Source organism: Perca fluviatilis, chromosome 9, assembly GCF_010015445.1.
Source record: "Perca fluviatilis chromosome 9, GENO_Pfluv_1.0, whole genome shotgun sequence".
NCBI classification, from domain to species: domain Eukaryota; kingdom Metazoa; phylum Chordata; class Actinopteri; order Perciformes; family Percidae; genus Perca; species Perca fluviatilis.
In genome coordinates, this window is record NC_053120.1 from 27,877,962 (window position 1) to 27,999,313 (window position 121,352).

The 121,352-nt window shown below is 41.0% G+C and overlaps 3 protein-coding genes across 7 annotated transcripts; 2 read left to right on the top strand and 1 right to left on the bottom strand.

The window, feature by feature from the left end:
- Nucleotides 1-1,353: 1,353 nt before the first annotated feature.
- tm6sf2 (transmembrane 6 superfamily member 2) lies at nt 1,354-14,024 on the bottom strand. Its single transcript, XM_039812527.1, has 11 exons — nt 13,907-14,024; nt 13,552-13,676; nt 11,272-11,375; nt 7,971-8,068; nt 7,771-7,874; nt 7,070-7,152; nt 5,936-6,060; nt 5,230-5,331; nt 4,286-4,378; nt 2,354-2,473; nt 1,354-1,657 (listed from the first exon to the last, which is right to left on the bottom strand). Exons 2-11 carry the CDS (start codon nt 13,629-13,631, stop codon nt 1,421-1,423), a joined length of 1,146 nt encoding a protein of 381 aa, XP_039668461.1. The 5' UTR covers nt 13,632-13,676; nt 13,907-14,024; the 3' UTR covers nt 1,354-1,420.
- A 2,730-nt stretch (nt 14,025-16,754) lies between these two features.
- On the top strand, nt 16,755-93,494 carry si:ch73-63e15.2 (protein strawberry notch homolog 2). The gene is made up of 32 exons (XM_039810691.1): nt 16,755-16,926; nt 32,250-32,476; nt 35,499-35,584; nt 52,675-52,795; nt 72,229-72,405; nt 73,583-73,669; nt 74,500-74,605; nt 74,764-74,924; nt 75,033-75,166; nt 75,519-75,609; nt 75,787-75,930; nt 76,029-76,146; nt 76,250-76,355; nt 77,038-77,191; nt 77,320-77,487; nt 77,792-77,889; nt 78,550-78,632; nt 78,989-79,171; nt 79,360-79,481; nt 79,609-79,740; nt 79,893-80,028; nt 81,757-81,869; nt 84,466-84,537; nt 84,716-84,824; nt 84,937-85,008; nt 85,175-85,318; nt 85,646-85,740; nt 86,764-86,856; nt 87,042-87,173; nt 87,768-87,844; nt 88,192-88,382; nt 89,051-93,494. Exons 2-32 carry the CDS (start codon nt 32,369-32,371, stop codon nt 90,229-90,231), a joined length of 4,794 nt encoding a protein of 1,597 aa, XP_039666625.1. The 5' UTR covers nt 16,755-16,926; nt 32,250-32,368; the 3' UTR covers nt 90,232-93,494.
- A 1,337-nt stretch (nt 93,495-94,831) lies between these two features.
- On the top strand, nt 94,832-119,453 carry tjp3 (tight junction protein 3). 5 transcript variants are annotated; one of them, XM_039810560.1, is made up of 30 exons: nt 94,832-95,030; nt 103,144-103,200; nt 103,783-103,907; nt 104,062-104,164; nt 104,275-104,563; nt 104,666-104,769; nt 104,879-105,068; nt 105,350-105,425; nt 106,165-106,262; nt 106,456-106,543; nt 106,798-106,974; nt 107,122-107,225; nt 108,610-108,694; nt 109,417-109,505; nt 109,826-109,922; nt 111,907-111,983; nt 112,101-112,164; nt 112,357-112,430; nt 113,776-113,839; nt 113,951-114,107; nt 114,980-115,088; nt 115,185-115,404; nt 115,495-115,700; nt 115,822-115,917; nt 116,032-116,111; nt 116,248-116,458; nt 116,684-116,784; nt 117,384-117,959; nt 118,772-118,830; nt 118,922-119,453. In XM_039810560.1, exons 2-30 carry the CDS (start codon nt 103,153-103,155, stop codon nt 119,040-119,042), a joined length of 3,888 nt encoding a protein of 1,295 aa, XP_039666494.1. In that variant the 5' UTR covers nt 94,832-95,030; nt 103,144-103,152; the 3' UTR covers nt 119,043-119,453. The 5 variants fall into 5 exon arrangements, with proteins under 5 accessions (XP_039666494.1, XP_039666496.1, XP_039666492.1 ...); XM_039810562.1 differs by lacking the exon at nt 94,832-95,030 and adding an exon at nt 95,037-95,168; XM_039810558.1 differs by lacking the exon at nt 94,832-95,030 and adding an exon at nt 97,959-98,118 and having other exon boundaries at nt 113,957-114,107.
- The last annotated feature ends 1,899 nt before the right edge of the window (nt 119,454-121,352 follow it).

Here is a 121,352-nt window from a genome sequence, read left to right on the forward strand (position 1 = left end):
CATACATTGAAATGGTTCCAATGTCAAGTTAGATGTTTAAAATATTTATTATGAAGCAACACTTTGACTTGCAAAGAGTGAGAAAACTGAAGCCTCTGATTTGCACAGAACAAGTGGTTGGATGCATAAATTATAATGTAATATAATATACAGAACACTGAGCACTAATCTTGGAAACACAATATCTGCTATTTGCTTTTATATTACTCTCATTATTAGTCTTCTGCTTTGTGTGCACTTTTATTGATTTGCGTACATCATAAGATGCTATATATATATACGTTTCTAATTAGGTTTCTTTTAGGGTGCAATTTGCCCACTTTTTAAAAGCCCCACCCACCACACATTATATGAAGCCACAGCAGCGCGCTGTTTCAACCATCAACGTCCAATTTGCTGGAGTCCTTAAGGCACAAGTTTATAGAAGGGTCCTATAACTGATGCTTTAATGCTCATTCATCTATTTTTTTCTTACTGATTGGTTGAAAGGAACAGTGAACAGTGAAGTCTAGTTAGCATTCTAACACGCTCACTATGTCAATGCTAACATGGTGATTTTCAGCAGGTATAATGTTTACCATGTTTACCATCTTTTAGTATTGCGCGTTAGCATGCTAACGTTTGCTAATTAGCTCTAAGCACCTGTACAGCTGGCATCTGGCGCTACAGGAAACATCAGAGGATCCCCAAAGTTATTACAGTTCATCCTAAGGGGGGCGTGAATGTCTGTACCAAACTTCACAGCTATCAATACAGTTTCTGTCAAGAAAACCGCAAATTTCAACATCTTGTTGGTACTCGAGGAAAAGTCATCACCAAAGTAATAATAAAAACCTCATCTGGGAACCATATATATCCATACCAAATTGTTTGCCAGTTCAACCAGTTATTGAGATATTTCACAGAAAAAGTTGGAACTATAGATGAAAAGTCAGGGGATCATGAAAGTCAAAAGGATTCATCCTCTTGGCACCATGGATCCAGTTGTCAAGATATTTCATTAAAAGCCAAAAATGTCAACCTCAGAGTGGCGCGAGAGAAAAAGTCAGGGGATCACCAAAGTTATTGGGGTTTGTTGCATGGGCACCGTACATGTCTTACCTAAATTTCATGGCAATCCATAAAATAGTTAAGTTAAAATATTTCAGTCTGGACCAAAGTGGTGGACGAACAGACTGACCTTCATCGCCGTTCCTAGACCCGTGCCGCTAGCATTTCTAAAAACTTTGCTACCAAAACCAACTTCACAGACCAATCAGCTGTTTCAGTATTCATGCATGACATAATCAAATGTCAAAGTCAAGGAATCAAAGTGTTTCCAGCAAACATTTAAATAAAAACTAAATCCAAAGATGTTGAGCAAAATAACCTTTAATTTGGCATTTGAAATAAAACAGCTCAGTAATCACCTTAAGAATTACTATTTGTCTTTGTACTTAGTATCTTTCTCCTCGCTGTTTGGCAAACCTGTCTGCCCAGGAAAGGGGGCAATCTTCAGGAAGAAATAGTGGTTACTGTAAACCCGCAAGGCCACCAGGATGGGAGTAAGTGTGTAGAGCAAGTTAGCTGCCAGCACACACCAGAAAGCATCATCTGGGATACGAAATGGAGCTGTAGTACGAGGGTGGAGGGACCCCCCGATGTGGGCCCACTGGCACTGAAAGGAGACACAGACAGCAAGACAGAAGTTAGACTGCATTGCCATATACTAATACTGCATAATGTACCTATCAAGACTGATACTTCCACTATTTAGTTCTATATTCACACTGATGGCAGGTAATTTGAAACATCAATGTTTCTTTCCACAAACCCCCACAATAACTTGGAGGGAATAAGTTACCTTGAGTCTCTCCTCCACAGTCATTAGTCTACCGTTAAAATATACAGAAAAGGATTCTAAAAGGGGAAGATAAGCCGCTGCACAGGAGATATACAAACAGAAAACAGTTTCTGCAACATCTTATGAACAGGGAAACAAGGCTTTAATCAAATGCTTCCTCGTGGTTAATGGCTCCAATATTTCTGTCAGGTATGGGAGAAGGCACCAACCAGCTTGTTTATAACAGGAAATATGCTTCAAAGGATAAATGTGGTCCAGGTGATTATTAGCAGGATGAGAGCTCACTACAAGGAGTTTAATTGCAGTGAAACATGGCAGACCTCTTTGTACTGAATGTAAACTTTACTTTAATTTGACTTTAATCAGTCAAAGGCAGTCATTTCCCCAATGGCTTAAGGTAATGCACCAAACTGCCAGTGCAACCCACCTCAGTATGCAACACCTGTATCCTAAACTATGTATTCAGAGCTAGTTTCACATATTATTGACCGCTTGTCTTCGTGGTGTTACCTGGATCATGGCTCCAGCTAAGAACACAGTCCAGTCTGACATCCATGAGCACCCGGGCTTGAGGAGACCGTAAACAAATGCACCCAACAGAGGTAGTCCATAGAAGAACAAGTGCAGCATCTGTAAAAACAAACGTGATAATTTGTAAGAACTCGATTGGTTGATTATTTCTTGTAAAAAATTGCAAAACAATAACATACGTATATTCAGTAGTTATATACAATTGTTAGTGTATATTCCAGTAAATAGGGATCCAGTGAAAAGTGCCATCATCACTGTCAGTCTATGTTATTGTTGGGCCCTGACCAATAATCCATCAGATAATTAATACAGTACATCCTCCTTCTCCGGACTGCACTGCACTTCCCCTACTCTCACTGAATACAGAAGAGGGATGTGTTTAATGTGGAAATACAAACACTTCAGAACACAATCAGAATAATCTACTGCATACACGTTGCACTACTAGTATGGAAAAATACTTAAATAATTGCAGCAAAAGTAAAGTAAAAGTTATCAAGTATTAGCAGTAAAGTGTAGGTAAGTATCAAAAGTGAAGGTAGTCAGGTTTGTACCCTCTAGAGCGTTAAATCGTTCAAGTGTTACAGTGTTTTGATGTTGTATACGGTCCAGATGTTACTGGGTCCAGCTACGACAACTAACACTGCATCTTTTTATAACCTTAATCTAATCTCATGTTGAATGTAACATTTTATTCTGCAGTGTGACTATTAACTGCGGTCATAAGACACATGTAATGTGAAATGTAAAGAAGTAAAATGAGCTTTTACGAAATGGAAATACTCAAATAAAGTCTCAGTATCTCTGAATTGTTCTTAAGTACAGTGCTGGAGCATTTTGCTACTTCTCAGCTCTGCAGTCTCTCAAACACAAACTTGCACCCTCAGCACAAATGACTACTCCCGCACAATAGTCGTTACAGATTCTTGACCTTCAACTTAACATATTTGGCGAAAGCCAGTTTCCCCCTCTTTAAAAAAAAAAACCCTCAAATTATACCACTGAACAGTTTCTTTTTATTCTCGGTCTGAGGTCTAGATGAATGCTAATGAGTTCAGCCCAAGGCCTGAAAGCCAATCATATATGCCCTTCAGTCTTTTGTTCGAATGTCTTTTTAGTGCTGCCACGGAAATCTGTCACATATCGTTCATCATCATCAACGAATAAAGAGGTCGGTCAGTGCAGAAACAGTGCAACCCTGTGCAACAAACCAAACCTAATTTCATTTCTTTACACCCACACATACACACAAACATCCATCAGCTTATGCTAGACACATACACACACACACATACAAACACACACACACACACACACACACACACACAAACAGATTTGCCAAGGCCGCTACCCAAGACATACTTTCACATGCTGCACACACCCTCCTCCCACCCAGTGAGATGCTGATGGGGGGCTTTAAAAGAGGGATTAGCTTATCAAATTCTCAGCATGCGGTTCGTCTGTCTGATCAATGACTTGCAATTGTGACTGGACTGCAGCCCCGACAAGGTCTTTGGATAACCTATTGACAAAGCTGTGTACACCGAACAAAACACAACAAAAAACCCACAGCTGAGTAGGGTCAGAGGAAGAAATTAAAAAGAAAGCAGACCCACCGCCAGTCACAATAATAATCTGTTATCCATCTTACACAAATGAAAGAGAGAGACAAAGATGCGCTGGCCTTTCAACCCTCGCCTGTTGTTGCCGTAATGATGAAAAATGGCTCCGTAATCAGCTGCGAGTGAAAAGAGTGGAGGAGATAAGGGCAAGCCTCCAGCACACTCAGAGTGATATCCATGAAAGAAGAGGTCCATTATGTGGCTGAACAGGCTGAAGAGGAGCGCTCAGGTGCGGCTGCAGAAAACACACAGGCTGAGTGTGGAGACAGAGAGAAAGGAAAACACTCACCATCACTCTGGGGTAGCCCACAGGATCCTTCAGGTAGGGTTCATAGTGTTTCAGGTAGATGGAACAGGCTTCGAGTGGAGAGTCCAGAGCCGCCTACAGAGGGCGGACAGAATAACAAGAACACCTTACAATATAATGCAATTCAATCTGACACACCAAAAACTACAACTGTTTACCATAGAGTTGAACATCTCGCTGACCCTGTCTAAATGAAAAATGAACGTCCACAAGTGTTTTTTAGTATCAATTTTGGTATAAAATGGCACACTGAACATGGTTAAAGGACATAGTTAAAGGAATAGTTTGACATTTTAGGAAACGTGTTTATCTGCTTTCTTGCTGACAGTTAGATGAGGAGATTGATACCACTCTCATATCTGTCCAGTAAATGTGAAGCTACATCCAGCAGCTTAAACAGGGGGAAACAGCTAATCTGGCTCTGTCCAAAGACAACAACATCCGACAACAAAAACTACAACATGTCTAGGATGTTCATGTATCATCATGTAAGGAAACAAGATATAACATGTTAATTGGTGAGCTTTAGAGGTGCTGGGAGGCGGATATTTGAACAGAGCCTCTCTAGCTGTTTCCAGTCTTTGTGCTGAGTTAAACTAACCGGCTGCTGGAGGTAGTTTCATTTACCATCATACCATCAGACTAATGTCTATCCCCTTATCAAGCTCTTAGCAAGGAAGCAAAAAAGTATGTTGAAGCATTCCTTTTGATTTACTAATATTATATATAAAAGCCAGATCCTTTTCAGAGAATAAATACATAACGCTTCTATATGGCTCAATTAGTTGAATGTATTGCTTGTTACAGCAAAAATAATATACACAGTTTGAATCCTCAACACTCCACTCTGCATGAGCAAGATTGCAGGCTACATAACTTTTAAAACGTCCAAAACTATCCATGACGTAGATGTTATGTACACTCACCAAGCCTCTGAGCGCGGTGAAGGCCATGGCAGCTAACAGGAGCAGCACCAGGATCTGATCCGAGGGACGCCAGATCAGCTTCATGCTCTGAGCATGCTGGGCCTGTGGGCCAACACAATGTACAGTATAGAGCTGGTTAGTCAAGGTAATTGTTTCATAGCACACTCTCACTTTAACGACACCTGCGCCACCGTGTTCACTAGCGGGTCGCTAACTTTGTATGTCTGCCGTTTGGTGCTCGGCGGGTAGCATTAAGTCGGTTCATCAGAGCTGAAACGCAGCTGAAAACCACGCTGATGAGAGTGAACCAAGACAGTAAAGCTGTGGGCCAGAAAACCAAAACACTGAGTTGAGGGGAACAGTAGTGTTGGGTTTTCTACTGACTGTAGCTGCTGTAAATCCAAAACATATCTACGACCAAACTAACTTGAGTTTGAATCAAGATAGCGGTGAGGTGAGGCTAAATTAAGACCACTCTCCCAAGGCTAATCATTTTGGAAAATCCTACTATCACAATGACTATACCACTGGAAATTACTGCAACTCGTGAATGTAAATCATTCAAATTTGTCATTCTTCATGGCCTGGATCATATTTAACTGGTCTGCGCTGTGTTACCCTGATTAAATACAATCAGCAAACACTACTGCTCTAAACCTCTCCACATTCATACCATGGGGTCAAGCCATTCATGCGTTAGACTTACATTGTATCCACCGATTAGTGGTCTGTCCTTGGGCCTGATGAATAGCGTGATGGCTCCCCATACAGGCATCAAAAGGAAGAGAAAGTTGAGCCAGAAGGCTGGACGGATCTCTGACCCATATTTACCTGCCACAAAGAAAAAAGAAATTGTTAATTTTCTATTCACCCATACAAAGACATAGCCTGGTTCTACCAGACTCTCGTACATTTCAATTGCACAGAGAGTCTGGCCACTCTCCATTGACAAGTGTTAACTTCCTTGAAGGCGGGTACTCTGTTGAAGTTTAAAACTATTGGATCTGCCCAGAGCCGCTCTGGATCTGCCGTCACCAATCGCTAACGTTTGGTCGTGACGTCGGCTTAGCATCGCTAACGTTCGCCTTAGCCAAATCTTTCACCACTAACGGAGCGAGCTGGAAAATCAAACTTTTGCCGAACCCCGTGGGGAGGAGGGCCACAACATCATGACCACCAACAAAACTCAGCAAAGATTTTTCTTGCTCGGGCTTTAACTTCTGGATATTCTGCAGCGTTGCCACAACGGACCGATTGGCTTCGCTCGCATTTTTCTACGCCACCATTACGGAACTACAACTCAAACTAGCGCACAACCTCAACGTCATCGTTCTCAGCCACTCCCTCTGTTTGCTGATTGGACCGGTAAAAGTTTAACCGGTAAAAATTTGACCGGTAAAAATTTGACCGGAGAAAACCTGCGAAAATATTGCAAACCCAGACGGAGTACTGAAGGAGCCAGGCTGACAAAGACACACTGTAAACATCTTAATGTAAATCTGTAATTAAGTTTCTAAATGAAACGTCTACAGGGCACTTCATGCAAAGGCATTCAGTGCAGTCTGTCTATGATAATACAACAGAGAACAACACGTTGCCTGTAGACGAGATTGATCTTGTGACACTCGTGTATGCAGTTTGAAAAGCCAACAACAGATGCTTTAATCCTGTTTCCTGCTTTGTTCTGCGGGTTGTGACGGCAGGCGAGGCACGGAGCGTGTGTGTATTCTCTTGGCAGGCTGAACTGTGACACTGATGGTACACCGCAGTGCAGATGTTCGCTTGATCAACGCTTGGAATCATGGGACTGGTAAAGGGGGGAATAGGAAATAAGGCTCACCTGCCACTATGCCGCCAATGAACACACTCATGTTGGCACACAAAGAGCCAGCCCAGAACAAGCCCAGGGTACGGTAGGCTTTCCTGGGAGAGAAACCAAAACAACAAAGGTGATTATACTATTGTAGAGATAGCATGTAAGATAGAAGGAACACCGAGTTTGATAAGCCAAGCGCTGGCCAGTTGAGGTAACGCATGGCTCTATAATGGTTTTATACGTCTATCACACATGTTTTGTATAATACAAAGCCCAACACAATTTCTCCTTGTGTCGAAAGCTGGCATTGTTTAAAAGAGGATTTCATTTCCATGATAGCACCTGCCCAGAGGCAGCTCTCATTCTGAACTCTTGATCCCTCACTGCACTCCATGACTAACTCACTCTAGACTAGAGGACCCCCTGTTTTTCCCTGAAAATACTGTTTTATTCCGGCCATTGAGTGAATTTTATGTGATAAAATGTCAATCTCTATCTCTACTTCTTTAGGAAAATCAAATATTTGGAAACAACAGGAAGCCTGAAGCCTATCATGTGCTGCAATAAATGGTAATCTTAGGGCTGGGATGTAGTGTATTACTGTTACATTCAGATAGCTTCCACAACTTCCTAAGTAGTTGTTTGCTCAGTTAGATAAGGTATTATATGATGAGAGTAAGATGAATGAGCTTGATGTGACTTAGACTGACTTAACCATCACCCACCTGTCTGTTATCCTGCTGATCATCATCAGGTACATGATAAAGTGCACTATTCCATCCCAGTAACACATCATGATGCCATAGGCTGTCCCCAGATAGGGTTCTCCCTAAAACACAGACATTACATGAATAGAGTCGTTCTAAATCCAGTTATTGTTGCAATATTACTATCAGCATTTTAGATGTGAGAATAAGAAACCTACTGTCTTTTGATAGAATTCCATAAAGCCGGAGATAATGCCATCATATTCCAAGGCACTTATCAGGTCAATGACACAAGTAAAGGAAAATACAGCAAAAACTGCAAAGGCAAGAAAAAATACAGGGAAATAAAAACATCTACGAAAATGCCTTATTTTAAAAGTCAGCTTGTTTCGTGTGTGTGTGTGGGTGTGTGTGTGTGTTGTTGTGTGTGTGTGTGTGTGTGTGTGTGTGTGTGTGTGTGTGTGTGTGTGTGTGTGTGTGTGTGTGTGTGTGTGTGTGTGTGTGGGAAACCCTGACATGTTAAGCAGCTTTGTCAGCTTTGAACAAACGTCATTTAGAAGCCACTGTGATTTTGAAAGTTCCATGTAATTACTCAATCTGCTTTGTCTACCTACTCTGAAAACACACAAACACATACAGCTTATTAGCAAAGAATGCTAAAACTGGAATGGCAGAAAACCTAAACTTGTAATTCCCAGCCTTTTTTTCAATTTGTTAATTTACTATTTTTGAGTTCAAGATATTTCCCTTTAACTGGCTAGTCAGTGATTTATGGGATAGCGTGGAGAGAAAATTAAGTCTTGAGCAGTGAGTTAGGCTGGAGGCATATTTATATTGAGTCCATGGTGAACAGCCTTCTTCTATCCTCAGGTTAAGAGCCCAGCAGAGCTGAAAGGCCATGTCCACAAGCTGCACAAACACAAGAGGCATATGGGTCACACTAATAATCTAAACTAAAAAACCCTGACCACACTGGTACCATGGCTTTTACAGACTCTTTTATCAATGGTTCAACTCCCTGTGGGCTTCCTGCAAGGAGGTTTTGAGAGCTAAAAATTGTACCTAATACCCACACTCCAGCACTGAAATAAGAGAAACAGTGTTCCCCTTCTATGTCATTTGCATATGTTTAACTACATAACAAGTGTGCCTACAACACCAGCAACTCCCTTTCCAGATTCAAAAACTTTCTTTTCAAATGAATTACTAAAAATGGGCTTTGAGCATGGTCAAACACTTTGATAAGGGGGTTATTATGGGTGCCAGGAGGGCAGGTTTGTGGCCAGGGCCAGGGCCATTGGTGGACTTTTTGGAGGCAGAAATCTCACTGGTGAACAATGAATGGACCACAACATGCGTCAGATTACCAAAACATTAGCTAGAGCATGTTGGAGACTTTGAGCAGATGATTGTGGGAGATGATCAGGTGCCTCGGATCATTAAAACCATCATCAGTGTGCAGTGCAGCGTGAAATTTAACGCCACAATATAATTATATAGTATAACAACAGCTTGGGCACACACAGGAGTACCTCTGCTGTCCACGATAAACAGTAAAAGGATGGATAACATGCCCATTGGACTGTTAATGACTGGAAAGATGTTGCCTGGGCTGGTATAAATTGCACAGTCCACATTCACGATGGCAGGCTCAGAAGCATGTGGGGTAAACAATATGAGGCAATGGACCCTTCATCCATGGCTACAACTGTACACACCAGTTAGGGAGGTATGACTGTTTGGGGACATTTAATGTGCATGAACTGACTGTAAGACACCGATAACTGCAGATGGATATTACATAGTATATATTTAGACTGCATGGGTAAACCCAGCCCGATTTGACGGAGATTTGATTTTGCCCTGAAGATTGAAACAGAGCGTCCACACATAAATTTGGACAAATCAAACGTCAAAAAGGCCCAGAGCCGTGGCCGGGTTGGGTGAGTGGGTAGAGTAGACGCGCACATGTTGAGGTGTATGCCTCGACGCAAAAGGTCCAGGGTTTGAGTCCGACCTGAGATGATTTTCCTGCATGTCATCTCCCTCTCTCTCCCCCCTTTCATATCTAGCTGTTCTTTTCATTAAAGGCTGAAATGCCCCAAAAAAATCTTTTAAAAAAAAGGCCCAGAGCCAGAGCATCAATGTCTAAAATGTTTAAAGGGCGCCCACTTTTTTTTAACTTTGTAAATCTATCTATCTATCTATCTATCTATCTATCTATCTATCTATCTATCTATCTATCTATCTATCTATCTATCTATATATCTATCTATCTATCTAGCTATCTATCTAGCTATCTATCTATCTACCTATCTGCATCAGTGATTTACAGTTGGAATCAGTTCATGGGAAACATTGTAAAAGCCATTTCAATGATTTGCTGCCTGGACTTTTTTCACAATGTCATTGTAAAGGGAATCACTTTGTGTTGTGACACAGGCATCTTTCTGCAGATACCACGGCTTAAAGCGCTGTACCACAACCTTCCTATCTGTTCTTCTCACACTCTTTGCACACAGATGCACACACAAATATTTTGTCTCTCCAGTGTCTCTGTAATCCTCCGGACAACCACGTTTATCGCTGACATCTAACAGGTGAGATAGCAGGGGGATTATGGCTCTCTCATTGAGAAGAGCCTGCCACAGCTTTGTCCTCATTGTTGTGGTTCTCCTGCACAACACTGGCATCGCCCTGGGCACAGACTACCGATATATCGACCTTGTTTCTGTCCCACTAGCTTAGCGCCTGGCATCAGCTGCCGGGGGTATGTTTGCAGGGGAAACCCTTGGCTGGAAATGGAGAACATATTTGACCGATAGCTATACACATAACGTGGAACAATATGACACAAATCACATAATTGTTTTTAGTGAATTGCATGTCCTTGTTCTATTCCAGTCCTTGTTTTTTTTTACAATTATTGTTTGTGTATTGTGTTCTAAATTAAAAAGTGATTGTGTATTTATTTTCTGTAATCTCGGCTACATTTAAAAATGAGGGCTTGCCCTCAATTGTACCTTGAAGGTTGATGATGATGACTGTAGAAAAGCTTAACTAAAAGTGTGTGAAAGGTGCACAAGCTGCCACTGTCACATGATCAAACTGAATATAAAGGTCCATATGGCATTTAGAGCAAGTAGTGGAGTATGAATGGTTTTATACAGAACAATATACTTTCATACAGGTTTCTTCTCCTGTATGACCGTATAGCTTTTGCTCAATTCTTTAAAGAATATCTACAATTTTAGGTGTGTCCGAGTGTCGACAAGTTCCTCAGCTTGGAAGGGGTTTGGGTCAGTCGTGGAGGGGGTTTGGGTCAGTTGAGGAGGGGGTTTGGGTCAGTCTTGCCTCATAAAAGTATGGCTAAGATTTGCTCTGAGCCTGATCAGTCTAAGCCGCTTTCAACATATCAGGTGAAATCCCATTGAATGCCATTCACGATAAATACAATTCAACCTTTGTAAAACTATTTGGAAATATATTGCACGTGTGTTGGGAAATGCACATACTTACCAAAGAATAAGGCGTCTTTAGGTGGGTTGCCACGAGTGATGAGGAAGTAGAACAGAAACACGACCACCAACACAGCGACGCCGGTCGCCAAGATCATATAAGGCCTGTGAAAGTAAGTAAGTAAGTAAAATTTATTTATAAAGCGCTTTTCACAGATAAAATCACAAAGTGCTGTACAAAAGAATAGGTAACACAAACAATATAAAATGTATATACATATGTAAAATTAAAGTGACGCTAGTGAAAACCCATCAACCAAAAGCTTTCCTAAATAAACATGTTTTCAGATCCTTTTTAAAAGAGACAACAGAGTCTGCCAGACTCATGGACAGGGGCAAGGCGTTCCACAGTCTGGGAGCAACAGACTCAAAAGACAGGTCCCCTCGAGTCTTATAACGAGTCTTTGGGACTAAAAGCAGGTTCTGGAATTGAAGGAAGGAATTGAAGGAATTCAACTGTCATCTAAGAAAAATAAACACATCTTTCTCACTGCTGACACTTTTAGACACCAATCTCCCTCTGATTTTCTGCTTCATTCTCTTTACTAATTAGTTTCTCCCATGGAAGTTGTGTCGGTCCTCTATTCACAGTGCTAAATTAGTAAATGATGATGAATGGGAAGTCAGAGAGAATGATAATCACGTAACACCCAGAGTTAGAACAGGGAGAAAATAGTGCAGAAGTGTGAGGGGAAATCTGTTTGATAACACTGCACCCAGAGGGAGCAAAGGCACTGCTGGTGTGGTAGTCCGATTCCTGGTGAGATGGCAGTGTCACATTGGATTTACCATTCAGATCTCCTATCACCTCAGGTTGCTTTAAGTACAAGGAGTAGCCTCATTTTAATCATTTTTTTAAACATATATTAAGTGTAACTTGGTCCTGACGTTTGGCAAAAGAATTCTGGTTCTGTGTTGCTAGTATTTCTGATAAAACTCTTGCAAGATTACATCTTTCTTTTTTTCATTGTATTGTATGCATTGCATGTTTTGTAATATACCGTATCTTGCTAGTCTGATCAGGTAACGTCCACTTTTCACAAAGACAAAGTCAACCATGCTCAAAGCCCATTTTTAGTAAAGACAAAGACAGTTTTCCTTTGTTAAACTCTGAATTTGCATTATTTCAGCTCTCATACTGCTGTGTTGCCTACCAGTGGCTTACATTAAAGGCACAGCTTTGCAAAGGTTTAATCAATCATATAGTCAGAGGTGTGGGAAGCAGGAAGCTAAGGCCATGTTAGTTCAGAACTGCCCTCCATGTTTACTGGTCAAAGGTACCGCTGCCTTGCACTGGAAAAGATTAATGTGCTCAAGGTATCTCCTAGTAAACAACATTACATCCTCAGAAAACTCACAATGTGCGCTCACAGAAGGAAAACAAATGTCGTGAGAGCAAAGGGAAGCTCCCTTGCTACCTCTCCAATTCAACAGTACAGGAAGATTTATGCACACAATACAGTTTGTTTGCAGAGTGGAAAAGCATGAAGCATATTGAATGTCAAGAGCAATTTATCAAACACTTCTGTGCCATCTGTATTGATTGTCAATGTCCACACATATTCACACAGGAGGCGTGTAAAAGTCTGTCAGAAATGAGAAATATAAAAGCAGTAAAAAGTGTGAGGGTGTGTTTTACCACGGGCTCTGTATTCTATTCAGCCTACAGTGATGCAGTTCACAATCATCAACTGTGGACAGTACTATAAAGGCAGTATGCCAAGAAACAAGGCAAAGCAGATAACCATTGAATAAGAAAATTATTCCTTACAGCTCAGAAAAGTAATTATCCCAAACATCACATCCGATTATCTCCACAAATTCTGTTCACAGTCTCTTTGCTCCCTATTCATTCTCTTGCCCCTCCAAGAAATGTCAGGTTTAATTATTCAAAGAGTTTACACATTTAAAGACACGATTGGCAATACACTCGTGGAAAAAAAATCTTGAAATTAGTAGTGCTCAACATGGTTGTGGATTTATGAGCTTACAGTGTGCTCTAGTGGTGGTAAAGTAAAATGTCTGGATCACCTGCAGTATTGTACATTTATACACTTTTAATTTGATTATTATTGTAACACTATAGATTGTATATTATTACAGTAATACCTGCTAGTATGGGTATTCATTGTATGTGTTGTGGTTGTATTCAAGTTGTTAACTATAATTTTATAGCAATCATTTACAGCTTTTTCCCAAAACAGAAAGGTGTGGACCTATACAGTATATAGACTTTATGTATAAGCCGAGTGATAAGAAATCAGTAAATGGTATGACTTACTCTTGAAACTCAGGAATGGTGTTCATGGCATAAAGAATGCCGAGGGCAGAAAATGAAAATAAAAAGACTAAGGTCTCCATCTCTTCGACAGCTGTTCAGCCTTTCTCCCTGTAGAATCCACAGCACTAGAATACAATACAGTTTTAAGTCAATGCAATCTGCTCCAGCAATACTGTACTAATATTTGATCAAAACAATACTAAAATGATGCCAAGAGATCAATAGATTCATGAGAACTGGAACAAATGAAATACATTTTTAAGTACAATTAAATGATATGAATGTCATGAAATAAAATCCCATATGATATCTGTAATTTTGAATAAAATGGAAAAGAAGCAGAGCAGGCTCTTACCGTCTGGCTACTCTTTCGGTGGATTAATCAAATTACTGCTGGCCTCAGGCAGACATGGCCTTTACTGGGAAAATAATGAAGTGGAGACAAAGAAGCTTTTGGGGGGGAAAGTTATGCAATTTGGTTTTGTCAGAGCTTTACATAAGTCGTATTAGTGAATAGGCCCACATTCCACTTTATGCCGCAATACTCTTAATACTACACAGCCTTTAATGTTGTGCTTGATGAAACCTATGAATTGTTAGCTGTCTATGAGATATACTCACAAATAGGCTACTAACAATGCTGTATCGATTGTATGGATGTGACAGTACTATATTATATTTAGGAGGTCAAGCACCAAAAGTGAATTGTTGTTGCCTGTTTTTTTTTCTTTTCTTTCTACCTCTAATTATTCAATATAGCTAATTTTATGGTAACTGTGGCCTAAAATATATGAAAATGTCAATCAATCAAAAGACATTTTCACATTCCAGTAGGTCCAAAAAAGCGCAAATAAAAGATAGGTTAACTTCCCATGATAGAAGTTAACCACCAGTTTGAGTTTGGTAACAAACACTTTTTTGCTTCTTCTGTAAAGCTAATTCAAACAAAGGAAGTAACTTTGACATCCTCCGAACTGAGAGTGCTGTAATATTCACTAAATTACGTAAGAGTCGCAACGAACATTTGCTGAATAGGCACAACATTTGAAAGAATAGTTCTGTAGTTCTATCAGGAACACAGTCATTACACACCATTTAGGCGATGACAGCGGGCAGTGAGGACACTAACAGGAAGTGGGAATACTGTATTCTTGCACTGCTTTCTCCAGTCTTGATCAAAATGTCTCAATGGAGGCAGATCCTCATTGTGCCCGTGTAGCCTACCTAATGGCTTTGCTTCATGTGCTTTTTTATCAGCCCCTGGAATTTCCGTTTTCGACTTAAATTCTTCAATTACTTTGCTCAAACCAAGTGTTTGCAGTATGTTTCCAGTAGGGTGCACCAAATTCAAACTAAAAGAGCAGACTCCTTACCTATTGAATTAGTCCATTTAGTTTTGAGATATACCATCAGGTATGCTTTTTTAGCTCACCCGGTAGAGCGTGCGCCCTGTGTACAGAAGCGTAGTCCCCGATGCAGCGGCCACAGGTTCAATTCCAACCTGTGGCCCTTTGCTGCATGTCCCCCTCTCACTCTCCTTTCATGTCTATACTGTCCTATCAAATAAAGGCCTAAAATTCCCCCCTCCCCCCCCCAAAAAAAACTCTGAACATTGTGTTTGGAATTGGTGCATCGCAGGTTTGTGCTGTCATGTTCAACCAATAGTCATACAGTGAAGCTAGTAAATTTCAAGAGCAATATTTGTCTAAACTGAAATGGTCTTCAATGATAAGCTAACATGCATCTTAAAGGTTTGACTAAAATGTGCCAGGATGCTGCTTTCACTTCCTGTATCATCAACCACCACCTTGCTGACATGAAAGAATACAGCAATATTAGACAGGGAAGACAAAGCACAACCCTGACTGCCAATATCTTTCACAAACAGTATCTTTAATTTGAGCACACACATATATACACACACACACACACACACACACACAAAAACCCGCCCTTTGCTTCCCACCACCCTCCTTTGTTGGGAAAAGGGGGACTGTTATACCAGGAAAGCAGTGACAGTGTGTGTTTGCTGGAAACAACTGGAGCTCTTCCAGCTCTGTTGTTCAATAACGTAGAATGGACGGATGGATGCCAAAATGAAACAGCGACCTGCAGGAGGAGGATTGGACATGTACTCGATTTAACATCAAAAATGAAATATGCTTTTATACAATAACCGTCTGCGGGGAAGTAGTCCACGTGATTTTCTAAAATGAAAATACCATGTATGAAACAAAAACTAAACATATTCAGTTCATGTTCAGTTGCACAGAAAATCATACACCCCAAAAAATACAGAAAGACTAAGCATATGAATTAATCCCTGGGTCTTTTTTTTTTTTTTTTAATTGCGAGAGAAAAAGATTGTCCAAAGTCCAGATATGATCAGTGAAAGAAATGATCATTTATTCATGAAAATTAAGATTTTTATTTGTCTTGAACAACGTTGTTGTTATGCTTGAATTTCTTTATCTTTTACCATGATGTTGTTGTTTTTTTAACTTAAGGAATCCGAGGAAAGGTTGCCTTTGAATAAAAAAACAAACAGAAATAAATGGACTCTCAATTTAAACAGCCAATTTTAAGTGCTGCAGCCGTAGGTGCTCTATAAAATCATATCAATGATAGTCAACGTCTCATGGAGGAACAGTCATAGACCTCTTTCCTACAACGATATGGTTGAAAAGGCCTGACTCAATTTTCAGATATTATAGTAGTTTACTAATAGTTCAATGGCTCAATTTACTTCCAAAGACTAACTGGTCATACAAACAAACTTACACAAGGATGTATACAGTAGTATTGTATACACCATACCTTTTGGTGTAAACCAACCTAAACAATTTGCCTATAATTTTCATTTGCAGAATACAGTTTAACTAACATTTAGTCTTACAGATATCAATTAATAAATAAGTAGCCTAGTCATTATTTTTAATTTACCATTAGGCTACATCTAATTACGTTTTTTTTCTGAGTTTAGGCCTACTATTATTATGTTATTATTATTTAATGACATTAGGTAAATAGCTGAGCTGTAACTGGATTATTTCTCGTCACATCTGCCTTCATCTGTTTTACTTATTTATTCTAATTTAAAGCGGTGGTTTGGCTGTGCGAAACATCACTGTGATGAACTATTTATGGCCTGGCTGTTTTCTGCTCGCGATCTCCAAGTGGCACTGCGCGTGACGACAGCGGCGGAAATATTTTTTCGCTATTCAAAATGGCACCGTCTTAATCAGGAAGTGGAGAAAACAACTAAGAAGAATAAGTTGGATAAAATCCCTTATTTCTGTTACTTTGACGCGAGTCTTCTTTTAAAATCAGCCGGTGTGCCCGTGGTTTGGATTGAGAATAAGAAACATATTGACGGTAAGTGTAATTCGAGGATATTGTGAAAAGGCAAGCGACACATCGGCAGTTTTTCTTTACAACAAGATGCCTCTCCTATTAGGCGCACACGATTTCTACTACGGGCTACACCGGTTCTTTAGCGGTTGCCTTTAGTTTAGCGGTATCTTAGGCGACGATATCGCTAAACTTTAAATGAGTTTAGACCCACGGATATTGTAATAACGTCACCTGTAAGTTAGCAAATGAAAAGAGACGCGGTGTTACTGATATCTTCGGTATTACTAGCTATGCCACCGTCAAGAAAGGCCAGCAGCTAAACAAGCTAACGTTAGCTAGTTACTACGTAGCTAACGTTAATAAGCTATTGCTTTGATATTAACGTTAGTTAACCAGCAAGTAATGTGGCTCATCACAAAATTCCGTGCTAACGTTTCTTTAAAAAAAGTAGCATGCTCGTTTGTGTGCTTGCTAACGTTAACTATTTATTTATCACATTGTCTTAAACAAACTAACTAGTTAGACTGCGACGTTAATCCAATAACAAACATAGGCCATGTACAAATCGAACATACCCAGTCAGAAAACGGCTATGCTAACATAGCTAGCTAGCTAGCACAATTGGCTATTTGAAGTATGCCTAGTATTATTAAACTAGAGTAGGATCTTGCTAGCTATGTTTTCCGTCCGGTATTATTGGCCTAGAAATTGAAGCGGACAATGCAGAAATGCATTGTACCCAACGTTAGTTTTCTTGCTAGCGCTTGTAAATGTACCGTTTGTCGATCGGCAAGCTACCAGTAGTGGCACTAACATTGTAACGTAGCTATAGCCTTGGCTGCTGCCTTTCTTTGTGCTGTGCTGAGACCGATGTGACTCTGTACCTTTCTTTAGAAGAAGGCACATTTCGGCTTACTACGGTAATGGTTGTGTGGAAACGTAGTACAAAGTCCACGTAAATGTATGCGCACTTTAATGCAAAAACATGGAAATATAGGCTAACGCTAGTAGAATTGCGGATGGATGTATGTATGGATGGATAGTTGAATTGCAGGAAGGGCAATGTAGCTAATGTTTTAGTATAATCTCAGTACACTTTGAGTTAACGTTAGTTAAAAAAAAAAATAATGTAATGTATCTCACAAAGCTTTCAGATGTATGTCATTACATTTATACATGATCAGCGTAGTAGTTGTAGGTTAGTAATACTGTACAGCTTAATAACAATAAACTTTGCTCGGCTTACGTTAGTAGCTAAACTAACTGTAAACATTGTATGTAACTCATGTATGTATCCCCAAATAGTTTTACATGAATTATATGGTGTTGGAACGGAGTATGCATCAGCTTAAGCATTAATGCTCAGAAAGAAGCGGCTGTTTTGTGTGTAATTAAGAGTACCCTGCGTTATGCCACTGGACCACCATGCTGTGACTGATACATTAGGGGTAAAAATGTCACTTGTGTTTTCTTGAATTTCATTACTTAGCTATATATAAATAAATAACTGACCTGAAAATATAGGGCTTAATGTATGACAGATACAAATGCATATTGGGATATTTGGGGGTGACTCAGAAAACTGGAGGAGTGACCAGGAGGAAATGAAAATAGCTTTCAAAGCTGTCCCCTCTAGTTCTTTGTCTTTCCTGCAATTTTCACTCTTTAGTTTCCAGTGTGCCTGTTGCCTGCAGCCAAGGCTAGTCGGGCCTCATGCAAGCCTTGACATAGTGGGTTGCTATAGTGGCTGGCTTATTTTTCTAATTATGTCATTACCCCCTTGGTGATGGATACTATTTGGTAACTGTGAATGACATGCTAGGTTCCTGTCTTTTACCCTTAAACCCAGTGACATGGTCAATGGCCTTGGTGTCACTTTCTATCAAATCTCTCTTGTAGACCGGTCTATCTCTCCCTCCCAATATAGTGTTTTATAGCAACTGGCAGACTGTTTTACTATTGGATTGTCAAGCAGAAATACAGGCTAAAAACACACTGCTCATTTTTTTTGTTTCACCAGTCCACAACCTAGACTACTCAAATTTATTGGACAGCTGTCCTCAGATAAAACCCTACAAGCAGGAAAATGGCTTGATCACATGGTTCCCTTTTTTGTTTTGTTCTGTTCTTAGTGTAACCAAAATATCCATCCAACATGTCCATGGCTGCAGAAGCAGTCATAGTAAAGGTACCTTCTGAAAAGATAAATGTAGGTGAGAGTGAAGTTGCATGTTTGTGCTGCACAGCTCTTCTTTTTCCAATTTCCCACTGTGTCAGACAATTAATGGCTGGCTGCCCCGCAGCGACTCACTCAACAGTCCACCAGATCTGTTGATACTGTGTTAAGAGCCTACAGGATATGTACAGCAGAGTAGAACATAGGGGTATTTCACAAAGCAGGATGAGCAAGTTAGTCCGGATAAATGATCTTAAATGTAATAGTCTGGTTTTGTTTAACGCATTCAGATAGTTGTCACCAGGAAACGGCATACTTATTTTTTTTTTGGGACATTTGGGACTTTTTGAAACACTCACTGGTGGTGTGAGTTCAAACAAATGTGATCTATGGCTCAACCATGGCTCATGCCCCCTGCTCTTTGTGACTTGGCCTCCATTCTCCCTCTGCCTCCATCTTTGCCAGCCCGTATTTCTCCCCTCTCCAATTGGTGCCAGTGATAAATCTAATTTATGGCCCGTGGGCTGATTAGAGTGAGAGAGAGAGAAATGTGGAGTGGAGGAGGGGGATCAGGGCTAGGTAATACATTTGATTCAGTTCCTGCTTTCCCGGAATCTGGCCTTCATTAGATTATAGTTCATGTATTAAACATAACATGGATGTTTGGTCAGAAGAGAGTGTAGTTACATTTTTTGAGAGGTGCACGTCAGGCTACGGCGTAGGGTCCTTCGTAGGGTCGGTATCTCAACGTACCTACCTACGGCGTTGATTTAACACAGAAGCATGAATTGGCCTTAACTATGTCTCCTGCAGTTGAAAAGACAGTTGAATAACCATCAAACATACTTTTTGGAGAGACAGATGCTCTTTTCTCCTCCTCTGCATTTCATTATTTGCAGCAGTGAACCTAGAAGTAGGGCTACTCTAGTATCGATTTATGACCATTTTAAGACAAGGGGAAAACATTTCTCTTTGTTTAATATCATTAAAAGTAAAGTTAGGGCTTGCTGTTGGGCTCCCGACTCATTTTAAAAAAGCGAGCCAGCAGCCATGCTAAACTGCTGCCGGGCTGCAGACGTGTGTCTTGGGCAAGCTAGAAGGAGAGAGAGAGAGAGAGAGAGAGAGAGAGAGAGAGAGAGAGAGAGAGAGAGAGAGAGAGAGAAAAAAAAAAAAAAAAAAAAAAAAAAAAAAAAAAAAAAAAAAAAAAAAAAAAAAAAAAAAAAAAAAAAAAAAAAAAAAAAAAAGAGAGAATCGGCAGTACCTTCTGACGTTTAATGCTGGGTTTTATGGGCAGCTTTTTTCCAACTGCAACTCTGCAATCGCTCTTCAAAACTCGGAGTCAACTTTGGAGAACGGGCGGGGGGATTTCTATGCTAATTTCGAGGTCAAAACACTTGTGTACTGATATCGCGAGACAACTTTTTACTGAGAAATATCGTAACGTTTTGATATTGCGACATCTTGTGGGAAGAGATCTCGTCACACCTCTAGTGTCCCTTTGGGTGAGATAAACATCAGTCTCACCGCTTCTCCCAGCCAGTTCAGTTTCATTTAAACCCTGTGGCAAATTTTGACCAGCTCGGTCCTCCTTCCCTATTTGTATTTGCACTGTTGGCAGTTGGATTTATTTGTCTTAGCTTATGTTTGTCCTTATGAAGTGCCCAGCCTACAATCCTACACATATCCTATTACAGACTAAAGAAAAAAATCTCTGTTTGGGACAGATCCTAGTAAAAATCACACTATAGGCTAATCATTTTAATTTCCTTTAATTTTAATATATATATATATTTTTTTAGATTTTTTTTTTTGGGGCATTTTAGTCCTTTATTTGATAGGACAGCTTAGGTGATTAGAAAGGGGAGGGGGGAGACATGCAGCAAAAGACCGGCTGCTACGGCGAGGACTGAGCCTCTGTATATGGGCACACTCTTTACCAGCTACCCAGGCGTCCAATTTTAATATTTTTCAATGAGAATAATGATCCAAAAATGATCATTCCCTTCAATACCGTAAATCATACCGCAATTGTAATATATTAGTATATAATATTAGTCAAAAACAATTGCAATTAGATATTTTCCTATTAGGGGTGACCCCATATAGTCGACTATTCGACAATTGGATCTGGAGCCTGATTCGTCACAGCTGTCGAAAATGTGATTATGAATCAAAGGATCATTCCATTTGGCGTATATGGGGGTGCTGAATGTCTGATTTGATATGTAATTGCTTAGTTTCTCCCAATAAATCATATAGCCTATTTTGGAATACATTTATTAATCAGAGCACTCACATAAGAAGGTAGCACTAGCAGAGCGCTAAACTTTTTAAATTTGTGAACGATTCTCTGTTAAAATCAGCAGGGTGTGGGGCGTCTGGATGGCTCACCTGGTAGATCGTGCGCCCCATGTAAGGAGGCTTGGTCCTTCGATTCTGACCCACGGCACTTTGCTGTATGTCATTTAGTATAAGAAAACTAGATACAGTGTTGGAGGTGGGCCCCATTTAGTCCTATGAGATTTGCTAAGTGGCGCATGAAGCCAAAAAAGTTAAAGGGTAACTTTGGGTTTTTTCAACCTGGAAGGAACTTGATAGGAACAACAATCTTTGACATTGGTCCGGTATTAAGCAAGACCGCTGCTGTCGACAGTCAGCGAAACAAGCTACGATGTAAATTATGGGGCAATTGTGCAGCTTCAAATAACGTGCACAAAAGTGCTTGTTTTGCCATTGTCAATCTCAGATTAATATTCTAAGTGTCTGACAACATTATACAAAGGATTTCTAAGGAGGTTGACCCTTCTGTTAAAGAGTAAGATCCTTTTTTTAAAACTTAAAAACATCCGAGAAATAGTTTGCTAAAGCCACCAGACTCCATGTAAATAAACCGTAATTGTAGCATCGTAAAATAGCATCATTCAAGGTCGACAGAAATAAAATAAAACTATGAAAAGCCGTTTTGCGTCTTCTTTCCACTTTTCCAACAATCCCAACCTAGTTTTGGTTAAAATAAACACAGTTTACCGATTTACACGTGAAAATATGCTTGCTCCATACACGCTAAAAGTAGTCTGGTGGGTTAAGCGCTAGCGACCTCAGAGCTGTTAATGGAACAGAAAGGTATTAAAGAGGTTTTAAAAAGGTCTATCTCTGTAGGGATCCTTTCCATAATGTTGTCAGACACTTAGAATGATAATCTGAGCCTTTCTGTAGCAAAACCGGCACTTTCCAAATAATGGATTGCTTGCTTTGTTTACATTTTTCTATCTCAATCTTTTAAATGTGTTTGTTTTAATTCTATTTGCCTTTTAACTGTATTTTTGCTTGTTTTAAACTGTAAGGTGACCTTCAGTGCTATGAAAGGCGCCCATAAATAAAAATAATTATTATTATTATTATTACTTTTAGTGGATGAAATTGATGCACATTTGCCCCATAGGGTTACGTTGATTGCAGTATTCACACTTAAAGTGGCCATATTATACTCCTTTTCAGGTTCATAGTTGTAGTTTGAGGTTTTACCAGAATAGGTTTACATTGTTTAATTTTCAAAAAACACCATATTTTGGTTGTACTGCACATTGCTGCAGCTCCTCTTTTCACCCTGTGTTCAGGTCTCTGTTTTAGCCACAGAGTGAGACCTCTCACTGCTGTAACATCTTTGTTGGGAGGCGCACATGCGCAGTAGCTAGGTAAGGATCCCATCAGCTAGCTGTTTGTTTCTACAACTTCAGTTAGTACGAGGCAGGATTAGCCGGGAGACTTCTTCTAAACGAGGGCGCACTTCCAACTTTGCGTGGAATACCTGCAGAACAGGGACATGTAAGTAGTTCTTTTGTAGATTATGGTGAACTAGTGTGTGTTGTAGCAGTGTTTTGCCATTCAGAACAAGCTAGCATGCTAGCACTAGCATGCTATGGTTAGCCACCTCGTTTTGGCTAGTGACGTAGAAAGCCGTGCCGATTTTGAACAGCTCACCCGGAGACTGAAGGCAGGGCACATCCAGAAACCCGTGTCTCACACAAAACAGCATGGATGGATTTTTTCCCAAGTTTTTTATGTGACAAATTTTCATAATATGGGCACTTTAATACTGGACCAATTTTAAAGATTGTTGTTCCTATCAGTCCCTTACACACAAAAACATAGGAAAATTGAGTCCAGGTTGGAAAAAAAAACGAAATTACCCTTTAATCTGCTGCGCGTAAAAGTACCAGAATGATCGGCACACCTCCACACTATGGAAGCCATAAAGCAGGCGCAATAGCGACTTCTACCGGCTGAGCCGGCTACTTCCGGTTTAGCACTCTAACTAACTTGACTGGGGATCACACGATTTAATCATGCGACTTTTCTAGGCTTTCGAAATGTTATCGGACTGACTGTGCCTCCAAAGCTCCAAGCTGGGTGTTTTCAGAAGAGCGCTTGCATTTTCAGCTGGGAAAAAATGTTTTTGTGGACAGGCGGTCTTATGAAAGTAACGCCAGCGATTGTCCGATTGTGTTTTTGACCCCTTTGTTTTGTCTTCCACTTAATCACTTTTACATCATTTTTCGAGAACGAATTGTGCCTGTAAGGCAAATTTTCTGCATGGATTACTGGCTTGCAGTGGTTTTGGTGTTCAAAAGTATGATCACAGCGTCAGATGATACCAGACAGATGAACTGAATTGAACTGATGTAGCATTGCTAAGTGGCACAGATGGACAGACACAGACAGGCTCCCTGACGCTGTGCATGTGGTGCAATATTCTCCTGCCTGCCAGAGAAGTGGGGTCAATCTGAGTGGAGCAGAGTACGGTTTGGATTTGAACAGCAGCAGGGAAGAGTTCAGAAAACTGAAACACTTATATTGTCAATGTCACTTATAGAATTTCTACTCTCCTGTTTTTTATTTTCAGCATGACAAAATATTATTTTTTGGTAATGCCATTTTTAATTTATGTAAGGAGTACACGATATATTCTAAGACACAGGTTTGCTTCAGTTCCCATTTCAGGATAAGCTTCAGTAGGTGCTCAAGAATGCCTCCTGCTTGGATATGTACTATGCAACATGATATTTGGACAAATGGACTTAAAATTTCTGTTTGTAACATCACAACATGCGTGTTTAAAACCTGTCTTGTATCCTGCACTCTAGTGCAGTTGTCCAGATTTTGCTTCCATGTGCTATGTTGTTTGCTTGTGAAATGTGCATCTCATAGCTTTTGCTTGGCACTTTGGCGGCCTCTGATTTACCAAGACTGAGAGGGGTGGGTAGGGGGTGGAGTCAGGGAACCAGCTGCCTCCAATCAGCATCAGAATCCATCTGGGGGTCAGGCTGGGTGAACATAAGGAAAATGGGGACATGGCTTGCACATGACAAGATAGAGATTGTGATGGAAATAGCAAAACAGGCTATCACTAGAAAGAAGAAAAGAGGAATAATGATGGAGGCAATATCACTGAGAAAATATGGGGCCAGTGATGGCAACATTATGGAGTGGGAGGGTGGCAGAAATGGAGAGGGAGATGGTTCACATTTTGAAAAAGGAAAGGGCTGATGTGAGTAGACTACAGCAGTAAAGGTGGGTTTTAACTGATGCCGAGAGAGAAAGTATACTCTACCACAAGGAAAAGAGGGGAATGGAGGAGCAGTGCTGTTTCTGGGCAGATGTTTGTACATTAAAAGGCAACATGCATTTAGTGATAGTTAAAGGTGGAGTCTGCGAGTCTGGACAAAGATTGTTGATATTTGAACTCAACACCCAAATACACTCCTCCTGTCAGTGCTCCGTCAGATTTACCATCCCTCTCGCCCCCACTGCCTTTCTCTTTATACATCCATGGCCTATCCCCTGTCCTGTGCATGAGGACTAACAGATTATTTTTTCTCCAGCGCACGCACACACACAACCGACAGCTAGCGTACTGCGAGGAGATACACTGAATTTCACAAAAAGTGTATGGGATTAGAATCGCAGACTCCACCTTTCAGTTTTCTGTTTATTATTTATCTACGATTGCAAATCTGATATTATCTTTTTTTTTTTTAAGATTATTTTTATGCCTGTCTACAGCTGTAGACAGGGAAGGGGGAGAGAGGGGGGGACGACATGCAGCAATGAGCTGCGGGTTTGAATTGAACCCAGGCCACTGTGGTAAGGACTGAGCCTTGGTACATGGGGCGCACGCTCAACCAGGCGAGCTACCAGGGTGCCCCTGATAATATAATTTGACAGACATGATAGTATAAAGACAAAAATATTATTTTTATTTGGTCTGCAATTACACAGCCTATATCTCCCCTTTTTAAGGTAGTACTTTACATTTGGCTTCTTTGCATCAGCTGAGTCAGAAACAGGAAAAATACACACTTTGCATTTATAGCTTTGAGAAAATGAATCCAGAATCAATAGCTTGATCATTAATTACGTGCACAAGCTAATTGCTATTGCTATGCCTGGCCCTCAGTATTCAATGAGTACTTTGTGTGCAAATTTGTTTCGGTAAAATAAGCTTGTCTATTCACCTAACTAGCAGTTAAACCAGGGTAATAACAAGTAGACACTCAGCTAGCATGTGTCATCGTCCTTCTATTCTGAGGAATTAGATGTCGGAAGAAAACAGGGCAAAGAAGCAGCTAAGTGGATCCTTCTCTCTGATCTAGTCAGCCTTTGATCTATTTCTGGTGGGTGCTGGTGGTACAAGTAGAGGGATTTGCTCCTAAAATGAGTGTCATCAAGCCATTGCAAACCCGTGTTTGTGATCTTTTCCTACTTCTCTGCACTTTGCAGTACTCCGCTATGGTCTTTGTCAAACTATTTTCTGCCCTCGCCTGTCTTTCCTCTTTATTTACCACAACAAAGGCATCCTCGGAGCCTCGAGCGCTTGATTAGGTTTTCCCTTTATGGATAAGTCACTTTAATGTCTCATTCAGCTCGTGTTTGTGGGCACAAAGATATTTATCATCATGGCAAAATGGTGCTGAATAGCCACTTGAAGTGGCTTGATGAGAATCTAATTAAGATTAATCGTTATCCCTTTGTAAGTAACTAAATCTTTGAACCCTGCCTTTCAGTCAGACCAAATCATTCAAATGACTGCCCGTTTGTTCAATGTGTTCCTGTGTGCTGTCCCAGTCCAGAGAGCACCTTTTGATAAATATTTAAACGGGCTAAATGCAATAACAACAGGCTCCTAAAACCCAATTTGTTTCTATTTCCCGGCTTTTGATAAGACTGCAGATTCGGTTACACAGTCATCCGATCATTATTCTCTATCCAGTGTCCTACCTGGTCTCTGGGCTCTCCACAGCCCCTTTATGGCCATGTCTCTAATACTGAATGGAAATTGTGGTTGTGGGAAGCGGAACAGGAACAGATTGGTAATATCTATGTCCTTTCATTTATGTGCTTAAGGGTATGTGTCGTGTGTGTGTGTTTCTGCATGTGCGCACAGAGGCAGGTATAGACCTTTTGTGTTGAAAAAGGTGCTGATAAATAATGTAGCGTGTTTTGAATGACGAAGCCCTGCGTTTCCCTGGGAAGTAACTTGTTCCTTTTATGAATATTTCATTATATTAGCTAATTAATCCAGTCAGTCTAGGCAATCATAACTAACTAAAAGCCCCCTTGCTGCTCTGGTGTAAGGCAGCTGGGCCTAAATCTTTTCTAACCTGATTACTGGTGATGCTGATGGACTCCGATTCGTGATGAGTTAGTGTTGTTTATTGGATTGAATGATTGATGTCAGCCAGCTTGTTAGTTGGGAAGACAGATGCAGACTACAGCAGGAGAGGGACAGATGCCAACAGAGGGCTGTCGCATGAGAAACCTTTGTACTATAGAGACAGAGTACATTTAAGTCCCGCCCCCACCAGGGGAGGAGAACTCTCTGCTCTCATTGACTTGTATTGCGTGAAGGTGCCTCATCGTCAATTTCGTCTGCTAGCAAACAACAGAAAAATGCCTAAAAGCTGCTGTGTGTTGATATTCACTACTAGCAGGGTAAATAACCCATAACTGGATCCCACAGTCTTCACTTTCTTCCTGCTGATTCATCACATCTGTATCCACTTTTGTCTTCATAAAAGCTCAGTTTTTCGGGTCGGCAGCTTATAAAAACTTAAGTCATGGGTTATTTACCCTGCTAGTAGTCAATATCAACACACAGCAGCTTTTAGGCATCTTTCTGTTGTTTGCTAGCAGACGAAATTGACGAGGAGGCATCTTCACGCAATACAAGTCAATGGAGAACCCCTGTGGGTGTGGCTTTCAGAGTATGACGCAATGTGCTCTGTCTCCATGCATGCAATTATACTGTGCATATTTATTGGATATGCAGTTCTGTTACTTTGAACTTCATACCGTGTCTCCTACTCCTACTTTTTTTTTTGTCTGGGATTTTGTTTTTCCTGGCCTTTCCACTCAGACTTATCATAGACTCATACAGTACAGCAACAGCTGGACTTGTTCAGACAGTACTGCTCTGCACATGACTGAGCTTACAGACCCAAAGATATACCCATACATGTAAGTGACATACAGTATATTGACCTGACAAAGTTTCGATCGATGAGGAGGTGGCGCATCGTGATGCATCTGGATATCGATTTGAATCGTTGACGGTCACGGGATAATCGTAATTGAATCGTGAGACCAGTGAAGATTCACTCCCCTATGTCCCACACAGTTATACTATCTCTAGCAAGTAAGTCACCTTGTGGACACAAAAGAATACATGTGTTTTACGACTATATTTTGTGTGTGTGTGTGTGTGTGTGTGTGTGTGTGTGTGTGTGTGTGTGTGTGTGTGTGTGTGTGTGTGTGTGTGTGTGTGTGTGTGTGTGTGTGTGTGTGTGTGTGTGTGTGTGTGTGTGTGTGTGTGTGTGTGTGTGATTACATATCAACACTCAACATGTGAGTGCATTGGGAGTGGGATGGCACACACGCCAGGCAGGGTGGTTGTTCTCCTCGTGAGTGTTAATCGTGATTTAGCAGCTTAAGGAAGTCACACTTCCCTGGGTGATCCCCATGTGCTCTGGCCACCACTGACACTAACAAAAGGCCACCAGCATACAACCAGGCAGTCCTTCCTACCACAGACTGCATTTTACCTCTCACCTAATGTACTTCCCGCACAAGTTGAGTGGTGAAATCGTATAAACACACATCTTGTGTTTTTGAAGTGACAGAAGCATGCTGCTTGTTAACCTCGGTCTGGCTGACAGACACAGTGACTCATGCAGCCAAAGGCAACCAACTGGCCTGGAATGTGGCCACATTGCTAGAAATACTGTTTCTAACGTCACTAAATCTTAATGCATGCAGTCCTTCTGTCCAGATAAGTCAGTCTGTGTATTTTGGCATGTATAGCACATGGTGTATGGGCTTGTTTCAGTTTTTAAAGATTTTACTGCACATAAAATGGCCTAATCTCCCTGCAGTGAGCTTTTGCACCAGGCCACCCACAGAGAGAGAGAGAGAGGGAGAGAGAGAGACATGGGAGGGGGTTGTACAAAAAACAGCAGTAACCTTTGAAGTAATTAACAGATTTAACAGATTACACTGCAAAAGAGTCTTTCTCTCTCTGTACTGCTTATAATAAAGGTATTGTGTGTTATTATAAAATGGCCGTAGAGGACATACACAGACATTTTACTTAGCAGTCTTAATACAGACTATAAATCCAGATATTGACAAAAGGACACCCATTTTTTAATAACCGAGCAGTGTTATAACAATGACTTGTGTATGCTGCTTTTGGATGAATGAACTCCTTGTGTCTCTTTTGCTGCAGTGGGCATGTTTCGTTCTTTATCTTTTGTTTTCTTTCTCCTATATCTCCTACCCTCTTTCCTCTACTGATAGCCTTTCTTTATCACCTCCCTCTTTTTTTTCATGCTAGGAGTAGCAGGCTGTTTTGCTGTTTTCTGGTAATGAGAAGCCTTACAGGAAGGAGATATGCGGGACCACTTTTACAATGATCAGTATCGATTATCCTCAGAAGCTCGCTGGAGGGGCGGGGGTTCGGTAACAGGGGACAACAAAAGACAGACATTTCTTTCTGTTGCTAAGAGACAGTAGAAGGCATGGTACTGGGGAGCGACGTGGCTACGGGTGATGGAATGACGGCACCTAATCAGGAGTGTGTTTTCAGCTGTCACACTTGTTGATCAAATCATTCTGTCGGCTGAGGAATGTATACTACTACTAGCCTATACTTCTGTTGTTATTACTACTACTACTACTACTACTACTACTACTGCTACTACTACTGTATTACAGGGCAATTATGTGTTCTGGCTTTCACATAAAGTGGTATATTGCTGAAATGAGCTTTTCTCTACTGAATGTGCTGTCACAGATTAATCCCTGGATGTAATCCTTCAGTGATTTGAGACTACAGCTGTAGTTTCATACACTGCACTGCAGAACCACAGAATTCAATAGAATAACACAGAATTCCAAAGTGACAAAATTAAGTTTCAGTTTAGTTTCTTTCTTTTGCTCACCCACTTACTATCTCTCCTCTCTATGCTCTTTTTTTTTTTCTTCTTTTTTTTTGTGGTAGTTGGGAAGTCCATGACATAAATGTACAGTGTTACACCCAAGTAAATCATGATCGAAGGAGGGTTGTCAACCCAGCTCAGATACTGCACTTTGACCCATTCAGATTGAGTACAAATGTGCATTTAACCTGCGTGTGGCCTGCATGTTGACTGTTGGGGGGGTATAGTAATAAATGAAGACCTATGACCCAAATGAACTGGCAAGACGCTTAGGAACCTTTGATGCATTACCCTCCTTCGTGTTATGCATTGAGTACAATTCTGCATCACAAAAAGGGGCCTCACAAGGCTCTCGACAAACACTCCCTGACTGCCCCGAGCTGCTTTGCTTTTCTGTGTCTGCTTTTATCTGGATCCCCGAGGCTGGAAGCTGTCCATAATACGTATACTTTTGCTTAAGACCACTTGTCTAGGAAGTATACTAGTTGGTTCTTTGCTTTGGTCTTCACATTTGCATCACCCTTATCCAGACAGTATCACACTGGCAGCTTGAGGGTAAAATGGCCTCCCTTTGTGTGTATTGGCTATGCGAGTGCTGAATATGTTGGGGTCAGGTCTCTGTCTCTCTCTCACATGCACACAAAGGCCTTCTTATTTAGACCCTCATGAACTCTATTAGGATTTATTACCTCAGCTTTGTCCCCAGTGAACACGTCTGGCCTGTGTTCCAGATTGGGTGCACACTGAAGGAAGGGAGAGGGGAAGGAAGGTAACCGTTTGGTTAGTTTGAGGCAAGGGAGTGTTACTGACGTTACACAGACATGCATTGTGGAGTGCTGAGAGAGAGGATTGATTCAGCAGTCCAAATGGTGAGATATTTGTTAATTTTCAGCCTAAATGTAAAATAGAATTAATTTGTAAAATAGAATTAATTTATTTATTTATAAATATTTATATATATTTGCCCACATAATGCATTTAGAATCAGTATTTTACCATTTGTGTTCCCACATACCTCACAGAAACACATCTGTTGTAAGCACATAGTGATAGTGTGCTGAAGCTGACTTCATACACATTATTCCATATTGTACTGTCATAAAACCTTAGTGTTAGGCAGCAGAAGTACAAGCCGTGTGTGTGCGTGCGTGTGTAAGACTGGAGCCTTGTTGGCATTGCAGTGAGCCTTCTGCCTGTGTCCAGAGACTGGTCTAGCTAGTCTAACCTGTCATTATATTGGGCACGCTCAGCTTGAGCTGTTAAACACACACACACACACACACACACACACACACACACACACACACACACACACACACACACACACACACACACACACACACACACACAGAGCTAGTACTATGTAGACTAAAGGCGCTGACACACTAACCCGATAATTGGCCGTTGGACAGTCTGGTGAGGTCGGTGACTCGAGTCTGTTCAGTGTGTTCCGTGCCGTTGTCCGTCTGAGGGGCCGTCGGCCTTCATTTTGGCCGACCTGACATGTTCAGTCGGCGGCAGGGCAGTCGGGACTCACCCGGAAATGGCGAGCGGAATGAGCGTGACTAGAGTCTCTCAAAATCTGACGAAAATCTTTTAAACTTTGTTGATCTGAAATGAAAACAGATTCAGCAACTGCATGGCCTATTTCTCGCTTAAAATGTTTTTAGAAACATGTTTCAGTGAACTATTTTAGTACAATATGAGATCGTATTCTGAACAAGCCGCCATGATAGTCTGGCGTTGAATTTCCGGAGAAAACAAACCCATTTGACGCGTTCGTCCAGTCAGCACCGGTTTTCATTTTTTGAGCAACAATACAGATAACGCCGCCTGCTGTTATGGAGACGTATTACGTCTCGTCTCTTCGGTGTGTTCTGAGGCACTTTTTGGACCAACTCGGGGAGACTGATCAGTCCGACTGGCTTCTTCCGACGGTAGAATTGGCCTGTTCCTCTGCCTCCCAGCCTGCTTGCTTTGTTGTGGACCTCCTGTTGGGATTTGAATTGGTCCTCTGATGAATGTTGAAGCCTCAGTGATGTTAGATCACAACCAACTAATAAGGGCTGTCCATCAATAAATATGCTCACTACATTATGAATACGATCTGAATTCAGTTTGTGTGGTGACAAAGACCACTAGAATCATTCTTAAGATGGAAGACCAATTATTTGTCTGTAATCTGCTTCATGTTATAAAAGTTACTGATTTAACACTGTAAAACATGTTTTATGTTCTTTATTTTCATACAGTTTGAACTCTTCAGGAGTGTTTGAAGTAATAGCCTATATTCTTGTGAAATTAACCTGTTTATAGTTTAAGGGCAGACTTATTGCTTTTCAAGGCCTCTTTTAGTTTACTCTATTGACTGTTAAATTGAAAGCATTATACAACATTTTATAATAATTTATATGATCAGTTTACATGAAGTGTACTTTTATTTCCTGATAGCTCTTTCGTTGTGTGTTCTTTGATGGAGGGCAATGCAGATTAACCACACTTTATTTATTGGCCATTGAAATAGGCAAATGCTAGACCTCAGTGACTTTTTACACATGCTTTTATACACATCCAATATGTCTGCTGGAACCAATTCCCTGCAACTCTTCTAATGTCTCTTTGCCCTTCTTTCCCTCTCCTCTACATCCCTCCATATCTGCTGTCTTCCTCAGGTCATGGAAAGCGTTTGCCCTTGTTAGAAGTACTATCTCAGACACAGCCAACGTGTGTGCGGCGGTCGGAGGGTGCATAGCCTAAGTCAGCTGGTGGTCATGTGTGAAGCTCTGGTCTGATGCCCACCCTGCCCTCAGCGCTGGCCATGGACGGGGAGAACTACCTGCATCCAGAAGGCCCTCAGCTGGACAGCAGCTTGTTCTCTGTGGCCACCTCTAACATGGAGGTATGCTGTGGGATTTTATTTGCATTTATTTAGACGCTATATGCATTTTCAATTCATTTACATGTTTTTTTTATTTTTTTTTCTTGTCTTCACGTTACTGTATTGTGTATACAGATCTGTGTTTTCCCTCGGTTTGTGGCAGACTTAGGTTCACGTATTTGGCGGGGGTTTAGGGGTCCTCCCTCAAGAAAATGAAAGTTTTTCAAGAAAAATAAATGCAATTTGACCTAATTTTGGACCAATGTTATTACTAAAACGTTGGAAAAGCTAGAGCAGATAATAAATATATAACACCAAAAAAGCTCAAAGACAAAACTTGTTTAGTCCACTGGGGACCAACTACGATCATTAGCTGTGAGAAAAGTTATTTAGTTAGTTTGGATTCTCACATTGATTTCACATTTATTCGGCTTAGGTGGAGCCCAAACGGCTCGGGTGCTGCACCTAAGCATTATAATTGTAGGGAAAACCCTGCAAATGCAAATCAAATGTTTTACTCACTTTTATGTTAGCTCACTATTTACAAAAGTCATACATTTCTTAAAGTAAACTTAAATTTCCCTTCTTGCTCTTATAGGTTATGTGTAGCATTTTGTTTAAAATATTATAGTATTTTCTAAATAGTGCTAAGGATCAATCCCAAAAGACTGCTCAAATGTATTAATTGCATGTTGTGTAAGTTTGTAAGTACAGAACAATGCGTTCTTACATTGGAGTGGATGCTCTACCTAAACATAAAAGTTGAAACAATGCCAGTAGTAGTCATCTGCAAATGTGTGGGAAAGGAAGTGATCCTACTTGTGGTATGCATTGCCTGTCACAACTGCTTAGCTTAGCATAGCTTTTTTGCAATTCCCATGTAGAACGCAAATAAGCAAATCAAATAAAATTCCGTTCACCTCCACTATGAAGTAGCAACAGGAATTCAAAAGAATTTCCCAAAACCTCAGCTCATAAAACCGAAACTTTCTGCCCATCTAGATATCATTAGGGATAAGTACTGAAAATATGGCTGAACTGACTGAACTGTTTAAAGGCTACACTGAAATAAAGTTAAGTTATCGTACTCTGTCATCAGTAACACATGGTTTATAGTTCCAAAGACCTTCTGGAGTGAAGATTTAATTTGATGTTAATGAATACAGTGGGGCAAAAAAGTATTTAGTCAGCCACCAATTGTGCAAGTTCTCCCACTTAAAAAGATGAGAGATGCCTGTAATTTTCACCATAGGTACACTTCAACTATGAGAGACAAAATGAGAAAGAAAAATCCAGAAAATCACATTGTAGGATTTTTAATGAATTAATTGGTAAATTCCTCAGTAAAATAATTATTTGGTCACCTACAAACAAGCAAGATTTCTGGCTCTCACAGACCTGTAACTTCTTCTTTAAGAGGCTCCTCTGTCCTCTACTCATTACCTGTATTGTTATCAATATAAAAGACACCTGTCCACAACCTCAAACAGTTACACTCCAAACTCCACTATGGCCAAGACCAAAGAGCTGTCAAAGGACACCAGAAACAAAATTGTAGACCTGCACCAGGCTGGGAAGACTGAATCTGCAGTAGGTAAGCAGCTTGGTGTGAAGAAATCAACTGTGGAAGAAATCAACTGTGGGAGCAATTATTAGAAAATGGAAGACATACAAGACCACTGATAATCTCCCTTGATCTGGTGCTCCACGCAAGATCTCACCCCGTGGGGTCAAAATGATCACAAGAACGGTGAGCAAAAATCCCAGAATCACATGGGGGACCTAGTGAATGACCTGCAGAGAGCTGGGACCAAAGTAACAAAGGCTACCATCCGTAACACACTACGCCGCCAGGGACTAAAATCATGCAGTGCCAGACGTGTCCCCCTGCTTAAGCCAGTACATGTCCAGGCCCGTCTGAAGTTTGCTAGAGCGCATTTGGATGATCCAGAAGAGGATTGGGCGAATGTCATATGGTCAGATGAAACCAAAATAGAAGTTTTTGGTAAAAACTCAACTCGTCGTGTTTGGAGGAGAAAGAATGCTGAGTTGCATCCAAAGAACACCATACCTACTGTGAAGCATGGGGGTGGAAACGTCATGCTTTGGGGCTGTTTTTCTGCAAAGGGACCAGGACGACTGATCCGTGTAAAGGAAAGAATGAATGGGGCCATATATCATGATATTTTGAGTGAAAACCTCCTTCCATCAGCAAGGGCATTAAATATGAAATGTGGCTGGGTCTTTCAGCATGACAATGATCCCAAACACACCGCCCGGGCAACGAAGGAGTGGCTTCGTAAGAAGCATTTCAAGGTCCTGGAGTGGCCTAGCCAGTCTCCAGATCTCAACCCCATAGAAAATCTTTGGAGGGAGTTGAAAGTCCGTGTTGCCCAGCGACAGCCCCAAAACATCACTGCTCTAGAGGAGATCTGCATGGAGGAATGGGCCAAAATACCAGCAACAGTGTGTGAAAACCTTGTGAAGACTTATAGAAAACGTTGGACCTCTGTCATTGCCAACAAAGGGTATATAACAAATTATTGAGATGTTTTGATGAATGAGAACTTTTGTTATTGACCAAATACTTATTTTCCATCATAATTTGCAAATAAATTCATTAAAAATCCTACAATGTGATTTTCTGGATTTTTTTTTTTCTCATTTTGTCTCTCATAGTTGAAGTATACCTATGGTGAAAATTACAGGCCTCTCTCATCTTTTTAAGTGGGAGAACTTGCACAATTGGTCGTTGACTAAATACTTTTTTTAGCAGTGGGGGGCAGGTCTGTCCGAACAACAACATTGGGCCCAATAACCTCTGAATAGTTGTACTTGTTGTTAAATTGCAATGTGAGTGGCAGCCAACATGGCAGGTGCATTATGTCGGCAGGATAATTTAAAAGGCAACCGCAACTGCATTTTTTTGTACAGCCCTATTTCTGATACCGTGGTGGCAGAAATTTTGCCATGGTGGGCCGCCACTACAAAATCAACATAGAGGAAACACTGATGACAGATTTTCATTTTGTTCTGTTTTTAGAGTTCAATATATGCCTCCTCTGGTTCCTGGGGACCCTATCAGCAGGCTGGATACAGCATACACTGCCCTATGCAATCTGGAAACCAGTAAGTAAATACAAACTCACACACACCTTTGACAATACCATGCATAATCGTAAGCTGAGAATGACAGGATATCCGCTGAAAACATGACCAGTGAAGTGAGCAGTAACTTTGAAGTAACTTTTGACACTAGTTCATACACGGTGCCTGAGAACTTTCCGTAACACATTTCCAGTACTCGCAGCAGGCATTGGCTTTTAGATTCAGTGGCTGCAAACTGTTGATATTGGGCGATAACGAAGTTTCCACACATGAGCTGACAAAATGCCTCATAAGCCCTGGACTCTCAAGTGTTACACAGTTATATGTAGTTATTATGAGTGTGATGTTTGTGTTGAAGGTGTCATGCATGGGTTGTGTGTAAATTTGATGCATTGTTGTGTGAGACAGCCACATCCACATGGCAAACAAACACACACAGCCTATAATTAGACCTAAATAGGACACTCGGACTAAGTTACAAAGATAAAATGTATTCAAATTAGGGCTGGGCGATATGGCCTTAAAATAAAATCCCCGAAGATTTAAATTGATTTTTTTCTCCCTCTACTTAAAATCAATCTGCAGATGACAAAGAAATTGTTCAAAACAAGTTTTAACTTTGTTTTGACTCATACACACACGCACACAGACATGGGGCTACATATTCAACAACAACAAAACGGATGCGTGAGATAAAGCTGTTTTCACACATACAGGTATTTTAACAATTAATTAATTAATTAATTAATGGATGTTAGTCCCTGTCGCCGCCATTTTGTTTGTGTATCTCTATGGAAAACGCGCGGGGGGAGGGCTGAGCCCATTCGGAGGTATGGGAGCCCAATGGGGAGCGTTGGCGGATGTTAAGGAGAAAATTGATTTTCATTTAAACAAATCAACGTTAACTACACACTCGAGTTAATCGATCAAATCGATTTATCGCCCAGCCCTAATTCAAATTAAGTAATTCACTATGTTAATATTATACATGACATATACTATAAATTCAGAGTTGTGTATTCCGTGAAAGTAAGTCTTTTTCCATAGGAGTAATAATTAGATATAAAAGGCACTAGGTTTATATTTATATTCAGAAATGTTCAAATTATTATAACTGCATGTGTAAGTGCTTGAACTGGAATGTGAGGGATGCTGCTTCACAGTAAAATTGAGGCTACGTTTTAAAGTGTTTGAACAGGGCCTAAAGCTTTTAAGACACTTCTTATGTTGATTGACTATTCATTATTACATATTATTGGATCCCATTGTTGCATTCCTGACACTAGACCTTACACAATCAGGCCAATATCTCACTTTTAACCTGACACGGCACCACACACTCACGTCATTGGGGATGGCCTCCTTTATCAGACCTCCTTCATTTCCTGTAGCGGCTGGCCAGGTGACGGCCTTACTAGGGAGTTAATCTCAACATCTTGCGTTCTCTGTTCTGTTTTAATGACCTCACCGCTAAATGAGAGATGTTTGTCTCTTTGCTCTCACATGCTGTGTGTGTGTGTGTGTGTGTGTGTGTGTGTGTGTGTGTGTGTGTGTGTGTGTGTGTGTGTGTGTGTGTGTGTGTGTGTGTGTGTGTGTGTGTGTGTGTGTGTGTGTGTGTGTGTGTGTGTGTGTGTGTGTGTGTGTGTGTGTGAATGTGTAATTCAAAGGCTGTCCAACATCTAGAGGTCGACCGATTAATCAGTAGGCCGATTAATCGGCCGTTTTTTTTACATAATCGGCATTGGCCAATATCAAGCCGATAAATAGGCAGGCGCATCTGCGGGCAGCCTGGTGTTGTTGTTGTTGTGGAACACGTGTTCGACGCACGCTGCCCCTTGAGTCAGTTACCAGCAGAGTGAGCAGACCTCATCCAGTGCCTAAGGAAGGAGCTGTTCCTCGGGGAAAACGGTAAGGATTAAATTCTCATAAGTTGTATATATTTAATGAAAAACGTATGACATGTTACTGCCAACTTCGAGAAAAATCATGAATAGGCGACATGACGTTCGGCTACTTTGGATATTGATAGCTGTCATGTCACAATAATTAAGCTAGAATTTTGCAATCACAGACAGTGGATCTGAGGCTTTTATTATTTGTTCTGTTTGTGTGTCTATATTTGAGAGGGTTGTCAACTCAATACAGAGAAAGAAGTTGTAGTTAAAAGAGACCACCGCACCATAGGCTAGTGAAGGACTGGCTTTGCTTTGCTAGCGTCGTTGCTAGGGTTGGTACAGAGTAGACCCGCTGCTAATATGGCACCTGTGCCATAACGACCCGTATCTACCGGACCGAATAGCAACGCGGAATTCTGTGCCTCGTTTCGGCGCCACTGATATGCCTACGTTGCTCTCTGATGCTCCGAAAACGAATGTTAGAATAACAGAAACATCGCAGCATGTGACGCTAGTTAACCTTACACTCTGAAGAACAACACAGACTAGGGCTGAACGATTTTTGAAAATAATCTAATTGCGATTTTTTCCCCAAATATTGCGATTCGATTATTTTTTTAAGCTCTTTGTCTTCTGTATTATTCAACAAAGACAAACAATAAATCATTGTATAGTATGAACAACACACAATTACACACTAGACAGTTAAATAAGTAAAAACACATACATACATACATACATACATATACATACATACACACACACACACACACACACACACACACACACACACACACACACACACACACACACACAACCCCCACAAATTTTTTTATCATTTTGTGCACAGAGAGAGCCGCGCCCCGCCGCCCTCCCCCTCGCTGAAGTTAGCGTGCCGACACAGTCAACACTGCACTTGCTCAGAGAGGCTATCGTTACGTTAGTTGCTGTGGTCTTGCCGTGGATTAACTGTACTAATAAAACCGTTGAAACACCGCGTACGCTGCTGTGAAAGCTCCCCAAAACCGTCATTTATCAGTCTGATTGTTACCCCTCTCAGTGGCAGCTCCTCCACCCATATCTTTATATCTTTATAACGGAGCTAACCGCTAACCGGAGCTAACCGCTAACCGGAGCTAGCTCGTTGCCAACCGAGCCTTCAGTTCTGCATGCCTGTATCCATTAACTGCATGTATGGACTCGAGCCCAAACAAAACCCTTCATTTTATTAAAATGGCTGTAAAAGTTTTAAACTTCAACTCAGAATTGTTTGAATGACAGAGATCAGCTCAAGGTACAGTGTAGCGTTAGCGTGCTAAGTTGATGCTTTCTCTGCGTAGTGCAGACTGATTTGCTCTTGCGAGTCATCAAATCGAGACCAAATCGCAGCCTTTGCGATTAGGAAATCGCGTTTTAACATATCGCGATATTATCGCAAATGCAATTAATCGTTCAGCCCTAACACAGACGGTGCGTCGCGGTGCATTCAAAGTTGTTGTGAAATACCCTTTTGCCATGGTGGTTGTTTTTGTCGTTCAACAGCAATTTACTAGTGAAATACGTTATTGTTATAAGTTATAATTATTACATTATTATTAAATCATTTAATTTTGACCATATGGCCTAAAGTTGTTTCCCCCCCTTTTGCGATAATTAGGTTTTGTCCATTTGGCTTTGTCTGTTAACAAACAAAACAAACCAAAAATACATGTTTCAGGACAGTTTTTGGGAAGATGATAGAATTGTTTTTAGCCTTGTATCACTTACAATGCACTGAATTATTAGCTGATTTATAGCAACAAATGTTAGATTTTATATCTATACCTATCTATAAAATGACTTGAAGAAGATACTATACAAAAATACTAACTTAACCTTGTATTTTCTCCCTTTTTTAGTCATTAAGTCTGATGGCTGAAAAGAAAACCACCCCCTTATGGCAGCGCTTCACCCAGCCAACACCAAAACAAAGAAATGCTGCTGGTTGCTACTATGTGTCAGCACTACTATTGTTAAAATGTTCAATTTATGTTATTGTTGTCAGCTGTTTGATAAATGCTGCTAAGTGCACTAAACTTTATCTTTTCATTGAAAAGTTTATTTGACAAAGTTAAGTTTAATTTCTTTCTTTCTTCTTACCTGTTTTGTTTATTTAAACAATATATGTTTTTACATTATACATGTTTAATTTAAGTATACAAGTGCAGATTGGTGTTCAAGTGTTCAATAAATGTTTTTGTTGAGAAATTTTGTGTATCTTAAGTACTTATTACTGTTAAATTTTATCTTTCAAATAGAGGTTAAAAACAAGCAAATATCGGCCAAAAATAATCTGCAGCATACAGTACAGGCCAAAAGTTTGGACACACCTTCTCATTCAATGTGTTTCTTTATTTTCATGACTATTTACATTGTAGATTCTCACTGAAGGCATCAAAACTATGAATGAACACATATGGAATTATGTACTTAAACGTACAATATGTAACTTTCTGCCGCTAGGGGTCTCTCAACCAAAACAATGGACGGTAAAACTGGACTTTTGATGACGTTGGGAAGTTGCGTGGAATTCTGGGAGTTTTTAGTGTTAAACACCTTCGCTGACGGTTAGAATGCATCAGTTCACGGACGAGTTTACCCATTCAAGTTTATTCACGTTATTCTAATAAAATAGCTGCAGTTTCCCCCAACATAATTACGTTTTTCTTGATTAGATTTTTATTTGTAGCTGACCAGTTAGCTCGTGAGCCAGCAAGCTAACAGTAGCCAGCAGCTAAAACACAAAATATTTCACATATCAATGTCACCTTTTGGATCGTTTCAACACCGGGGCGGACGGGGTTTGTTGTAACGCTAGCTAGCTACTAAACGAGGCTGAGAGACGGGTGTGGGTGGGGATTGTCGGGGGAATCTCTGCGACAGCGAGGACGTTCGATGCCTGTTGTGCAGCAGCAGAACATCTCCCAGCTGCCCGGAATTATCTCCCCTTCACTTTTCAGTAATCTTAACTTTTCGTTTTGGTGCTTAACCCACCTTTTGTCGGGTTAATTTCGCTAACCGTAAAGACAGCTAAACGCGAAGGGGGGAGAAATTCGGCAGGGAGGAGATTTTCGGCACATACACCGGTAGCGCTACGGAGATGTAGCTAGCTAACGCTATGGATGGCCGCTGTTGTGACTCGGTGCTGGGTCTGATATGGTCAGTTTCCCGACGTTTAATTAAACTGCCGTTAGCGTCGTAAGCACCAGGCACTGGAGATAAGTTCTGGCCGGGGGGTTGCTGTAATAAAAGTAGCTGGCTGATAGCTGACTGGGGGCTAACGATAACTAGCTAGCTAGCTAGCTAGCTATATGTCCCGGGGCTGTTGTCAGCTGTCATCCCGACTGAGTCTCTCTGCGCCGGGGGAGTGAGGCAGACAGACCGGGGTGTGCTAGCTGGCTAAATTAGCATTAGATTAATCTTCTATCTATACAGCTAACGTTACTAGTGAAGTTATTCGTTGGTTAGCCCAGTCCTGTTAACTGTTGTCGAAACAGTCATACTAAAAATAACTTTATTAGCGTGTTGAACGATGTTGTAACCTCATAATGTTACCCACAAAGCATTAGCATCAACGTTAGCTACTTGTCGATATTGAACTTTCAAAATAAATAAGATCTCTCTTGTATTACTGTGATAAAAAGTGGGATGTAAGTAATCACAAAATGATGCTGTATGGCCAAAAAAAAAAGCAGTATTACGGTTACAAGTATTTTTTTTTTCTTTGAGATTGTATGATTTAGAATTACTGCTGAACGTATCATCTTGGTGCCAGTGTTCTGACGGAAGTTAGAGTACCCGATCCGTTCCACCGGCACGATCCGTTCTGCGCATGTGCAAGATGACACGTATGCCATGACGTAGGCGCAGATGATAATGCTGCGTTCATGCCACCACCACCTCGGAATAACGGCACCGCTTCCACCTGCACGATCCGTTCTGCGCATGCGCAATATGTTCACACGCTAGCCTCCAGCTAACGTTAGTTAGCTAATAGCTAATTCGGCGGACCGCTAGGTGATTATAGCGGTCTGCCGTTAGCCTCCACCGGGAAGCTAACGTTAGTTTAGCTAACGTTTAATTTGGCTAACCGCTAGCTGATTGCAGCGGTCTGCCGTTAGCCTTCACAGTTAAGCTAACGTTAGTTTAGCTAACAGCTAATTCGGCTAACCGCTAGCTGAGACAGCATGTAAACTTTAAAAGACCCTCAAAATAAAACTTGAAAATAAACTTTAACATATATAGCAGCTGTTACGTCAGTTCTACTTTACTTGTGCTCATTTAAAATACAATCACTCAATACTTGTCTTTATTGTTATTACTGTAAAGTCTTAATTTAGCTGTAGCCTGCTTTTCCCATTATGTTTGACTTAACGTTATTTTAGACTGAATCTAGCTGTCCGTTCTGCCTGCCGATCCGTTCTGCGCATGCGTTATTATAGACTGAATCTAGCTGTCGGCTAGCGGTTAGCCGAATTAGCTGTTAGCTATCCCGGTGGAGGCTAGCGTGGAACGGATCGGGTACTGACAGACAGCCACCGACCATGTGAATGCTGCTAGTCAGAAACAGCGTAACCAGTGGGGCGGTGCCTGTTATTCCGAGGTGGCATGAACGCAGCATTATCATCTGCGCCTACGTCATGGCATACGTGTCATCTTGCACATGCGCAGAACGGATCGAGTACTGACAGTAACTACACAGTGAAAGGTTATATGACGCAACTGACGGGCGACTAAAGGAAACGTGCCGTGTCTGAAAATAAAATAACAGATTTCTCTGGGTTTGACATTTGGTAGAAACATTTGGGATAGTGTAAGAACACAACTCATAAAAATATATAACATAGGTATGGTCGTTTTTAGACATTTTAAAGCAGAAATGTTACATATTGTACCTTTAACAAAAAAGTGTGAAATAACTGAAAACATGTCTTATATTTTAGATTCTTCAAAGTAGCCACCCTTTGCTTTTTTTGATAACTCTGCAAACCCTTGGTGTTCTCTCAATGAGCTTCATGAGGTAGTCACCTGAAATGGTTTTCACTTCACAGGTGAGCTTTGTCAGGGTTAATTAGTGGAATTGTTGTCCCTTATTAATAAAAAAGCAAAGGGTGGCTACTTTGAGGAATCTAAAATATAAGACATGTTTTCAGTTATTTCACACTTTTTTGTTAAGTACATAATTCCATATGTGTTCAATCATAGTTTTGATGCCTTCAGTTAGAATCTACAATGTAAATAGTCATGAAAATAAAAAGGAAACGCATTGAATGAGAAGGTGTGTCCAAACTTTTGGCCTGTACTGTATATCGGCCATCGGCTGACCCTGATTTCAAAAGATCGGCATCGGCCTGAGAAAACCCATATCGGTCGACCTCTACCAACATCTTGTCTGCTCCGTATGTAGTATAAGCAGCACGTCAACAGAGCAGAAGCGGCTGCAGTCCTTGTCGGTTTACATCGCATCCGCTGAACTACAGGATTGCTGTGCACTTATAGTAGAATACCTTTTGACGATCACAGCCCAATACACTATCAATGTAGTTAAAAGATGCAGCTGAACCATCTACCTATCTGAATTGGTCAACATGCATTTTCTTACAGAGCTTTGGTTCAACGTGCTTGGGTGCTGGTCTGACTTTTGCTTGGCTTTTATAAATGGGTGTTTCTATTAGAGATGGATTTCATTTATAATAATAACTTCTCCAAGACCAGAGAGAAAACAAGAGACAGAGGACACTAGTATGTAGGCAAAAGAGAGAGACTAAACCGAAACTGCGGTCATGTACTTTTAGTGTGTAGCAGTGTCTAACAGCAATGAACAGGTATTAACTGTAATAGCAATCTCATATTAATGGTCATATATGTTTTCTGTATGAAAGTGTGTCTGCATTTTGGCTGTGCAGTAACTGTGAACTATGTGTCACTATAACAGTTATCAGAAAGCCCTACCATGATAACTATCAGTGTCTTAAAAACTTAACATCAACATGTTATTAGTTTTACTAATGCGGTTAGGAATGAGGAACGTGTGAATTGAATTTCAGATTTATGTGGGTGTGTGTATCTGTTTTGTGATTCAATAGATACTTTTTAGATAGATACTACAATAGACTTCTTATTTTAAAGACAAGATTTCATGCTCTTTGACTCAAAACTAAAATGACTTACAATATCCTGTGTCATACTTAAACACTCAACTCAGGAAGTGTGTGACGTGAGAGCACGGTCTGTTGTTTTCAGGTTCACTCAAAGAAGAACTTTCTGACCTCACTCTCGGTCTTACAATGCACACATACTATATTGTGTCTGTGGTTTAGAACAAGATTGGTGTGATTGAATATCATCTTGTGACTTCATTATTGTGTTGTAAAGGCCCTGCTCTAGCAAGAGAAACGTCCTGTGGTTTGAAGAGGTTTTAATTCAGCATCATTCTCTGCCAGTAAATGTTTTGTCCCAGAGGAACCAGACATGTTCTTTGAACAAAGGACCAGGGGCCTCATTTATAAAACCTGTTACACAAGAAAAAGTTGCGTGAAGCAGGGTGAAATTTGCCGTCGCAACATTCCACACAAAAGTAGAGATTTATAAAGAATTATCAATGCGTAAAAATGTGCCCAGTTTTCCGCAACCTTTTGACCATGCGTAATGCTCCCAAGGTTTTGTAGACTACATTTTAGTGAACTCCGATGGTATGCCCGTTTTCCAAACTCAACCCAGTTTTTGTTTTCCTGAACCCAACAATCCCGTTCTTTCCAAGCCGACCCAGAGCCGGTCGCGGCGCCCAGCGAGGGGCTGCCAGCAACGTGTGTGTGTGTGTGTGTGTGTGTGTGTGTGTGTGTGTGTGTGTGTGTGTGTGTTGTGTTTTGTGTGTGTGTGTGTGTGTGTGTGTGTGTGTGTGTGTGTGTGTGTGTGTGTGTGTGTGTGTGTGTGTGTGTGTGTCTGATTGTAGGTGGAATGTTGTCTTTCTTCACCTGCTATTCCCACACAAAGTTACAAAATTGTTACATTTCAAGCACTTTCACCTGTTCTGATTAAGTTCTAAGAAATAAGCACCAATAATGATCAGAAATCTTGTTTCTATTTTTTTTTTTTAACCTTTTTTATAATTGAATTTCCTTGTTTTCTCCCAAAAACGAAAAATGATCATATGATCGTAAATGTGATCTCACAGGGTTAAATGGCAAATATGAACCATAAATGATGTATATATCATTGGTAATTGAGCTAAATCTGTTAAGTATTAAGGCTGTGTAACAAAAATATGAACACCACACAAGGGTTAAGGCTTCCAAACAGGATTTTGTTTCGATGTTCTACCTCTGTTAGGAGCACATCGATCTCACAATCACTCGTGTTTTTTCCCCCCATTATTTTCTTTTCATGATTGGTCATCAAGGGCTTCTTTACATCAGTGATTGATTAACATGGACCTTATTAGGACAAATATGGGACGACCTTAGGAGGAGCGCGAGGCTCGTGCACGACCACATAAGGTAACGCACCTCCGTATTTATAATGAGAAGAGTGCGTACCGGTGTGCGCCGCAAACGAAATTTCGGACTTTTTGGCGCACGAAATCTTTCAGAATAGAATCTACGCACAGTTTTATAAATAAGGCCCCAGGACTAATCAGGAGGTAACTCTTTGTAACCATTTTTGTTGCAGCACTTCAAAAAAAATTTCGGTTCTGCTCTCAGTTTGACCAAGTAAACGTCACCAAGGTTTTAAAGCTCCAGCTTTTGCACCGCTTCCTAGTCACGTTTCCTTCACTCACTTCAGTATTTCTGATATTCAGCCAGGCTCTTTTTGAGAGCCCTAACTGAAAAAAGTGTGAATGGGCCGGTGCTCTGTTTGCACTCATTGATGCACTGAGTGACGTGCTCACTCACCGCTGCACAGCAGAAACTATTCTTACGAGTAGTGATAAAAATGTCTCTCTGACTCTGTAGAGTTAGAAGAACAGCAACAGGTCTATTCTAGGCCACAACACTAGAGTTTACAGAGAATAGATGTCATAACAGCAGCTCATGTACAACATAATGCAATCCAATACACTAACCCTCTAACGCTCAAAACGATGTTCTGTTTTTGTTAGGATGCATCGATCCGACTTTTTCAGTCCTGATACCGATACCTGGGCTTTGGGTATTGGCCGATACTGTATACAAACATAAGTGTTTTATTAATAGGTTGTAAGCCTCACTGTGTGGAAGTGGGATTATTCTTTTATGTGTAAGGCAACATCAGGCTTGACTTAAACATTGCTTTCCGAACTTTGTAAAACAAAATGTAACAAATAAATACATACTGGTGTTTTTTTTGCATTCCACCCACTGCAGCTTTAATCCAATGTTTGAGATGAGTCTGAAAAGTGGAATATGTAGGGCACTCCCTTATTGCACATGGTAAGCTATCCCAATATTTATCTGTCTCGGATCAGTGCATCCCTAGTTTTTTGTTGACATTGGGCTCTGTTTAAGTGTTGCCGCACATTGATGAGCTCTGTACTGGTGAACTGGCATTTTCCTGCCACAGTGGGAGGAGGGACACAGTAGAGGGTGTACCGTTGTCAATCAAACAGCACACTGTAATCTTGGTCAAAGATAACTGCGTCTTGTACGGTCCCCTGCCTGCACGCTCAGAACAGGTCGACATCCTCTTGGACTTCCGTTTGGAGGCTCTAATTGATGATGTGCTCTGTCAAGCCACAATCACGTGCGGTAGATCCGCTGCTTAAATTTTGTGGAACCAGCACCAAACTATTGCAAAATACCACAGAAACCTCCCTGCCTATGTAAACATCAAACTTGGTTGCCGGTAATGATTAAGCCAGGATTTCCCAGATATCCTGGGGAATACTATTTAGCCTTGACTTGGTTTCACGAAAGCAGAGACACCTAAATTACCATGGAGATTTATTCTGTGCAGCTAGCCTGCTCCCAACCAGGCTAACAGCCAGGATTTATTCATCCTGGTGCCTTTTCTGTTCACTCAGCAGTGGTTTTACATTATTATTATTATTATTATTATTATTATTATTATTATTATTAGCCTCCATTAAAATAACATAGGTACATATTGCTGTTCAGTTAAGTACTGTTATTTTATTTACCCATGTGACAGTTATTGTTGCACTTACGTTGCGTTTATGAAAAATGCCTTTCATATTGTTGTTAGAAGTTTGATGAATGTTTTATGGCGGCAGTTGAGATGATTAGAAAAGGCTGATGAAGTTGCAAATGTGTTTTAAATAAAGTAAATATATAAAGTGCTATACAGGTGTGTTTTTATAGTGGTTCCAACAACGGCAGACAGGTGAGAGACAAATACGTTGGACTTGTTAATTATTTTAGGTAATTTATTTCTTTTTGTATTCTTTAATAATAAAGGATCATGCTTGTAACTCTTCCATTTGCATTTTATTTGGCATTCTTAGCACACAATTTGTGTTTTGTCCAGTGAAATGGGACTATAATTTGGGAGGATTGTACAATTATCATAATTGTATGATCCTCCCAAATTAAAGTCCTAGTTCACTGGACCAGTCACTATATAGTGTATGCTACTGTACATTCATGAAACAACATGGCGAGGACACCTCAATGATTTCGACCTTATATTTGGCAGGCTGTGTTAGTCATGTTTACTGTGTGTATTGAATTTATCACTTAATTATCTTCACAGTTTCTACATTTCAGAGTCCAATTTCTTCAGTGTATCTATTATGTGTCCATACACGAAGAAGCAAACGTATAATATATGGGGGGAAAGTGTGGCAGACAATAGTGGAGCGACTGAATGATATACATTTACGGACTGCTGCTCTTAAACGAAACCATTCATGGAGTTACTTGTCACAAACAAACAGTCAGACATTACGTTAAAGGTCCCATGGCATGAAAATTTCACTTTTTGAGGTTTTTTAACATTAATATGAGTTCCCCCAGCCTGCCTATGGTCCCCCAGTGGCTAGAAATGGTGATAGGTGTAAACCGAGCCCTGGGTATCCTGCTCTGCCTTTGAGAAAATGAAAGCTCAGATGGGCCGATCTGGAATCTTCCCCTTATGACGTCATAAGCGGAAAGGTTACCTCTCCTTTCTCTGCTTTGCCCGCCCAGAGAATTTGGCCCGCCCATGAGAAAGAGAGAGAGAGAGAGATATCATGGCTTGTAAACAAGCGAAGCATAGCAGTTGGTCAAGGCCACACCCCCACCCATCACTCCCTGTTACTCAGAAAAGTGTGTTTTAGCCCATAGAGTTAAGAGCAGTGGTCAGTAAATGTATATTTTTAGGCTACTTACACATTCAGTTGGTCCGCGGTTGTCTGTCACGCTTTTATTACATCGGCCGCGTTTCTTTTTTCTTCTTCTTTTTTTTTTTTATTATTACAAATAATGTGTTTCACTTCATCAGACTTCCATAAGAAGCTGTGGCTCACCCTGTGTAAAGGATGCACAATGCGTATTCTCCATTTTAGCATCCGTGAATCTGTGATCAACCTTGCGGTCTGTTAAAGAAAGCTGTGAACACGCATCCATCCGAATTACTTCAGCCTGGCCAACCTAGTCGCACCTCCTCAGCCTGGCCTGGCCGTTGTGAAACACACACAGTCAGGATGCACAGATTAGACTAGGTCAAGCCTCGCTTTATCCGTTGTACTGGATTTATAAATCCTGCTTTTGTGAAATAGGCCCCTGGTCTGGACAACAGTTTATCCTCATATATGTCACTGTCCACTACATACAGGTCGCACTGTACATGCAAAAAACAAAATTATGGTGTAATGCAGTAAAAAGCTCTACACTGTTATGTTAATGAACTACCTAAAATATGTTGTGTTTTCCTGTTGTAAACTGATTCCATTTATTTTTCTAAGCAATTTAAAGAGAGAAAATAAGGCCCACTGTTTTGAATCTTTTTAGCAAACAACAGCAACCGTTGTGGTAAGATGGTTAGGTCTGTCCCACACAGCGGAGTCTGGGTGTATGTTTACAGCTGAAGAATGAGAAACAGACCACAAATATGCTTCTATTTTTTATATCTTTATTTCTGATTGTCTATGACCGACTCTTAAAGTAATCAATGCTGTGTGCTGTTAGTATTTAAGGTTAACATTGTTCTGTGAAATAGGTCTTTATTATATTACTTGATATTGAACATTAGACAATATTTTTGATATCCTTACTCCAAAAGTTTGGTTTGACTTGCTGTCTGTCTTCTCTCCGTTACTCCCTGTTGATACTGCCTGTAGCCAGACTGAAGTGTTTCCCACTGCTATAAATCAGAGTTCACTTATTGCACAATATTGATGGCATTAGAGCAAGACATCATGATTGGGTTGGCTGTAAGGAAGAGTTCTTCCAAGGAATCTTAGAAGTTGTTTATCGTCGGATGTCATCGTTTACTAGTTAAATAAATGTTTTTCTGTGGAAGTAACATTATACTGTTGATTATCATTTTGAGGGCGGCTGTGGCTCAGTGGTAGAGCGGTTGCCTGCCAATCAGAAGGTTGGTGTCCTTGGGCAAGACACTGAACCCTGAGTTGCCACCGATGCTGCGCATCGGAGTGTAAATGTGTGTGATTGTTTATCTGATGAGCAGGTGGCATCTTGTACGGCAGCCTCGGCCATAGTGTGTGAATGGTGAATGGTTCCTGTACTATGTTAAAGCGCTTTGAGTAGTTGTTAAGACTAGAAAAGCACTATATAAAAACAGTCTATTTACATTGTTTACTTACAGTGCATTTTATGGAACTTTTGATGACTACTGTGGAATTCTGTTCTTCTTACTTGAAGGACAAGATAGCTATTCTATGTATTTATGTTATATAAAAATGAAAAGAGTGGGCCTTGGTTGAAACTTATTGTTGCTCCTTTCTAAATTGCAAGAAAAGTTTTGTTTTAATACGGTTTGTCTGTCTTTGCCTTAACGTCGGAGTGTAAATGTGTGTGATTGTTTATCTGATGAGCAGGTGGCACCTTGTACGGCAGCCTCGGCCACAGTGTGTGAATGTGTGTGAATGGTTCCTGTACTATGTAAAAGCGCTTTGAGTAGTCGTTAAGACTAGAAAAGCGCTATATAAATATAAATACATTTACAGTACTTAAAGTGTCCTACATTTATGCATTATCCCTGCTAATTTGGGCTTTATTTTCCATTTATTGCAAGTTTTACTGCACTTGAGGTGTTAAGGTGTGGACACACAGGGCTGAAAATCGGCTATTGGACAGTCTGGCGAGGTCAGTGACTCGAATCTGTTCAGTGTGTCCTGTGCCGTCGTCAGTCTGGGGTGCTGTCGGCGTTCATTTTCGCCGACCTGACATGTTCAGTCGCCGCCAGGGCAGTTGGGACTCACCCGGAAATGGGGAGCGGAATGAGCGTGACTAGAGTCTCTCAAAATCTGACGAAAATCTTTTAAACTGACCTTTGTTGATCTGAAATGAAGACAGATTCAGGAACTGCATGGCCTATTTCTCGCTTAAAATGTTTTCAGAAACACGTTTCAGTGAACTATTTTAGTACAATAGGAGATCGCATTCTGAACGGCCACAATGACAGTCTGGCTTTGAATTTCCGGAGAAAACAAACCCATGTGACGCGTTCGTCCAATCAGCTGCCGGTTTTCATTTCTTGGGCAACAATACAGAGTTGCGCCGCCTGCTGCTATGGAGACGTATTACGTTTCTCAAGTCTGTGTCGCCTCAGTGTGTCCCGGGCAGTTTTTTGGACCTCGGGGACGCGACTGATCATCTCGACTGGCTTTTCTGTCAACGGTCGGCCGTTGGCTTAGTGTGTCAGCACCTTCAGTGTGTTGAAAGGATGTTGCTTTGTTGATAGTTTAAGATTTATTGTTGGTCATAGGCTTTACGCATAGCCTGTGCTGTAACCTACTTAAGTGGCCTACGCCGTTGTGAGGATTTTTACTGGTGTGCTGCTGTGTCTGCGTTGTTTTAGCATATCTCTTTCGGTGAATAGCAGAGCCAGTACGGAGGTTGGTGTGTGCATGGGGAGTAAGCGGTAGAGCTAATGACGGGGGTTAGCTCCGGAGCGAGTACCGATTCCGGTAGTGGAGACGGAGAAACAAAGTGTTTCCCTTGTGCTTTCTGACCACAGTCCGAAAGTTGACCACAGTCAGAAAGCAGCTGCACGAAAAGTTAACCCTCTCCTTGATTCCATGTCGCTCCCGGAGAAGGAACAGCCGGAAGTGAGTAGGAGGAATTACGACGCTACCGAGCCACGGCCAAGTGAACCAATCACAGTTGTGCGGTCTCTTTTGCCGCAACCTAAAATTACATTTCTGGGGAGTTGCTACGGCGTTGGCTACAGCGTGGGCTATGGCGTGGGGTCAGTATCTACGCATACCTCCGTACGTACCTACAACGTAGTAGATTCAACGCAGAGCTGTAAATCAAGCTTCAGTGTGTTTTGAAGAACAGCACTCCCATTGAACCGCAACATAAAAGTCATTATGATGTTTGAAACATACAGGAGTTCCAAAACTTTAATTCCCTCTATTATGAAGTTGTCAACATATAAAGCACTTGTCTATATGTAAATAAAAAAAAAAAAAAAGTATCTTTGTAAAGTGTCTAAAAATGACATTGTTACATGCCTGGCTAGTAAGTTTTTAGCTTCAAATAAGAGATTGTGAAACAATGATAATCTGTATACAGCTACAGGCTGCGTAGTATGGGAAGGCAAACTGTAAGTCAGTCAGCTCCTTTGGCTGAGAGCCCTGAACCAGCTTTGAGCCAAGACTTCTGCTGTAATATCACTGTCATATCACTGTTGGCTGAAGGGCTAGGAAGGGGATTTCCAATGTGGATGATTGTTATCATTGATAGCGCGGTGATCTTTCTGAGAACTAAACGATTCTTTACCTGTATGATCTCATCTATTTTTTTAGTTTCCCCCTCATCATGATTGCAATAGCTTTATTCCCCCAACTTCATTGTCACATTTAACTTCCTATTTGCGTGATTACAGAAAACAAACCCATAGCAAACATCCCAAAAAAGTGTTTTTAGGAGTAAAAACCCACATAAAAACAAATGTGGTTTACATCACAACCCAGTGTTATTTATGGTTATCTAAAAGACCATGCTGAATTTTTGAACTCCCCAAAAATAGAACATTTGAACATGGACATTGTTAAATATTGAGTTTTGCTGCATGTTGTTTGAAAATTCAAAAGAAAAAATCCCCCCGCAGGAACCTTGTTTTCATAGACCAGATTCCATCCACTGGCTACGGGCTGCTTTTTCATCTTCTTGGTGTGTTTTGAACTTAAATCGATCAGTCTCACTGATCTCTGACCCGTGGTTAAGGACCCAGAGCCAAATCCGGTGAATAGCTTTGGCCAAGCTCAATCACTCTGAGCCTGAGCCCTGGCACCTGATTGGATGAGAGGAACGTGGGAGGGTATGATTACAGGTCCACCAAGGTTTTGTTTTGCTTTCGTTTTGACTGCATGTCCACCACTATCAGTGAAACTTACGTACTTTATAATGACTTGGACTAAGCAAGAAACATGATCTGTGGACCCGTCTCTGATATAAACCTTAGGCTCAGGGAGAATTGCTGGTATTAATGATAGTTGGATCCTCAAAGTGGGTAAGGGCTGTTCTTGTTCTCCATTCATTGGCTCTCTATGTAGAAGTCACACTCTTGCCCTGTCTCTCACCTTATTTTAACCTCTATCTGCCTGTCTGACTTGATATATGGGTTTCTATTATCTCTCTTGACAGTTGAAGTTGCTACTTTGTTGGCTTTGAACACCTGGATTCCTCTTAGATACTTTGATTTAGAAAGATACTAGACCGTATTGCTTCACTCTGCTGACATCAGTCCTTTCCTTAATTAAATGTTCAGATCATTGTCAAGAAACAAAACTGAAAGTGTTTGTGTGATGTGTTGTAATTGCTGAAAACATGATGTGATGCGGCAGTGTAGTGTTAGATCATTGTACTTAAGTGTTACAGTACCATCTTCTCTGTTCTGACTGTGACACTTGATCACATGAGGTGCCTTTGTATCTTCATTATTAAAATATGTCATATTATTATAAGTGTACATTTGTGTAATTGTAGGAGGTGGAAGGAAATGGCATGTGTTGGTTTTACTTGGAACAAGTATGTGTTAAACAAACTAAACCATTTTTTTTTTGTCCTCCAGGCAATACCACTTGAACAGCAGCACTACCACCACCACTCCGGATGTGCCCATGGACATGTACTCGGGATTCCCTGACGTGGACTTTGGCCTCAACCTCCCTAGGAATGGAGACTTCTCTCAGGTTTGTTTCAATATCCAGGGTTTTTCCTGGCTCAGAATAGGCATTTATGGGGGAACATATATGAAGCGGGGGGTCTGGGTGTCCTCCCCCAGGAAATTCTTCATTTCCTGCATTCTGATACATTTTCAGGGACTAATTCATGGTAATTTATGTAAAGTGAAACACAAAATTCTGGTGACAGTTAACAATTCAAAATATACCGTACCGTATGGCTCGCATCAGTGTTACAACCAACTGTACCAAAACACGGAATTGGACTACTAATAAATGCGACTACGAGACGTTTTCACAGGTTCTGAAACTGTCTCAATTTAATATTGATAGACGGCAGCGCAGCCTGCTGCGCAGACAGACGGCAGTCGGAGCTCCTGCAGAAGGCTGAGAGCTCGGCGCCCGTTAGCAGCGGCTCCTGCGCCAGTCCCCCGTGGCAGCATGATCACCGGGAGAGTCTGGGTCCGGTACAGACTGACTCCGAAAAAGACATCCTATTAGTGCTAGCTTCACAGCGAAGCGTTCAGATCCAGTCAAATAAGCGCCAGCCGCACGTGTATGCATGTATAGCAGCTGTGGACGAGAGGGAGGCTGGCTGCTGAAAATCAGACGTTTTGGCACTTGTGATTTTTCTTTTGGTGCAGGCTAAAACCTCTTTGGGAGGCGCCAAAACTTTCTCTATGCAAAACCACTGATATCTGTTGTACATGTTGGCATATTTATATTTGCATTAAAGTAACAATGACAAATTCTAGTGCCTACAAAAGCCAATATGAAAACACTTATAAAACTCATAACTTAAAACTAACTTAAACACAGTTGGATGTATTCTAGTTTTCCTCTTGCATTTTCCTTCCTCTCTTACTTGCTTATCAGAGGAAAGGCCATGCCTCCCACCCCCTTCTTTCATCATGTAATCCACGTGTGTTCAGCTCTGCCTAATTTACCATAGAGCAGCCTGATTAAAGGCTAGTGTTGTCTAGACGACTGCAGCAGTACCTGCCCCATTCTTGTCAAGGCATGTCATTAATAAGACACTGTAATTAAACATTCTTTTACACTTTCACACTGCATCACTGTTGGGTAAACCCAGAATTGTAATTGTAATTTCCAGCCATGCTTGGAATGAGTCCACAAAGTGAGATATGTTGCTAGAGCCTTCTTTGTAAGTAAATATTCTTTGGGATTATCCCCTACCCAGGTAGATACAACTAATAAGACTAGGATGTTAATTTCATGATACATGGTTGTTAGACTGGGACAGCCAAGTAAATGTGCAGGCTTCAACTCCCTTTTATTTACCTCACCGTTCCAGATGATTACTATCCATCATTTACATTTCTATTTCTGTGCACTTGCGTGTCTGTCCAGCCAATTCCTTATAGTTAGAATCATATGAATAGGAGCCAATTGTAATGACACAGGCAAGTGAGTTTTTAATTTGAGGCCTATTTGGGTTGAGCTGATGAGTGCCATTATGGCACCATATTAAATTTTTTTAATGATGATGAGTTTTAAAGAAGGGCAGTCATGGGTTACCAAGCAGACTTACAGTATCCCCCTTTATGATTAGCCTGTATGACAGTAGAGAGGGCATCTCTATCTTTTGTTTTTCTTAGTTCAACATAAGGCCAAAGCACTAAAAAATAAGGGATGATGAAAGGTGTGACATCCATGTCTAGGGAAAAGGCAATTCTTCCCTTGACTTTGCGTGTTTAAGGCTTTTCACTGAATAATACAAAATGTTGGTACAGTATCAGTTTAAACTGCTGTTCACATGGATTGTATGTCTCCACCTGTCTCCTTATATATTGCTTGTTCCAAGAGCAGGGGTGGGTTTATTTTCTGTAAATAAAATCCCTATGCACAATGCTTTTTGTGCATTGGGATTTCTGTGACAAATTATGAGACAAATTGAAGTTTTTCTTGCAGGTTACTATATTATTAAATACATGTAATACAGCATTCACAAGACTGCAGTACAATAAATTAAATGTAATACATTTTACATTTACTTAATTCTAATACATAAAGTAATGCCATGAGAAATTACAAAAATACTATAACTGAGCCAATTTGGCATTGAGGGATGTGTTTTTCTTAAATTGCTGCGTGATGGAGTTAATTGAGGGTTTTCTGGTCCCTGGAGGTAACAGAGTCTTACAGCCTGAGTGTTTGATGAAAGCTTAAGGTCATATTTTAAAGTTTATTCAATTTGATGCTCAGCAAGGTTTTGCCAAATTAAGTTAGATCCTTACAGGTTGTTGTTGTACTTTATTAACCCCCTAGTAGAAATCAAATTTCCAAAGATCTTTGGTAACATACTGTTGACAGTTAACAACAGTTTCAAGCAACACCAAAGATTATTTTGTACCTTAAAGGTAAAATTTTACTTTGAGGTTTTTTAACATTAATATGCGTTCCCCCAGCCTGCCTATGGTCCCCAGTGGCTAGAAATGCCCCCCTCCTCAATAGCATTTAAAGCTACAGACACCGAAATGGCACATCCTAAGGAAAGCTCATTGTGGGACTGGCTCGTAGTGGCTGTAATTCTGCACCAAGGCTGAATTTCGGGAAAGAGACTTCAGATACAGTATTAGGGGACCACTGAGGCCTATATAAAAGCATCCAAAAAGCAGCATGTCATAGGACCTTTAAAATAATGTTTCCAAAATCGTTTCAGTGGTTCATCAATTCGTAACAGGGTGAACGGCACTTCTGCGTTCGCTTTGCGGCCCTCTATTGGCTATAACCGCACTATGCAAATTTGCCAGATCGAGTAGTGGATCTGTAGTTTGAATGATAATGGTAATGGTCAATTCCGCTTCCAACCTGTAGAGGGACTAAAGAGGAAAAGTGCTTTGGTGTTGCTTTAAAGAGAAGCACAAAAAGACAAAAAAACTACAGAGGTTTCACTTCATGTTTGTGTCCAGGTGTGTGGATTACATGATGGTTCTGTGGAAAAATAGAAGAATGCTTGAAGTTATATAAAAATGTTTGTATTAGTAATTGGGGGGGGATTTCAAGAACAAAGACTACACATGAAGGCTTTAAAATACATGAAAGTGATGTGTCATCCTCATCACGTGTGTTGTTGTGCTGGCATGGATTTTGTGATTCGCGTGGGGTTTCCCTAGTTTTCCATCTGCCCGTCTGGCTATGGCTTTCTTCCTTAAAAGTAATTCTGAGGATTAGGGTCATGTGTTACATTTTGGATCTACTCATTTCTCTCTATATATTTATATTTTAATATTTTTATTTAACGTATGGCTTCACAGTTGTCATTTTTATGTGGTTAAGTTCAAATGAGTTCCTTCATCATTGGTGCATTCAAGAGCAGCAAGTTTGATTTCCTGACAGTGGAAACGTGGAATGTTATGGTGCCTGAGAGAGAAGAGAGCGATGTTTTGTGCTTGTGTTGTGCTTTCTCAGCTGTTCTTTCTGGTTTTGGACACTCCCTGCCATGTGAGGCATGCAGAGAAAAAAGTAAGTCACGGGGTCATCATGACTAATCTGCCACCTCATGCTTGGACCCCCTTTTCAGCCTCCACTCTCTTTCCCACCATCATTATGGCATGCTGACCATGCCCATTTTTCACTCTATCCGCCTACAAGTAGGATTTCTTGTTTTCTTTGCACTGCTGAACCATGACCGTACAGAAAACGTTGAGGCACGTGTGACTGGGTGAAGTTATTGATGTTATTCTTTAGATTGTCAGATGACTGCCATGTTTATTTCAGCCATTTCCTTGTTTCAGTGACAGATGTAGAGTCATTAGTGAAATCTCTTTTTGTTTTGCACAGCTTCCCGCAGTGTTACAGTTTGTTTATGCAGTTCACCAGAGCTCTGTTGGAATATCCTGATATTGTAAGGGAGCACACTGTTGGAGCATGTCTACAGGATATGTGTCTCTAGATTAAGCCAAATGTTTGTTTGTATTAGAATCAATAGAAATTTAATACGTGGCTACTGTACAGATATGTCACAATTGAAACTTCCTCTAAAACCTATATTATTTTTCCTTATTAAGCATCAAATCTATCATAGTAGTAGTAAATTAAGTTGCAAGTAATTCATGCATGTCATAGTTAAGTGAAATCCATGTCCACTAATTTAAGTGACATACATTTATCTAGATGTTTGTATGTTATTTATTTTCTATTTTGTAGATATTTATATTTTACAGATGAAATCGATCTAGACAATGGCTTTATGAAAAACAAAACAAAAACGTAAAGCTCGATCATTTGATATATCGGTACCAAATTGCAAATTGCCTTCCCAGGAAACTTCCCCAGAAATAACAGTTACACATTAAATCCTTTCTTGGGAAACTAAGAACCCCCCTAAAATAAAGCATTATCCAAACACCCAGCTTGGGCACGGTGGAATTAAGACAAACCGTGGAAACTTTGACCAAACCAAATTGAGGCTTCATCATATTTCATACTTCATCGAAATTTACATTAATCTTAAGTCTATAAAAGTATTGATGGCAGGTTGAGGCGTCTTGTATCTTTTTAGTAAAATGAACTTGGATAGCTTCAACCGTGCTGACACACCAGAGGTGGTTTAAAAAAAGAAAAGAAAAAAAATCTGTAGCCTGCACAAAATGCTACCAATACCATTTAAAAAGCACTAGTACTTTGCTTAAAAAAAAAAAAGAGTTGAAATCTCAAACTTATTCACTATGGTTTGAAGGAGAATTGTAAACTTTGCCACAGTGACATGTGCACACCTGTCTAAAGGTTGGGTCATTTGTGGATCTAAAGTATGTGAACTTTTATGCAGAGCATCAGAATGAAAACAAGACTTACTGGAAGACAAAAACCAGAATCATTCACAAACCACTTTGGCTAACCTCAAAGAGTGAACAGCACTTTGCAAGCACACATAATTGACATACATACTGTTCACACACTGTATATACTGTACTCACACACGTACACAGACTAAGCACTAAGGCATGTTTAGGGATATTCAGTGTTCGTCGCTTGCTACATACTGTACTCTTGTTCTTTCTCTATGCGGTTCCTCTCACTATTACAGATACTCATTTGCACACTGCACTTCTAGGAAGAGTTGATATGCATTTAGTCTGCTTTTACAGCTCCTTTCAGTTTTGCTTTATTTGGAATCGGAATCACGTTATTTGCTCAATACATCATACCCAAAACCCTCAACGTGTCTTAAGTCTTTAACCCATCCTAACTGTAAGTAGCAGCTATTTACAGTTTGCTAACAAAACAAACTGAAGATACTCTACTACAAATTTTATTTTTCTGACATAAAAGATCTTGTTTTTCTTAAGTTATTTATTACATGTGGCAAGCCAGTCATGATATAAATCAGTTGGTAATTCTTAGTTACTTCCTTGTAAGATGCCATAACTCTTAGTCATTTCAATACCCTAGTTTAAAGAAGGAAGTTGAAGGTTAATTCAAAGGGTTTTAGTAGGTGCATTGTTTTCCTTGGTGTGTGCTGATCCACTTTAATTATGGATTAGCATTGGATGGTTGAACCTCTATCTAGCCTGTATTTAATCAAGTATGCTTTGTGAACAAATAAAAGTTTAGACCTACTACACCTTTATTTACATTGCCAGTTACGCATTGTGTCAGTGCACATTTATGGTGTTCACAATATGCTTGCACTAATACTAAATATACTGTATTAACTGGGCAAAAGCAATTTCTTTAAACAGAGTAGGTTCATCTAACATGACAGAATTTTCTGCAGAATGGCGAAGGTGGGGTATGTAAAATCAGCCAAGGATAAACCGATGCTAGCACATCCAACTGAAATCAGAACCAGAATTACTGAAATCTAAATGATGACTAATTTTGCTCATATGTGGTCTCCAGCAGCCACATCACAGTCGTCCCCAGGATTCTGCAAAACAGCAGGAGTGAATAGGTGCATGTAGCTGTGAGAGTGCATCGAAGTGTCTGTACACCAACTGTGTTGTCTGTGAAGTCAGACATGGATCCTTCCTCCTTTAGACTGTAATGCAATGAAGGTGTGTTTGAGTTTTCAAAAGAAGCTCATCAATGATTCATTCCTCCCCATTGACCCTCTATGGCCCCCCGCCACACACACACACACACACACACACACACACGTGCACGCACGCACGCACGCACGCACTATTTAGAGGATTCCCACTCATACCATGATGACACCATGAACAGGCGCAACTCAGTCTCAGAGTCTGACTCCCCTTCAGTCCAGCAGAGATGGACATTAGAGTACCTTACCATGCTGACTTGATATCATGTATTCCTGGAAGCGGGGTATGCAAAGGTACCCCTCTGTTCCATTCGTCAAGTAGACAAATCACATTATTTGTTTTTAAATACCACAATTACCTCATTTATGACTGGAAAAACAAAGGTTACGACACTGTCTTTGATCAGCATCTTTGTTGAAAGAATCCATTTGCCACCAGATTCCCAGAATATTCTTTTTTCAACCGTCCTGCCCCTAGTTCCAGTAAGCCGGAATGGCCATTCATTATGAAGTATTTGTGTGTAATTGTACACAGATAGAAGTAGTGGCTGACGCCTGAAAGACCCTTTTGAATAGGCAAACTTGCAGCTTGCACTTGACCTGTTAATACATTCCTGACCATGTCAGCTGCCTCCTCCTTACTTAAACTGTCTAGAATGGTTTTCAGCGTTGGTCCATGGGAAAACTATAAATTTGGTTGTCAAGTCTCATTTAATGTTGATTAACACAACAGAGCTGAATTAATAGGGAATGTTTTGTCAGGCGTATTAATAATTCAAGTCTACTAACTGCACCTGCATTCTCAGACGTAACCTACCGCTCCAATCAGCTAATTATCACACTAGTTGTTTGCTTCATTCTTATTAGCTTTTACACCTCTAAGCTATGGGTCATTATATTAATCAGTGATTGTTACCAGAACAGCAGCCTTGAAATTGAGCCTGTGCAGACGAATACAAAGACAAAAAGCAGAGTATGAAGTAAGACAGGCAGCCACGCAGAGTCTGTCTCTAAATATAATAATCATTAAATAGTAGCCCAGGCCCATTAAACATAGCAATAAGCAGCGGGGTGTGAGGAGCGGCCAGGTCCACAGCGCAATACTGTTTACACTACAAATGCGGTTGAGTTACACCATGTACAGTAAAATGGGCCTGACTGCCAGTAACTCTAGTCACTTACCAACAAAAGCATCATTTCCTGAAAGCTCCTCCCTCCTCCCTCCCTCTTCTCCCCACCCCTCCCCTCCCCTCCTCTGCTCTCTCACTCACTCTCCAACCACCTTTTTGAGCTCGGAGGAACTAGTCCACAATCACTATGACTAAGCCCTCTATGCAAATACCTGACTGCCCTGGTGAAGCAGGAAGCATGTTTTAGACTTGCTCGTGTCTCTGTTGTGAGGGAACAGAGTTTGTATGCGTGAGCTCATTGCCCAGAGCGTACCTGCGGTAGATGCAGATGTGTGTGTCGAACCAGAGAGGAACCGTGAAAGGGCTAGCGAGAGTCCACTTTTGGGCAGAAGTGCACCATCTGTGAGGTCAATACCAACACTTTGACCAACAAATGGAAGAGGCTGTCACATTCAGGGAGACCAGGTGAACAGGGGTGCATGTGTGTGTGTATTTTCCCCCCACCATACTGCAGCGTTTGGACCCATGTCGCTCATGCAGCTCTGGACTAAATTGTATTCACAGCTGGGACGACCACTTCCCAAGGTACTGGTACGGTTTGCTACTTTGTTTGTATATATTACGCTAAATCAAGTCTGCCGTTTTAAGACTTGCTGTTATTTGGTCGAAAACTTTTTTTTATTTTTGATGCCAGTAATTGAAAACTGTTAGATAAGGAATTGTGACAAACTAAAAGCTGCTTTTGTGAAGAGTTTTATTGTCCTTATCAGGGAACTTCTAGATATGCCTAGTAAGACCTGTATTACTCATTTATGGCTGTGTTTTTGTCTTTACTTCTTAAATGAATTTTGAAAGTACTTCCTCATAATCAGATTATTAATGGAAGCAGGCCTGTGATTTTTTTGTGACTCTTGTTTTTTTCGCTCTAGAGTTTGGCCCACATTGAAATTTATCTGTTATAAAAAAAAAACAAAAAAAAAAAACATTACACTTTAAAAGTTGTGTCGAAATCAATTTCAAACTTCAGACGAAGAACATTTAATCAATAGCAGTCTCCATTGACCGTTGTTTCCGAGTAGAACAAGGCTTAATTCCTGTTACAGAAAATGGTAGTCTACTCTACTTGTTTATTTCTGCATACAACACTAACCCTGCTGCTGGTTATTAAAAGAGAAAATGCCATTTCTTTGCTGGCAGGCCAGAGGGGACAGTCATTCACACTGTACGCCTTTGAGATTCTCATTCCCAGCCAGGAACTATGACAAATGATTGTCTCCCTCAATCCTTGCTGTCTTCCAGTAAATGCGAGAACCTGATGTCTTGTGAGGCTAAATAGCACTCTTGTCTGTTTTCTGGGTGGCTATCAAATATGGCTATTGTTGTTCTGCGCTGTAAATAGAACTGAATTGTTTTTTTTATTTGCTATTCATTAGACTACAGTGTTAGTGGAAGTGTAGCTCATATCAGCCAGTCTAAGGTCTTTATTGGTGCAAGGCTTGATGAGCACATTTCCACTGAATTTCTGATTAAGTTGATTGGCTTATCTGAAAAATGATATAATCTTTGGTTTCAAGTAGTTTATGCTTTAAACAACAATGTTTTTGTTAAATGAAAAACGTACAGACTGAAGTTGGGTTGGCTACGTATCCTGAAGCCTGGGCCCATTTTCTTCTGTTAGTTTCTCCCTGACAAGCTGACTGGGGTGTCTCTCTCCACAACATATGTAGTTAGTATCCATGCATCAATATCAATATCCGTGTGCACTTGCCACCTTATGCCACAACATCTGTTCTACACCCTTTAAGGATAGGTTCATAACTTTTTTAATTCTATATTTAAAAATAGCCAGGTTCCAATATTAACATTGAAAAAAAAAAGGTTTCATTCCTCCTCTTCGTACTGGCCAGTTAGAGATACCTTCCTAATGTGCTTTAAATCTAGGAGATGGGGGCCAACATTCAAAGTCCAGTTTCTGTTCAAAAATGTATTCCAACATTTATATGAAGTTAATCCGAGGCTTCAGCCGTCAGTGGGTTCTTTCCAAAGATATAGTGTTTTTTTTTTTTGTTTTTTTTACTGCATATGCCCTCACTATTGCTTTAAACCAGACTTAAAAAAATTAATTGAAAAAATTGTGATCCTATACTTTAAGGCCAGGGGTGCAGCACGTCAGCCTCTTGGTGGGCAAATGTTGTCAGTTTCCTGGTATTACGTTAAACCTCAAACATGACCTAGGCGTGCAGCTTACGGGAAGTGAATAAACAATGATAGTGAGGATGAGTGAGAGCATGGGGGGTGGCCTGATGATGAGTGGTAAAGAGAACAGGGGAGCAAGAAAATACAGCATGAATGCCAGGAATGCAGTTTTTTTTTTTTTTATGCTGCAGAGACAAATTAAAGGTTGCTACCTTGCTTATCTTGCATGCCGTCTTTACCAATATCTTACTTTGTTAGCAATAATTAAACCTATTTCGGGAGCATTTTGTTAAATGTATCACGCATCAGTGCCAAATCAAACTGCAACAGTGGAATAACCCAGGGTGGCGCTGGTGAAAAGACAACATAACGGGGTTATATCCTAGCTAAGCTAATTAATGCTCAACGTTAAAACAATTCTTGCGGGATACAAGATGCCTTAAATATGTCAGGTCAGACAGTATTCAGAAACAGGACAACCGCTGCAGTAGGACAAAGATGTCACATTACAGGTTTACCGCAAACAAATGTTGTCCTTATTTCCCTTTGACTTGAGTTTGGAATTTAAAAATATAATCAGATGGGTATGTTTTGAAATTTCAAACTGTGTCACCTACAAGAATGAACATCCTGTAGCTCAACGGTTAAGATGTGTGCCATGTAATCGCAAGGTCCCCAGTTTGATTTCGGCCAGCGACCTTTGTTGCATGTCATTCTCCTCTCTCTCCGCCCTCCAAAGTCAAGTCTTCTGTAGACCATAAATTATTGTTTAGTTGTTGATCTCTTTTGCCGTCTTGGTGGGATGTCACACTAATACAGTATTTTTGACGTGTGTGTGATGGAAATAGTTTTGGGCCACTGTGTTTCTTACCGGATTGAATTGATGTTGAAGCACGTAACCCTTTTCCCCCAAAGTGTGAAACACACTTAACAAATATTGGTTGTAAATGTTTTTAGAGGGTTCTTTAAACTTGAGATGGTTCACATAATAACGTAAGCACAAGCAACTTACTGGCAACAAGCCCACCCTCCTCTGTCACAGCATGATAGTAGTTCACTCACCGCAGGTGTCTGAAAGTGTGTGTGTGTGTGTGTGTGTGTGTGTGTGTGTGTGTGTGTGTGTGTGTGTGTGTGTGTGTGTGTGTGTGTGTGTGTGTGACACAGGTTATTTGAGGTAATACAAGAACCTGTGAATATACACTTAAGATGTTTCATACAACTGCATCGTGTGGACCTCTAGTATTGGTCTTCCACATATCCGTTTAGGCTGTACTGTATAATACCAATTTACATACGGATATCAACATGTGATAATGTACTCAAGTCTCTGACAGGTCTCTAGAGCATGAGCTAGCACAGGTGTTTTTGTCCTCTATAGATAACATAATCTTCTTAACTGTATGCAGCTAGTGTTCTTTAAAGTTATGACCAGTTGACACAGTCACATTGTTTCGCTCCGATTTTAATACCATTTTCAGTTATTATCTAGGCCATTTTGCATGTGACTGGAACAAATGACCACGTTTGCCACTGTTGCAAGTGTTGTGTGTGTGATATGTTGAAATTTCTCCATAACTGGGATGTCATCTTGCGTCAACACTCCCCTCACATCCACTTTTTTTCAGCGCTGAGTACTCAGGCTCACACACGTATTTAGTTATCACACATAAACCCAATACCCACGCACATAATTTGAAGCTGTGTGAGTCATTTTTTGTGTTCTTTGGTTTCTTATGTTCTCTTAATTTCACAATCACACATCCTTTTCAGATGCCCACCATATTGTTTCATATCATTTCTTAGTCTTTTTTTCAGTTCAGGGCACAGGGCTAAACTACTGAGACATGCCACTGTGCATGCCATCTCATCCTCATGGCACCTTTCTGTGCGCATCTTCCTCTAGGCACCACCTCAAATACTTAGCAGATGAAATCTTTGTCAATGCTGCTCTCTCTCTATTTCTTATTTTCTAAACTTGTGCTACTTGTCACTTGTTTAACTCTGCTTGTCCTTCTTTGGTGGAGAAAGAATCTATATTTGCCAACAAGATTTATTTGCTGGCAGTACCATGAGGATCATAGAGCCTTGTTAGTTTCTACTAGTCAGCTTAAGTTTCAGGCTCTCCTACATACTAGGGCTGTCAACAAATATTCTAAATTCGAATATATATTCGAATAGTTTTTAAAAAACGAATTTCGAAGGTGAAAATTAATATTTGAATAAAAAAAAATGTGGAAAACGCTCGCGGTAGCAGAGGCTGTCTGCTTTGCGAGTGGGCGCGCTAGCGTGCCTGAAGGTTCAGGGACAGGTCACAAGAGTCGCACTGTCTGGCACAGCGTCACTGCTGAAAGTTGACTTGTCTTGCATGGAAGATGGCAGAAAGTGCAGAACCCAACTCGATCATCAACTCGAGCATCAGAGAAAGCGATTTTAACCCCCCAAAATCTAAAAAGCCATGTCTGGAAGTACTTTGGATTTTGGTCGGTAGGAGGTAAAATAGTTGAGCCACGAGATAAAGTTGTATGCAAGTTATGCAAAATACAGTTAGCATACCATTCGACCACTAGCAACATGAGGTCACATCTCGAAAATGTGCACCCAAATGAGCATGGCATAATGTGTGGAACTCCAGCTAAACAGTCACGTCTTGACATGTGTTTTGCACTGCCTGCCACAAGCTCTTTGTCTGCAACACGACAAGAGGCCGTAACGGAGAAATTAATTTCGTTCATTTGTAAGGACATGAGACCAATCAGTGTCGTGGATGGGGCAGGCTTCAGGGAGTTCTGTCAAGCAATGGAACCGAGGTACCGTATCCCTAGCCGTGGAACAGTCACCAATAGAATCGTAGAAGAGTAACACAGCAAGGAAAAGCTCCATGTTTACCACAGCACAGCTCGCTCGGAGCATTCAATGTCTGTTCTATATAGGCTACTGTGAAACTTCAATTAATGTTAATAATATTTGTTTCAATCACTGAATGAAGCCTGCTATATTTGGGACAATAGTCGCGACCTTAAATTGCTTGCACAAAACTCTGGATCAGCACTCAAAATGTGTTTATTGTTGTTCATTTTAAACCGCTATGCGCACAGCCGCACATTGCACAGACAGCGTGAGGGCGAGAAAGTGAGTGAGTGAGCGAGCAAGCGAGCGAGCGTGAGGTCTGCGGTCTTGGTCATCATTTGATTTACTTGTTTTTGTGTAGGTAATACGTTGTCAAATATGTTTAAACTTAAATAGACTACCTATACAAGTAGTTATGTCTCTTTGTATTAATTTGTCCTGTTATTGACGTAATGCACGTCATTGACAAAATGCGCAACCAGATGTTCGAATAGTTCGAATATTATGTGTTTTTTAGAGGGAATATTCGAACGTCATTTTTGAGCAATTTTGACAGCCCTACTACATACACAACTAGCAGAACAGTTCTTTGGACCAGTTTCGACGTTTGGCTGCTAGCTGGGACGCTTGACATGACATCCTTTTTATTTTCCAGAACGTATGAAAACACTGGAAAGTTCCAGGAGACTTGTAAGCATCAAGCAGTAGCTGGCTTGGTTTACTCAGACTTGGCACGACATGAAGGCTTGCCTGTCAGGAGGTTGCTGGACTGGCTGCGCCGCTTTGATTGGCCTTGAATAGTTGATCAGGGATATGCTAGACTTGACTGTCTGTGGGATAGACGAAGATGATACAATCATTTTCTTTTGACCCCATAATTATAAAAAATATAAATACAATGAAAATTGATCATCCCTCTTATTATTTCTCAGACCATCCCTTTTTAAAATAACATTTGCAAATTTAATTTCAGCTGTCAAGAAGAGTCTACCTGGGTCTAAGAACAAACGCATTATGATTTCAATGGAAAACACTGATTAAATAATATTGTCAGTGGCCAGGTTGGCTCAGTGGGTACAACAGGTGCACATATATTTAGAGGTTTAGGCCTATGCCTTGACGCAAAGTTCCAGGGTTCGTGTCCGACCTGTGACAATTTCCTGCATGTCTTCACCCTCTCTCTCCCCTTTCTCACTGTCCTGTCCATTAAAGGCGGAAAAGCCCCCAAAAATTATAATAATATTGTCAGAGGCCTTCTCAATGGAAACTAGTGAGCACTTCTCTAGACCTGACACTTTTAGTTGTCTGTGAAGGACTTTGAAAAGTGTTTGAATGTATTTTTGGCTGGAGGTTGTGTGACTAAAGGGTCCGAAACAAGATGTAAAACTTTCCATGCACGTACTCGTTTAAAATTTTTTTTTTTGACAAATTAGCTCCTTGATCGAAGCTCTGTGACAGGATAAGCTGATTTATGTCTGCACGTCTTCTAGAGTCATTTTGGTATAGAAAGACCGCTTTTACTGTCCACAAACAATTTTATATTGAATTCAGAAGAGCTCTAACTGCTGCCGGTCTTCTCATAAATTCAGTTTGCTTCAAGTCTGTAAGATGGTCAAGGAAAAGGAAAAGCTTAGAGCTGTGCTATTAAAGTCACGGCTCAACAGATATGTCAGGGATGCAAGACATGCAGACAGCTTGGCATAACATAATCCAGACAGAAAGAGAGACACCAGTGATGGCTTTTTGGTTCCATGCCCCAGACCCACTACTTGAAAAGACACACACACACACACACACACACACACACACACACACACACACACACACACACACACACACACACACACACACCATCAATCAGGTTCTGTTGAATGCATGGACAAGGTCAACAGCTGACCCCAGAGGGGAGAGCCTGGGGTGGGGGTTGTTTTAGTCAGCTGATGATAAGTTTGGGATGGGTGGTTTAGTAACCCCTCCGTCCCACCGCCCTTTCCACATAGACACACCACGGAAATTGACAGGTAAGACCGTAGCTTTCAGTGCAACTGCTTGTCTCATTTTGCACACGTCATTTATAGCCAGTGATAATATCTCCCAAAAAGGATGTTGAGCTACATGCATATTAGTATCAGTGAAAAGTAAGTGTTGGGTTAAATACAGTAGATCCTCTTCCTGCTGCAGAATTCTGTGGGAAAAACAAAACTAGGATAAACACACAGTGAGAGGCTGAAAGGGCAAGCAGAAAAGGTGACCGAGATGGGATGGGAAACAAGGGGGATGGAGTTTAAAAGACTTAAGTCTTTTAAACAGTAAGTAAAAGCTGATAGAAACGTATGTGTGTGAAAATAAGGTCATTTGAGGTGTGTTTTTTAATACATGTGGGTGTGTGGGGTAAGTGGGAGGACAGGGTGACTTGTTTCCTGGCCTTGGAAAAGCTGGCAGTGTGTAGGAGGGGAAAGCCCGGGGCATGGCCTGCCTGCCTGCCTGCCTGCCTGGGGCTTTAGCCTGGCCTTGCGCTGAGGCAGGTTATTGAGTTGACAGGATGTGGCCAAGGACTATATACAGTACTTCTTACCTGACGCTTGCTTTTTGATAGCAGGGGGAAAATGTTAGCCTCTAATATGTAGCAGTAACATAAACTAAGGCAGAAAAAGTCATTTCTGTTTAAGGTTGGTTCATTGTCAGCCTTTGGCTTTGTCGTGAACTGCATTAAAAATAATTGAGGAAAGTCAGGAAGGAATCATGTCCCTGTCGTTGCAACAGCGACAACACGTTGACATGTCAACAGTTGTCGACGTTTACAAAATGCTAAAGAAACGTCCGGTGAGAAGTAGCAGCTGGCAACACCATGTGTTTCACAGGAGGCATGTGGGTGTCCATGTATTCCCCTGGATAACACTGGAGTTAGCAGTGACAATAACTACAATGCAGAGGGTTTTACCAAACTTTTAGAGGAAAAAGCGTAGACAGCTATTCTTTTTTGATTTGATTTCAGAGGCTATGATTGTAACATAACAGAGCTTATTAGGAAACACAAGCTGCTTCTTCTAAATATATTCCTATAAGGACATGCTTAAAAAAGGTTCCTATCTGATGAGCCATACATACATTTTAACCCAAACAGTCTTTGTCACGATACACACCTATCATTGATGGGAGTTGTGATTAGAAACCGTTTTTTCCTTTTAATAGTAAGGAGAAACATTTACAGACAAAGAGAGGTACACAGTCCATGGATTTATTTATTTATTTTTTTTTTAATAAAGGTAACAAAAATATAGGGCTGTTAGATTTCCTTGTATGGTATGGCAGTGCCTGAGCTTATCATAGGTGTCATATCCAGTGTAATTGTAGTCCTTATATCAGGAGCCGTTGTTACTTACTTCTCCCAAAGCCATTGTTGAAGCTGCACGAGTAGCTCAGATAAATGCCTTTTCACTGTTTTGTAATTGCTAATAATTATTTTAGCCTGAAGGTACTTTGTAGCGGTTACCTCTCATGGTCATGGATTCACTGATTTTTTTTTTGTTTTTTTAAGGAGGGAGTTATTCGTTTCAGATTACGCAACACTCTGTAAATACACCAACTATAACAGATGATGAAGCCAAGGTGTTTGTGGGTGGTTTGTGTTTTAGAAGTGTATTTTTCCAGTTGTGCTCATTAGAGCTGATATCCACCACTTTCAACCACAGCCATCAAGTAACTCTGCAGCTCTGCCCTCGAGAAGCTTATTGCTGCTGTTTTTCACTGCCGTGTGCCTCCATTCATCTTCGCCAGGCAGACAACTGCCATGATCCAGACACTCAAATACAAGTTACTGCTACTGTGGATACACGATGTGAAGACCAGTGCATGCACATGTGTTAAGCTTCTATACAGAGCTTCTCACTGCAAGTCCATTTGAATACAAGGTTGTTTAGATTGAACCATTTTGTAGGCTAATGGTCAGAAGGATGCCAGTATTTGTTGGTTTCAACTTTACTGGGTGGGATAAGAGGAGGATATGCCGCTGGCTGTAGCATTCATAGCAGAGGAGAAATTGAAGTGGGAGCAATGTAAAAGGCAAACAGGAGGGGGGTCAAACGGGGGGTCTAACTATTCTCAGAAATAACAATAAAGATTTGAAGCAGATTTAATTCCCTGAAAACAATTTTGAAAAACACACACATTAAGACATTATTTTTATTGCACAGCAGAGAAAAAGAGCAAGAGAGAGCGAGGCAGGATTAGTAGTTATACGGTCGTGTGGCTGTGTGCTGTGGAGGGAGCCAGATTACCATCAGAGCAGTTGGAATTCAAGCCTTATCTCTGCTCGGCAGGGCCCAGTCTTAGGAACAGTAGATGAACTAGCCCTGGGTACAGGCCTGCCGGGGGACAAACACTGCTGCCTCTGTTACGCTCTGCTTAACAACTCGATTAGCATGGTACTGAGGTCGGCCATGTCTTGGTTAGCACCAACCAACCTGCCGCAGTTTTCTGTGATTCCCTGTATCAGGACGGTCTGTCTCCTTGATAACCACACTGTATCAGCACAGTATGCTCTGTTACATGAATTTAAATGATGTGGAAAACATAGTGCCATCGTAATGTAACATAGACCTGCAGTTCCAAATGCAAATCACATATTTTCAGAATAAATAGATATAGGACTAGTTTCAGTTTCAGCTTGAATTAATCCAGTGTAATGCAGCATATTGGAATTATTAAGGGTTTCATAACTACTTTTTACAAGCAAAGCTATTATGACAGCTCGTATCTTTCATTGTAACCCAAGTTAAGCTGTATTTTCATATTAAATCTAATTAAGTAGTTTTCTAGTTAAATATTTTTTTTAGTAAATCAATGTTTGTAACAAAACTCTACTACTCTTTATTCTACTAACCTTTTTCATCAGTTGTTTGTGATTTGGTCTGCTGCAAGAAAAAAATCTATTTTTCCATGGTAAAATACATATGACTATGTGCTCATCTGTGTGTTTCCCCCAATTTTGCTTCGGTGAAATGGTGCCTCTGGTGATGCAATATCCCTTTTCCAAGTCTGTTTACTCATCCATCCTCAGCCAGTAGAGCCCAAAAAGGAGGAAGGAGAGCATTTGGTGAGACGGACTAGGTTTGGATAGGAAGACCCACAGCTGATAGGATAATCAAAGAAAATGGAGAAAGGAAACGTGATAGAAAGCGACAGGTTATGTGGGAGTGGTAGTGATATTTTACAGAGACCCTCTCTACATTCTACATCTACACTTCTGGCACCCTAGAAAAGACGGTTGTTCCACTCAGCTGTCTGTCACACACACACACACACACACACACACACACACACACACACACACGCACACACGCACACACACTGGGAGAAAAGGAAAGAGTGAGAGAGTTGCAGAATAAAGGCATACTCATAGAGCTCCTAGCAAACGCTGATAAGCTGAGTGCTGTATGTACCCTTGAAAAAGCACAAACATCTACGCGTTACGGTCAGAGAGTTTCTCTAATGTCAGAGGGCAAAAATATACACATGTATCTGTAAAGGGTGGGCCTGTGTTTGTATGCTTGCTGTTTAGTCATGTTACACTAAGAGCTCTACGTATTGTCTCGTCTGCCTGTTAAACCTTTTCAGCTGAACTGTGAGTAATGGCTAACGGGCAGCTATGACAGATGTCAACACAGCTTCATAGGGTTAATCAGTAGCAGCTTATATTGTTGAGATTGAGGCAGAATCACAACTTCTCATCTCCGTTTCAGGACAGTTTTTCTTTGGGTTCTCACAGCTTAGACTTTTCCTTTGCTTATCAGTCATCTTTAGTCATAATAACCCAACTCATTACGCATTGTGCTGTACAGGCTTTTTATCTGAAAAAGTGTCACTGTGGACGGGCTGTAAGAAAACCATGTTTAATTGCAGGACAGTTACAGAGATGTGTAAACTCACTGTATAAATATTAACAGCACAGCACAGACAACCAGGCCTTTAAAGGAAAAGTTCAACATTGTGTGAAATAGGTGTATTCGCACTGCTGCTGGGAGTTGGATGAAAAGATTGATACAACTCACATATCTGTGTACTAAATATGACTGCTAAGTTAGCTCAAACACTAGAAACAGGGAAGCAGCTAGCCTAGTTCTGTCTAAAGGTAACCAAAAGTGCCTGCCAGTACTTTTTATAAATTTACTTATAAATATGTTTTTTGTTTCTTTAATGCTTACAAAAAAGCCTGGCAATTGTGCTAAGCAAACTTAACCGGCTGCTGGTGGTAGAATTATATATACTACTTATGTCTATACAGCACAGAAATGAGAGTGGTGTCAATCATCTCATCTAAGTGAATAAGCATGTTTCTGAAAACGTGGAACTATCCCTTTTAAAAATGGGTAAACCGTGTATTATTATAGTCTGGTAGTATTCAAGGCTACTTCATGGTCCTCTGGAGGGGGAAGTTGGAACATGGGGGTGTGGGAACTTCCACACATGGCCCACAGAGTATAAAACAGTCACACACATTTCAGACTACACTTGGCAAACACATACAACAAAATGGAGATTCATACTCCCATCTCCAAAATCAGTTTCTTCTCTGTTCAGCTTGTCGTTGTCTACCATGCTCTCTCCTCCCTCCCCATCCATCTATCCCTATCTCCCCACATCCATGTTTATAAGTCTCAGGGGGCCCAGGGGTGCCCAGGAGAGGCTAGTTAAAGAACATAGCATGCTAATGGCTTGGAAAAGATATGAATAGAGGGGCGACTGGAAGGCAGCCATAGCTGAAATGACACACACGGACACAAGCACTCTCATTATGACTGCCCCTCGCTTTCTATTTTATGTGCTCACTCTCACACATCTGTGTGTGATTAGATTTTGTTTAGGCTACTTGTGTTACTCCCAAAAGAGTGCAGTATTGGCTAAAATCCAGAATGAATGGGCTACCTTTATTGTCTGTGGTTCACTCCCATCCATATAACGTTTTTCTTTCTTAGGTGTACACATTATTCCTCTGCTGCACAACCTGTGTGTTGTGTCTGCAATAGCATATGTAATAAGGATGTATAGTTCTCCTTACAGTGAAGCCTGTTGGTAAAGGGAGTATTTGGAAAGGCTATGTCTAGCTGTGGTTGCATACACTGGTTTTGATTTGGGAATCACTTTCACAATACTTAACTCTTTTTAAGCTGTAGAAAATCAGTATGACTCGCTGCTCTGCCCATAATGTTGCCATACATCAGTGGTTGAACTTAACGCCTCCTCTCTTTCTCTGCCTTCAGGACCTGTCCTGCATTGATGACCTCTCCACAAACTCTCTGTTCTCCTCTCCGGCTGACTCCCTGTCGGAGTATGCTGATGCCCAGCCCTTCATCAGCCCAGACAACCTGAACACAGTGCCCACCCTCTGGGACATCAACACTAGTACCACCACTGTACCAGCACAGAGCCAGTTAGAGGTCAGTAACACACACACACACACACACACACACACACACACACACACACACACACACACACACACACACACACACACACACACACACACACACACACACCCACACCCACACACCAAGCACTAGCAAGCAAGGGTCAGATTGTCCCTCTTGCTCTGTTATACATTAGTGCTGTTCTGGCTCTCTGCCACCTATCACTCTCAGATTGGACTGTCATGGTGTAGCAGGGTTAGTGTTAATTCTTCTGAAAATAAAGAAAACACCATCCACGCTACAACTCTGTTTTAACCCAGGCTTCACTGCAATCTACACGCAGGAAAACAAATGTTTTTGTTTTTTTATTATTTAATTTGATAGTATGAAGGGCAGGGCAGTCATGTGGTACCATGGCTTAATGAGAGATTTTCACCTTGTTAGCCACCCATTTATTGTGTAATGGATTTAAGCCAATTTGTGTCAATTATCTCCTTTTGGAAGTAACTATGACTTGCCATGATCAGTTACTGAATGTTTCTACCAAGGCTACTGCTCTGCGTCCTCAAATAACCTTGTTTTAACCAGATTAGATAAATAATGATTTACTGACACTTACTACAATACCAATAAGTCGTTATTTGGCTTTTATGCAGGTATCACTCTTTCTATGAGATAAACAATAATCATCTTTGTTTTTGTTGAACTGTCCCTTTTTAAAGAAACTCATTGAAGTGTAGTATTTCATGGTCTCCAAGTTGGTCTGAGAAGAGCAACTTTGTTCTTGAGTGTTAATCCTCTATCCCTGCTCGCATTATTTTTGAGTCTACTTTGAATTAGATGGGTCCGAGGATATCTTTTTGATATGAATCAGCGTACATTTATATCTCCTGCCTTCTGAAAGCCTTTTATGTTTTCCTTTTCATTCTGCCATCATTGCATCCATTATGTTGCCCAGACACTCACGGCTTTATCTGCCTTTTGTTGTTGTTGTCATTGGCTTTTCACCGCCAGACAACAAATTGCATTTTGTTGAGTGCTGCTCCATCAGACATCCATGAAGTGCCCACACGCTCTCATACACATTCATGTACACACAACACACACATACAGTGATGTATCATGTTTTGTCTGTTACTCTTTTCTCATGCATTGCCACTGTTTTCATTTGTTTTTTGTATTTCTTCATTTTATGTTTTGTTGACAGCTGAATGGCACCAGCAGGTTTCATGGCTTGGCCAGTTTGGATGATATAACTGCTATTATCAGCACCCCACCTTTAGGAGGATTCCAGGTAGCCACACCAACCTCTCCAATCTGATGTTAAAATGAAACCAAGCTCTTCAAGTAGATGAGCCTAATGGCAGTTGTCAGTAATGCACAGATATTCAGTGTATGTTATATGTCTAAGGTGCAGCTGTTATTGCCCTGTGTGTTTGCAACACAAGATAAGGCTTAATTGTTTTACATAGCAACATAACATGCCACTAATCTAAGACTGAGGGCCACATTTTGACAGTACAGTAGATGAAGGTAGGAACATGTGATGAGTGAAATTATAATATTTGCTCCTTCTTTGGCATGTCTATTACCACAGATGATGAAAACATTGCTGCATGTTGCATGTATTGGACATTCCGCAAATGCACATTGCATAGAGAACAGATCTTATACAATATACTGCATTGCCTCATTTAATAGTCTCTGTGAAAAGAAAAGAGACAGTGTAATATTAATCTGTCTGTCAAAATGGGACTCTTTTGCATTTCCAGTTCCTCAGATAACATTAATCTGACGTTGCCGGAATATGTAAAGCACTGTTCTGTCTACAGTTACAAACATGTTTCGAAGCTCTTATTCATTCTGCTTCAGCTGGTTTTACGCACCAGTAATTTAAGTTGTTGTTTTTTACCATTGCACTGGTTAACATTCTCAGATTAGGAGCTCTAGATGTGCTGTGCTAACCTTTTACTAACTACTACTACTCACCTGCCTTTGATGTTTTCAGCTACAGTGTATTTTCTAACTCATCTTCACATAAGCTGGAACAAGAAACATAACTCCCAAATGTGGCTGTTATTATTAATGTGAATTACATTATTGAAATCTCTTTGGTGTTCCCAGCCTCAGAGAACCCAGTCACCCCCAGAGGAGGAAGAGGATGCTGAGGAAGAGGAGACAGAGGAACTGGGACATGTAGACACATATGCTGAGTACAGACCTTCCAAATGTAGGTCACTAGACTAAATGTCAACATCTAGTTACCTATTATTACATCTACATTTTACTTCTTAATATGGCAACATACTCGTGCATTTTGCAATGAACATGTTTGTAAAACTTTCCCTTCTTTAAACTGCCGTTTTTGGTTTTTTTCCCTCTCTTCAGCCACTATAGGAATTTCTCATCCTGACATAGTGGTGGAGACCAACACGCTATCCAGTGTCCCTCCTCCTGACATCACATACACTTTGTCTATCCCTGAGGCAACTATTAACCGTGGCCTACTGTCAGCTCTGCAGCTAGAGGCCATCATCTACGCCTGCCAGGTACACACACAGTACATAATGCACTTATTCATTTTGCTTCTATGAATGATTAATGGTTTGATTATGCAGGCATCTTTGTTCATGCATTTGCTCTTTGTGCGCCCTCAGCAACACGAGGTTATCCTTCAGAACAACCAGAGGGCAGGCTTCCTGATCGGAGATGGAGCAGGGGTCGGAAAGGGACGCACCGTGGCAGGAATCATCCTGGAGAACTACCTTAAGGGAAGGAAGAAATCACTATGGTAAGAGAGATCAACAACTCTGGTAGACCTCATAGAGGGGCCAAAAAAAAAATCACTTTGAAACCTAAGTAACTACCACAGTTTCATTGGGTTTCAATCAGGGTTCAAAATTAGCACAATCTAGCAGCCAAATGCTGGTAAAATATGCAATTGGCTGGGTGCTTCACTCACCAGCCAAAAAAAGGTAATCTATTTAGCGGCTGGTAAAAGGTGAACATTCGCTAGCCATGGATGAAAAAGTTTATTTTGACCCTGGTTTCAATAATTGATTTCTATGTTTGTGTGTTGCATGCAGTTAGTTAGTTGGTGCAGAAGCCATTCAAATTACTGACTTTCCTGCTCCTGCCCTCAGGTTCAGCATATCCAATGACCTGAAATTTGATGCAGAGAGGGATCTCAAAGACATAGATGCTCAGAATATTCCTGTGCATGCCTTAAACAAGGTGAGTCCAGGTGGAATCAGCGTGACAAGCTGAGAGAATGAGTTGTTCCTGGCAGCTGTTTGATTTATATGTGCATCCTTGCAGAAAAGGAGACCAGTTATACAGTGTGGCTCTGTAAATGTTAATACATACCTCACGAATACTCTCCTCTTTCGCATGTTTGATTTGTTATTGTAGATTAAGTATGGAGACACAGCTACCTCAGAAGGAGTCCTGTTTGCGACTTACTCTGCGCTGATTGGAGAGAGCCAGGCAGGAGGGCAGCACCGGACGAGAATTAAACAGATCATAGATTGGTGCAAGCCAGACTTTGACGGAGTTGTATCCTTCCATTTAAACAACCTCACATCCAACAGTTTTCTAACACAAATTAGTGTTCCATGTCTGCGTTGTTTGCCCTTGACCTTTCCCCATTAAAGATTATTTTTGACGAATGCCACAAAGCCAAGAACGCCACATCTACAAAGATGGGCAAGGCGGTGCTTGACCTGCAAAACAAGCTGCCCCGGGCCAGAGTGGTGTATGCCAGTGCCACAGGTAGGCTGACACACAAATAAACACACACACACTTGTACACGTAATGCAATACGACCAAAGACTTTAGAATATATATTTTTTTTTTTTTCCATCTCTGCCCCAGGTGCCTCTGAGCCAAAGAACATGATCTATATGAGCCGCCTGGGGATCTGGGGTGAGGGCACGCCCTTCAGAGCCTTTGATGACTTCCTGCACGCCATCGAGAAGAGGTTTGTAGGGTGACGGGTTGCAGAATTCCCTCAAAAGTGCTCTGTTTTCCGAGAGCCTTTCAATCATGTGGATACGTATCTTCAAATCATTGTGCTTACTGGAAAATACCTTATAAAGGCAAGACTAGGACAGCACTCCAATTTAACTGTTTTTTAAAACATCTGTTTATTTGTATTTTAGAAGGCAAACGTGTTACATACAAATTCTATATTTAAATTACAGAAATAGTTTTACAAAAACATTTACATACACAACAGGTCCTGTACAAAAGATAATCAGATTAGATAATAATCAGATTACAAAGGCTGCTCCACATACTTATTGACATCCCACCTCAGGTAGCTATCATAGCTAAGAGTTAACGTAAGAGCCAATGGGATATGTATTGCCTAGCTTCTACTATCACTAAATCAATGAAGGGTTGCCAAGTTTTATAAAATGTTTCAACGGAACCACGCAATGTATATCCAAGTTTTTTCAGTTTTAGGTGCTGCATGACGTCTTTGATCAACATAGTGAAAGTGGGAGGTCGTGCTCGTTTCCAGTTCAATAGAATTCCAATTTAACTTTTTAGTATTGCCCCACAGATGTGGGGAAAATACCTTACAATCAGTTGGTGGTTATGGCCGGTTGATCCGTGATTGAGTTATGTTGAATAATTTATATGCTCTTTGTAAACAGAGGTGTCGGTGCCATGGAGATTGTTGCCATGGACATGAAAGTGAGCGGGATGTACATCGCCAGGCAGCTTAGCTTCTCAGGGGTGTCTTTCCGCATTGAAGAGATCGCACTGGACAATGACTTCAAACTGGTCTATAACAAAGCTGCCATACTGGTGAGCATCATGCCTGTGTCTATTATATTTGTGTATGCTTATGGTAAGGTGTGCGAGATTAAAAAAACACACACACACACACACACTATACATTAAAGTGACTATTTACATCTGGAATCTGTGTCCAGTGGGCGGAGGCGTTGCAGGTGTTCATGCGTGCAGCCGATGAGCTGGGCCTGGTCAGCAGGAAGTCTCTCTGGGGGCAGTTCTGGTCGTCTCACCAGCGCTTCTTCAAATACCTCTGTATCGCCGCCAAGGTCCGCTGCCTGGTGGAGCTGGCCCAAAAGAGACCAAGGGCACGATCCTAGCAGGAACTGATATTGTATAGATAAGTGGGGATAGCTGCAAGGACAGAAGTGAAGCATAGTTATGTCAAAACATTGCTTTGTCTGCATAGGAACAGCCAAGTGTTGGATGTTATTAGTTGAATCTACCAGCATTATTAAGGTTTTATTTAGCACTTCACTTCACACAGGTTGAGATGAGTGCATTTTGTTTTTTCCACAATCCTGGTATAATAACAACACAGTAGAATTGACTTCAGGTAACGCAGTAGACCGGTTTGGTTATTGATGTGTATTTGTTTCACCTCCACCACAGTGCATCGTTATTGGGCTGCAGTCTACTGGAGAGTCCCGAACCAGAGAAGTCCTGGATGAGAATGATGGGCATCTCGACAGATTTGTCTCTGCAGCAGAGTGAGTGAAAAAGGAATATTTTCTCTGTTGGTTTGTTTTGATACTGTATGTTTTTAAATCGATGTGTTTATTTGGAAGAATATTCACTAAATTGACAAAATGTCTTCTCTGGGTTACAGCACTGTCTGAACAGCTAAATGCTCACTCACAACAGCAAGGTTTTTTTTAGGAAAACGGGAAAGTTTAGCATTTTCCTCCTTCATACCTTTCTCTCGTACATTAAACCCTGTATGGTTTGCTGGAAGCTGTAGCAGCCTTTGGGTTTCTTCCATTTAATTTTGTTGCTTCATTGAAATGCCTAATGATTTGCCAATCTTGAGGAGAACACATCCTCACCACATACATTCTCTAAAATGATAAGTATTCAGGTCATGCCATTAATGTCCTCACCATTTATCCTCAATTAAACCAAACAATCTCCTCAGTTATTAGCAGCGTTTTAATTACGAAACGGCTCATCCAAGAAAAACAAGAACGAGAGGGTAGAGGTGATGAGAATTGTTTGACCCTAAACCTCTCACAGCAGACATGCTTGAAGGTTTGGTATATTAGATAACACGCAACATGTCTGTCAACACCTGACAGCTATAATAAGGCTGATCACTTTGCTGTCAGAATAAAAGTTTTTCTCTCTTTTACTCCTCTTCCTCTTTCCTTTAGGGGAGTGTTCCAGTCTCTTGTAACAAAACATTTCCCTTCAGAGAAACAGAGGAGAGAGAAGGCACCAGGGAATAAGAGAAAACGTAAGTGAACACCATGCAAGCATGTGTACCCTAAATCGTATTAGAGCAGTTCACTTCCCATATTAAGTCTTTCACTCTTATTATATGTAGCCAGTGCTCAGCTGACATGTCAGGCATTTGCCTTGCAGTCTAAACTAACGGTTAACAAAGTGTTGTTTGTATGTATTTATATATATATGAGTGCATCTGGTTGATTGCATACCATCTGGCAGCCATGATTCACATTGAAACACAATTCTTCTTGCAATCGCTTCTATTTCTTGGCCTCTCATTGAATGATACTACAGAAAGTCTAAGTGTTGTTGAGCTGTACTTCGTGTTTCTTAATCTAATATCATTTCGTGGCTTCCAACCAGGGAAGCCTAGAGGTCGCCAGCCCAAGGTGCCCAAGCACACCATGGACAGCGGCGGTGTGATCAACATTAGCGACGACAGCAGCAGTGACTCCGATGGCATGGACACAGACTCCAACTCCTCACCAGACTCCCTGCTAGACAATGATGATGTCATCTTTGTTAACCACACTAGCTGCCAGACAGGTAGGGAGAGCTCTTTCTTTAGTTTGTTTTGTCAGTAGGAAGGCAATTTCAGCCTCAGTAGGTGTGTCCAGTCCCAATCAAACAGATGCGTGTCTAGACGGTGAAACAACCTTCCATGCCCTGTTGTTTTTGTGACTCTTGCCTATCAGGGTTACATGGTTAATGTCTCATCTGTTTCCTGTTCACAGCCCGGATAGAGGAGATGAAACAGGGCCTCCTCAATAAAATAGCCATGCTGGGAAAAGAACTACCTCTCAATACCTTGGACGAGCTCATCGATAAGTTTGGAGGACCAGATAAAGTCTCAGAGGTACGTGCCTAAAACACTGACCTAGAAACTCCCTGGCCACAGGTATATAATGAGCTTAAATGGTACAGGAGGGATTCACGTGTTTCCTCAAAATGTCTGACAATGTAATGAATATTTTTTTCTGCAGATGACCGGTCGTAAGGGTCGTGTGGTGCGGTGTCTTGATGGCAGCGTCCGTTATGAGTCACGTGCTGAGCAGGGTCTTACCATCGACCACATCAACATCAAGGAGAAAGATCGCTTCATGGGTGCAGAGAAGGTCAGATCCACCAATCAAATGGATATAAATGCTGTCCTGCGTCTACAAATTCACGACTTGGCTGCAAACAATCTGTGTCTTAAAGAAATGTACTGCTTTATAAACAATGTTCAATACGATGTCCACCAATACCCAAAACCTCTTTCCTTCAGTTGGTGGCCATCATCTCCGAAGCGGCCAGCTCTGGGATTTCCCTGCAGGCGGACAAGCGAGTGAAAAACCAGAAGCGCAGGGTCCACATGACTTTGGAGCTGCCTTGGAGTGCAGACAGGGCCATTCAGCAATTTGGTGAGTCTTTTAAAAGTAAAGTAAATGCTTTGAGAATAAAACACACAAAACAACATATTTCTGCTTTCCCATTCAAATGTGCCAGAGTACTTTTTTGTAGACAAAATCTTGGGTCTCTCAAGCTAATTTAAAGTTGTTGCTGTTTGTTACATGGAACATGTAAGTCAGTATTATTTTCCCTATTCATAACGTTGTTACTATAGCAACAAATGTCAAATACTCCTAAAACAAAGTTAGTCTGAAAAATGACTCATTACAACTCATCATATGGTGTCATTTCTTATCAATGTTATTCATCAATGAGTTTCGCGTTTTTTGCTTCCGTGTTTCATGATGTCACAGGTAGAAAGATGGGCTGGACTCTTCTGTTTTTACGTAGAAAGATGGGCTGGACTCTTCTGTTTTTACGTAGAAAGATGGGCTGGACTCTTCTGTTTTTACGTAGAAAGATGGGCTGGACTCTTCTGTTTTTACGTAGAAAGATGGGCTGGACTCTTCTGTTTTTACGTAGAAAGATGGGCTGGACTCTTCTGTTTTTACGTAAATGCCTGAAACAACATGCAGCAGTTTTTGGGTCACAGGGTATCAGGAATATAAAGAGGAGTAGTTCCTCCTTTAAAGTCAGGAGAGGCTCACTCTAAGGAGCCTTACCTAGTTTGATCTCTCACTCTCATGTTTAGGCCAGGGATTACCAAATAAGGACATATGTTGTCTTACTGAAACACTGCTGGTAATACAGTATATGGTTGGGGTTGCTTATAGTTATTCCACATAGTGTACAGTACAAGTCAAAAGTGTGTCCAAACTTTTGAGTGGTACCGTGTATATATAGGCAAGGATTTAGTAAGTGTCTGCATCCATTATGTATTTTCACAACACATACACAATCACAGAGGAGTGGATGGATACATTGTTTGCCATAATTAGCAAACTGCTTAAGTAATTATTTTCATTAGCAGCCTCCCTGCTTAGTGTCAAACTCACTCTTAGCTTAATTCTTTAAGTTTGGAAGGTTCACACACACATACACACGCACATTGTACAAATACACCTAGAAAGTCATATTTATGTCCTCATAAGAGATTCTATTGAATTTTCCTTGGCTTCCATATAAGAACTTTGCGGAAAGTTTTTTTATTTTTTTGGGTTGTAAGTTGTTGGCTGTTCAAACAGGGGATCTTCGCTCCGAGTCTAAATATCAGATTTACTTTATCAGATCTCATTTGATGTTCCAGGTCTTATCATGTCACCAAAAATATCCCCTTCTTACTTTTCTGTTACTAATAATTTATCCATTGTGTGAGTAGATGCAGCCTGTGTTCCTTGTTTTTGTCTGTCTGGCTGTTGATACCGATAAAGTCTGTTGTAACCAGAGATGTTGCACACAAAGTAACATAAAGATCAGTTGGTGTGAAATCATTTTCATATCACAAAATATGTATGTCAACTCATACTACTGTTGTGTAATTTCAAACCATAGGAAATGATTACCTTGTTTGTCAACAATATTTTCAGTCAGTGTTTTCCTTTTTCATTTCTGTTTGACAACAACACCACAATCATGACACTGGGTGCTCATCCATCTTTGTTGTTAAAATTGTATTGTAAAATTATGAATTTTAGCTGCAAGGAATTAACAATGTGCACTGTAAAATGCACTCAGTCTGTAGGCCTCATCTCTCTTACTGTTTTAGTAGTATAAATACTGTATCTTCTTCGTCTTTCCAGGTCGCACCCATCGGTCCAATCAGGTGACAGCCCCAGAGTACATCTTCCTCATCTCAGAGTTGGCTGGGGAGAGACGTTTTGCCTCCATTGTGGCTAAGAGACTAGAGAGCCTGGTAAATATCATAGCCTTATAGTTGTGTTTGTGTGGGGGTGTTGCATTTGCTCTTCTTATTTTGCACAGTTCATTTACTAGATTTTTCCATTTAACTCAGTGAAATCTGTCTCATGGGAAAATAGTCCTTTTCATCTTGTTGTCCTTTGGAGTGTGAGAAGAATTGTTCCACTGTAAATGGAGAGGAGCTGTGTTTTGTGTTTATTGATCTGCCATTTGCCTTTTCACCCTGGCTTTACCCTCTGTCCTTCCTGTTTCCTCGGGTTTTCCCTAGCCTTGAAGCTCTCCACAGGATCTCTTTTATTGTTGGTTCGCTTAAAAATTGACTTTTCTCCACAAACCTCAAGAAATTCTGGGTCTTTCCCTTCTACAGCTCAATAATGGAAAACTGACTAAGCAGAAAAAGCAAAGGAGCTTGTCTGGATAATTTATAACTCTAATTTTCCATAATTATCAATGCATTTCAGCACTAGTGTTATTTATTCGCCGTCATTTATTTCCATGGTGACACAGCATGACAGTTCTTTTGGGAAAACGGCAAGGGGGGTGCTATGGGATGGCGGTTCCGTTAAGTCGTTCATGTGTTTGCCAGCCGTTTTCGGTAAATCTGCATCAAGAATAGGTCTCATCTGTCTGCCTGTCTGCCTGCATGAACCCAATACAACACAAATGCACACACACACACACACACACACAGCATCACTTCAGCTGCTGAATACCTTTGCAACCGGCTGACTCCAGATCAGCAGTGAAGTCATATTTGGCTAAGACACCCCTTTGTTTTGGTATCTCAAGGCATTTTTCTGCGTGGGCAGAGCCAGCTGCTGGCTACAAGACTGATCTGCTGTTGACTTTGCTTCTTCTGAATTTTCCTCCACCTTCCTCGCAGTTCATTTGAAATCTTTAAAGGATGAAAACCACACAGGCTGGGTTCTTAAATAACCCCGCAGTCATATTTAAATTAAGATTGTGGTAGAATAATGTTTCTTCATGCACTTTTGTCTTGCAGTTGTCTTATGTCTGTGGCTCTTAAATGTTGTTCAAAGTCCTATTGAGGCACAATGTCAGTAGGCAGTTGAGGAACAAGTTTCGCTTTACACCTTAACCTCATCTGTTTCCTCTTGATACACTGGGCAGAGACGTGTGTGTGTGTGTGTGTGTGTGTGTGTGTGTGTGTGTGTGTGTGTGTGTGTGTGTGTGTGTGTGTGTGTGTTGGTTGTGTGTGTGTGTGTGTGTGTGTGTGTGTGTGTGTGTGTGTGTGTGTGTGTGTGTGTTTTCACATCCTGCTGTTTGATGCAGAGTGAATCTAACTGCATCTAAAGGTGTTTGACCTATTCATATGAGACCACTATCACAGGTTAAATCCCTGTTTGTTTTTACCAGGATTTTTAACTGGACTGTAGTTCTATACACTAGTACATAACCGAGTTCTATCAGACCTAAGCCATTTTCACATATGAATACCAGACTATGTCCATGCAATTGGGTCCCGACGTAGTCCGGAGTTTCCCTTTCACACATGTAGCACACAACAGGAGATTGTCCATGTCAGATGCGTTCTCACTTACCGGAAATACTCCATTGGGTTAAGAAGAAGGGTGGTGCTGGGTAGAGCGGGCAGCAGACTGGACATGACACGGATTACAGTGCTTCATTGAGCCGTTCATAATTTGGTCATAAACAACCAAGTCTCCTGCCGTTCCTTGAATTTGTCTGATGATTTCGGCAATGGCCCCTTACCGACAGGGATTGTCGAGATTTTTTGTGCTAAGGAGCTTTCAGGGTAGAGTGGTTGATGTCCGATCCAACCGGTTCGGACATTTGCACTCTCAGATACAGCTCTGACGGGTAATGTCTAGATCAGGTGTCAGCAACCTTAGGCACGAGTGCCACCATTGGCATGCGGTAGCTCAACAAATGGCACACTAGCAATAAGTGTGCAAGAGAGTATTATGGAAATGTTCCGATCCGAATGCCAAATGACCTTTTTCCCAGCCATTGGCAGAAGCATAGCCTGTTATTTACGGTAGTTTGGTTTCCTTCGTCATAGGCAACGAAGGGGAAAAACTCCTGCCTGAGCAGGCTCGGTAGATGATGGCAGGCTTAATGCTGATATGGCACACTGATTAACAAGGAGGTTTTGAAATGGCTCTTCATATTAAAAAGGTTGCAGACCCCTGGTGTAGATAATTTTAGGTTTGTGTGTGAAAGGGTCTCTAGTTGTAGATTTCCAGGTAATTAAAATATGTGGTGTAATTTTATAAAAATTATACCACATATAAAAAAAATTATAAAAAGTGAATGCAATAACATACACTCCACAATCATAAATACTGGATCTCTTATATTTTAAAGAGCAGGATTTATTAATGAGAGGGCTAGAAGTCCACACTGTTACTATCTACTGTAACAGTTAGGTTGTAGTAATCTTGTGACTGTATAGTACTATCCATATACGTAGTTCATAGTTAACAGATTTATCCCACGTCACTTTGTCCATCTGTATTAGTGTTATGATGGTCTGAAGCCTGCAAGCCTAATACTGCTAATACTTATAATACTAATACTAATAATAATGTTGCTAATCCACTTTGCAGGGTGCATTGACGCATGGAGACAGAAGAGCCACAGAATCAAGAGACCTGAGCAAGTACAACTTTGAGAACAAGGTATGCAAATTTACCTTATGAAAATAAAATTCTGACTTTTTAATGTCAAAACGATGATTATTTTTTAACTTAAACTATTAAAGGGTTTTTTTTTTCTTACTTTTAGCAGTATTCAGGATTCTAGCAAAGTTGCTGAAGAGAATTTGTGTATACCAATTACGTGTCTCTTTTCTTGCAGTATGGTACCAAGGCTCTTGATAAAATCACCAAAGCAATCCTTGGCCACATAGAGAACAAGGTGCCCCCTCCCAAAGGCTACCCTGGGGGTGATGCCACTTTCTTCAGAGGTATGTTTGAGCTTTGGTTGACTGTCAGCTTCTGGAAAACAGATAACTTCACCAGCAGAGTTTCCTGTGATTGATCAGTAAAACAACTATGCTTTTCTTTATTGCATTTCAGACATGAAAATTGGAATGATGGATGTGGGCATCTTTTGTCGAGAGTCTCGCTTTGGGATCAGTACTGAGAAAGGTAGAGTACCCAAGAGGCCTGCAGGCATATTGTATGCCAGTATACTTAAGATAAATACGTCGACCCAGGCTACCTACTTCAACGTTTAACTTTAGCTGTGTTCTTTGTTCATCTGTCAACACAAAATCGGCTGCATGAACTGTTGTGTTCTATGTCTTTATCCCAGACTGCAGCATCACCAAGTTCTTAAATCGCATTTTGGGCCTGGAGGTCCACAAGCAGAACTATCTCTTCCAGTACTTCACCGACAACTTTGACTATCTAATCGAGAAGGATAAGAAGGAGGGCAAATATGACATGGGAATCCTAGGTATGGAGCTCAAAACACTGCATGGTTTTAGGTTTTACAATAATGCAATTTTATTTGTGATCCAAAATGTTAATGTTGCGTAACCCCAACCACGAAAAGAAAAAGTGAAAAAACGGTTTGAAATATATTGACAGGCTTTTCAAAAACAGCCTAACATTGTATAACAACGTAACTTACAGTATTGTTCATTACACTGACAATAGTCTCTGTTCGTTAAATTGGATTGCCATTGGCCCTTAAGGGATTGACTAAAAAAGAAAGATGGTTCCTAATCTTCTAATGTGAGTAATGTGTTCGGGTTCTCTTGTTCTTTTGTGTCTCTGACAGACCTAGCCCCGGGTAACGATGAGATCTATGAGGAAAAGCAGGAAACTTTCTTGACAGTTGGAAACCCTCAGGATGGACAGGTTGTTCTCTATAAGGTAAGCACCTCCTAACCTCATTTCATGTATAGTGTTAGATGGCTTTCTTTAAACATAATGCACATCACTGATTATCCTGTGTTGTGCGACTCATTACTGTGGGCAAAATATCATCATTGTATCAAATCTCTAGATATCCTGCAATGTCCAGCCCTAGTTTTAAAGAAGCCAAAAACAGAGAACCAAGAACAGATTAGCAATATTGTGTTGCCTACATGTATGTCGGATGATGTAGCCACCACCAGAAGGGCAACAGACAGCCTGGTGAGCATAGGCACATTTACAGGCCCAGGCTAATCTTGAGGCATTGCACTCACAAACCAGGTTAAGTCTTGTGCTCTCTCTCTCGCTCTCTCTCTCTCTTCTTTGAGTTAAATCCAGTAGGATTTGTAGGAAGCCAATAGAACAAAAACAATGACAAATTCATGTGATGGCAGCTAAGAAATCTTCACAGATAGCAAATACCTGTGACTATAAATCCATTAAGATTTCCGTGACAAGGTTTGCACTGCATCATACAAAGATAGTACACCTGGTACAACGGTGAAATGTGTTCCACATGCAGTCCGAGAGGTAACTCAAGTAGCTACCTCTGCACTATATGATGATTGATGTCACTTTGCCAGCAGTAAGGCTGTTATCACACGGGTTTAGCCCAGGGCTCAGGGACCTATGTAGACACTAGTGGCAAGTGGGAACAGGATAATTACCGATATCTTCTGCTTTTAGCTGTGGGCTGCAGGCTAACCTGCATTTGACATTTCAAAGTTGGCAGCCAGGCAGAATGCTGCACAGGAAGGACCAGTTTACCAAGTATAGAGGGAGACATGCATGACTGTGGTAGACAATGAGTCTTATTCACTTATATTTATGTCTGTGTCTAAATATATATCAGAAGTACTTTTGGGTTTCTATGCAAGAGTCGGTTTCACCTTCAGGATGGCAGTGTATGGTTGCATAGCTGCTTGGTTCCCCTTCATTTACAGCACATGCTTAAGTCTCTGATCCTTTTTGCCCCTGTAGATCAGCGTGGACAGAGGCATGCCCTGGGAGGAGGCCTTCAACAGGTCACTGAAGCTCAGCGGCCCTGACGAGGGATTCTACCTGTCGCTGAAGGTGAGACCATGTTATAATTGGCAAACTAAACCCGTGGTCTGCTGTAAAAGGCACTTATATGTATATGTTTTATTAGTTAATACAAACCCCACTGAATAGCAATGTGATGACACCGTAGACGCCCACTTCAAAGATTTTATTAGTCTCTAAGATAACAAGTCACTCTCTGCATGGCCTCTCCACAGCTGCGAGGTAACCACCCATGTGTGCTGCTAGCTGAGCAAGGAAGAGGCAAGAACCTGATTGTCTACAAGCCTAATATTGGCAAGCAGACCCATCCCGAGAGCCTGGACAACCTGCAGCAGCGTTACCGGAAGGTAATGTTGATGAATCAGTTGGGCTTATAGTTGTGTCTGTATATCGGTGTCTATATACTAAATAATGTCTCCACCCAGCAGGAAAAAAAGAACATTTTTACTTTCATCTTAATATTATAAATTGTTTTATAGTTGTTGTTTTTTTCAAGCAGACAATGAAAAGGTCTAAAAATATATAATATTTTGAATATATAAATGTATAAAAACATTTTCTGGTTATGTAGAAGGTTTGACTAAAGACAAAGCTGGACATTTTCAGGACTGACATTTTCCTCCCATCTGCAATTGCTATTTGGAGTATATATGTGGAGTCTGATGCCCCCTTGTGGTCATGGAAGAGTACTGACCTAGGCAATGTTCAAGGAAATGCTTTGTATGTATGTATGTTGTTTATTAAAGCTGTACCGGTTTCCCTGCTTTGACAATAATTATAAACAAGATAAAACTATGCTCTGACCTTGGGTCCAAAATTACACCCCTTTTATTACTAAAGTTTCTATGTTGGTAAAGATGTGTTTCTAAAGCTGTGTAATGGTGTCATGTCAAACTGTGGAGTTCTTTGCTGATTTTGGTGTTGTACATTTCCTTTTCCAGTCAACTCCGGAAGAAGCCAGGGACAGCTGGGAGAACCAGTTCACCTTCTCCTTCAAGAAGTGTAGTCATGCCAACTGGTAAGTAGGAATCCACAATGTCCCTCGGGATTAATGGCTCAGTGCATCCAATCAGGCTGGAACTCATTAGGATTTAGTCAGGGTGGTTTTAGGGTCAGATGCCATTCCCAGGGATTTGCAGATCACCTGAGAAGTAGTCATGAAGAAATAACCTGCAAGTCTCACATGTGCCCTCGTCACCAGATGACCAGTGAGCTGTGTTGAAATGCTAGGATTGGAGCCGTCGAACAGTCAGTCCCTCAACCTGCCATACAGTTTTCCTAAAAGAGGGATAGGCAAGGAACTTGTGTGCTCTTTGTGTCGTCTGCATAAAACGTTTGACTTTTATTTCCCTGTCCTTTCCCTAGGAATGGGAAGTGTAAGAAAATAGAAGAAGGTCAGGAGTGTTTGCAGGGCATGCGCCTCCGCCAGTACCACATGTTGTGCGGTGCTCTGTTGCGTGTGTGGAAGCGCGTATCCGATGTGGTGTCTGACATCACCAGCTCCAGCATCCTGCAGATTGTCCGCCTTAAAACCAAACAGCATAACAAGCAAGTCGGTTAGTACACCACCACCACCACCCCCTCACCCTGCACCCCCCACCCATCCCCCGATGCAAGTCATATGCCGTTTACGAAGACATTTTTACTGGTGGTTAGAATATCTTTCACACTTGACAGTGGTAATAATGAGCTTTAAAAATTGGTAAACACGGAAGAGGAAGTTTTAAAATGTGCATTTAAATTACCAGATGACAGTTAGTTGTTTTGATGGTAAGATATGATGCTGACACTTACCGACAAATTAAGGAATCAAAATTCTATGAACTTTTGAGTAATACATTGATGCTAACTGACATTTGTTGAAGTTATTATGCCAGATACACCGAACATTTTGCAGTTCAGCTTGACAAGCCACGAAAACCCCACAGCATAAAAATGAAAAAAAAGACAAATACACTGTAGAAAATATGTATTATTAGAATCATAAATTGGAGAAGGCATCACAGAGGCACATAGCTGTGCATATCCAGTGCCAAACCTACCAGTCTGTTTACTGTTCATGTTAATACATGTGCTGTGAAAAGAAACGGTGATCGGTGGAAGATCACCGAAGGTCTGGATCGTCACGTTTTGAAAAGCGTTTGGTTAACAGTTATTCAGTGAAGTCTTTGAGTATTTACCTCGCTAATACCTGTGGCGTGACCATGCTCCTCGTCTCTTCCAGGTATCAAGATTCCAGAAAACTGCGTGGCCCGTGTGCGCGACGAGCTGTTGCAAATGGACGAGGAGGTGAAGCGGAGACGAAAGGAGAGGGAGCAGCAGGCCGCCGAGCTGCGGCTGGTTGAGGAGCGCAATCGTAAAATGGAGCAGGAGAACAAACACCTCCTGGCAAATCTGTTCAACTCGAAGCCCATGCTCAACCACTCCCTCGTTCGGTCTCTCCCCCAGAATCAGATCTCTCCGCAACAGCGACTGCAAGCCCAAACCCAGTCCCCTTTACAGCAGCCCTCCCAGAACTTACCCCTGTCCCTACAGAGAAATCCCAGCCAAACCCAGCAAAGGACCCACATCTGGCCCAACAATTCCACCGCCACCAGCCAGGGCCCTGTCCCCAACACGGTTAGCATCCGCTCCAACTTCTCACAGTTTTACCCCCAGTCCTTTGTAACCCCTTTTCAGCAGCCGAAGAACCCATCACGTCCACTCCATCAGACCACACTGTCTCCCAACTTGTCTTCCAAGAATCCCCTGGACGAGATCTTGGACCTGACTGTGAGCTCGCCGTCTCCCTCCCCAGACACCACGGAGGGCGGACTCCATCTGGACAGTCTAGGGGTGCACACAGCATTCGGAGATGACTTTAACCTGGAGTCTCTGATCTCCCAGACTGCACCGAATGCCCAGCAGGCCGCACCAGTACAGCAGCCTATTTTGCTACAGCAGCAGCAGCAGCAGCAACATCTGCAGGCAACACAGCAGCAGAACCACAGCCTGCTCGCCAATAACCAAGACTTATTAGATTTATTTGACCTGCCCCTTTCTCCCCAGATGCCCACACAGAAAGCCAGCCCTTCGCCCTCTACCTCCTCCTGCTCTTCCTCCACGTCCTCCACCTCAAACAACCTGGCTTCGCACGTCTCCGCCGGCCTCCTGCCCGCATCCACCCTCATCCCGACATCGTCCTCCTCTTCCCTCTTCTCCAACCCGTCCTCGTCCTCCTCCTTGTTTTCCAACTCTTCCCCTCACTTCTCCTCCAACTATCTCCTCCCTCAGTCAGACTCGCTGTCCTTGCCCAACGGCCACTCCGGCACCCTAGACGTTCGCGAGGCTCTGAACAGCATGCTACAGCGCGGTCTGGACCGGACGTCTGTCATTAGGTACCGGCAAGAAGACTCGGAGCTTTAACAGCAACAGCTCGTCTGGACTTTGTTTTCCTTCTGGGTCATTTTGTTTTGTTCTGTCTTTTAAAGCAGATTGTCTTGTTTGCTGCTGTCTATGATCGCACCCACGGACCTACTCCCTCTCCCCTCAGGGCCTATAGTCACATCACTGCCTGTCCTGCACTCGGCTCGCCCTTCTCTTTATCCACCTGTAGCGTTCACCTGCTTGAGGCTGTTTAGGCGATAGCAGGCTCCCATCAGTATCAGATTTCTGCACCAAAGTGTGTCCTCCACAGTGAAAGGCAGCTGTGAAAACAACAACCGTGATAACTGTATTTTATTGAATATACGAGCTGTCAACAAACAACAAAAGCTCATTCATCGAGGTTCGGAAATCTGTAATAAGCCTCCCCGCTGCTGATTTTACGAGGTATGATTGGTGAAGTTGCTGGAAGCTCTAAATGCCTTTTCACCAGTTAAAACCACATCTTTAGACTTTGCTTTACTGCTACTTCGCTTCATGGCCGTTTTTGTCTTGACTAAAACAAGGCTGTATGCAAGGCTTGGTTTGAGTGAAACAAAAGATAGCGTTGAACTGGAAGATGAGGAAAGAAAACAAAACAAAAACAGATTAAATCTTTTAGCTGATAAGCCATGAAATGCCTCAGTTTTCATTTGTTTTTTCTTCTACATGCTCCCTCTTGTTTCTCTCCCTGCTTGTATGAACACTAGTGTGAGGGGAAAAAGGGAGAGGAAGAGCAGTCCGCTGTTGCAAACAGTGCCTTCTGGAGAAATCTTTAAATGCAGTCTTTAAAAATCCATGTAGCCTAATGTATAGATTTGTACTCTTGGTTATTCATTTTAATTTAAACATGGTATATTTGTATTTAACTTTTAGCCCCCTCAGTCAGTCAGTCGTTTGTGTTACACTATGGTGGTGGGTTTCAGGAAGAAGCCTCCGTTAAGCCTGTATGTGCTCGTATGATTGTCTGTGTGGACTTGTCCTTTTTTCTGTGTTCTTCTGTCCCCGTTGATATGACAATGTGCTTTTATTATTGAGCAGCATGGATAGGAATTGTGTCCAAAAATTTGATCTCCCTATTTTATTTTATTTTTAGTTTAAGCTGACTATAACATTTAGTGATGTGACTCCTGGTTTTGATCTGATTTTGAATTTCTCAGGAACGTCTCGAATGCTTTGCTGTTGGTGTCGTTTTGACCAACAAACATATATTAAAAAAAAAAAATTGTTTTCAAGTCTGAGTACAGTGGATGACAAAGAATTTCAAGGTTTTATGGTCTTGAGTCTGAAAAGCTGTTTTTTTTTGTTTTTTTTTCTTTCAACAAAATCCTCACTTTTTTTTTTTTTTCAGACAAATTTCTGATTAAATGTGTTTCCATTTCAGGCGCCAAGGCTGTAAAACCATTTGAAACGTGCAGATTTGTGATGTTCACTGTGTATGATAGTGCATAGTTAAAAACCTGTGAGATCTGGCCATCTTTGTGTGAAAACGATGCACTGTAGTTGGTTCGTGACAAAATGCCGGGGTAAGTTCAAGTGATCAAAAAGCAATAAAACCATAATTCTACATTTGTTGTGAAACAGACATGCCTAAATACTGTTTACGCTCAACGGGCAAAGCTTTGTGGTTACCTTTGCATGGTATGAATCTCCTTATTTCTGTTGTGCTTCATAGTCTTTTAGTCAAACTGATTCTGAAATGCTTACAACCTTTTTTGTATAGTAAGTTTTCACGGGATGAACGCAATGCGTTCTTGGTGTTTTAGTCATCGTTATTATAAAAGTTCTTGTTATTTATATTTAAGGGATATTTAGATTTTAGATATGTTATCCTGCTTATTAGAATAGTTAACAAAATGTTTGGTCAGGGAAGTTTCTAGTTTTCAAGATTACTATAAAACAAATTCTATTATAACCTGCCACCAAATAAGATTGCACTGTTCTGTACTGCTGTACAGCGTCTGGATTTATTTCTGCTCATTTCAGCTTTTGCTTTTCTCAAGCAGAATTGTTTCTCCAACTCGTAGACCTTTTTTGTCAGGCCTCCAGTTTGCAGAGAGATACCAAAGTATTCCACAGACACCCCTCCCACCCCCACCCCGACCCCCACCCCCACCCCTAAAGTTACTGGCTCGAAGATAGCAGACCTTTTTTTCTCAATCTCAGGAAGAAACCTACAGGAGGTGTTAACGGCGGGGCGTTTAGCAGAAATCTACCATTTCCCCTTACAACAGTGGTGAAACTATCCAGTACGTGTGCTATTTTTGTTCTTAACTCTGTGCTGTGACACTTGCTGTATTTATGTTTTAGACTTTATGTAATGGGTTTGTTGTTTGTCCTTGTGAACATGTCAATGATTCTAAAACGTTTATGCCTTCTTAGGGCAAAGAGCAAAAGGCGGTTTCTTTTTAAGAAACATTATTTTTCTGTGGACCGTTTTTTTTCATTTTCATTTTCATTTGTGTTGGACATTTAATTCTTGTTAAAACTGACCGATCTTTAAGTCGATTCGCACCTGGATTATACTGATATGTGCAATTGATCTGTCCAAGCCTTCACCTCTCCCCTCAGTGTAACAGATGTTTAGGTTTAGACTCACAGTATCTCCAGTTCTTGTAAACACTTTTCTTTCTTTTTTATTAGCAGACTATAGCATTCATATAGTCTTTTCTGGTACCCTCGATAATTTTGCTTTAAATATTCCTCGTCAGGCACATTCCGAGACATCAGTCTGCAATAGACTTGCCTTTGTTTTTTCTTTTATAGCCACACAAATAAAGCTTTATGCATTTGAGGGATATGGACCGCATTTAAGGAAAAAAAAAAAGATTTGTAGTAACAGTATAGTTTTAACGTTTTATTATCATTTTGCACTAAGAATGGCATAATCAAGTTACTGTTCTCTTGTGGGTTATGATTGAGCGTTGCAAGCTTTTTCTTTTCTGATCTTTGATGGATAGCTCTGTGTATACTGTAACCATCTTTCCTGTTTCTCCACCGTTTGCATATTACATACATGTTATCACTCTCAAAATAATTTATTGCTAACAAAAAAAATGAAACAAAAAACATGCTACTGATTGTATGTATTTTTAAACAAAGCCTATTTTTTCTGTAAAAAACAAACAAAAAAAACTGTGTTCAGCACTTTTATTCTGGGTTGTGCTTTTGTTTTCTATATATTTATAATTTAGATCCAAATGTATATATTGTAAAATTTGTGCCTTTCGACTAATTCTTTTAAAAAAAAAAAAAAAGTTTTCTACTCATTAAAGGAAGGACTATATGAAATTGCAATCTTAACTTTGTAAACAAATAAAAACTTGAAGATTGCTGAAACGGAGTCTTTTGATCATCAGGGTTGTCCAGGCCTCAGTCCTGGAGGCTCACTGTGGTTCATGGAGGAAGAGGCAGCATGTGGGACATCACCCCTCATTTATTTAAACTAGGAACATAAAGAAAATAAACTGAATAGACTAAGTAGAGCAGAAAGAAAAGGCGAAGGCAGAACTGTTACTCTTCAAACATCTGCACTCAGCAGCCAACCACAAACTTTTAAGTTCACACAAAATGTCAACAGAACTAGTTTCTGCCAGTGATGTGCTGCAATAAATGTCTTAACCGAACGTGGCTCCCAGACACAGTCCTTCATAAGCCCCCTGTGTGAAGGACTGTTAATATTATTTTGTGCTGGAGAGTCAAAGTGTGTGTGGGGGGGTATAAAGTCCTGCATTCAACATTTAAAAAGATCTAAATATACTTAAGTACCAAAACCAAATGTATTCATTAGAGGGAATGGCCCATTTCAGAATAATAATTAGTATCATTATTTATTTATACAATAATGTATCACTTCAGTGTTGCAGCTGGTAAAGGTGGGGCTATTTTTAATTAATTGATAGACGGCTGGGTAGCTTGTCAATTTCAATAATCAACAATCTTATCTTAACCTATTATGTAGAGTAGAAGTATAAAGTTAGCCTAGAAATCTAGACGCACCCTAGTGGCAGCAAATTGAAAATACTCAAGGTATTTCAAGTACCTCAAAAGTGTACTTCACAAGAGTAGCAAAATGTAGTTACTTTCCACCACTGGCCTAGGGCCCCCCCCCCATCATCTTGAAATCTGACGCAATACACTTGCTACACATCATTTAGAAGACTTTTACAGTTATACTGTAGACTATCTACACAGTTCTCTGGTGCTCTTTGTGAAAACGTATTTAAATCTCAAGTTCCCTTCACATAACAATAAAGCACAGGGGGGACAATATGCAAATGAATGATCATAAAATAAAGTTTAGCGGTTCTACGGTATCCTTTGTAAAGTCAAGGCCGCCCATTATACGTTACTTTCTTTGTTTTCAAAGCAAAACGAGCTCAAAATTAGGACTTGTGACAATTACACAAAAGGCACAGCCTCGCCTGAGTCTTGTACGTGTTCCATTAATGTTACACAAGCGAAAGATTTCTCTTATCGCAACCAAAACTGGGTGGATGAATTATGGGATGTGGGGGGGACAAAACAAACAAAAAACTGGGTGGAGGATTATGAGAAGGACCAACTTCCTGTCAGTGACGCTACACTCGCGTGATGACGTCGTGAAACTCACCTGTACGTTGGACGCCACTCCTCCTCCTCACCTGTCTTCAGGAAGATTTAGGAGAAAGTTTTCAAACTATACTGCGATAGTCACCGTGAGCAAGGTAGACTTTAAAGAGCATTTCAAGAGTTTAGGTTTTTAAATTTGGACGAGTTGCGTGACAGTGACGGACAAACCCCTACAGAGCGGAAGTTTACAGGTAACATTCGGTAACATTACGTTAGCTTCACTGCTGTCAAAGTTTGCTTGTAACGTTACACGGGGAAAGCCTGGCGGTCAGCGTAAATACCATCAGTCTGACGAGGGGAAGGAGAAGTGGAAAAGAAACGTTTAAAAAGTGAGACTTTTTACTGAGGCAATTTAAAAGAAAACATGTTTTGTGTAAATTAGACAAAAATATTTAGGCGCTAGCCACGGAGCTAGCATTGAGCAGTAATAGGCCTATAGATTATGACTGGATATTTACAGGACTAAAGGCCTTATAGCTTCATTAATGATTCCTCATGAGTTGGCTGTTTAACTATTATAGGCCTACATAATAGTATATAGCTGTGTTTTTTTTTTTTTAAGTTTCTTTTTTAAATAACCTGTTTTGATCTGTGGTTTACATAATTTGCAGGGTATTTTATAGCATTTGTGTGTGTGTGTGTGTGTGTGTGTGTGTGTGTGTGTGTGTGTGTGTGTGTGTGTGTGTGTGTGTGTGTGTGTGTGTGTGTGTGTGTGTGTGTGTGTGTGTTGGTGGTGACTGTCAGCTGCAGGCCCCATTTTCCTCACCTTACTGGTTCTGCCACACAAGTTTCTACCTGCCTGCCAGAGAGTTTCGCAATAGTTTCGATTTTTGCATTCCCAAACAGCTGCGTCTTCCTTTCTCTTGACTCCAGTCTGTGTGTTTACTGATGTAGGCTGCTGATTGTTCCCTTTGACATAAAAGGTGTTTCAGGATTTGAGTCACAGATTTTGGCTCTTGTTATGTCTTTGTCTCCTTGAAGAGAGCTGTGTTTTTTTGTGGGTGGTTTTATAGAAATTGTTAATGGATTAAAAACCCATACATGAATGTCTGCTTTTGGGTGATCCAGCTAATCTTAAGTACTTCATCACATCGACCCCATGTAAAAAAAAAAAATCTAATATTATATATATATAATATTGCTATAACTATATATAATAGAAAATATCTAATTGTGATTTATTTTTGACTGATATTGCAATGTGATTCACGATATTGGAGGGATTGATCATTTTGGTGTCTTCATTGAGAATTTTTGCGAGGATCTGTACCAAACAAAGATTTATTTTCTTTAGTCTGTAGGATGGGATGCGTAAGCCAGGACGTCTCTGTGGCACCACAACACTTTATTCAGAATGGTTAGATACATATTTTGCCTTTCAACAAATATTGCACCCTCCTGCGATTTGGATATTGCACTGGTCCATGTTGCGATTTCAATAAAACTGCAATTAATTGTGCAGCCCTAGAGTCCACTATGAAGTGGGTGTTTGCAGTACTTAAACTCTGTTGACTACATGCCATGAGTAGCTCCTCTGTGAGTGGAAGCTAGAGCCGTGGTCTGTGTAATTACAGCCACTCTGTGGGCTCTGTAAACCTCTGGAGTATTTGTCTTTCAAATCGCTATACTTTTACAAGGAGAAGCGTTGCCATTTCTCATCAACCACTAACCGCTGTAGTCAAGGCTTTATGTCTGTCTGTCTAAGTCATTCATATTTGTGAGAGTAGCTTGTTTGCATAATGAAGAATTCCAGTTATGTGTCAACGTCAAAGTAGGCCTCTGCATAGTGCTGGCTATCGCCGATGATTTCCCGCATCGATTGCGATTCACAGGGCCCCGATTCGATTACATTTTCGATATTGATTAGGTTAGGGACACTTCAGTTACAATACTAATTGTGCTTGGATATAAAAGAGATTCTTGGAAAACGAATGCTGTAAATTGTACAAGCAAGAAGCATACCTGCCCCAAAAAGGCATATATTCAAAGATCGATTTCGGGATTTTATCAATCGATATCCGATCATTCAAACAAAGATGCATTTGATTTGGAGAATCGATTCATTAAACCCAGCCATACCTCTGTATTCATTTGGTTTTGGTGAAACAAGATACTCTGGAGTTGAGCGTTGTGTGTTTGCATGTTGGTAGGCCAACAGGAGTGGCCTTGGTTTGAAATGAAAGCAACCCAGAACAGCCTCTGCGGTGGCTCTACTGCTGAAAAGACGTGACACAGGAATGAGTGATTATTTACCTAGAGGGGGGGGCACACCTTTGCTAAGTGTTTGCTTCTGTAACAGTAGTGGCTGCTTGCCGTTCGCCGTTTTTCTTCCAACCTATTAATAATTCAGCACCGGTGCCCTGGCTGACCAGAGGCCAGCTGTTCCACCTGGCTGGAACGCAGGCCCTTGTTATTTTATCACTTATTTTCAAAGTGACAAATTTCACACCAATGTGCGATAGACATTCTCTATCTCTTTCCGAACTCCCTTCAGGTACATAAGTGCTCCTCTTTGTGTCTCTTCCTGGTAAACAAGTGTGTCACTGTGTCCCTTGACTGGGCAGGGCACCGATAGTCAGAGACGAACGGAAAACGATTGCATCACACTCGTGCTTTTGAGGCGTGCTTAAATGTTAACCTTGAAGGAGAAGCTCCGTCAAAGCTCTGTGTTGCCACAGTGTCATTTCCTGATCCTGAAACGCCACAGGGACTGTGTAGGAACCCAGGAAACTTTACTCCGGGCAAGCAGACCTATAGTGCAGTAAACACCCCGTCAATTATTAACAGCCCAGCGCTCCCATTCCCCCGACGTAACCATAGCAGCCAGCAGACTGAAACTAAGCCAATAGCCTGGGTGCTGCTGCTGCTGCTGCCTTGTGGGAAAGACTACAAGTTAACTTAGACACACACATACCACTGACAGTGGGAGCAAGTTGACCATTCGACACATGCCCTATCTGGAAGTAAAGGAATGTCAATTTGTTACTTGATTTTTTTTTTTTTATTTTAAGATCTTTAGTGGAATACTTTTGAAGTGTCCTGTGGATTGTTTTGTCTTTTGGGGACTAAGAGACCTGCATCAGTGCCCGTGTGTGGCTGAGATACAGACTACATGGTCAGACTGAAGTGACTGAGGTAGTCAGCAGGCGTTTTTTTTTTTCCTTTTTTAAAGAAGACCACAACACTGTTATCGTCATGAATCTGACGCAGCGAATGAAACTGCTTAAGCACTTTGGATCCGTGCCCCCGGTGCCTCCACCACCACTGCTGGTGGTGCCTGTAAGTGGATGGATAGTACTGTAACTGTAGCAGTAACCTGTATGCAACCTCTTAATGCTGGCCAGTGCTGTTTGATGTTATAGTCCATATTCGGGTATCTTAATTTATTTGTATTGCACTACATCTGTTTGCACTATGTAGTAGCAGCGTGAGTGATATCACTGTTGCTGCTACTACCCCCCTTTCCTCCCCCCACATATCATTTGGCAGATGCCTCATTACAAATGCATGTGTTCTGGCCAAGCTTTAGTCAAGCCCACAGATCTTTTACTTTTAAATTTTTAGTCAAGATCCAAAAGCTTCCATTTATGTACTCCTGAGATACAGAAAGTCATTAGTTTATCATACTAAATATTTTCTGGTTACAGCTTCAGAAATGCTAAGACTGTAATGTGATATTAATAAGTTATTATTATGTATCTTCTAGTATTTATTTTTGATATACACTCCCGGTCAAAAGTTTGGGGTCAACTTAGAAATTTCCATTCTACTCCATTGTAGACAGAATACCAGCTGAGATCAGTTGCATTGTTTTTTTTTATCCAGGGCAGTAGTTTTCAGATTACTTTATATGCTTACATAATTGCAAAAGTGTTCTCCAATGTTTTCTCAGTTAGCCTTTTAAAATGATATCAGATTGGTAAACAGAATGTGCCTTTGGAACATTGGATGAATGGTTGCTGATGATGGGCAATGTAGATATTGCATTAAAGATCAGCCACTTCTTTCTACAACAGTCGACAACTTTTGCAATTATGTAAACCCATAATGTAATCTAAAAATTGCTGCCCTGGTTAAAAGAAACAGTGCAACTGACCTCAGCTGGTATTCTGTCTATGATGGAGTGGAATGGAAATTTCTAAGTGACCCCAAACTTTTGACCGGTAGTGTACATTGGTAAATAATACCAGTACATTAAACTTAAAAAAAAAAAGGGTCAAATATACATTGATGTACTGCAATGTTTAGCATATCTGCCAACATATACACCGATGATAACAGAAGGACAAAATATCTGCAAAAAAAACCTGGCTCACCCATCTGTCAGCCTGGCTTCATCATACATGCTGCAGTAGTTTTTTTTTTTTGGCTGCTTATCAGACTGAGAAATCCTAACATAAATTATTTTATCTTTTTATATATATATATATTATTATTTTACTGAATGAAAATAAAAAGACTCTATTTGCAGCACTACACATATGGCATTTTGAATAACAAGGAAATATGTATGAGTCAGTTGAGGGTTGGAATAAGCATTGGCAGAATATGTAGTTTTAAGTGTAGAAAAATATTTTGTTCTGACTTGAAAGCAGCCAACTTTGAATTTTGCAGTTCAACGCACACTTTGCATGTATTTGTATTTCTTTGTGTGTACCCTTGAATTCCCACTCCCCAGGGAGGGGGCCCAAAGAAAAATTGTTAAGTGCATTTTTTTTTTTTGTTTTGCGGCTGTTTAAATATTTATCTTTCTTCTTTTTTTTTGTTTTTTTTTTTTTGGGGTTTGTGGGGGGGGGGGGGGGGCCCCCCCCCCCTTTTTGGGGAGGGCGCTGGGGGTGGGGGGGGTTTTTTTTTGGGAGGAGCTCCAGGTGAGCGCTCTCCCCTACATCTTTCTTTCCTCTCTCCCTGCTGAGAGCGAAAACACCACAGCTGGTCAAAGTACAAATAATTTCAGCAGGAGGAGGTCCGACTTTCTTCTGGACGGGAGCCACCACCCTTACAGGGCCGATCTAAAGAGGAAGTGACTGGAGTTGGATAGCTGTGGGATCTGTGATTGTTTTGCTTTCGGTGTGTTGCCATATGGAATATAAAGAGCTGGCTGTTCATTGAGAACCGGAGGCCACAGGTGTTTGGTTAGCGTAGACATCCCAGCGGGAAATGGAAGTAAGGTTCAAAGACCAAGTGGTAAGTGGAGAGGGAGGAACACAAAGCATTAATGGTCTAACAGTACACCACTGCCTGAAAGTAAAAAAACAAAAACAAAAAACGTAGCCGTTTAAAAATGAACAAAGGACCTAAATTATTACTGCTATGTGCAGCACAATCCCCCAGCTAAATGTTCCTGAGAGCTGGCAAAGTGAATACTTAAAGGGGCAGGAGGTTGTGAGATTAAACTTAAAACAGATTTTTGCTTTTGCAGTGCTACTATATAGTTAGATGACGTAGTTTATGACAGTGTTTTTATTGAAACGCCCCACTTGTTGTGACTGAGAGGAATGATTTTCATTGCAGACAGACAGACATTGATCTCCTTTTGTACAAAAGGCCTGATTCGATTTTGGAAAATCTCGACCTATATTTAGAAAATTCCCTCGACTGAGGACTGATAGCGTGCCTACTATTTGCATATTTTCTTCCTTTTTTACCTTCAATGGTGGATGAGAATTGAATACAGCAGTAATTGCAACATTAGTTGGATTTAGTTTTCTCAGTAGGGCAGTTAAAGGAGTTGTTTGGCAGACATGTTTGCAATGATTCATGTTTGATCTCTGCGAATTCTGGTTTATACTAATCCTCTTTGGACTTGTTTACTCTGGATGATCTTCTGATCCACGCCAGGTGAAAAAGACTTTTTTTAAATTGACAGATTATTGTTGTCCACATTCAGTTGTGAGCTCACAATAGCCTGCACACGCTGTAGCTCTAACTAACTGCAGTGAAACCACAATATCAAACATTAACCCCTTCAGGTTTCAGTGTTAGTTTTGTTCAAGAAAATCCACATCCTGCTTTTATTTAAGCGACCAGGTCAGTTACTGTGTTTTTTTTTTTCTTCCCCACTCAGGTTTATAATTAACTTGGTCAAACAAATGGCCCACCGTTCACTGGTCACACACTGTACAGCTGTAATTGCGATTGCCTCCACCAGCGAGTTTGATATTTTTGTGGTCATCATATTTGAGATTATTATTATTATTTTTTTTTTTTTTAAACTTAGATTGACTTCAATCTTGTTTTGTAAAAGGTATCTTTGCAGGATCAGTGAATTCATGGTGTATTTTTAGGCGATGCGTTTGGGTGTGACAGGGCATACTTGGCTGGTGTTTGTGCCCGTTGAGTTGTAATGGTTGCACTGCCATTAACTATCACTGCCCTGCACTGGTTGTGTGACCTGCATATTCTGCCCTTGTGTTTGAACAAACTCCAAGCTGTTTCCGTCACTAGACTACAACAGCTCTCTGTCTGACTGGAGTAGTTGCTTTAACTGTTCTCACTGTAACTCAGCAGGCGCCTTCGGTGCTCTATGAAATATAGTCCACGTTCAGCCCACGCTTTTGAAAAAGTATGTGGAAAATGATAAACAGGAGAGGCATGTTGTCATGTTAGTGCAGCGAATAAAAATGTGTTGTATGGTGTGTTAGTTTGTGGTAAATGTAAATGGTTTTTAGGGATAAAAATTTAGAAATGTGACCAAGGTGAACAAAGCGTCTTCATAGAAATGGTTTAGGAAAATGTTCACACTCTTCAAAACAAGTAGCCTACCTGAGTGAAAACTCGACCGTCCACACAATGGCTCTACTATTTCAGCCTCCAGGGCAGAGTGATCTGACTGTTTACAGAGTGTCAAACGTAGAAATGCGCTCTGTAGAACAGGCACAATGTGTCCGTGTCTCTAAAGAGAAAATATTTTGCCTCTAGAGATGCTATGTTCGGTGGTTAATAGGTTAGTAAATCAACAGAAAATGTATTGGCATTTATTTTGATAATCGGATAATCCTTTTTTGTAAGCTTTCTGATTCCATGTTCTCATATCTGAGGATTTGTTGCTTTTTCTTTGTCATATCTGATGACATACATCTGAAGACGTCAACTTGGGCCACAGTAAATTGTAATGGCAGTTTTTCACTATTTTCTGACATTTTATAGCCTGGATGCCAGCCGAACCTAGCCCCGCCCACAACATTTGAGGTCGGGAAGTTCGGTCTGGACTTGATCCGTTGCGCAGCAACTATGCTCGAACCAGAGCTGTTCGGACCAATCAAATTGTCAGGGCGGCGCTTTATACGATGATGGACAGATGATCAACAGTAACGTAATGAACCACGTCACCAAAGAGCGCTTGGGTTGAATTTGTTTACAACTCCGTTGCTCTGATTGGTTGTAGGTCTATCCAGCTGAGTGCAGAGGCATTTTCTTTCCTGGTTCGGTTGAAACACGCCCCATAATCACAGCCCCAACGGAGCAGCGTCAGACTCAGATTCTCACTAGAATCTGAGTATGACGATGTCAGGTTAGACATTTTATAAGACAAACAATTAATTGATTAAAGTTGTGGTAGGCAGTATATTTTTTGGTGTCCATTAGGTGAAAATTCCATATGAACCTTTCAGCATATTGTTATTAAAGTGGGCTGAGAGAAAACTACACTTCTGCCCCTCCGCTTGGCTCTGTTGTCAGGCTTTAGGAAATCTTGCCGTGACTGGAGACTTTGGCCAATCGCAGGTCATTTCAGAGATAAAGAGAGAGCATTCCTATTGGCTGATCTACACATTGCAGTGCAGACAGAGAGGGAGAGCAGCATGAAGAAGTCTCACTATCCTTCAATTTTCTGCCGATTTTAATCAAGAAAATAACAGATTAATCGATAATGAAAATAACCGTTAGGTCCCTCCCTACTTTTCTTTATACAATGTTTGTTTTTTCTGTGTGTACACTTACTAAAAAGCACTGCAGGGACATACAGTAGGAACACACACACACACACACACACACACACACACACACACACACACACACACACACACACACACACACACACACACACACACACAGCCGGTAGCCCCTCCTCCATACCGGTCAGGCAGGATTGAGACAGGTAAGAGCGTGTTGAGAGGTTGAGTCGCGTACACACTGTTCCTCCTTGGCTCAAACTCAAACTGTCCTCCATGTAAGGGCCTGGATTATGTATCAGGATTAATTATTTGTGATTTGCAAGCGGAAATCTTCCTTTGCAAAATTATTATTATTATAACAATTTTTTTTTATATTATATTATTATATTGTTTTTATTTTCTTTCTTTCCAGAAACCTGGTATGGAGGAGCTAACAATATGGGAGCAACATACAATAACACTGATCAAAGTAAGTTGTTAAATAATCTAATATATGAAGTGCTTCAAATGATATGTGTTTCAGATGTCAAGGTGTTAGGGGTTATGATAAGGAGATGTCTTTTCCTACTCTATGTAAACTGTGTTAAAAACTACTATGTAAAACTACTATGTAAAAAAATTATAATAATAAATTACATGAAATTCACACGTAAAGTAAACGTGAAGTGCAGACCACTTCTCGTTGGTGCCTCAGTGGTGTTTGTTCTGTGCTGCACAAATACAGAAGTGAAAGTCGATGCTCGATGTATGGGACGGGGGCAATTTCAGTATCGTTTCCGCCGGTATTATAAAAGTGCTGGACCGTGCGTGTTTTAGACCTCTCAGTTTCACAGCACATACTCCGGCAGGAATTTCAGATAGACACACCCTGCTGCGCCCCACAGCGCCAGCTGCCTCTTCACTACCCTGCCTCAGACTGAACGACGCTCCCTCTATCTCTCTACACATGCTCATACTCTGCCCACTTACTTTCCAGCATTCTTTCTCTTTTGTTTGTGTTACTCTGTCATGTGCTTGCTGTAATTTTTGTCTCTTTCTCTCATAATGTCAGGATCCCAAAGTGGGCTTTGGCTTTGCCATTTCAGGAGGCAAGGACAAGCCTCACCCAGACAACGGGGATACAGCTGTGGTGGTGTCAGATGTGCTGCCAAATGGACCAGCCATAGGACGACTGTTGTAAGTTGGCCTACCATGGCTCTGACCGGACTGTAGGAACTTTTTAAAACTTGACTGTTTTTATATTAAAAAAATCACATGATTACTTACTTGAAAGGACTGTTAACCCACCAACAGAACCTGACTCGTATGTGTATTTGCTTGTGCTCTTCAGCAACAAAGACCAAATTGTCATGGTCAACGGAGTGTCTATGGATAACGTCCACTCTAACTACACCATTCAGACCCTCAAATCATGTGGCAAGACTGCAAATGTAGTAAGTATGGAGCACCAAAACACAACCGCTAAATGACTTCTAATCTACGATGTATCCCTGCCCCCTTGAGTGCCTAAATCTCTGGTCCCTGTTCGTCTTTCTCTCTCCAGACGTTGAAACGCCCTCGCAAGATCCAGATCCCAGCCACCACCAGACCGACTCGAGCCGCCTCCCAGTCCAACCTGCTGGACCACGACCCCCCCAGACGAACGCGACGCTACTCTGACGGCAGCGACGACCGAGACGGCAACCGTTACCGCGCCCGCAGCCCCTCGTTCGACCGCAACGGCCACGGGAACACGCTGCCGTTGATGTCGTCGGGGTACAAGAGGCTGCCGGCTCAGGACGTTGCAGAGAAACCCATCAAAACCACACTGCTTAAAAAGAAAATCACAGATGGTAAGACTTCAGTCACCCGTTTTTGTCCTGAAGTACTCGCAGGGGGGGGGGGGAAGAGTACCGACGTCTGACCGGACTCTTGTTGTCGTCCTCTTTCTGCAGAGTACGGATTGAAACTAGGCAGTCAGATCTTCATCAAGCACATGACCGATACCGGCCTGGCTGCAAAGGAAGGAACGCTGCAGGAGGGAGACCTCATCCTCAAGGTGAAAATTAAGATATGGAGGCTTCATCTAAAGTCGTGTGTGTTTTTTTGTTTTTTTTGTTGTTCTTCTTCTTTCTAATCATGTTAAATGACGTGTCTCCTCTGACCAGATCAACGGCATAACGACGGAGAATCTATCCCTGCTGGAGACCAAGCACCTGGTGGAGAAGAGCAGGGGCAAGCTGACCATGACGGTCCTCAGGGACAACCGCAAGTTCCTGGTCAGCATCCCAGAGGTGGAGGACAGTCCCCCCAACAGCGAGGACGACCACCGCCAAGACAGCAGCACTGAACTGGAAGGTGAGGGAGGGAACGGTGGGGTATTAAGTGTGTGTGTGTGTGTGTGTGTGTGTGTGTGTGTGTGTGTGTGTGTGTGTGTGTGTGTGTGTGTGTGTGTGTGTGTGTGTGTGTGTGTGTGTGTGTGTGTGTGTGTGTGTGTGTGTGTGTGTGTGTGTGTGTGTGTGTGTGTGTGTGTGTGTGTGTGTGTGTGTGTGTGTGTGTGTGTGTGTGGAAAGACAATGACATGAATGAGAGAAAATGAATGGCGTCACAAATTGACGTCGTCTTCGGTTTCCCATCAGATATTTCAGACCTCGACGAAGACTCCCCCACTCACAGGACGTCCCGTCAACCCACCAGAGAGAAACGGACACGCAGGTACACACGACACCCACCCCACCACCCAAAGTAATAAACCTAAAGGGTAACGCTTTACTTGAAGGTATCTACATAAGAGTGACATGACACTGTCATGACCCACGAACCCTAACCCTAACTTGTCATGACAAAAAACCGAATGACACTTAATGACAGAAGCGTTTATGTCATAAACGTTTATGACTTGTTTATAATGTTTATGACACATTCATGACAGTGGCATGTCACTACTATGTAGATACCTTCAAGTAAAGTGTAACCACATAAAGAAGAAGTAGTAGTTGTAATGTTATAGTAGTTCAGTGTATTTTCTTACACTGTTATTTCTTGGGAGAGATTTATCTCGTAACGCAAAACTTGTCTCACCGCTGACCTGCTAGTTTCCTGATCTATCCACAAGGCCATCTGACATCGTTTGTTTAATAGGTAGTTACTAGTTTGCCATGTCCTCTATGTGCCCAACCCACATCATCTTTGTGTGGTATGTGTGTAGAGCAGGCAAACGGGTAGTGAACACAGTAACAGTAATATAACATAATATTTTCAGCTGTAGTGTGTCGTTTTCATAATTTTATATTGGAAAAGCATGGTATTCTGTGCAGTGTATTTTGAAACTGACATGTATTAAGAGCTTTGCTCTTTTAGCTCCTAATGTAAAGCAGTAAAACAAAAATCAAGGACTATAGAATTTCATTATCTTTTTTTATTATTATTATTTTTTATTTTTTTTGTTACTCAGAACGAGAGCTGAACCTCCTCCAGCCAAGTCTCGGGATTCATCACCAATTCGCTCCACCCTGACCCGGCCTCCTGTAAAAGCCTATGCACCTCGCAGAGGTCAGAGCACACATAAGCTGTTGTGATTTTAAGTCGAGCTGTGACTTAACACTGTGATAGCAAAGGTTTAATATTTCTGTGGCTGCTGGAATTTGCTTTGAGATTGAAGATGTAGGTGATATTACACAGTCGGACAATAAATCATGTTTTTTTTTTTTTTTTTTTTTTTTTTTACTGTTTATCGTATCTTTAGCTCCATCAGAGTCTGAGTCGGACCGCAGTGCCTCTCCTCCTGTCAGGAAAGACAGTCCGGACATGAGGGACCACTCCAGCAAATACAAGTCGGTTCATTTTATTTACTGTTGAATTAAATGTTCATCAAACTCTTCATGTATGTTCACCTGTATGTTTCAGATGTGTAGATAAAAGACCGATCATGACATGCAAAATCGATGAAGACCGACTGATCTTTTTGAATGTTGGAGAGATGAAAAATTTAGATTTTAATATGCAGTAAGCTCTCAAACCTCCAATAAAATGACATTTGTCTAAGAATCAATAGTTACGATTCTTTCTTTGCGCTCTCTCTCTCTAGAGCTTTGTCTGGTATGTCCATCGTCCCCAACCCCCGGTCCTCTCCTGTAGTCCCCAACTGGAGCACCTCTCGCAGCACCTCTTCCATCTCGCAGCCTCGCAGGCCGGTGTCGGAGTCCGACTCCGACCACAGCTCTCCACCACGCAGGAGGAGCCCCCGCCCAGACAGCAGATACAAGTAAGGACAAAGCTTGATTCAACTCCAAGCTGAAACTAAAGAACCTAGCGAATCCCACTGATGGCCAACACCATGAGAAATAAAACCTTTTTTTTCCCCACCAGACATTTTCTAACTTGTCTTTTGCTCACACTTCTCCCCGACCAGAGTTCTTCCTGATCTGCCTCACACCAGCCTGAGACCCTCCCCCATTAATGTTCGCCAGGAGCCACCAAGGAGGATCAACTCTCCTGTCAGAGTCCCGCCCCCAGGTCAACCCACACACACACACACACACACACACACACACACACACACACACACACACACACCAAAACAAGTATCCAACTCCCATTTGATAGGGGTGGGAATCACCAGAGGCCTCACGATACTTATGTCACGATACGATATTATTGCGATTTTAAACATGTTGCAATATTCTGCGATATATTGGAATTTATTACCTTTTTTCCAACTTCAGATTTTTTCCCAATTTCAAATTATGTCTCCAGGAAACGTTGTCAACATCTGTTTTATCTAAAAAGATACATTTCTCTGTTTGTTCATCTCACTTCACTTTTATTGCTGCAAAATGGGATTGTCAAGCAGACCAACGACACCTATATAATAAAAGATCGATACTTGGCGTCTGTGTGTCGATACAGTATTGACACGGAAAATATCGCGATACTAAGCTGTATCGATTTATTTAAAAAAATTTTCCCCCACCGCTACCATTTGATGGTGCACATCCCGGACTTTGTCTGACACCTCTTTGACATCATTTGCTTTGAGACGTTGCTGCTGAACAGGGGTTGACAGTAGAGCTGAAGATCTTTGCCCGAACCTGACGGGACCCGACGGGTTTGGTCGGGTTCGGGCTTAATTTCTATTATTTTTCCGCGGGCTCGGGCCGAATAAATTATATGTTAAAAAATGTATAAATGACTCATTTTTTACGAAGACAAAGGAGCTGTGTGGCGTGGCGCAGTCTCTTTTCTTTCTCTCCCTTTCCGCCCGAGTGGTGCGTGTGCCCGCTCGCGGTGCGAAGCGCGTGTCCGACACTCTAATGATGCTGATAGACGGCCTTTACAGTCGGGCTGTAAACGGGTTCGGGCTTTTAAAAAGCTGTCAATCAAAATGTACGGGTCGGGCTCGGGCCGAACTCTGTCGGCCTTTTCGGGACGTACTTTTAAGGCCCGATTACAGCTCTAGTTGAGTCAAATGAAGCTAAAGTAAGAGCAAACATGGAAGGTAACCTCTGCTGTTTATGGCAGTGCTTTTTGTTTTGTATTAAAAATCAATTTAGCTGCTTGTGTGAAACTTAACGTGTTGAAACATCTGTAGCTAGCAAGTTTTTTTTTTGTTAATGCAAACATTTTAAAGGTTAACATGAATACTAAAAAAAATTTAGTATTGAAACTTTTAGACCCTAAAAGATGTAATAATTATAAAACACTAGATACATCAACATTAAAGTGGCATTGAAAGCCACTCGCACCATTTTAAAACACTGGCAGAAGGGGGGGAAAAAACAACCACGGATGGAAAGGACGATGTGATATGTAATTTTACAAAATAAAAATGTATGCTGCAGCACAGGGAAAGCAGTTTTAATCTGCCATATTCTATAACTGTTGTTCTCCTCATTCTCAGACTCTGATTCCGAGTCGGAAGTCAGCCTGGCGCCTCCTCAGAGGCAGAGCACCACGTACAGTCAGGAATCCCTCAGCAGATACAGGTACAGATGAAGGTGCACCCAACCCCAACCTCCAACCCCCCCCCCCCACCCCCTCCCCGAAACCAAACAAGATCTCACGGACTGGGACACAGACTGACGCTCCCGTTTTACATTAGCTAATTACATGTTTTTATTTACCCTTTAAAACTTAAATAATCCCTTTCTGTCTTGTGATTTTATTTTAATTTTGTTTTATTATTATTATTGATTTGCTCGTGTTGTGCCTTAAGTCTTATTTTGTAGCCTTTGATTTTGCTTGATTTGTGTGTTTGACTGTGTACCAAGTGTTTGTGTTGACATTTTGTTAACCAATGAAATAAAAGTGATTTATACCGAACGAACGTCCCTCTCCTGTATGTGGCTACATGCTGATTAAACAGAGGACACTTATCACTGAAGAAACAATATTCCAATCAAACATCTGTAGAATAGTTCCCTGATTGAAAATGTGCATGTTTATTCAGCATGTTATAAAAAAAAATGATAGTAAACACGACATGACAAGATCAGGAAATACGACTGAGTGGTTAATTTTGATCAGTTACAAAGCAGTTAACCGTCAAAGAGAGAGAGAGCTTCACTCAGAGACGATAAGGTGAATATTCAACATTTCAGTCTCATCCTCTCATCAATATTTAGCCACGGGTCCCCCCTCTCCAAACGTAACTGAGATTTGCTGTCTTCCTCCTCCCTCACTCCCGCCTCCCTCTCTTCTCTTCCAGAGTCTTGCCAGATGTTGCCCTGCAGCCCCAGCTGGAGCCGCCACGATGGAGCGCCCCCAGCATCACTGCCAGCAATCCGCCACAGAAAGGTGTGTGTGTGTGTGTACATAATGTTTCGGTTGAAGTCTGTGTTTGTATTGAGTTAGTGAGCATTATGCACTGTGGAGGAGGGAGCGTCTGTGTGTTATTGTTTGAATTTAAAGAGTATTCTGCCTTATTTGTGGCACATTTTACATAGGAGTTACAATTGTAAATTAACTTGGGATCTTTTCTTAATAATGTGTTTTATTATAGACATTGTGCTCTACATTTTAGCTACTGGCCAATGAATATCTGGCGTCCAAAATGATGTGCTAATATATATGAAATTGTTTTCATAACCACAGCTTTTATTTATTTATCTTCCCAGCTGGTTCAGAGTCTGAATCAGAGGCCAGTTACACATCTGTCCCTCGCAGGGATTCTACAGACAGCACAAACTCCAACCCGGCTAACAACCGATACCGGTGAGAGACACCTGTAAGATCTTTTGTCAGAAGTTGACTCTCCTCAACATGTCAGGTGTCTGTTGGCAAGACTTACGAGTATTCAACCACCCAACAGTCTCAAAAGCTAAAACGTATTGCTTCTTACTGAAAATTTAAATGAGTCAATACTCTTTTCATAAACACGACCTGTGGGACTAACCAGAAACCTAACTCTAAACTTACCAAGTACGGCCTATATTTAACCTTAACCAACACTGTTGACGGTAAACCAGCAGGCTGTTGATGGTAACCCTAGCAGGTGTACAATCAGAAACTGATCACATAATATGCCTACAGCTTGTTAAATGCTCGTTGATAGTCAACTGAAAACTCTTACATAATTGGTCTTTAATATCTTTCATTGTACAGAGTCAATAGGAAAAGTTTTACCCAAAGAGTCTTTATCACAAAGTGAGTTCATGTCAGTCAGGCTCTCTCTATCAGGCAAGACTGACACTTACAGTGGTGCTCATAAGTTTATGAACCCATGCTACCGTTGGCTAAAAAGAGGAATACAAAAATCATCTTTTGGAAATTAATGCCTTAATAAAAAAAAAAATAGGAAAAATACAACCATCTAAGGACACCAATTTTCTTTGTGAATGAATAATGTATCGGAAATAAATACATGTTCTTCCTTAAAATACAGGGGGCATAAGTATACACACCCCTATGTTAAATTCTCATAGAGGCAGGCAGATTTTTATTTTTAAAGGCCAGTTATTTCATGGATCCAGGATACTATGCATCCTGATAAAGTTCCATTGGCCTTTGGAATTAAAGTAGCCCCACATCATCACATGCCCTCACCATACCTAGAGATTGGCGTGGGGTACTTTCCATAAGATCATCTCTCTTTTTTTTTTTTTTTTTTTTTATGGGTTTCTTTTTGTTATTAAATAATATAAGACTGTAAAAATTTGAAGTGCAAAAGGAATCTGTAGGTATGGTGAAGGGTATGTGATGATGTGGGGCTATTTTAATTCCCAAGGCCAAGGGAACTTTATCAGGATGCATAGTATCCTGGATCCATGAGATAACTTAGCCTGGTCGTACCAGACTCTCGTACATGAAAATTAAGCGGAAGTACGTAGGAGGGCGGAGCCAGGCTAGAAATAACTGGCCTTTTAAAAATAAAAATCTGCCTGCCTCTATGAGAATTTAACATAGGGGTGTACTTACTTATGCCCCCTGTATTTTAAGGAAGAACATTTATTTATTTACGATACATTTATTCATTCACAAAGAAAATTGGTGTCCTTAAAGGTTGATTTATTTATTTTTATTTTATTTTTTATTCCTCTTTTTAGTCAACTTAGCATGGGTTCATAAACTTATGAGCACCACTGTATTATACTGGAAAACTGTATAGAACAAAAAGGATGATTATTATTCCTTTTTATAGGAAAAATGCAAAAATCAAGAAATTAAAAGCAGTATATTTAATTCGAAATAGAATTAAATTCTTGATCCTTTTTGGGAAATTGTGTACGTGTTGTGTAAATACACAATACAGTCGACCACTTTATTTACTTACTGTAATTAAAGCTGGAACTTTTTCAAAAAAAATTAATAAACAATGAATCAACCCATAAACATTAGCTATAGTATTTAAGTGCTGAACACACAGTTGAAATGGGAGACGTGAGTGCACCTTTTTCAGTTAACTGCTGATGCCGTCAGAATGTCTGACTGGTTCATCTGCTTAACACAAACACGAGCGTTCTCTCATTCTAACGCACTCTGTACACACTGATGCACATGACGGGACTTCCTGCAAGGATTGCTTCACATAATGTTTCACATTCAACTGCTCACTGACAAACACATTTCAGTTTTGATGAGATAATTGAATTAACAATCTCACTTTTGACAGTTTTGTTTCTTGTTATGCATCACGAGATGACAAAAAAAAAGGTTAAATGACATTGTAGTTCATTACATGTATTTATCTTTCAATCAGAGTCCTGCCTGAGCAAAAATCAACTTCCGTTGCCGTGCAACAGGAGGCTCCTCGGCGCATCAGACCTCCTTCTGATGGTCAGTTTACTCTCCTGTGTTACACACACTCATCCTCATCATCTTTTAGAGCTTTTAGAGCAGAAAGGTCAAAGTCAGCCCTGATCACAATCTCTGTTATCCGTTTACCTCATTCAGAGTCCGACCCACTGTTAGAGCTCAGGAGGTCCGGCAGCTCTGAGCGGGGTGAGAGCCACCGCAGGTACAGCTGAGCACCCAACATGCACTTCATCAAAATCCAATCAGTATTATTATTCTCGCATAAAAAAAAAAAACTCTGTGTGCTATTGAGAAGTTTTAACCTCTTTAGGAACTTTCTCTTGGCCTTTGTACTGTTTTAAAGTTTGAATGCCTTAAACTACTAAACAAATACGATGCTTTATCCGCCTCACAGAGTTCCTGGGGCTGCTAATGGAACCGACACCCTCAGGTCTGGGATTTCAATGAAGAGCAACCCACCGTCCTACTGTAAGCCTTAACATTTGAATTACTGCGATAAACTGATTGTCAGGAACATGAGTTTGATTACTGCTCAGTTGTTTGTATTTTTGTAATTCAATCAAGTAAAAATATCTGTTAAACGCTTGTTATTGGTATTTCAGATAACAAACAAACAGTAAATGCTGCTTACAAGTTGTATAAAATATTCCACAAAAATGTATAACATTTATGTATGATAGAATGTGTTAATAAGGTGTGGCAACAATCGCTTCAGGGTGTCGGGTCAGGACACTATTCCAATGTTCAGGTGAGAGTGTGGGAGAAAGGAGATGCAGAGTCCAGGGTTGCAGTATAGAATGTTTATATAAGCAAATAGGCTTGTGTTTCTGTGTGTGTGTGGTTATTTACATGGACGCACACACTAGAAAGGAACTGTCCATCAGAAATCGCCGCAGTCTAAACTCAAGACCAGCTCATGTCTGCTACTCCGTGCTTCTCACTCGCTGTGGGCACACAGAGTGCACATGCAGAGCACATGATCAGGCACAGTGGATACTTAATGGGAATGCATGCACAGGGCATGGCCTTTTTAACAATTTACATAGACAAAAAAGTAGGTCTTGCACAATAAAAACAGCTTAGATATTAAAGAACAAAGCCGCTTCACATAGTTGTGGACACCTCACATTAGGAAGTTATCGTAGCCAAGGGTTAAGAGGATATTTATTGCCTAAACTCTACATAATGAAGGGTTGCCAAATGTCGTCTCCCAGTACTCTGTTTGCATTTCAGCTTTAAACATTTTTAAAGATTAATTTTTGGGGTCTTTTCCCTTTATTAGAAAGTGGATAGATATGAAAGGGGGAGAAAGATGTGGGATGACACACAGCAAAGGGCAGCAGGGCGGATTCGAACCCTGCGCCACTGCAGGACTCAGCCAACATGGGGCGAACGCTCTTACTGGGTGAGCTAGAGGCCACCCCAAGCTTTAAACATTTGACATTTCTTTTATTATTTTTTTTAAAGATCAACTTTTTATTATTTTTTATATTTTATTGAACATACAGAACTGACAAATACAACTAAACAAGAACAAAAACAAAAAAAAGAAATCACACCTTGCCTAGTCACTTTCCTCTAGTTCTTGTGATGTTGAGGTCATTAGGACTGATACTTGTGCTGCTGCATTTTCCATAGGCCTATAGTCGATGACTTGGCTTTGTTAATCCTTGCTGTAGAGAGCTCCAGCATAACATTTTTGACATTTTATAGACCAAATAGTTATATTAACTGACAATGAAGAAAATATATATATTAGTATGTACATTAGATGCACCAGCAGGGAGTCTCACTGTTTCCCTATCTCTTCTAGCAAAGGCTGTGGAGGAGCCACTCTATTCCCTACCGCCAGACTCTTACCCAGCCGCTAATCCAGGGTGAGTAATGCTCATTCGTTCATAAATATCCGTCTTCAATCTTTGAGCTGGTTAATTATTCAGGAGACAACAGAAAATTACCACATTTCTAATTCTCCTTCTTACTGTCAGGTACAGCTCAGATCTTCACAGAGTGTCGTTTGTGAAGGAAGGCAGCGTGGGTCTGAGGCTTGTCGGGGGCAACGACGTTGGCATATTTGTAGGTGGAGTTCAGCCAAACAGCCCTGCGTACGTACAGGGAATGAAGGAGGGAGACCAGATCATGCAGGTGAGAGGATTATGCTCTACTTCACTGTTGGTCTATATCCACGACATTCCGCTTCCGGGATTGCTCTGGATCCATGTTTCCTTCCGCTTTCTTTGTGTTGGAATTTTAAACTCCGGTTGATTTCTGAGGACTACGGTTAGCTGCTCCTCAGATCTCTGCAGGGTAAATCCAGACAGCTAGTTAGACTATCTGTCCAATCTGAGTTTTCTGTTTCACGACTAAAACAACTTTTAACGTACACATGTTCCACCAAAACAAGTTCCTTCCTGAGGCTATTTTCCGGCCCAAGACCATTGTGATTAGTTTAAAGAAATGCCAATAAACCAGAGAACGTTTTTCTCCCATCCTGGAATGCTGTATGGACTAGCCAGACCTTCCTCCGCAGCGCTGTGGAGGAGGGTCTGGTAATGCGAGACTACTTCACTGTAGGTTTTACACCTTGCAGTAGTTAATTATTAACTTCTTAAAGCTTAACTGAAGAGGTTCATACTTATTTCATCATCTAGAAACGGAAACTCTATTTAAAGTTCAGTTACAGCCCCTACTTTGGCATGCCAGCTGATTTTTCACAGGTCAGCATGAGTCAGCGCAATGTTTATGTGCTGGTGTTTCGCATCAAATCTCCTTGCCATTTGAGCTTCAGAGCAGTAAAAGTTAAATACGATCAACTTTACAACTGGAATTTCAAGAAATTATAACTTGATTGTGCATTTTAAGATGAAATGCGAACACGGAGTTCTCTGTGACTGTAATCTGCAAAAGTCAGCGGTTGGATGGCTTTTTACAGTGTTTTGGAATTTAAAAGTCCTCTATCTTGTATCTTGTTCAAGGTAAAATGTCTTACTCCTCAAACTTTTCTCTCATTTGTTCAGGTAAATCAAGTTGATTTTGGTCATTTCACACGAGAAGAGGCAGCCAACTTCCTACTGAACATCAAGAAAGGAGAGCAGATTGAGATCTGCACTCAGCACAAGATGGACAGTACGTTTATCACTAAACCCCTCAGATGATAATGATGGGCAAAGCTACTGTCAATCAGTGACTGAATGTATCAATCATAATTTTCCCTCTACTCAGTTTATAAGAAGATCACCAAATCCAACCTGGCAGACAACTTCTACATCCGCACCCACTTTGACCATGAGGCAGAAGGCCCCATTGGGCTGAGCTTCACCAGAGGAGAGGTGTTCAGGGTGGTGGACACAATGCACCGTGGGAAGTTGGGCAGCTGGCTGGCCAGCCGCATGGGGAACGATCTGCACGAGATGGAGAAAGGCACCATCCCCAACCTGGCCAGGTCGGGAAGAGACCGGAAAAGAGATTTCAGATTTCTAGTTTAACCAAGAACCATGATTGCAGTGCTGACGTCTGTCATTATCTCCTGCAGGGCTGAGACATTGGCCAGCATAGAGAAAGCGCAGCGGGTGAGTGTAGAGAAGCAGGTGGCAGGGCCGAGAGCGGAGTTCTGGAAACTACGAGGACTCCGAGGGAACAAAAAGAACGAAAAGAACGTCCGCCGGACTCGTGAGGACCTGCTGCAGCTCACCATTCAGGGCAAATTCCCAGCCTATGAGAGAGTCCTGCTCAGAGAAGGTTGGCATGCTTTTTCACACACACACACACACATAGATGATGTCATGTGGAATCATGTCCTTACTCCAGTCCCAATGAGTCTAAGCGAGTTTCAATAGCCCTGAACTATTTGTGTCTCCAGCTAATTTCAAACGACCCATTGTCATTATGGGTCCTCTTAATGATATCGCCATGGAGAAGCTGGTCAGAGAGATGCCTGATGAATACGAAGTGGCAGGTTGGTTTCTTCTTTTTCACCAGACTCATGTTCAACATAAGAAAATGTTCTCCTACCTTTTTTAGTTTCATTAGTTCTCCTGATCTGATGTTCACATTATAAACATTATGGCAGACATGGTTCCTCGCAGTGGAGGAGGAGACGGCGGCGCCACAGTTATTAAACTGGACACCGTGAGGAGAATAGCAGAGAAGGTGAGCCAGTCTTTAATTGACCAGAAGTTAGAAAACCTGATATTTAGTCCCTTTTAACGTCAACGTGAGTCTTGTTTTGTTTGCCTTCTTGCTTTCCCCTCACACCCTACCTTTTTTGCTCTTCTCCTTTCCCCAGGACATGCACCCTCTTCTGGACATCACTCCCACTGCAGTGGAAAGGCTGAACTACATCCAGTACCACCCGATGGTACTGTTCCTGGACCCTCACAGCCGCAAGGACGTCAAGGCCATGAGGCAGAAGTACAGCCCCAGCTCCAACAAGAGCTCCAGACGTCTTTACACACAGGCCCTTAAGCTGAAGAAACACTACAGCCACCTTTTCTCAGGTAATGGCACATGACCTGAGCAAAGTCTGTCCCTGTCATATCTTTGAAATCATTGAAAATACATTAAACTACATAAATGTAACTTCTTTTTTCTTTATTTGTCTAGTTATTTGGTTTCAATTTACAATGTACTATATCTATAGACAGATAGACAGACAGACAGACAGACAGACAGACAGACATCTCTCACTGTACACTATGTTTCTCTGCTGACTTTCCCTCTAGCACGCATTGACCTGCAGCCCAGCTCCACTGTTTGGTATGAGAGTCTAAAAGATAAGATCCGCCACCAACAGTTAAAACCTGTCTGGGTGTCTGAAGTGACGGTACGACACACACACACACACACACACACACACACACACACACACACACACACACACACACACACACACACACACACACACACACACACACACACACACACACACACACACACACACACACACACACACACACACACACACACACACACACACAAGCCTGATTATTTCACATTTAACCCCTTTTCTCTTTGTTTTAAGTCAAGTATGTTGCCACATTCTAACATTAAAATCTTGGGAAAGGTCAACCATTAAGCAGTAGATTTACAACCTTGCATGTACTAATGCTTTTTTTTTTTTTTAGATTAGTTTTGGAAATCATTTAAGGTTCCAATGATTATGAAATGTCATCACACAGCAAACTTAAAACTTGCCGTAAACTGAGTTGATTCTTTTGTGTGACAAAAGTAAAACCTAATAAAAGTGAAAGTTGCTAATTTAGATTAAATCTAACGTAATTGGATGTTTTATTTATTTATTTATTTATTTATTGCAAAAAAGAGACTTAACTTTTAACTTAATTTATAACCTGTTCAAATCAGTCTGTTCTCTTGCTGTCCAATGGCAAACTAATAACTAAAATGATCTTTTTTTCTGTCCAGCTGGAGAGTGGTGCTGAACAGGACTTGGATGCACTGGACCAAACCCAGTCCGACTACCTGAGTGCTGCCAGTGACCTGGAGGACACTGACGGAGAGCCGTTCACCGACGGAGACGCCTACACCGACGAGGAGCTGGAGGAGGCTTACCACGGTCAAAACGCAAACACGCTCCCCAAAGGCTCCAGGGTAGTAGGAGCTGCTTTAGCCCGATCATCTGAGCCCGCCTTTGGGCACCACAGCCCCACCGTGGACCCCGAGCCTCACGACGACGCGTACTCGCTCAGAGAAGTCCCACCGTTGATGCACGTACCCGAGCCCAGGACAACCCGCCTGGAGAGTTACAGCCCCCCTCACAGCGCTGCCGAGGAGGAAGACGCCTCTCAGCGCAGTTTTACAGACTCAGATTTCAGTGCGCTCGACGTGGTTGAACCCACCAGTCCGTCAGATGGACCCCCGGATTTTAAAGCCCCCGACCCCTCCACTCTGTACTCTGTAAAAAAGCCCACATATGCTGAGCTGCAGCCTGAGAGCACACAACATGCCAGCCTGTCTGCTATCGAGGAGAAATTACAACAGGTATCTAAATTGTTGCTCTTATTTAAAGGACTATACCTGTGTTTTTAAGTATTTGAAGCCATTTACCTTCAACCAAGTATAATCAATTGGTCAGTAAATTGACTAATTAACATTTTTCATATTCAGTTTATTATTTGGTGGGGTTTTTTTAAGCAAAAGTAAAGCAAAACCTGGTTTTGGCTTCTCAACTGTAACCATTTGCTGGTTTATTCTTCTAAACTAAATATCTTCAAGTGTTGCACTGTTGATTGGACAAAACACATTTTAAATGTGGCAACTTGCACTTTGGGCAAACTGTGAGGGAGATTATTTTTTTTTTAAGTTTTGTAATAATTTATAAACCAAAAGATTTGCAGATTAATCGATAATGAGAACAATTGTTATTTGCATCCCCAGTGTACTTTAAAATCCTGTGCCTGTGCTGTGTATTATAAATGCTGGGGGGGAAAAACATCTCAAATGTGAGGGTTGGCTCTCAAATAGTGCCTTTTTTATAAACGAAAAGCTACATTAACCTTTTTTCCTTTTTAATCCCTTTTTTCCTCCCTTGTTTGACAGCATAGTCTACAAGTTAACTTTTTTTGCTTGGAAGTCAATAATATAAAAATAAATGCTTTGGCAAATGGTTGTCAGTACTGTAAATGATATTTGATTCATAGCAAATGCACTTAAAAGTCCAGAAACACCATAATAGTGCTGTTTGTGTTAAAATATGTTTTTCTTTTGTTTAAACTTATTTGTTTATGTCAATAATCATTGGAAACTACAATGACAAAGTTCTTTTTTAAAACCCATCTCTTCCTCTCTTCTAGACTCGCTCTGCAGAGCCACAGGCACAAGCTGAGGAGAAGAAGGGCCCTCAGTTTATCGTGTAAGTCTTCTCCCGTGGTCCTGTGTTTCAGAGTAAAGCCAGACCGAGGCTAATGCGCTAATGTTGACCCTTCTCTCCTGCTCTCCGATAGGCTAGCACATCATCACCAAGCAGTCCAGTTCCGACGCACACAGATCCGAGGCAGCGATAGCTCCGAGGATGACGAGGGCGAGGCGGATGACTTTGAATGGGGTCCTGCAACAGAACTCTAGAGTTTGCATCGAGGATTACAGATGGAGTCTGCTAATCGAACAAGGATATGGAAACTATTTCAATCCCCCAAGAAACTCTGCTTCAAAATATTTTTTTCCGAAAATGTACACTAAGGGCCTTGTTCAGGTGTGGGATATTGGAGATTTCTACAATTTTGACAGGTTTTACATCTAAAGAAAGGTTCTCACAACAATGTTAAGAACAAAGTGGCTGCTTATTATTTAAATAACCATGTCAAATAAATCAATTTGCCCCAGTTTGTTACTGATACTGTAATATATAAACAAATTCTAGTTGTATTAGAAATCATATTGAATGAGTCTTTTCAAAGAAATATGCCAGAACATTTGTGAAATGTTTGGATGCCTCTTTAACTTTTTCTACATTAAACCGTTTTCCTAATTTTAAAAGTGAGTTTGTTCAATCGTACAAAGTGGCAAAACACTATAATTGTGTGAATGCTGATTTAGCAGCATTCATCGCATTTTCCGACATATGACTTTTTCCACATACTATACAATGACTATTTTTGACATACCATCACTTTTTTTCAACATACAATACTACAAAATACTATACTATGACTTTTTTGTGGCTCAGTGGTTAGCACCGCTCCAACTAGCACCAGCAAGCAGGCACTTCAGACTCTCAAACAGGTTTGATTCCCAGTCCAGGCTGGCCCATTTTTTGTTTGCATGTTCTTCCGGACTTTCTTCGATATACTATACTAATAATTATGCACGACTTACACAAATAAAACCACATCGATCCTTCGCAACCACTCCCGTGTGGCACACCCGAGGCGGGGTTTGAACCAACGTTTCCTGGTCGGCGTGCGGCGTCCTTCCCCGCTGGACCATCTCCGAGGGTGAGCAACACAAAGAGAAAGAAGAAACTTCACCTTCATCAACATTGTCTTTTCCTTTCGTTGCCCCTTTAATAAAACTCTTAAACATGCAGATAATCCTTGAAAAAACCCTTAACGCTTTCCAAGACTTAAGTGATAACCTATCAAACCCTTTAATATAGTGTAATGCATGTATCTATCCATGAAATAACCTAAAACCTGCTTCACAGAAGTGAAGCGACTGTGAAGTTGAACCATAGTTGAAATATTGAGATAACTCTTCAGAGTCCTTAGAGCTCAACTGGAAAAGACACTGCTCCACCGTTGGAAAAATATGTTAAATGACTTACACAAATAAAACCACATCCATTCTTAACAAACACTGCTGTGTGGCATACCTGAGGCGGGGCTTGAACGTGCATCTCCTGGCTGTCAGTTGGCGTTCTTCCCCACTGGACCGTCTCCAGGCGTGAAGCTCCAATGATAGAGAAGAATCTTGTTGCCCCTTAAAATCTCTCTTAAACATGCTGATAATCCATTAAAACATCTTAAATGTGCAAATAATCCTTGAAAAAAACCTTTACACTTTCCAACACTTAAGTGATAACCTATCAAACCCTTTAATGTAGTGTAATGCATTCATCTCTCCATGAAATAACCTAAAACCTGCTTCACATAAATGAAGTTGAATCTTCATTGAAATATTGACATGACCTTTCAGTGTCCTGAGAGCTCAACTGGAAAAGAAACTGCTCCACAGTCTGAAGGTTGTGGTTCAAGTCCCACCTTTGCCATTTGTGTTTTTCTGTCTCATAAAAGGAGTCTCTTGTGGATAAAAGCCTGTGCCTGAACTCATTAAAACGCCTCAGAGGAAGAAATCAGTCCCAACATGTTTCTGCCTTCTTGTAGGACAAAGAGTAAAAACATTTTATCAACTCTCCAAACAGAAAGGGACTCCTAACTCTGAAAGCCGAAACATCTCAGAGGAGTTTGAACCTGCTGATGGAGGCCACGCTGATGTTTTTTAACATGGTCTCAAGAGATATACGTACCTCTGGCCACTTTTTTTTGCATATATTATGACTGTTTTCAACATACTTTATTTGGTGGCACAGTGGCTCGGTGGTTTGCACTTCTCTGACTTGCACCAACAAGTAGACACAGCAGACTCTCACCCTTGTTTCCATTTCCAGTCTATGCTTGTACTTTTTTTTGTGGAGTTTGCATGTTCTTCCAGACTTTCTCTGGCGTACTATACTAGACTTTTTTTTTTTTTTTTTTATATCGCTTTTGGTTGACATACTATACCATGTTTTTAAGATACTTTATTTGGTGGCACAGTGGCTCACTGGTTAGCACCGCTCCAACCAGCACGTAGGCACTGTTGACTCAGACCTAGGTTTGATTCCCAGTCTGGTCTGGCCCCTTCTTTATTTGACATTCTATGCCATGACTTTTTCAA

What these genes read in the sequence shown, in the direction of transcription:
- si:ch73-63e15.2 (XM_039810691.1), top strand. Translation starts at nt 32,369, where the DNA reads ATGCCCACCCTGCCCTCAGCGCTGGCCATGGACGGGGAGAACTACCTG. An exon ending in CCATCATCTACGCCTGCCAG is followed by an intron (nt 74,925 to 75,032) that starts GTACACACACAG and finishes GTGCGCCCTCAG; the next exon opens with CAACACGAGGTTATCCTTCA. An exon ending in TGGCCCAAAAGAGACCAAGG is followed by an intron (nt 77,488 to 77,791) that starts GCACGATCCTAG and finishes CCTCCACCACAG; the next exon opens with TGCATCGTTATTGGGCTGCA.
- tjp3 (XM_039810557.1), top strand. Translation starts at nt 98,035, where the DNA reads ATGAATCTGACGCAGCGAATGAAACTGCTTAAGCACTTTGGATCCGTG. An exon ending in GACCACTCCAGCAAATACAA is followed by an intron (nt 106,544 to 106,797) that starts GTCGGTTCATTT and finishes CTCTCTCTCTAG; the next exon opens with AGCTTTGTCTGGTATGTCCA. An exon ending in TCGAGGAGAAATTACAACAG is followed by an intron (nt 117,960 to 118,771) that starts GTATCTAAATTG and finishes CCTCTCTTCTAG; the next exon opens with ACTCGCTCTGCAGAGCCACA.
- tm6sf2 (XM_039812527.1), bottom strand. Translation starts at nt 13,631, where the DNA reads ATGGAGACCTTAGTCTTTTTATTTTCATTTTCTGCCCTCGGCATTCTT. An exon ending in CATTGGCGGCATAGTGGCAG is followed by an intron (nt 6,061 to 7,069) that starts GTGAGCCTTATT and finishes TCTTTGTGGCAG; the next exon opens with GTAAATATGGGTCAGAGATC. An exon ending in TCACCGCGCTCAGAGGCTTG is followed by an intron (nt 4,379 to 5,229) that starts GTGAGTGTACAT and finishes CGCCCTCTGTAG; the next exon opens with GCGGCTCTGGACTCTCCACT.